At 52.6% G+C, this 137,500-nt stretch overlaps 5 protein-coding genes and 1 non-coding gene across 15 annotated transcripts; 5 read left to right on the top strand and 1 right to left on the bottom strand.

The window, feature by feature from the left end:
- Positions 1 to 5,831: 5,831 nt before the first annotated feature.
- Tmem202 (transmembrane protein 202) lies at positions 5,832 to 12,692 on the bottom strand. The gene is made up of 5 exons (XM_048369543.1): positions 12,615 to 12,692; positions 10,863 to 11,118; positions 8,960 to 9,109; positions 7,339 to 7,470; positions 5,832 to 6,100 (listed from the first exon to the last, which is right to left on the bottom strand). Exons 1-5 carry the CDS (start codon positions 12,690 to 12,692, stop codon positions 5,940 to 5,942), a joined length of 777 nt encoding a protein of 258 aa, XP_048225500.1. The 3' UTR covers positions 5,832 to 5,939.
- Positions 12,693 to 18,839: 6,147 nt separating this feature from the next.
- On the top strand, positions 18,840 to 36,582 carry Hexa (hexosaminidase subunit alpha). 2 transcript variants are annotated; one of them, XM_048369542.1, is made up of 14 exons: positions 18,840 to 19,132; positions 24,591 to 24,683; positions 25,360 to 25,425; positions 28,176 to 28,222; positions 28,952 to 29,062; positions 30,362 to 30,463; positions 30,858 to 30,990; positions 31,958 to 32,138; positions 33,196 to 33,279; positions 33,529 to 33,601; positions 34,410 to 34,593; positions 34,710 to 34,800; positions 35,198 to 35,302; positions 36,341 to 36,582. In XM_048369542.1, exons 1-14 carry the CDS (start codon positions 18,880 to 18,882, stop codon positions 36,402 to 36,404), a joined length of 1,587 nt encoding a protein of 528 aa, XP_048225499.1. In that variant the 5' UTR covers positions 18,840 to 18,879; the 3' UTR covers positions 36,405 to 36,582. The 2 variants fall into 2 exon arrangements, with proteins under 2 accessions (XP_048225499.1, XP_048225497.1); XM_048369540.1 differs by having other exon boundaries at positions 34,692 to 34,800.
- A 10,256-nt stretch (positions 36,583 to 46,838) lies between these two features.
- Celf6 (CUGBP Elav-like family member 6) lies at positions 46,839 to 66,818 on the top strand. Its single transcript, XM_048368633.1, has 12 exons — positions 46,839 to 47,100; positions 50,420 to 50,502; positions 58,274 to 58,322; positions 62,360 to 62,488; positions 62,598 to 62,677; positions 62,808 to 62,951; positions 63,640 to 63,772; positions 63,873 to 64,019; positions 64,285 to 64,365; positions 64,591 to 64,734; positions 65,249 to 65,404; positions 66,356 to 66,818. Exons 1-11 carry the CDS (start codon positions 46,839 to 46,841, stop codon positions 65,374 to 65,376), a joined length of 1,380 nt encoding a protein of 459 aa, XP_048224590.1. The 3' UTR covers positions 65,377 to 65,404; positions 66,356 to 66,818.
- Positions 66,819 to 73,976: 7,158 nt separating this feature from the next.
- Positions 73,977 to 104,554, top strand: Parp6 (poly(ADP-ribose) polymerase family member 6). Of its 6 annotated transcripts, XM_048368606.1 has the most exons (24): positions 73,977 to 74,051; positions 75,281 to 75,526; positions 79,019 to 79,208; positions 80,114 to 80,191; positions 80,916 to 81,010; positions 81,428 to 81,488; positions 81,729 to 81,819; positions 82,650 to 82,716; positions 85,387 to 85,536; positions 86,855 to 87,065; positions 87,817 to 87,870; positions 88,888 to 88,983; positions 89,518 to 89,610; positions 90,887 to 91,012; positions 92,102 to 92,167; positions 93,900 to 93,967; positions 95,761 to 95,809; positions 96,012 to 96,124; positions 97,344 to 97,416; positions 98,096 to 98,165; positions 103,255 to 103,334; positions 103,635 to 103,698; positions 103,860 to 103,944; positions 104,230 to 104,554. In XM_048368606.1, the coding sequence occupies exons 3-24, from the start codon at positions 79,206 to 79,208 to the stop codon at positions 104,330 to 104,332; spliced, it is 1,896 nt and encodes a 631-aa protein (XP_048224563.1). In that variant the 5' UTR covers positions 73,977 to 74,051; positions 75,281 to 75,526; positions 79,019 to 79,205; the 3' UTR covers positions 104,333 to 104,554. The 6 variants fall into 6 exon arrangements, 5 of the variants coding, with proteins under 5 accessions (XP_048224563.1, XP_048224566.1, XP_048224565.1 ...); XM_048368609.1 differs by lacking the exon at positions 73,977 to 74,051 and having other exon boundaries at positions 74,608 to 75,526; positions 86,855 to 87,005; positions 96,015 to 96,124; XM_048368608.1 differs by lacking the exon at positions 73,977 to 74,051 and having other exon boundaries at positions 74,608 to 75,526; positions 86,855 to 87,005.
- A 4,285-nt stretch (positions 104,555 to 108,839) lies between these two features.
- On the top strand, positions 108,840 to 130,635 carry Pkm (pyruvate kinase M1/2). 4 transcript variants are annotated; one of them, XM_048368612.1, is made up of 11 exons: positions 108,840 to 108,958; positions 117,407 to 117,573; positions 117,973 to 118,064; positions 122,393 to 122,524; positions 122,662 to 122,848; positions 123,470 to 123,740; positions 124,397 to 124,547; positions 124,680 to 124,832; positions 127,727 to 127,893; positions 129,477 to 129,658; positions 129,963 to 130,635. In XM_048368612.1, exons 2-11 carry the CDS (start codon positions 117,420 to 117,422, stop codon positions 130,067 to 130,069), a joined length of 1,596 nt encoding a protein of 531 aa, XP_048224569.1. In that variant the 5' UTR covers positions 108,840 to 108,958; positions 117,407 to 117,419; the 3' UTR covers positions 130,070 to 130,635. The 4 variants fall into 4 exon arrangements, with proteins under 4 accessions (XP_048224569.1, XP_048224567.1, XP_048224568.1 ...); XM_048368610.1 differs by lacking the exon at positions 108,840 to 108,958 and adding an exon at positions 115,307 to 115,445; XM_048368611.1 differs by lacking the exons at positions 108,840 to 108,958; positions 127,727 to 127,893 and adding exons at positions 115,307 to 115,445; positions 127,216 to 127,382.
- Positions 111,594 to 111,732, top strand: LOC125339151. The gene has a single exon (XR_007208440.1). It is a non-coding gene; the product is annotated as a small nucleolar RNA SNORA29 (small nucleolar RNA).
- Positions 130,636 to 137,500: the final 6,865 nt, after the last annotated feature.

Genomic DNA, 137,500 nt, shown 5'->3' with positions numbered 1-137,500 from the left:
ACACGCAGCTTCCTGTCCAGAACTACTTATGGACTGCTTGACATTTTGCTTTTGTGAAAAGATAATCCAACCTTAGGAGTGTGTGTTTGACATACCCAAATGCAGAAGCACTGAACAGAATGCCTTAAAAAAAATCAGGGTTTGAGAGAGCCGTGGAATACGAAAATCACTACATGGATCTAAATGTTATTAAAAATGGAATATTCCAAAGGACTATGTCATACTCATTGATTGATATATGTGTTTACATAGAGTAAGGTACATGTGGACACAATTTGTATAAACCATAGCAAGCTGCATGCATGCACCATGAGCCCTTGTTTCCTAAGTGAGTGTATGTGGGATTGGCATGTGGACTGGCTCGGACAGAAGGATGGTGTAAAAGTAAATATTTTCTGGATGGGATGTAATGTAGCTCAGTAGCAAGCACTTGCCTAGCAAATGCAACATCCTAAGTTTCATCACCAGAACCAAAAAAGAAAAGACCAAAACACAAAACAAAACAGCCAGGTGTCTGTGCCTCATATAATCTTAACTACTCAGGAGATCTGAGAATCCCAGTGTGAAGCCAGCCAGTGCAGGAACGTCCATGAGACTCTTTATCTCCAGTTAACCACCACAAAACATAAAGTGGCTCTGTGGCTCAACATGGTAGATTGCTAGCCTTGAGCAGAAAAAGCTCAGGGACAGTGCCCAGGCCCTAAGCTCAAGTCCCACAACCCAACAACAACAAAAAAGAATATAACCCTCTAAGATCCACCCCCTGGAGGGCTCCATGCAGATGCCCCCTCGCCTGTTTAAGTGTGCACCCACTACCTGTGTTACGTAGGTAACGCACACCTGGAGGCAGTTTCCTCCCCCCACCTTCTCTGAGGTCACATCCAATCCACCTGGCCATACCTCCTGCCTTTCCCTATAAAATGCAGCTCAACACAAATACCCGCTCTCTCTCCTCTCTTGCTCTCTTTCCTTTTCTCTTTATTACTATCCTTCCTTTTTCTCGTCTTCCTTCGCGTCTCCCCATGCCACCATCTTGTGCAGGCTGGCCATTTCTCTCCCCCAAATAAACTATTTTCTGCCTGAGCCATGTGGCGGGTTTCCTTTCCCATGAACCTTACAAACCCAATGATTATCTTTGGGTTGTAATGATTAGCTGAATACAAAGGACTCGTTATTATTGGATTCCGAAAATTCACGGTGCTTTCTTTTGGTGGTGGTGGTAGTAGTCCTGGGGCTTGAACCCAGGTCCTAGTGCTCTCCCTGAGCTTTTCTGCTCAATGTTAGCACTCTGCCACTTTGAGCCAAAGCAGCACTGCTGGTTTTCTGGTGGTTAATTGGAGATAAGAGTCTCGTAGACTTTTCTTGCCTGGGCTAGCTTTGAATCATAATCCTTAGATCCCAGCCTCCAGAATAGCTAGGATGACAGGCATGAGCCACCAGCACCCAGCCACAATGCTTTCTTTTTTTTTTTTTTGGCCAGTCCTGGGCCTTGGACTCAGGGCCTGAGCACTGTCCCTGGCTTCTTCCCGCTCAAGGCTAGCACTCTGCCACTTGAGCCACAGCGCCGCTTCTGGCCGTTTTCTGTATATGTGGTGCTGGGGAATCGAACCTAGGGCCTCGTGTATCCGAGGCAGGCACTCTTGCCACTAGGCAATGCTTTCTTTTAGACCTGCATATATACAGACATGGCTAATGAGTCTGTGTGTGTGTGTGTGTGTGTGTGTGTGTGTGTGTGTGTGTGTGTATGTGCACGGACACTAGTCCAGGGGCTTGAACTCAGAGCCTGGGTACTATATCTGAGCTCTTTTGTTCAAGGCTGGCACTCTACCATTTGAGGCACAGTTTTACTTCCAGCTCTTGGTGGTTAATTGGAGTTAGGAGTCTCAAGGATTTTCCTGTCTGGGATGGCTTCAGGCCACCAAAATCCTCAGACCTCAGCTTCTTGAGTAGCTAAGATTACAGGTATGAGCCACCAATGCCCAGCTCACACATTTTATTCTTGGCTATAGAACTAAGAATATGAATATTGTGTTAATTTTTCTCTCCATAAAGGCATTCCTTATAATGTTTATCAAAGTCTAAAGACATATCCAAGGACGAAATGAATTCTGCTCTAAATCCCAAGGCCTTGAAAGCAGTGTGGAGCCAATAAACAAGCTGAAAAACTCCTTGCTAAGAACTAAGGTTCTGGTGCTTGAACTCGGGGCCTGGGCACTATCCCTGAGCTTTTCTGCTCAAGGCTAGCACTCGACCACTTGAGAAGAGCTTGAAGATGGGTTTATCAGCCTGTGAGGAGCAAAATCCTTTCAGAAACCAGATGAGAGGGTTTAGAAGTTAGCCTTCCCACATTCATACATTCAGGTGACAAGCCAGCCTTGGGTGTACTCTTGTGACAGACCTGGAGAGCAAGCTTATCTCTGAAGAGCTAAGCCACACCTAGATTTGCCCCACCAACACAGCCAGGATTGCATGTTTATTGTTGTTGCTTAATTTAATTCTCCTGGGGCTGGGAATATGGCCTAGTGGTATAGCGCTTCCCTTGTATACATGAAGCCTAGGTTCGATTCCCCAGCACCACATATATAGAAAAAGCCAGAAGTGGCGCTGTGGCTCAAGTGGCAGAGTGCTAGCCTTGAGCAAAAAGAAGCCGACGACAGTACTCAGGCCCTGAGTTCAAGCCCCAGGACTGGCAAAAACAAAACAAAACAAAATTTAATTCTCCTTCACTTCAACACAGTATCTTTTAGATGAGCTATTCCACGGATACCAGAATAATTGTATAGGTTTGATGTGCCACACACTTTCTTGAGAGCTTGTTTGGAGGTTCTAGCAGAGGAGCAACAGCTCCTTGACCGAAAACCGGTCCTCCTCTATTGGGGATGGTCTTCCTCTTCAAAGGAGCACGCAGCTTTGGGGGGGGCGGGATGGAGCCATGAAGGAGGAAGGGGACACCCACCTAGCCAGCCAGATCAGCCAGATCAACCCCGGCGATCAGCGGGGTGACAGATGTTGCAGCCAGATCGCCCTCACATCCCACACACTTCCTGACTCCACACACTCGGCACGTTGCTGTAGCATCCATTACATTTTCACCCCTGTAACTGGGGTAACATATGCTAACTTATATGAGGACAGTGACCATTCCTCTGGTGCTCATTAGTGTAAACTACGGCACACAGCTTCTGATAGTTTACAGGGTATACAATAAGTGATACCAAAGCTTGTTCAGGCCCGTGCCCCATATACATTAAAATCAAGATAACTATATAGAAACAAAGTAGGCCAGGAGTAGTGGCACATGACCTATTGCTACCTTTTGTTTGAAATGCCTCTGTGTGTGTGTGTGTGTGTGTGTGTGTGTGTGTGTGTGTGTTTGAGAGAGAGAGAGAGAGAGATACACGCCCAAATGCTGGTCCTGGGGGTGAGCTCAGCGTCTGGACGCTGCACCTGTGCTTTTGGCTCAGGACCAGCGCTCTACCACTTGAGCTACGGCTCCACTTCTGGCTTTTTTCTTTTCTTTTTCTTTTTTTGCCTGTCCTGGGGCTTGAATTAAGAACCCGGGCACTGTCCCCGAGCTGCTTTAGCTCATGGCTAGCACTCTACCACTCGGAGCCACAGTGCCACTTCTGTTTTTCTGGTGGAGTCTCAGGGACTTTTCCTGCCCAGGCTGGCATCAAACTGCAGTGCTCAGATCTCAGCGTCCTTAGTGGCTAGGATTACAGCTATAAGACACTAGCATCTGGCAACTTTGGGATTTTTTTTTTTTTTTGCCAGTCCTGAGGCTTGTGTCTCAGGGCCTGAGCACTGTCCCTGGCTTCCTTTTGCTCAAGGCTAGCACTCTACCACTTGAGCCACAGTGCCACTTCTGTCTTCTGTTTATGTGGTACTGAGGAATTGAACTCAGGGCTTCATGCATATTAGGCAAGCACTGTACAGCCACATTCCCAGCCCCAACTTCTGGATTTTTGATGGTTCACTAGAGATAAGAGTTCACGGGGCTGGAGATATGGCCTAGTGGCAAGAGCACTTGCCTCATACATGAAGCCCTCGGTTCGATTCCCCAGCACCATACAGAAAACGGCCAGAAGTGGCGCTGCGGCTCAAGTGGCAGAGTGCTAGCCTTGAGCAAAAAGAAGCCAGGGACAGTGCTCAGGCCCTGAGTCCAAGGCCCAGGACTGGAAAAAAAAAAATGGAGTTCACAAACTTTCCTGCCCAGGCTGGCTTTAAATTGCGATCCTCAGATCTCAGGCTCCTGTGTAGCTAGGATGACAGGCATGGGCCACTGGCACCTAGCAGAATTACTTCTAAAGATGATTAAAAAAAAAAATCAGTGGCCAGAGAATTTTACTGACTGGTAAGAGGTATAGGCAGACAGCAGTCCTAGAGATCATTAAAGGAGTTAAGAGTGTAATTTCACAGTGAACTAATATTTCTAACCCCCAAATAACCTTGCTTCCAGTTCCAAAGGCCACAGTCCCTTTTGTGAAACCATGGATGGCCTCAAATCCTCTGAGCAGATGGCACACTGTCCCCGAAAGTTTGAGCCCTTTTGTCAGACTTTTGCCTCTGTCTTCTGTCTCCCTTTACAATGCTTGCAAATGGCTGGAAAAAGTGGTATCACCTACTTTCTCATGTGATAGCTAAATGAAAAAAGAAACAGTGTGCCAGTCTTGAAAACAGACAACTGAATTTAATTACTCTGAGATTAAGTTACTACTAAAGGTGGGGGTGTGTGGGCCAATTTCTATTTGGAAATAACTCTTGTATCACCTGGGGCATAAAAGATTAGTAATGAACACCAAGCATTGTGGGACTTGTCTATAATTCTAGCTACTCAGAAGGCATAGAACTCTACCACATGAGTCACAACGCCACTTCTGGGGGCTCACACTTGTAGTCCTAACTACTCGGAAGGCTAAGATCAGAGGATCATAGAGATCAAAACCAGCCCCAGCAAAAAAGTTCATGCGACTCTCATCTCCAATTAACCACCAAAAAGCCAGAAGTGGAGCTTTGGCTCAAGTGGGAGAGCTCTAGCCTTGAGCAAAAAGGCTCAGGAACAGTACCAGGGCCCTGAGTTCAAGCCTCAGTACTGGCGCAGAGACACAAAAAATTCCAAACAGAGCTAATTGACATTTTTCACTGTAAGCCATTTTTACTTATTAAATTCTGACACCCAAAGAGATCTTTCCATCTATTTCTAGTTTCTTCCATGCATGACCCTACAACTTGGACTTCTTTTTGTTTTAGAAATTTGTTCTTAAGTAACTTGTCATTACTTTTTCTTTCTTTCTCTTTTATGCCAGTCCTGGGGTTTGCACTCAGGGCCTGGATGCTCTCTCCCTGAGATTTTTTGCTCTACCACTTGAGCCACAACAACTCCACTTCCAGATAGATAGATAGATAGATAGATAGATAGATATTTTTTGCCAGTCCTGGGGCTTGGACTCAGGGTCTTGAACACTGCCCCGGGCTTCTTTTTGCTCAAGGCTAGCACTCTACCACTTGAGCCACAGCGCCACTTCCGGCTTTATCTGTTTATGTGGTGCTGAAGAATTGAACCCAGGACTTCGTGCATGCTAGGCAAGCTCTCTACCTCTAAGCCACATTGCCAGCCCCTAGATATTTTTTGATGGATAATTGGAGATGAGTCTCACAGACTTTTTTTCCCAGGCTGTCTTTGAACTATGATCCTTAGATCTCAGCTTGCTGAGTAGCTAGAATTGTAAGCATGAGCCACCATTACTGTCTTTATGAGCAGTATACACATTTTAGATCGAGTGCACACAAAGGCATTAGCTTTAATGCTGTCCCTTCCAGTCATACATGAGGATAGGAAGGTTTCCTAGATTTCCAAAAATGCTCAGCCTCTCTCCCACTTTAAGGTTGGGCTTTCCTATCACCATCCCAATTTTATAGTTGATATTTCTTCCTCTACTTCATTTGGCAGTTTCAAATGAAGCCTGTGCATTATCTTCAGCCAATGACACTGCAGTCACTGGGCCAAAGCCCAGCCTTGACTTCTCTGTTGGAATCACAGTGATATTTTCCTCAGAAGGGAGATATTTGGAAATTACACAGTTGAGAAAAGAGATGATCCCTAGAGACAGACAAAAAGTTGAAATGAGGTTGGATAGTAGTTGATCTTTTCTTTTTCTTGCCAGACCTGGAGCTTGAACTCAGGGCCTGAGCACTGACCCTGGCTTCTTTTTTGCTCAAGGCTAGCATTCTGCCACTTGACCCACAGTGCCACTTCTGGTCTTTTCTGTATATGTGGTGCTGAGGAATCGAACCCAGGGCTTCATGTTTACGAGGCAAGCACTCTTGCCATTAGGCCATAGTCCCAGCCCCCTCTTTTTTTTTTCTTCTTCTACCAGTCCTGAGTACTGTCCCTGGCTTCCTCTTACTCAAGGTTAGCACTCGAGTGGCCACTTGAGCCATAGTGCCACTCCTAGCTTTATCTACTTTTGTTGACTCAAACCCAGTGCTTCCTGCATGCTAGGCAAGTACTCTACCGCTAAGCCACATTCCCAACCCCAGTAGGTGATCTTTTGTCTTCTAAAAGTTCTTACTGCTAGGTGCTGGAGGCTCATGGCTGTAATCCGAGCAACTTAGGAGGCTGAGACCTTATGATCACGGTTCAAAGCCAGCCTCGGCAGAAAAATCCCAGTGAGACTTTATCTCCAATGAACCATCAGAAAATCAGAAGTGGTACGGTGGCTCCAAGGGGTAGAATGCTAGCCTTGAGTAAAAGAGCTCAGGAGGACTAGGAAGGTGGCTTAGTGGTAGAGTGCTGCTTGCCTGCCATGCATGAAGCCCTGAATTTGATTCCTCAGCACCACATACACAGAAAAAGCTGCAAGTGGCACTGTGGCTCAAGTGGTAGAGTGCTAGCCTTGAGCAAAAGAAGATCAGGGACAGTGCCCAGGCTGTGAGTTCAAGCCCCACGACGACAAAGAAAAGTTCTTACTCCTTCTTTGTTATTCTCTTCTAAAGGCCTCTTGTTTCTCCTTAAACTCCAATGCTCCTATTTGCATTTACAGTAGTATTTCAGTCTGGTCAGGATAAAGCTTGAATCTCTTGGATTTAAATGATGGTTTGGATGTTTTCTTGTGGTCTTGAACAAATTACACAACCTGCCATACCCCACTTGGTGAGACAACAGCTTACTAATTCTAGGTTTTCTGCTTCTAAATCCATGTACAAATAAATGCTTAGAAGATGAAACCTTCTCCAAGATCCTCCCTCCCTTTCCAGAAATGAGTTCCCTTTTCCTGCTTGCAGCTGCCGCACAAGGCTGGGGGGGGGGGTGGAATGGGGGGACGGGGACTGACTTACCTGCACACATGTATAAGATGGCACTCCACCAATTAAGGTAATAGGGCCAGAGGAAATCAGACTCCATGACATCTGTTCGATGCCAGCGAACCTGCGCCACAAACAGGTAGAGGCAGAGGAGCAAGCAGATGGCTGGGACCAGAAGGAAAGATTTCACAACCTATCAGCATCTTTAATCTGCCTTGACTGTCACCCCCTGTCCTCTGCCTCTAGGATCATACATCTAGCAAGTATCAAAAGCAAAAACCTCAAGGGGCTGGGGATATGGCCTAGTGGCAAGAGAGCCTGCCTCATATACATGAGGCCCTGGGTTCGATTCCCCAGCACCACATATACAGAAAACGGCCGGAAGTGGCGCTGTGGCTCAAGTGGCAGCGTGCTAGCCTTGAGCAAAAGGAAGCCAGGGACAGTGCTCAGGCCCTGAGTCCAAGGCCCAGGACTGGCCAAAAAAAAAAAAAAAAAAAGCAAAAACCTCAAGCTGAGCACCATTGGCTCACGCCTGTAATCCTAGCTACTCAGGAGGCTGAGATCTGATTATCCTGGTTCAAAGCCAACCCAGGTAGGATTGTGACAATCTTATTTCCAATTATCCACCAGAAAACTGGAAGTGGATCTGTGGCTCAAAGTGATAGAGCACTAGCCTTGAGCAAAAAAAAAAAAAAAAAAAAAAAGTCAGGACAGTGCCCAATCCCTGAGTGCAAGCCCCATGGCCAAAACAAAACAAAACAACAAAAAACCCACTTGCTGGGCACTGGTCACTCTTCCCTTTAATCCTAGTATTTCAATAGGCTGAAATCGGAGGATTATAGTTCAAAGCCAACCTAGAAAGGGAAGTCCATGGGACTCTCACCAACAATTAATCAACAAATAGCCAGAAGTAGAGGTGTGGCTCAAGTGGTAGAGCCCCAGCTTTGAGTGAAAAAGCCAAGCAAGAGGTTAGAGATCTGAGTTCAAAACCAGTATACATACACCTACTCAAAGGATTTAAAAAAAGAACCTTGGGGATTGCCTAAGATGAGAAAGGGGCTTCTACCTTGGTGTAAAGTATGTTCTCTATAAGAAGACAATAGGATCTAGTGCCAGTGGCTTATGGCTGTAATCTTAGCTACTCAAGAGATGGAGATCTGACGGTCACAGTTCAAAGCCAGCCAAGGCAGGAAAGTCCATGATCTCTCGTCTCCAATTAACCAACAGAAAACCAGAAGTGTAACTGTGGCTCAAAGTGTAGAGCACTCAAGAACAGCGTACAGGCCCTTGAGTTCAAACCCTTGACTGACAAAAAAAAAAAAAAATAAGAATAGGTAACTAGGGCTGGGGATATAGCCTAGTGGCAAGAGTGCCTGCCTTGGTATACCCGAGGCCCTAGGTTCGATTCCCCAGCACCACATATACAGAAAACGGCCAGAAGCGGCGCTGTGGCTCAAGAGGCAGAGTGCTAGCCTTGAGCGGGAAGAAGCCAGGGACAGTGCTCAGGCCCTGAGTCCAAGGCCCAGGACTGGCCAAAAAAAAAAAAAAAAAAAAGAATAGGTAACTAGCCACTTAAGTGTGATATTAGAGGATAAGAAAAAAAAAGTTGCTAAGCCCAGAGAGATTGTATTACCTTGCCAGTCTAGGTCAGTACCTGATAAGAAGCTGAGCAGAGATTCCTTCATATCCAAGTTGATGGTCATGTTTTCCCTTCCATGGAGACAAGAGATAAAGAGCCAGCCAAGGGCAAAGAGTATGGCAAAGATAGCGATGAGCCAGAAGATCCTGGAGCCCTGCAGATAATCTATGGGAATAATAAGAAAGGAAGAGGGCTGGGAATATGGCCTAGTGGCAAGAGTGCTTGCCTCATATACATGAAGACCTGGGTTTGATTCCCCAGCACCACATATACAGAAAACGGCCAGAAGTGGCGCTGTGGCTCAGGTGGCAGAGTGCTAGCCTTGAGCAAAAAGAAGCCAGGGACAGTGCTCAGGCCCTGAGTCCAAGCCCAGGACTGGCCAAAAAAACAAAAACAAAAAAAAAGAAAGGAAGGGCCTGGTTAGACCAAAGGACAAATTGCTTAAGGAAGCCCTGGAGGGTCTTTTTTTTTCTTCTGCAATCTGCAGGCTTGAACTCACAGCCTGGGCACTGTCCCTGAGTCTCTTTGTGCTCATGGCTAGTACTCTAACACTTGAGCCACAGCGCCACTTCCAGCTTTTTCTGGGTATGTGGCACTGAGGAATTGAACCCGGAGATTCATGCATTCAAGACAAGCACTCTACCACTAAGCCACCTTCCTAGCTCCAGTTTGTAAGATTCTTATCTCCCATTATATCACCAAAAAAACAGAAATGGAGCTGTAGCTCAAATGGTAGAGTACTAGCCTTGAGGGGGAAAAAAAAGCAAAACTCAAGGACAGCACCAAGGCACTAATTTTGAGCTCCAGTACTGCCACAAAAAGGTTTTTATTAAAAAAAAATTGGGGGCTGGGGATATAGCCTAGTGGCAAGAGTGCCTGCCTCGGATACACGAGGCCCTAGGTTCGATTCCCCAGCACCACATATACAGAAAACGGCCAGAAGCGGCGCTGTGGCTCAAGTGGCAGAGTGCTAGCCTTGAGTGGGAAGAAGCCAGGGACAGTGCTCAGGCCCTGAGTCCAAGGCCCAGGACTGGCCAAAAAAAAATTGGGCTGGGGATATGGCCTAGTGGCAAGAGAGCTTGCCTCCCATACATGAAGCCCTAGGTTCTATTCCCCAGCACCACGTATACGGAAAACGGCCAGAAGGGGCGCTGTGGCTCAGGTGGCAGAGTGCTAGCCTTGAGCGGGAAGAAGCCAGGGACAGTGCTCAGTCTCTGAGTGCAAGGCCCAGGACTGGCCAAAAAAAAAAAAAATGTATTGTTACTATATGTTTAAGTTTTAGGGAGGTATTTTACTGTTTTAAAGATAGGGCTGGGAATATGGCCTAGTGGCAAAGTGCTTGCCTCGTATACATGAGGCCCTGGGTTCAATTCCTCAGCACCACATATATAGAAAAAACCCGGAAGTGGCGCTGTGGCTCAAGTGGCAGAGTGCTAGCCTTGAGCAAAAAGAAGCCAGGGACAGTGCTCAGGCCCCGAGTCCAAGGCCCAGGACTGGCAACAAAGACAAAACAAATAAAATAAAGATAGGGGGCACTTATTTGCATGTCACCTTTGCACAAGGGCCATGCTGTTCACCTCTGTATCGTCCCCCTTTTTGGCATATGTGCTGCTGAAGCTGTCATTCTATCGCTGTGAAGGCGAGGTGCAGGGGGGTTACTGTGTCACAAGTCAGGTGATGAAGAGTACCGAGTAATGACTGGCCACTGGAAACCCCGAGGCCAGCAGCGCAGGAAGGCTGCTCACATTCAGAACTTTGGCCAAGATCCATGCTGGGCTTGGAGAGGAGATAGCTAAGAGGTCTTGGAAGAAGGAAGACAAAAAGGCAATGTGGAAGGAAGTTCTGGAGCCTGGAGCCGGGGTAGAGGGGCGGGGGTGGAGGAGGGGGCGCCCGTGGCATCTACCTTCGTGGCACTCACAGGGTGGCTTGGGGATGTGGCTCCAGCACATCTCGTGCTTGCATATGGTCCAGAGTCCTGCAAAGAGCTCCACACCGGTTTTGGTCACCAGGAACTGCACCCAGCTCAACGGACACGTACAGAGGACCATCAGGAGGCTCAGGCCACAGAGACTGCCACAGAACATCCGGATGTAGGTGGATGTCCGATCCATGTGGTACCGCTGCTTCTCGTGTGGCATGGTGGCATTGGGTTCTTCCTTGGTGGGGAGGGTAGGCTACAAGGATGAGGGAAGTATTGCCTACCCCAAAAAGATAACCCCTGGCTCCCAAGCCTCCCATTCTTCTCCAGCTTAGATTTCTATGGTTTGGTTTGGTTTGTATTGGTCCTGGGGCTCAAACTCAGGGGACCTTGAGCTCTTTTTGATCAAGTAGTGGCAAGAGAGCCTGCCTCGTATACATGAAGCCCTGGGTTCGATTCCCCAGTACCACATATATGGAAAACAGCCAGAAGTGGCGCTGTGGCTCAAGTGGCAGAGTGCTAGCCTCGAGCAAAAGGAAGCCAGGGACAGTGCTCAGGCCCTGAGTCCAAGGCCCAGGACTGGCAAAAAAAAAAAAAAAAGGATAGCACTCTGCCTCTTGAGCCACAGCTTCATTTCTGACTTCCTATAGTGATTAATTGGAGATGAGTCCCATGGACTGGGGCTGGGAGTGTGGCTCAGCAGAAGAGTGCTTGCCTAGCATGCATGAAGCCCTGGGTTCCATTCCTCAGTGCCACACATACAGAAATAGCCAGAAGTGGCATTGTGGCTCAAGTGATACAATGCTAGTCTGGAGCAAAAGACACTCAGGGACAGTGCTCAGGCCCTGAGTTCAAGCGTCAGGACTGGCAAAAAGAAAAAGAAAAAAAGAGTCTCATGGACTTTCCTTCTTGGGCTGGTTTTAAACTATGAGCCTCAGATCTCAACATCCTAACTATCCAGGGGAGTTGATTTAAAAGTATCTATGGGACTGGAAATGTGGCTTAGTGGTAGAGTGCTTGCCTACCATGTATGAAGTCTGGGTTCGATTCCTCAGTACCACATACACAGAAAAATCTGGAAATGGTGCTGTGGCTCAAGTGGTAGAGTGCTAGTCTTGAATAAAAATTAAAAAAAATAAAAAATATCTATATAGGGGCTGGGGATATAGCCTAGTGGCAAGAGTGCCTGCCTCGGATACATGAGGCCCTAGGATCAATTCCCCAGCACCACATATACAGAAAACGGCCAGAAGCAGCGCTGTGGCTCAAGTGGCAGAGTGCTAGCCTTGAGCGGGAAGAAGCCAGGGACAGTGCTCAGGCCCTGAGTCCAAGGCCCAGGACTGGCCAAAAAAAAAACAAAACTATATAGATTATTTATTTATTTATTGCCAGTCCTGGGGCTTGAGCTCAGGGCCTGAGCACTCTCCCTGAGCTGTTTTTGTTCAAGACTAGCACTCTACCACTTTGAGTCACAGGTCCACTTCTGGTTTTCTGATGGTTAACTGGAGATAATTTTCAAGGCCTTTCCTGTGTGGGCTGGCTTTGAACCTGGATCCTCAGCTCTCAGCCTCCTGAATAGCTAGGATTACAGGCATGAGCAACCAGTGCCCAGTTAGAACATATCTTTCCCTAACCCTTGTATCAAAAGAATTTTCAGAGTGATCTTTTTCCCAGTCCTTAGGCCATTCTCTTATGAGTCCTACCTTTAAGTCCTCTTTCTCCCCTCTGATCTACAATTAGGTACCTCCTCACCCTTAGGTATTTCCGGTTGCCCTTCATTTTAGGGGCCTGAGGATGGTGGAAGGTCAAGGTTTGTTCCTTCCTCTCCATCTTGGCAGCCAGTTCACATCCTAACTGTCACGGAATTTGTCTGACTACATCTTCACGTATGCTGGCAGAAGCAAAAGGGAAGGCCAGGTCCTGTGGCACAGATACTGTTTATCTATCATATTCCTGGTCCTTTCAGATGAGGAACACATGACCACACTGTAAACACACATGTATGTGTGATACTTCCTATACACAAGCCCTTTCTTAAAAGAAATCCACGGGTGTATCAGCAGTTTCGGAGGTCAAGTTTTGTGTTAGATCCTGGACATGAAGAAAAGACACAGCTCCATCTAAGCAGTAAGAAAATGCAGCTCAGGGCTGGGAATATGGCTCAGAGGTAGAGTCCTTGCCTAGCATGCATGGAGCCCTGGGTTCATTCCTCAGAACCACTTAACAAGAAAAAGCTGGAGGGGCTGGGAATATGGCCTAGTGGCAAGAGTGCTTGCCTTGTATACATGAGGCCCTGGGTTCGATTCCCCAGCACCGCATATACAGAAAACGGCCAGAAGTGGTGCTGTGGCTCAAGTGGCAGAGTGTTAGCCTTGAGCAAAACGAAGCCAGGGACAGTGCTCAGGCCCTGAGTTCAAGGCCCAGGACTGGCCAAAAAGAAAAAGCTGGAAGTGGTGCTGTGGCTCAAGTGGCAGAGTGTTAGCCTTGAGCAAAAGAAGCTCAGGAACAGTGCCCAAACCCTGAGTTCAAACCCCAGGACTAGCAAAAAAAAAAAAAAAAAAGGGAAGTATCTAGCAAGTATAAGACCTTGAGTGCAAATCTTTATTTATTTATTTATTTTTATTGTCAAACTGATATACAGAGTGGTTACAGTTTCATACATTAGGCTTTGGATACATTTCTTGTACTGTTTGTTACCTCTTCCCTCATTTCCCCCTCCCCCTATCTTTTTATTTTTTATTTTTTGCCAGTCCTGGAGCTTGAACTCAGAGCCTGAGTACTGTCCTTGAGCTTTTGAAAAAATATTATTTTTTTATATTATATATTGCATATACACTATCATATGTGTATAGTATGTGTATGATATATACTATACACACATGTGTATGTCTATATATATACACATACATATATAATCACCACACACATCAGAACAGCTCTGTGAAGAAGTACTGGCATGTATGTTAAACAATTGGAACCCACCTACACTCTGTGTGTGTGTGTGTGTGTGCATGTTCGTGTGTGTGCCTGTGTGTACACACCAGTACTAGAGCTAAAACTCAGGGACTTGCTCTCTTGCTTAGTTTTCGTTAACTGGAGATGGAGTTTTGTGGACTTTTCTACCTGGGTTGGTTTCCTTCCTTCCTTCCTTCCTTCCTTCCTTCCTTCCTTCCTTCCTTCCTTCCTTCCTTCCTCTCTCTCTCTCTCTCTCTCTCTCTCTCTCTCTCTCTCTCTCTCTCTCTCTCTCTCTCTCTCTCTCTCTCTTTCTTTTTTAGTTGTGGGGCTTGAACTCTGGGCCTGGGCTCTGTCCCTGAGCATTTCAGCTCAAAGCTGGAAGGCTGGCATTCTACCACTTGAGCCACAGCACCACTTCCAGTTTTCTGGTTGTTAATTGGAGAAAAGAGTCTCATGGACTGTTCTATTTCTACCCTGGCTAGCTTTGAACTGAGATCCTCAGATTTCAGCCTCCTGAGGAGCTAGGATTATAGGCACGAGCCGCTGGCACCTGGGCCCTGGGTTGGCTTTCTAACCGTAATCTCCCGGGTCTCCGCTTCCTGAGTGACTGGGATTACAGGAATGAGTCACTGGCACCGGGCTCCACACACGCTTCTGTTGGACACATAAATTGGTAATAAATTACCTTCAACAATTGCTTCACATTATTTGCTGATGCTGCATACCCAAAGATATGCGTTGGCATGTTCAAGCCACACTCTCCATAACAGACATGATGGAAGCTTCCCAAATCCATCAACAGAAGAATGGAAATGTACTATGTGCCTATAAGGAAATATTATACAGCAATATGCGTAATCTAGAACCTCCTCAACAAGGCTGGTGAACAATATCAGTGTAATGCCAAGTAAAAGAGGCCAGACGTGTTGGGCACCGATGGTTTCATGCCTGTTATCCCAGCTACTCAGGAGACAGGGATCTGAGGATCACAGTTCAAAGTCAGCCCAGGCAGAAAAGTCCCTGAGACACTTATTTCCAATAAACTACTCAAAAAAAGCCAGAAGTGGCGCTGTGACTCAAGTGGTAAGAGTTCTAGCCTTGAGCAAAAGAAGCTCAGGAACAGTGCCTAGGCCCTGAGTCCAAGCCCCAAGACTGGCAAAAAAAAAAAAAACAGAAGCCAAACATAAGAGTACATGTGTACCTAGGTGTCACGGGCTTCATGCTTGTAATTCTAGCTACTCATGAGGTGGGAATCTGAAGATTTAGGCTCAAAGCCAGCCCAAGCAGAAAACTCCATTTCGGAAATAACCAGCAAAATAATAACAGTAATACTGAAAACAAAAATGTACATGGCAGCTGAGCAAGCAAGTTGAATGAGCATAAAGTACTGTGTTCAACCTTGCTACTACCAAAACAAAACAATCTCTAGAATGAAATCTCCAAATGAAAAGCACCTTTAATTCATGAGGACTATTTCCCATCATGTTAGCAAGATCAGGTGTAGAATGTGTTCTTATCAGGGTAATTAATGGTTAGGTGAGAAGAAAATGGATGCTGGTGAGATTATTCTCTTTAATGGGCATTGCAATCTTGTTTAGAAATGGGAAATGTGGGTGGAACCTAAAGGTTAATTAATAGGGAATTGGGTTAATCAATTCTTGAACATCTATACTGTTTCCATTGTCAATCTCTGTGTTCATGTGCGCGTGCATGTATGCACACACTCTGGTCCAGGGGCTTGAACTCAGGGTCTGTGTGCTGCCCCCCTTAGCTTTTTCGCTCAAGGCTGGCTTTCTACCACTTGAGCCACAGCTCTACGTCCAGCTTTTTGGTGGTGAATTGGAGATAAGAACGTCATCAACTTTCCTGCCTAGGCTTCAAACTTTGATCCTCAGATCTCAGCCTCCTGAGTAACTAGGATTACAGATATGAGCCACCTATGCCCAGCAAGGACTGCTCTTGTAACTGGCTTTATCCCTACCATTGGACTTTGTGAATTTCACAATCTGTTGGTTTGCTTAATAGTTTTCTTTTCTTTGTAACTGCTCCCAAGAACCTCCAACTTAATCCAGAATTTAGGTTAGCCTTCAGGTTCAAGGTTGACAGGTAGATATATTTGGCCAGATGATATTTACAGTAACTTCTAAGCCAGGTGGCAGCTTTGCACAATTCTAGTGCCCACTATTGACAGAAAAATACCCTGCCTGAGTCAGGATACAAATTACCTACCTGCTACCACAAGACAGCAGAGTAGCAAAGGTCTAACCAAAGAGTTCAGGAGATGGTCAACAATTCTACCTGCGATACAGTTATAACAGTCTTCAAGAGCCCAGCATTAGTGGCTCACACCCATCATCCTAGCCATATCTAGGAGGGGAGATTGTGGTTCAAAGCCAGCCCAAGCAGGAAAGTCTATGAGACTGTTTTTTGGGTTTTTTTGGCCACTCCTGGGGCTTGGACTCAGGGCCTGAGCACTGTCCCTGGCTTCTTCTTGCTCAAGGCTAGCACTCTGCCACTTGAGCCACAGCGCCACTTCTGGCCATTTTCTGTATATGTCGTGCTGGGGAATCGAACCCAGGGCCTCATGTATACGAGGCAAGCACTCTTGCCACTAGGCCATATCCCCAGCCCCGAGACTGTTTTGTTTTGTTTTTTTTTTTGGCCAGTCCTGGGCCTTGGACTCAGGGCCTGAGCACCATCCCTGGCTTCTTCCCGCTCAAGGCTAGCACTCTGCCACCTGAGCCACAGAGCCCCTTTTGGCTGTTTTACATATATGTGGTGCTAGGGAGTCAAACCAAGAGCTTCATGTGTAGAGGCAAGCACTCTTGCCACTAGGCCACATTCCCAGCCCCAAGGGTTTTTTTGGTTGGGTTTTTTTTTGGCCAGTCCTGGGGCTTGGACCCAGGGCCTGAGCACTGTCCCTGGCTTCTTTTTGCTCAAGGCTAGCACTCTGCCACTTGAGCCACAGCGCCACTTCTGGCCGTTTTCTGTATATGTGGTGCTGGGGAATTGAACCCAGGGCCTCATGTATACGAGGCAAGCACTCTTGCCACTAGGCCATATCCCCAGCCCCTGGGTTATTTTTTTAAACTGTATTTTTTTGTGTTTTCTTTTTTTGGTACTGGGGATCGAACCCAGGACATTGCATTTGCCAGGCGAGCGCTTTGCCACTGAGCTACATCCCAGCCCCTGTTTTATTTTGTTTTATTTTGCCAGTCCTGGGGCTTGAACTCACAGTGGCTTCTTTTTCTCAAGGCTTGTCACTCTGTCACTTGAGCCACAGCGCCACTTCTGGCTTTTTCTATATATGTGGTGCTAAGGAATCGAACCCAGGGTTTCATGTATACGAGGCAAGCACTTTACTACTAGGCCATATTCCCAGCAAGACTCATTTCCAACTAACTACCAGAAAACCAGAAGTGGCCCTGTAGCTCAAGGTGGTGGGGCACTATCCCTGAGAACAAAAGCCCAGGGACAGCACCCAGGCAGAAAGTTCATGCCACAGGACCAGTGTATGTACACACACACACACACACACACACACACACACACACGTCTTCAGGAAAATTGCTTCCAGCACACAAAGTTACTTCAGCACAGATTGTCTGAAATTTCCTCTACATGAGGAAATTCTCCCTGCCCTTCTGTGCTTCCATCAACAAACACAGGCCACACACTTCCTGGACACAGAGCCCTGGATCAGGAGGCAAGGGTTCAAAGGTCACATGCAGCATGAGGTCCAAGAGCCAGGGAGTAGGAGAGAGGCTAAAATGAGGGTGCCCTGTAGAGCACGTGACAGGAGGGGCACGAGGTGGAGCCTCTCACCTCACACGGAAAACAAGTGCCGTTCACTGGAGGTAACTAGTCAGCATGCCAAGCTGCCCCAAATCCTCCACCCCAAGAACTGAGGGAATGTACTGTCTTTACAGCCCCAAGGCCCTTCACAGCTCTGGTCTAGGCTAAGCTGTAAATCACAAGTCGATAATAAAACGAGATATTCAGCCCTTTCTGGCATCCATTTATCAAGTTTTCTGTGTATGTGGTACTGAGGAATCGAACCCAAGGCTTCAGACATGTTAGGCTAGCACTCTACTACTAAGCCACATTCCCAGCCCAACAAATATTTCTTTTTTTTTTTGGCCAGTCCTGGGCCTTGGACTCAGGGCCTGAGCACTGTCCCTGGCTTCTTCCCGCTCAAGGCTAGCACTCCGCCACTTGAGCCACAGCGCCACTTCTGGCCATTTTCTGTATATGTGGTGCTGGGGAATCGAACCTAGGGCCTCCTGTATCCGAGGCAGGCACTCTTGCCACTAGGCTATATCCCCAGCCCCCAACAAATATTTCTAAATTAATTGATTGCTTAAATTTGGTGGTGTTAGGGATCGAAACCTGCACACACTAAGCAAACAACTTAAAAAAAATCCCTACTCATTTAAACCATTCCTATTCTGTCTGTGCTATCATTTGGATCATGATTTTGTTAAGCCTATTGTAGTTATTAGGTTTCTGGTTGATATACAGGTTGGAGAAGGAATGACTGAAATAATATATTTGAGGGGCTGGGAATATGGCTTAGTGGTAGAGTGCTTGCCCTGCATGCATGAAGCCCTGGGTTCGATTCCTCAGTACCACATAAACAGAAAAATCCAGAAGTGGCGCTGTGGCTCAAGTGGCAGAGTGCTAGCCTTGAGCAAAAAGAAGCCAGGGACACAGTGCTCAGGCCTTGAGTTCAAGCCCTAGGACTGGCAAAAAAAAATATGTATAATATATGTAATATAATATATAAATATATTTGAAATATTGTCCCCAAAATGTTGTGTACGTGTGTGCGCTAATCCTGAGGCCTGAACTCAGAGCCACTCAGGGAGCCTCCTGTCACTCACGCATAGCCCCGCCCCCCGTCGCAACCACGCCCCTATCACCCGCCCCGGTCCCGCCCCCCAGCTCCAGCGCTTCCGGAGCAGGCCCTGCCGCGGGTCACGTGTCCGCCCGTTGTCACGTGGGCCGCCCCGCTCACCTGACCAGGGCCTCACGTGACTCGGGCGGCGCTGTGAGAGAGGCCATGGCAGCCTCCGGCCTTTGGTTTTCGCTGCTGCTGGCGGCAGCGACCGCGGGTCGCGGGGCGGCCCTGTGGCCCTGGCCCCAATACATCCAGACCCACTACCGGCGCTACACCCTGTACCCCAACAACTTCCAGTTCCGGTACCATAGCAGTTCGGCCGCGCAGCCCGGCTGCGTCATCCTCGACGAGGCCTTCCAACGCTACCGCAACCTGCTCTTCGGTTCCGGCTCGTGGCCTCGTCCCAACCACTCAGGTGGGTCCCACCCACCGCCTCGGTGCCCGGCCCTGGGAGAGCCGCCTGGAGACCGACCCCCCGCTGACCACCACGCCCCTTTCTCCTGCCCCGCTGTGCAGCTGCGCTTCCATCCTCCCCCCCCACCCCCCAGCCCCAGCCTCAAGCCTCCCAGGCGGAGCGGAGGCCGTCCCCCTTCTCTGAGCCGACCTCTCAGCGGCCTGTCTGGGATCCTTTCCCTAGGCTGCATAGATGTCCTCCACCTGCCAGGCTGTTGAACCTAACTGTGCACGTCCAAGTGAGAAGACGACATTAAAACCTCAAAATTGGCGAGACAAGGAAGGAAAAGCTGTGCAAAAAGTACCCCCAAAGTCTAGGGTGCAGAGTGGTCCGTCCACGTTTAAAACCGTGAACCCCCAGGACAGTGGAACGAGCTCCCTTCCAGCGGCAGGAAAAATGAGGCCTGAGGATACAGCTAGCTGAACTAGGTGATGCAGGAAGTTGGGCGGGGTGCCAGGGTTCAGGCCTCCTATGTGGGATACCCGATGAAGGCTGAGGGAAAGGGAGGACCAAGGCTTGAGAAAGTGTTCAGGTGCGGATCTCTTAAGTTATTTGGGGTGTTCCTGAACAGAGCAATCCTACCTCCTTCTTGGCCCATTGATTCAGGAATGGAAGAGAGATTACTACTAGTATCTGTATCCTTCTAGGGGGCCACCATCACTATTAGACGTGGGTCATCTTTGATACATGATTGAGTTCCTAACTTGGCACAGTTGATCGTAATTTGAATCCCTTAAAAGTACTCCGGCCTTGTCTCCTACAACTGCCTGCGGCATAGGTGGTGATTATGGTTAGACAGATAACTGTGTTTTGTTTGTTTGTTTTGGCCAGTCCTGGGCTTGGACTCAAGGCCTGAGCACTGTCCCTGTCTTCTTTTTGCTCAAGGCTAGACCCGACAGATAACTGTTAATGGGTTACTTTTAGGTTTTGTTTAGGATTATATTACAAGCCCCAGATTGGAGCATAAGTCTTGTTAGCATTTCCCTAGCCTCTGGTCCTCAGCTCCTCCCACTAGCCCCCAGATCCACCCATACCTAAGGAGCCACTCCTACTTACTTCCTACCTACTTCCCCTTTACTCCCAGAGAGAGAAGCTGCCACCTGGATAAGGTGCAGATGCCATGTAGCTCACTCTCCGTGGGAACTATGGCCCCACTAATAAACCTCCTTATGAGCCTTCTCCCGTCTGTGATTATCTCGGCATGGTCCTCTGGGATGGCCGGGACACATCCTTTCAAGTCTGCCTTCCTTGGAAAAAGAAAAAAGAGGAAGGCCACATGAGAGTCACAAGATCTCAATTATTATGACAACTCTGCTGTAAGACTTCTGTACTCCTAGACTTGTTGCTTTCAAATTGCCTCTGGGGAATGCTGGAGAGAAACAGATAAGCCAGAAGGTGAAGAACTTTCCCCTCTTATCTGATCCTTCATCTAAGTCCCCTTTAACTTTCCCCCTGGGAAAGAGAAAGTACATTCCTGCTGGGGAGGAGAGTGCCCTTAAATTGATTGTTTTGAAAACAAGAAAGGAGGTTGTTTTAGGATTATTATGGTTGCCTGCTTGAACTGACATTTTCAGGCAGCCTCCGTTTTGTTGTGTGTTTAAACGATGAGCAAAACCAGGGCAAGCTTTTTAGGGCCCAGCCGGTCAAGAACTCTAACCGCCTGGGAATGCTTAACTCTAACCATCCCCAGAATGTCTTGAGCCCTGAGCCAATCAGATTTGTACCTGTGTCCTAATCTTGCTTGAACACCTGATGGCTGTAACTTTGTTTTTTGCCTTTATAAGCCCTGTGCAATCACAGCTCCAGGCTTCCTCCTAACCTCCGCTGTGTCGGTGGGTAGGACGAGGCCTGGGCTGCGGCCCACTTGAATAAAGCCTCGCCTTGCTTTTGCATTTCGGAATGTCTGAGTCTCAGTGGCCTTCTTGGTGGTCGTTTCACGACTTGGCATAACAGTACTTTGGCTATTGTACCAGAAAATGGTATATATGATGGAGAAAGAAGGTTCTGGAATGTGATTTAGTCACCAGTCAGCCAGAAAATGTTTATTGCTTGTTTAAATTGTTATGCTTATTAAACTAGGTAGCCGATAAAGGAGAACACCACGCAGTATTCAGGCGAGAGAGAAAAGTTTATTCCTGAACTGCTGACCTTTGGCTAAGATAATGCATGGCCAGAGAGAAGGGGTAACCCACGGCTAATGGCCAGCCCCTGCCTTATCTAGGGCAGGGGCAGAGGTGTGGCCAGGTGAGACTCCAGTTACCTAGGTAACACAGGTACTGGGTGGGGACTTTAGACAGGCGGGGGCATCTGCATGGAGCCCTCCCAGGGGGCGGACCTTACGCTTTTTGGATGTTGTCACCTCTTCCTTCATACTCTCCTAGTTTTTCCCTCCCATCCCACCTACAAGTTATGTAGTTCATTTAGTGTTTAGTGCCTGCCACTGCTGCATTTGTTCACTCTTTGTCCCTCCATTTCTTCTTTTTTTAATTAAAATTTATATATACAATATCCAGTGTCAAAATCATACACAGTAACCACATGGGGTACGCCAAAGGAAGTTCACCTAGTACATTAAACATAACAATAAAATCCTCTCGTTTCCTTCTCTTGGAGTTCATTTTGCTGCTGCTGCTTCTCCTCCTCCTCCTCCTCCTCTCCCTCCTCCTCTTGTCAGTCTTGGGGTTTGAACTCAGGGCCTGGGCACTGTCACTGAGCCTCTTTCACTCGAGGCTAGCACTCTACCACTTGAGCCACAGCACCACTTGTGCCTTTTCTTGTTTATGTGGTACTAAGGAATGGGACCCAGGGCTTCATGAATGCTAGGCAAGAACTCTATCTCTAAGCCACATTCCCAACCCAGTCCCTCCATTTCTTTCATGTTTGTTTTTTAATATGTCTATATTCCAGGCACTTCTGGGGATAATAAAATAATTATGCAATAGCTATAAATGTCTTTGTAAACTTCAAAGGACGATACAATAGAGAAAAGAACTTTTAAAAATAAAACAGGGAGCTGGGGGTACAGTTCAATGACATACTGCTTGCCTAGCATGGGCAAAGCCCTGAGTTTGATCCCCAGCACCACAAAAAAGAAAAAGAAAACTGAAAAGAGCCAGGTACCAGTAGCTCATCATATAATCCTAGTTACTCAGGAGGCTGAGATCTAAAGAAACACGGGCTAGTGAAGTTCACTAGACTCCATCTGTAAAATAATCTGCAGGGTGTAAGGTTCTCAGGAAAGGAAACCCGCCACATGGTTCAGAGGGAGAAGAGTTTATTGGGGGGAGAGCAAACTGCAGCCCACAAAATCTGGAGGCATGGGGAGACGGGAAGGAAGAAGAGAAAAGGTGAGAAAGAGAACGAGAGAAAAGGAAAGAGAGTGGGAACTCAGGTTGAGCCGGATTGTGTAGGAAAAGGCAGGGGATATGTCCAGGTGGATTGGATGTGACCTCAGAGAAGGGGGAGGTAACTGTCTCCAGGTATGCCAGTTACCTAGGTAACACAAGTACTGTGCATAGACTTAAACAGGTAGCGGGCATCTGCATGGAGCCCTCCCAGGGGTGGATCTTACACAGGGGAGCTGGGAATGTGGTTTAGTGGTAGAGTGCTTACCTAGCATGCATGAGGCCCCCGGGTTCCATTCCTCAATACCACATACACAGAAAAAGCCGGAAGTGGTGCTGTTAGAGTGTTAGCCTTGAACAAAAGGAAGCCAGGGACAGAGCTCAGGCCCTGAGCTTAAGCTCCAGGACTGGCAAACAAAAACAGAGTATAAGACCCTGAGTTCAAGCCCTAGCACTGGCACATACACACGCACAGGCACCGATACCTTTCAGTAAACCGAAAGAGAACAGGTTTAGAAAAAAGCAGGCATCTTAGTGGCAAGAGTACTCATCTTGTAAACATGAAGTCCTGGGTTCGATTCCCCAGCACCACATATATAGAAAATGGCCAGAAGTGGCACTGTGGCTCAAGTGGCAGAGTGCTAGCCTTGAGCAAAAACAAGCCAGGGACAGTGCTCAGGCCCTGAGTCCAAGCCCAGGACTGGCCAAAAAAAAAAGAGGCATCTGTAGAAGTTGGAAGGCCTGGTCCTCAGTGGGTCAGTGGAGTACCTTGTCTGTCTGTCTGTCCTGTGCTTCTGGTAGCCAGAATGTGGTCCCACCCCACAAGAGAGGAAATGGAGGCCTCAGAACCCAAGGCCAGCAGCAGAGTCAGAGTCAGACTAGCCTTTCCTGATTTTCCCTGGGCACTCCTGGCTTCCTGAGGCTTCCCGGTCCTGCTGTCCCAGCCAGGTTCACGGTGCACGTCACGTCCATGCGGGCTGGCATGGGTGTGGGTGTAAGTAGAGGAGGCTCTTCTGGCCTCTGCATGGCACCGTGGAGGCAGGAATCCCAAGCCGTGACTGGTTTCCTCCTGGGAGATGACCCAGTGTCCTCCCTGTTTTCCCGCTTCCCCGTACCTTCCCTCTGGAATCATGTTCAAGCCTCTGAATCCAGCAGCCAAAGCCAAGCAGCCATTTTGGTCTCACTGAGAGCAGTCAGGGGGTTCTTTCAGGCCTGGAGAACTAAACTCAGACCAGCCCGGAAGTCACAGAGGGCCAGGTGGGAAGAAGCCTGCCTGGGGATTTTGGCATGGGGAGCCTGCTATGCGTGCCCTGGGGTCCACAGGCTATGTTCATCTATATAGGCTATGCTGGGCAGCTTCCTGAGGTTCCGCAGGAATGTTCCTTGGTTAGAAGAGAATCTGTTGGGTAGGAAGGGGCGGGGGGTGTACTCCTGGTGGCCAAGCTCTGAGCATTGCCTCTCAAAGCGCTGTCTTACCTTAGTTGCCGACTGGGATACCGGTGGTCATTGGATGGGAAGCTTATATGAGAATGTACACCAGGCCTGGCCCATGCCTGTAATCCCTAGCTGATTGGGAAATAGATCTGAGGATCATGGCTCAGAGGCAGCCTGGGCAGAAAATGTCTGTTGAAACTCTGACCTCCAGCGAATCACCAAAATGGCAGATGTGGAGCTGTGGCTCAAGTGGTAGAACATCCACTTTGAGTGTAAAGGCCAAGTGAGAGTGTGGGGCCATGAGTTCAAGCATCAGCTCCAACACCAGAGAGAAAAATCCCCTCCCCCCCAAAGAAAAAACCATGCCTCAGTTACGTCAGAGCAAACACACAGTGCAGCTGAGGCCTTTTCTTGATGAAAGGGACATGCATTTCAGGGCGCCTGCTGTCATCTCATTGCAAACCAGCACTGCAAGTGTTCTGCTCCCCAGTTTTATAAGTCTGAGGGGGAGCAGGTGAGAGAGCCCTTCCCGTGCAGCATGCACACTGGGGGCTATGCCTTGGGACTTTTCGAGGGGCCCGGGCTTCCCGCCTTGCTGCCAGGGGCAGGGCAGCCACTCTGACTTTCTCTCGTCCTTGCAGGAAACCGGCATGCCTTGGAGAAGAACATGTTGGTTGTGTCGGTGGCCACAGCGAGCTGCAATGAGTTCCCTACTTTGGAGTCCGAGGAGAAATGTAAGTACTGCCCTGGGCTCTCGCCTACAGAGCAGGCATCTGCCCAGAGCTGGGAAGAGATGTCTTGGCCCAAGCCACTGCTGTTTGGCCCTCTGCTAATGGGATGGCCATAGTTTCCTGCTAAAGGCTGATGGGACCTTGTGTTTCTGGTGGGGAAACTGACCTACAAGGTGGATGACTAAAGTACCAGTCCTCTGTTCTAGTCTTTCAGGCCTGGGGAGCCACCAGGCTGACTGACCACCACCTGTCAGCTGCTGGCTTGGGGATAGAAAGATTTCTATTTTATCTATCTCTGTATCTATGCTTCATCTCTGTATGTATGCATCTATCATCCACTGCTCTATCTGTCATCTGTCTGTCTTTCTATCTTTGTGTCAGTCCTTTACCACTTTGAGCCACAGCTCTATTTCTGGGTTTTCTGGTGGTTAATTGGAGATAAGTATCTCACAGACTTTTCCGCTTTGGCTGGCTTTGAACCCTGATTCTCAGATCTCAGTCTTGAGTAGCTAAGATTACAAGCCTGATCCACAAGCACTGGGCTATTTATTCTTTTAATGTGATCTTGCTGGGGGTTTTAACTCCAAGGATTCTATAAAATATCTCGTCTAGAGTCAGAGTAAACAACTAAACAAATGAGGTGTTTGGGTTTTTTGTTGTTTTTTTTTTATCATTTCAGACACCCTGATCATAAATGACGAACAGTGTTTACTGGAGTCTAAGACCGTCTGGGGAGCTCTTAGAGGTAACGGGGTGGGGTGGGGATGGAGATGATGAGGGACAGTTGGTATTGGTGGGGTAGGAAGACAGGATTGGGGGCCTGGCATAGACTCCCACTCACGGTGGCCTTCTTCACTAAGGAGACCAGGTGGAGAGTCCCCATCCCCAAACTGCTGTGCCCAGATGTTGGCAGGCCTGGCTTTCTTGGCAACACAGGGCACAGGGAGCTGGGGAGGGGCTGGTGGCTGCCACACACCTGCCTGTCCAGCTCGTGCTCAGCCCAGCCAGCAGGAAGCCTTTACAAAGAAATCCTAAGTCAGGCCCAGTAGTGCGTGCCCGGAGTCTCAGCTACTGGAGAGGCTGAGAGAGGAGAACCACCCGGGTGCAAGGGCTCAAGGAGCCTGCGATCCTGTCTCTCAAGGAAAGAGGGGAAGAGGAAAACTGGATCATAGAAATCAATAAATATATTTTTGTATGCGCCCGTATTGGGACTTGAACTCAAGGTAGGGAATGTTCCCAGCTCTAGGCTGGTTTTCTGCCACTTGATCCACACCTGCTCCTCTTTTGGCTTCTTGGTGCTTAATGGAAGATAAGAGTCCCTTGTATGTGTCTGCCCAGGCTGGCTTTCATCTGGAATCATCATCACATCTCAGCCTCCTGAGTAGCTGGGATGACAGGTGGGAGCCACTGGCACCTGGTGACGTGCATGTTTTTTTGTTTATTTGTTTTGTTTTTGTTGCCAGTCCTGGGGGGGTGGACTCAGGGCCTGAGCACTGTCCCTGGCTAGCACTCTACCACTTGAGCCACAGCTCCACTTCTGGCTTTTATCAATTATATGTGGTGCTGAGGAATCGAACCCAGGGCTTCATGTATAGGAGGCGAGCACTTTACCACTAGGCCATATTCCCAGCCTGATGCGTATGTTTTTGTTTGTTTGTTTGTTTTTTTTTTTTGGCCAGTCCTGGGCCTTGGACTCAGGGCCTGAGCACTGTCCCTGGCTTCTTCCCGCTCAAGGCTAGCACTCTGCCACTTGAGCCACAGTGCCGCTTCTGGCCGTTTTCTGTATATGTGGTGCTGGGGAATCGAACCTAGGGCCTCGTGTATCCGAGGCAGGCACTCTTGCCACTAGGCTATATCCCCAGCCCTGATGCGTATGTTTTTTTTTTTAAAGTTAAGTGGTGTCCTTTTCTTTCTGGAACAGATGATAAGCTGCACCCCTCTTCCGCTTGGCTGGAGAGGGATGGAGCTCTTAAATAGAGGCTCGGTCACAGGTCTCTGCTACTTCTTGCCCAAACCTCTGCTGGTGACAAGATGAGGACAAGTCTCCAGAGCTCAGCACCTTGATTCAGTGTGTCATCATGCCACCCCTCCTGTCATGTGGGGACTCCGCACCCACGCTCCCCTCGGGGCCCTGCCACAGCTTCTGCGCGGGTGCCCCTTAGTCAGGAGCTCAGGTGCTTGGGTCAGAGTGCACCAGTGGTATGCTTTGGACTCGGCTCTGATTGGACAAATAAGGCCTCGTGGATTTTTTTTTTAATTTTGAAATTAGGGGATTTAAAAAAATTATACAAAGGAGTTGCCATTTAACTAAGCAGTTTATGAGTATACTCTAGCTGGGTCACTGTCACGCTTTTCACCATGCCTGACCCCCAGTGTTGAGGGTGTGTTCCACTCTGTACTAGGTGGCGTGGGCATGTGGGCCTTGCTGGCCTCTTTAAGAGGCCGTGTGGGTGGGGTGGGCCTGGTGTCTCCTTGAACCCCAAAGATGAACAGTGGTGCCCCCTGGTCACTCCTGGTCAGTTTAGGTTCAGTGATGGCCTCAGGCTCTGGGACATTCCTTTGCAGATCACAGTTGAGTCTGGGAGAAGGGAAGATCAGTAGACTGGCCCTTCCTGGGTTCCCTTTGCTCCTGGTTAGTTCCATCCACCGAAGCCCTGAAACCGTGCAGGTTTCCTTTTCTTTTTTTCTTTTTTTTTTTTTTTGGCCAGTCCTGGGCCTTGGACTCAGGGCCTAAGCACTGTCCCTGGCTTCTTCCCGCTCAAGGCTAGCACTCTGCCACCTGAGCCACAGCGCCGCTTCTGGCCGTTTTCTGTATATGTGGTGCTGGGGAATCGAACCTAGGGCCTCGTGTATCCGAGGCAGGCACTCTTGCCACTAGGCTATATCCCCAGCCCCTCCTTTTCTTTTCTCTACATTGTGCCCCAGAAGCACACACCTCACCATCTGTGGGGTGTGTTTTAAAATTTTTATTTATTTATTTATTTTGTGCACATCCTGGGGCTTGAACTCATGGGTCCTGGATGCTGTCTCTGAGCTTTTTACTCAAGGCTAGCGCTCTCCTACTTGAGCCATAACTCCACTTCTGGTTTTGTGGTGGTTAATCAGAGATAAGAATCTCACAGGCTTTCTTGCCTGACTTCAAATCATGATCCTTAGACCTCAGCCTCCTGAGTAGCCAGGATTACAGGCATGAGCACTGGTACCCGGATTCTTCACATTCTCTTCTGGATGTTTTTGTAAATTCAAGGTTCAGGAAACAAAGATAAGGGGGTGGGGGGCAGGTTAAGTTAGTGTGTGGGGTGAGTTAGTCCCCTCCTTGCAAGGACCGCCTCCCAAGGTAACCATGGAGACGGGCTTCCTGGTGTCCCCTTCATGCGTCGGACCTCCTCGTGTTCATTGTGTGCTTACACACCGTGCTTGACCCCACGGAGAACCTGGCAGATGAATGCATGCCCCCATCCCTGAGTTTTCCCTCTGCCTCTCCACTTCCCACAGGTCTGGAGACTTTCAGCCAGCTTGTTTGGAAATCTGCTGAGGGCACGGTGAGTGTGGGCCCCCAAGAGGGCTCTTTTTCTTTGCTTTCTTTTTTTTTGGGGGGGGGGGAGGGTGCTGGTTCTGGAGCTTGAACTCGGGGCCTAGGTACCATCCTGAGCTTTTGTGCTCAAGGCTAGTGTTCTACCGCTTGAGCCACAGCTCCACTTGCCACTTTTCTGGTGGTTTGTTGGAAGTAAGTCTCAGGGACTTTTCTTCCCTGGGTTGGCTTTGAACCATGATCCTCCTGTCTCAGCCTTCTGAGTAGCAAGGGTGGCAGGCATGAGCCACGGGCACCTGGTGGTAAGTGCTCCTTTTTAATCTCTGGGGTATTCTCCAGAGGTCCGGAAGGTGCCAAGGATCCTGGGGGAAATCTTGATTTGCTTTTGACAGAGTTCTGGTGGCTTTCGATAGCCCCAGCAGTCAAGGGCAGATGTGAGTGGAGGAATGGCTCAGTAGATCTGCTCTGTTTGGAGTCACCGTAAGGCTGCTCTCCTGAATCATTTCATAATGACCTGGCTGCCACGTTGCTTTACCGCTACACGTGTCACTGGTCCAGAAACTATATTATACCCTCCAGGTGGGTGGTGCTTCTTAGTCTTGGTTGCAGCGATTGGTAGGGGAGGGTTAGGGACGGATACACTACAGAATCTCATGGAGTGGCTTTTCAGAGGCCTTGGGAGAGTTTCTTCCTCATCCTTACCCTGAATCCTCATGTATGCAACGGTTGCTCCCCACAGTTCTTTATCAATAAGACGAGCGTCGAGGACTTCCCCCGCTTCCCTCACCGGGGCTTGCTGCTGGACACCTCGCGCCATTACCTGCCTTTGGCTACCATCCTGGACACTCTGGTACCCAGGCCTTAGGCCTCCTTCTCATGGGGTTCCGGGGTGAAGGACACATGGAATAGATCAAGTTCCATGTTCCTCAAAAACAGAGGGCTGGGAATGTGGCCTAGTGGTAGAGCGCTTGCCTCGTATACATGAAGCCCTGGGTTCCATTCCTCAGCACCACCTATGTAGAAGAAGCCAGAAGTGGGAGAATAGAGAATGTGTGTAACTCACACCTAACCCTGTCCAGCTAGCTGCTGTGGTCCAGTCTTCTGGCTGTTTGCACAGGTGCATATGACGTTTTTTTTGTTTTGTCAGTTGTGGGGCTTGAACTCAGCACCTGAGCACTGACCCTGAGATCTTTTACTGAAGGCTAGCACTGTACCATATTGAGCCATGATGCCACTTCTGACTTTTTGATGATTAGTTGGTGATAAAAGTCTCGTGGACTTTCCTGCCCTCATTGACTTTGAAACACGGTCCTCAGATCTCAGCCTCCTAGGTGGCTAAGATTACAGGCGTGAGCCACCGGTGTCCTGCTTAGAAAGTATTTTGAAACTTGGCTTCTTTCTTCAGGCAGTGCTAAGTTGAGATTGGATAGGGTTGGAGGAAAACTATGTTCAAAGCCTTGCTGGGGGATTAACTAACTTGAGTTTGATGTGCAGTTTTCTCCATTGGCTATTAATCTGACGCCTATCTGCCTTTCCCTTTGTTTCCATAGTGGAGCCCAAAGGGTTATCTGAAAGTGTATATGTGTGCATGTGCATACGGGTGCGCATGTGCATGAGTCACTCCTAGGGCTTGAACACAGAGCCTGGTTGCTGTCCCTGAGCTTTATTTCAAGGCTAACACTCTACTACTTGAGCCACAGCTCCTCTTCTGGCTTTTTTTGCTGGTTATATTGGAGATAAGAATCCCACAGACTTTCCTGCCCGAGCTGGCTTTGAACTGCAATCCTCAGATCTCAGCCTCCTGAGTAGCTGGGAATCCAGACTTGAGCCACAGGTGCCTGGCTGGCTTCTGAACTTCATGAGTCATGGGCAATGAGTTCCCAGAATGCCTCAAGTTGGATAAACTCCAAGGGCTGGAAGAAGTGTTGGTCTTTTCACTCTCCTCATGGTGGGGCCAGAATTGATCTGAACAAGACACCCCACTTCTGGACAGTCCTCCCGGCTCGCCAGGCTGATGGGAGGGCGCCATGGCCCCCGTGAGCCCTTCCCTGCAGGGGGCAGCAGGTTGAGCTTTGTGGGGTGCGTGGAGCCAGCCTGCCCCCCATGGGGCTGTCTGTGATGGGTTCATGGGATGTGCTCTGACCTGCAGGATGTCATGGCATACAATAAATTCAACGTCTTTCACTGGCACCTGGTCGACGACCCCTCCTTCCCATACGAGAGCTTCACGTTCCCAGAGCTTACCCGGAAGGTAGGCATTTGCCCCACTGGCCAGGATGGGGGCTTCCAACTTAGGCCGACCCACCAGCGGGGTGGGGGGGGGGGTGGGTGACAGGCTCTAGAGCCACGGCACTTGGTTTCAGGTCCAGCCTCGGCGACTCATCCGCTCTGTGACCTTCAGGAGATAGTTCCCGCCCCTGGTGGTTGGCATGTATTCTGTGCACTTCCCGCCTCGTTTGCCTCACTGCCCTGACCCCTGCTCAGATGACACTAGACATGTTGGCCAGTGGGGAATGACAGCAGAGAGCCTTCAAGACAGGCCCCACGCCACTGGGGCTGTGTACCAGTGTTCAGATGCCTGGGGAGTCCTGGGGGCATCGTGAGCATCAGGACCTCACGTCTGAAGGGCATCGTGGGCCTTTCAGGGATCCTACAACCCCGTCACGCACATCTACACAGCGCACGACGTGAAGGAGGTCATCGAGTACGCGAGGCTGCGGGGGATCCGCGTGCTGGCGGAGTTTGACACCCCGGGCCACACTTTGTCCTGGGGACCAGGTAAGAATGGTGCCCCACACTGGAGGGAGTTTACTGATGGTTCTCAGAGCAACTTGAAGGAAGAGTCACGTCGTGCTGTTGAAGTACGAGCAGATTCTTCTCCGAGGCCCATACAGACTGCTGCGTCCTAGGGTGACCCCCGAGGTAGAATCTGAAAAAGGAAATTCAGGGTAGCCCCAGAGGGTCACTCCTGTATGGCCTCCACCCCAGAGTGAGCACCCCAGGCTGAACCCTAAAGCTCAAGGCTTACAAAAGGAAGATTGAGGCTGGGTGCTGGTGCCTCACCATGATCATCCTAGCTACTCAGGAGATTGAGATCGGAGGGTCATAGAGTTCAGAGCCAGCCCTGGCAGCAAAGTCCTTGAGGCTCTTAATCTCCAGTTCACCACCAAAAAGCCAGAAGTGGAGCTGTGGCCCAAGTGGTAGAGCTCCAGCTTGAGCAAAGAAGCATCTGGGTCCTGAGTTCAAGCCCTAGGAACAGCACCAAGGGGGAAAAAAAAAGATTTTGGGGGACTAGTGGATGTGACTCGAGGGGTAGAGCATCTGCCTAAACAAGCAGGAAGCTCAGTATTCAGTCACCACTGCTGGCTAAAGAAACATAGGCAGAGGTGCTACCTGGTCTCAGCCTGAGCTGGGAAGGGCCCTGAGCTCGGGAGATGCCCTCTGGGGAGGGTAGAACATCGGGGTGATGGGGGCCCCACCAGGAAAGATGGGGCCAGTTGGCTCCGCCGGGAGCACCGTTGCAGAGCAGTGTGTCACGGTGGGTCTGCACTGGCAGTTACCTGCCTGTGACCGGCTCCGTCCAATAGTGGACGTATTTGTATTTGTGACTAAACAGGTGCCCGTAAGCTTCAGATGTGAGTGCACGGGATGTTGTCTTGCTTTGTATGACTTGCCCTGGGTGGTCCAGGGTGTGGGCTGGGGTCTGTGTATGGGTGACACGCGTGTGGCCTCTCTGTGAACATAGGTATCCCAGGACTACTGACTCCCTGCTACTCCGGCGCTCTGCCCTCTGGCACCTATGGACCGGTGAACCCCATTCTCAACAACACCTATGAGTTCATGAGCACGTTCTTCTTGGAAGTCAGCGCCGTCTTCCCAGATTTTTACCTTCACCTGGGAGGAGACGAGGTTGATTTCACCTGCTGGTATGCACCTCCCGCCCTTCCCAGAGTAGAGAATCTGCGGCACACCGGCCTGTCCCAGCCCCGAGGGGACCCTGTGTGATGTTAGCGAGGCTCCTGACAGCGGAGGCCCTCTCCCCCCCACCTCCTGTCTCTGAGATATTTAGCTCTGAGCTCAGAATTGTCTTGGGAAATTTGGGGGATAGAGAAAAAGTAGGTCCTGCTGATAGAGGCTTAAAATAATGTGATCAAGGCAGGTGCTGGTGGCTCACGCCTGGAATCCTAGCTACTCAGGAGGCTGAGATCTGAGGATCAGGGGTCGAGACTAGCCTGGACAGACGTGTCTAATTCACTCCAGAAAGCTGGATGTGGAGGGATGGCTGAAGTGGTAGAGTGCCAGCCTTGAATGAAAAAGCTAAGCAGGAGCTCAAAGCCCTGAGTTCAAGCTCCAGTACTAGCATACATGAACAATATCTAAATAAACACGTGGCCTCATCCAAGTGTCAGCCTCAGAATTCAAAGCTAATGGAGGGCAGTATCTAGTATTAACTCACAGATCGCAAACCCCTCAGACCTAGTGATCTCAAAAGAGGCGGAGTGGCCAGGTTTTGGTGGCTCATGCATGTAATTGTAGCTACTCAGAGGGTTAAGACCTAGGGGATTATAGTTAACAGCCAGCCCAGGGAGAAAAGTCCATGAGATTCTGTCTCCAAAATAACGAGCAAAAAAGCAGGCCTGGAGGCATGGTTCAAGTAGTAGAGAGCCCACTGAGCAAGCAAACCAACAGCATTAGGCCCTGAGTTCAAGCCCCAGAAGGCAGAAGGGCCTCAAGAAGCGGGCACCGGTACACAGAGGCCCCCTCAGGCTTGGCACATGCGCTCTGAGGACCACTGCCCTGCGCACCCCGCCCGCCCTGCCTGCAGCTCCACTCGACCGGGCCTTCCCCGGGTGGGATAGCCCAGACCCTCAGCGCTGTTGGCTTTTCCTGGAAAGGGGCAGTTGCAGAAGCCAGCGGGGACTCTCTGGGTGTTGAAGGGGGTGAGGGAACCCATCTTCCTTTTTTTTTTTCCTCGGGATTCAGGAGGTCCAACCCCGATATCCAGGCCTTCATGAAGAAGAAGGACTTTGATGACTTCAAACAGCTGGAGTCCTACTACATCCAGAAGTGAGGAAGGCAAGGGGCGGGGGTGCATTGGGGGTCACCTCCAGTGGAGTCTCAGTCAGGCCCTGCTCGCCCACTCTCCGGGCCCCCGAAGGCTCTCTCTGTCCTGTTCTTTCAGGTCCCAGCCCCGGGGAAGCGACTGCCCGGTGAGGTCTCGGCCCCCCGGCCGGGCGGCACCGCAGAGCACTGGCACGCAGCGCAGAGCCTGGCTGGGCCGGGCAGACCCTGTCTTGACGCTCCTCTCCTCTCCAGGCTGCTGGACATAGTCTCTTCTTATAACAAGGGCTACGTGGTGTGGCAGGAAGTGTTTGATAACAAAGTCAAGGTGCGTGGGGGTGGGGGGCCAGGGTCCCTGTGGTGTCTCCAGCTGTCTCTTGCCAGGCTTTGGTAGTCAGAGCACCTGCAGCCATCTCTCCATTTCCCCCGCAAGAAAAGCCACAGAGTTGGGGTGCGGTGGCCCACTCAGGAGGCCGAGATCTGAGGATCACAGTTCCAAGCCTAACAGGCAGGAAAGGCCACGGGACTCTCTGTCTCCTATAAAGTACCAAAAAGCCACGAGTGGAGCTGTGGCTCAAGCAGTATAGCTCTAGCTGTGTGGGAAAAAATCTCGAGGACAGTACCCAGGCACTGAGGTCAAGGCCAGGAACAGCATGTGCGTGCACACACGTGCACACACACACACACACACCCCACACAAGTGTGAGCGCCCAGATATAGGTGCCAGTGTCTGTCTTTCCACACTGAGAAGGAATCACGGTTCCGAGGGATTCCTGAGTCATGAGCCTGGCTCCTGGGGGCCTGGGGAGATAGGTTGTCTGCCTTCTTTGTCCATCAGTAAGGTCCCAGCCCCCACCCCACCTCAAGAAACATCTAGACTCTTGGCCCTGGGTCCCACTGCTTGTCTCCTGCTTCCAGCCAGCATTCCTGTCCTGCAGTGGCCCGGGAGGCTGCGGGGCCCTGGGGATGGTCTCAGCAGGCAGCTCCCCTCGGGCCCAGGACCTTGGCCCTGCCCCAGGCCTGAGCTGGAGTCGCTGGGGTATCCTTTGCCCCTGGGGACCGGGGCAGGCTGCAGCCCTTGGCCTGAGAACTTCCTCAGCTCTATGCCATTACTGTCCCTCGACCTTTCGTGACAGGTGCGGCCAGACACCATCATTCAGGTGTGGCGGGAAGAGATGCCCGTGGGGTACTTAAAGGAGATGGAGCAGATCACCAAGGCTGGCTTCCGGGCCCTGCTCTCTGCCCCCTGGTACCTGAACCGCATCACTTACGGCCCTGACTGGAAGGAAATGTACTCGGTGGAGCCCCTGGCGTTCGAAGGTGGGGGCGGGTCAGGAAGTGGGGTGATGCAGAGAAGGGGAGGGCGTCTGGGGTGGGGGGGGCGATTGAGGCATTGAGTCTCCCCCCACACCCACAAGCCTCTTGGTTTCCCTCAGGTACCAAAGAGCAGAAGGACCTGGTGATTGGGGGGGAGGCCTGCATGTGGGGAGAGTACGTGGACAGCACAAACCTGGTCCCCAGGCTCTGGTAAGAGGGCGCTGGGCGGCAAGGCAGGGCCAGCGGGCTGGGCTGAGAGAGGGACGGAGCTCCGCTGGGCTGGGCCTTCCCCCTGCTGCCTCCCGCAAACCCCTACCGGGAGGGCCACGTCCGTTAGACTGTGAGCCCTCCCCGTCTGTGGGCCAGGGTGGCCTGGGCGGGCCTTACCCTCGACGGACAGCCACCCCTGCTGTCAGTCCCGGTCCCCGGTGATCCCCTGTCATCCAGAGAGGTCACTGTCCTTTCAAAGAAGCCGGAGCTGAGCTGGTGCTCTGAATGAAGCACCAGTTCCCTCCCTGGGCCTGGCTGGCCCGGGCCTGCACAAAGTGGGGTGGCCTGTGGGTGTTCAGCCTGCAACGCGCCCTCCCCCTGCCCCCCCCCCGTCCAGGCCCAGGGCCGCTGCTATTGCCGAAAGGCTGTGGAGTAGCAACTTTACAGTTGGCCTGAACTTCGCCTACAGACGTTTGTCCCACTTTCGCTGCGAGCTGCTGAGGTGAGCGGGCTGTGGGGGGGGGGGCGGGACCCCTTCCCCAGGAGGAACCGAGCCCAGCGCCCAGCCCCCGGGCGAGCTCCGCCTCATTGGTTTGTGCCCCAGCTCCTGAGGCAGGTGAGAGGCGAGCCCGGAGAGGTGAAGTGCTTCACCCGGAGTCGCTAGGGCATGGGAGGGGAATGAGATCCACTTCCGGGGGCTCCCTGGAGGCCCAGGCCCCATTGAGATGCCCGTGGGGCACGGTCATTTCCCCCGCAGCGTGGGGCGGGAGGCGGGGCAGCCTACTCCATGCTGTGTGACCCCCGAGAGCACTGCTTATTGGGATAAGGAAGAGACGTTGATCTGCTTTTGACGAGCACGGCCTCATGCCCAGGGCATGGAAGGGGCGACTCCAGGTCCCCACTGCCCCCCCCCCGCCCCCTGTGAGAGCCAGGAACAGGGCAGGGGGTTCAGGGGCTCAGGGCACCGGGCACCCTGCGGGCCTCGGCCACTCTGGGGTTTTGATGTTGTAGTTTTTTTGTGCCCACACTGGGGCTTGAATTGCTGCCTGTGTTCTTGCTCAGCCTTTTCTTGTAAGGCTAGCGCTCTAGCACTTGGGCAACGCCTCCAGTTCCACATCTACCTCTTCTTTTTTTTTTTCTGGTCATGGGGCTTGATCTCTGCACCTGGGCGCCGTCTCTGAGCTGCTTTTATTCAAGGAGAAAACTCTTATCACTGAAGCCACAGGGCCCCTTCCGGCTTTTTTTTGAGTGGTTTATTGGAGATAGGAGTCTCACGGCATTTCCTGCCCAGGCTGGCTTCGAACCACAGTCATCAATCAGATCTCAGCCTCCTGAGTAGCTAGCACAACAGGCGTGAGCCACCAGTGCCCAGCTCTACCTCTTTTTTTTTTTTTTAATAGTGTCTACTTGGGGTTGGGGTGCAGAAACAAACAGTAGAAAGGGGGTGCTGTTCCTGTGGTTTTGGTGTACTGGTGCCCTTTTGGGGTTCACTACTGTGGGACAGGTGGGGCTCACCTTGCTGCCTGTGTGTCCCGTGCAGGCGAGGCGTCCAGGCCCAGCCCATCAGCGTAGGCTACTGTGAGCAGGAGTACAAGCACACCTGAGCCCGCCGTCCAGGCACCGAGGAAGGTGCTGGCCCTGACAGCAGCGGGCGCCAGGCTTCCACTGCACCCGGCCGGCCGGGGAAGGAGCCCCGAGCCCCCGTGCCCCCGCGCCTGGAGAGGAGGCTGGTGCTGGCGCTGGTGTTCAATAAAGAGTAACGTGGCATTTTTCTATGATGAACATGCGTTACCTGTGTAAGAGGAAAAACAAGTGTGCATGGCCAGGAATGGCTGTGTGTGTGTGCGCGCACATGCACATTGTGTATGTATATATGTGTGTGTGTGCGTATGTGTCTGTGTACTTGAGCTGGAACTCAGGGCCTCAGGCTCTCACTTGGGCTTGTTCACTCAAGGCTGGGGTCCTGCCACTTGAGCCACAGCTCCACTTCTGGCCTTTTGCTGGTTCATTGGGGATAAGAGTCTCATAGACTTTCTTGCTTAAGCTGGCTTTGGACCATGAGCCCCAAATCTCAGTCTCCTGAGTAGCTTGAATTACAGGAGTACTGGTGCATGGCTCCTGTTACCATGACCTGGCCAATATTTCTTTTTTCTTTCTTGGTGTTTTTTTTTTGTTTTGTTTTGTTTTGTGTGCCAGTCCTGGGGCCTGAACTCGGCCTGAGCACTGTCCCTGGCTTCTTCCCGCTCAAGGCTAGCACTCTGCCACTTGAGCCACAGCGCCACCTCTGGCCGTTTTCTATCTATGTGGTGCTGGAGAATCGAACCCAGGGCTTCATGGATACAAGGTGAGCACTTTACCATTAGGGCATTCTTAGCGGTAGAGTATTCTGTTTGCCAAACTTCACCAATGTTCCTCTGGCCCACTGACCACACAAGCATCTACTTGGAGCATTACCAGACCCTGAACAGCCCGCAGGAGGGAGATGGCGGCCCACGGCAAGTGTCCATCTGCCCCGTGTGGATCCACTTTCCACTCACCTCCACCTGGGGGCTGTTATCTCCACCCACCCAGGGCTGACCAGGCCTCCTCAGGCCTGCTAGTGGGCTCTGTCACCACCAGGGGGCAGGAAAGTGCCAGGCTGGATTCCTGGCTGCCTTGGGAGTGGCGGGGACTGGTGACTGCCAGGTGCTTTGCCCGCCCCTGGGCCGAGGTGGTGGCCCTCATGTCTCCAGGCATCCCTCAGTGGATGGCCGCACGGATGGCATGCCTAGACTTGGGAGCATGGGGCGACCATGCATGCACTAGGAACACCATGATGGCCCCCAGGCTTCTGGGGCCCAGGGCTGTGAGGGAAGCAGGAAAGAGACAGGATAAGGTACAATAAAGATGATGGACTGGTGGGCTAGGAATGGTAGTGGTAGAGTGCTCGCCTAGCATGCAGGAAGCTCCGGGTTCGATTCCTCAGCACCACGTAAACAGATAAAGTCACAAGTGGCACTGTGGCTCAAGTGGTAGAGTGCTAGCCTTGAGCTTCTTTTGCTCAGGAACAGCCCCTGGACCCTGAGTTCAAGCCCTAGGACTGGCAAAACACAACCTCCAAAAGTTTTCAAACTAAGTGCTCTTTTTCTTTTTTTGCCAGTCCTGGGGCTTGGGACTCGGCCTGAGCACTGTCCCTGGCTTCCTTTGCTCAAGGCTAGCGCTCTACCACTTGAGCCACAGCGCCACTTCTGGTGCTTTATCTGAGGTATCAAACCCAGGGCTTTATGCATGCTAGGCAAGCACTCTAATGCTAAGCCATAGTCCCAGCCTGCTTTGTATTTTTAAGGAGATGAAACATCACATTTTCCTTCCTCCGTGTTATTTTCTTCCCCTAAAAACTACTTCCCCAAGTTGATTTTAAATCCCGTTGCCTTCTGAAGTGTTGTACTCAGCTGTGATTTTTGTTCATTATTAATGAATCCCTTATGGCTTGTTTTATAGAAAACTACAAAGGGAGGTTTGGGAAGCCAGTCAGAAAAGGGGTGGAGAGGAGAGAGAGAGAGAAGGGGGGAGGAGGGCAGGGGAGAGAGCCAACATTGGTGGGGGGGGGGGGGACTGTGCTTGCTCTGCTCTGCTGGTGTGCTCCAGAATGTCATAGGGCTTGTGGCTGTGGAGCCAGATAATCTACTTACTATGAAAGAAAGAATGGGAACAAAAGTATTTTTCCTGTCAGGTGTGGGGCTTGAACTCAGGGCCTGAATGCTGTCCCAGAGCTTTGTACTCAAGGTACCAGTTGAGACACAGCTCCACCTCCGAATTTCTGAGTGGTTCATTAAGATAAGAGGCTCACGGGAACTTTTCTGCAGGGCCCAGCTTTGGAACTGCGATCCTCAGGTCTCAGCCTCCCCAGTAGCTAGGATTACAGACATTAACTTCAGTCGCCTGACTCAAAAGTCTTGTTGTTGTTCTTGCTCTGGGGGTTGAACTCATGACCTGAGCACTGTCCTTGAGCTTCCAAGTTCAAGGCTAACATTCTATCAGTTGAGCCACAGCTCTACGTCCAGCTCTTTTTTTGGTAATAAATTGAAGATAAAGTTACCATAGAGGCTGAGATGGTGGCTCAGTGGTAGAGGGCTTGCCTAGCATTCATGAAGCCCTGGGTTCAATTCCTCAGTACCACATACACAGAGTAAAGCTGGAAGTGACGCTGTGGCTCAAGTGGTAGAGTGCTAGCGTTGAGCAAAAGAAGTTCAGGGACAGTGCCCAGGCCCTGAGTTCAAGCCCCAAGACTGGCCAAAAAAAAAAAAAAAAGTGCCATGAACTTTCTTGCCTGGGCTGACCTCATATAACACTCCTCAGGACTCAGACTCCTAAGTAACTAGAATTATAGGAATGAGCCTCCAGCACCTAAAGCCTGAAAGTCTCTCTTAGCTGTTTAACCGTGTACTGAGGCTGGCGGTGGGGGGGGGGGGGGGCAGAGTGCCCAGCCCTCCGTGCAATACCTAAGGGTATACATCCTCTCAGCGCTACCACAATAGTGGGTGGTGACGTTGTGAATTTCCTCCCATCCAGTGAAAGGAGATGTCTACCCACGAGTTGGGGGCTCACCTGCTCTCCTAGCTACTCGGAGCTGAGATCTGAGGATTGCGGTTCAAAGCCAGTCCAGGCAGGGATGTTCAACAGACTCTTAGATCCAACGAACCAGCGGTGGCGCTGTAGCTCAACGTGGTAGAGCACTTGCTTTGAGCACAAAGAGCTCAGGGACAGTGCCCAGGCTCCCAGTTCAAACCCCACAGCCAACAATTTTATATATCCCGATTTGACAGAGGAGACACCAGGCAGAAGAGTGACTCGTGATTACACAGTGACTTGTGAGTCAGTGTTCTCCAAGTTCCACTAGCAAACTCCACCTTGCACTGTGTGGCCATACACGGTGCCACGTGCCTCCTGGTTTAGACAGCCAGGGTGGCACACCCACACTGGGCCCCGGTGCATTTCCTGCCCTCTCTTTAAATAAATACCATGAAAGCCTCCCAGTCTCGCTCTCCTCACCGGGGCGGAGCCTGAAGAAACTGCAGATTGGTCTCAGCGTAGATCCCAGGGAGAGGCTCACGCATACAGAAACCCAAAGGGAAACAGAAGTTAGGGGTTGTGGGGTTAGCTCAGTGGACACGCACTTGACTAGCAAGTGCAAGGCTCTGAGTTCAACCCCCCAGCACTGAAATAACAAAAGCTGGGCAGCCAGTGGCTCATACCTGTCATCCTAACTACTCAGGAAGTTGAGATCTGAGGATTGGAGTTTGACACGACCCCTGGGCACCTGGTCTACTGACCCAGCAACCAAACCAAACCAAAACAGCCTGAAGTACATCTGCAGTTCAGGCAATAGAGAGCTAGCCTTGAGTAACAAGAGAACTCAGGGACAGTGCTCATGCCCTGAGCTCAAGTCCCAGGAGCAGCACAAGAAGACAAAAAAGAGAAGCCAGGGACAGTGCTCAGGCCCTGAGCTCAAGCCCCAGGACTGGCAAAAAATAAAATAAAATAATAACAAAAGCAAAGAAGACCAAAAAGCTCCATCATAAATTACTGTGGAGATTTCTATGTCGTGGAAACATGGGAGTAATTTGGTTTTGAATCTTCCAACTAATAGAAAAGCTCTGCTCATGGTCAGGAACACTGTGGCTATGTCTATAATCTCAGCACTCCAGAGACTGAGGCAGGAAGACCAGGGCTCAAGCCTAACCTGGCCTGCAAAGTGAAACCCTGTCCAACAGACACACACACAAAAGAGCAACAAGGCTGGGCACTGGCGGCTCACGCCTGTCATCCTAGCTACTTAGGAGGCTGAGATCTGAGGATTGCAGGTTGAAGCCAAGCTGGGCAGAAAAGTTTATGACTCCAATTAAATACTCAGAAAAAGCAGGAAGTGGTACTGTGGTAAAGAGCTAGTCTTTGAGCACGAAGAGGCTCAGAGATAGTGCCCAGGCCCTGAGTTCAAGTCCCAGGACTGGTTAAAAACAAAAACAAAACAAGGCAGGCTGGAAATGTGGCTTAGCAGTAGAGTGCTTGCCTATACAGGAAGCGCTGGGTTCGATTCCTCAGCACCACAGAAACAGAAAGGGCCAGAAGTGGCACTGTGGCTCAAGTGGTAGAGTGCTAGCCTTGAGCAAAAGGAGCTTAGGGACAGTGCTCAGGCCCTGAGTTCAATCCCCAGGACTGGGGGTGGGGGGAGGGGGAAGGAGCAACAAGACAAATTTAAGATAAAAATGGTACAAACTATATCTTTGTTAAATAAGAAGTCAAAAATTCCTAGCAACCTGAACTCTATCCTAATAGTTTCAGAAAACTCTAGCTTTTACAAGTTTTTAGTGAAAATACATACAGACAGACTTTGATACCTATGAATAAAAAGATAAACTTCAAACTAAAGGCTTCTTTCCACAATAGTGCACAAAGCATGTTGGATGGGGTGGGGGGTACTGGGGCTTGAACCCGGGGCCTCTGGCTTGGTGGGGCTGTGCCAGTGAGCTCCACTTCCAGCTCGAACCAGGTGTGGAGTTGGAACAGTCTTGCTCCTGACATGATTAGAAATGTCTTCAGGGAGCTGGGAATATGGCCTAGTGGTAGAGTGTTTGCCTCAATACATGAAGCCCTGAGTTCAATTCCCCAGCACCACATATATAGGAAAAGCCAGAAGTGGCGCTGTGGCTCAAGTGGTAGAGTGCTAGCCTTGAACAAAAGGAAGCCAGGGACAGTGCTCAGGCCCTGAGTCCAAGCCCCAGGACTGGCAAAAAAAAAAAAAAGAAGAAAAGAAATGTCTTTGGCCCTGTGGAATAATCTAAGCCATTGCTTGGATGAACTAAGAAAAAGACTCAGCTCCACAATGGTGCGCCTAGCATTTGGGTCATGTCTCCGCTGGGTATAATTGCCAGCTTTGAATAAGAATTTGCTGTGACACACTTCTGACAAAATTACTGGCATGAGGGTTAAAAGAACTCAAAGTAAGACCTGAAACTTTAGATCTATGGGAAATCATAGAGCAAACTCTGGAAGTTAAGCAAAGGTAATTATGTTCTGAATAAGATTCCAATTGCCCAGAAGACAAGAACAAGAACTGATAAAATGAGACTTCATCAAAGTCTCATAGCCAAAGAAACAATTACCAGAACCAAAAGACAATATACACCAGTTGAGAGAAAAATCTTCACTAGCTATTCAAAAGATAGAGGATTAATATCTAGAATATGCAAAAAACTTTATAAAAAAGCAAGAGAGTAAATAATCCAATTAATAAATGAGCAATTGAGCTGAACAGTTGTCAGAAGAAATATACATGGCTAATAGATACATGAAGAATGATTAACATTTTTAGCTATGAAGGAAATGCAAGTCAAAGCCACACTGAAAGTCTACCTCCCATGAGTTAGAAGTGTGTTGAGAAAGCAAAATGCTAATTTCCTGACTTACATAACTGTCACCCCTCTGTATATCACCTTTACAATAAAATTTAAATTAAAAAAAGGAATAAATAGGGCTGGGAGTGTAGCTTAGTGGTAGAGTGCTTGTCTTGCATGCATGAAATCCTGGGTTCAATTCCTCAGCACCACATATATAGATAAAGCCAGAAGTGGTGCTGTGGCTCAAGTAGTAGAGTGCTAGCCTTGAGCCAAAGGAACTCAGGGACAGTGCCCAGGCCATGAGTTCAAGCCCCAAGACTGGCAACAAAAAAAAAAGAAATATAGATGCATGTTTAGTATTCATAAATAATAAAACTATCTAAACTTAAAAAGAATTTTGAATAAACTATTGCTATCATTTTAATATTTTTTAAAAACAAAGAAAAGAACAACAGACACTGGGGAGGGTGTGGGGGTAGGGGACCCTCACACACTGGCTGATGGTGGAAATGTGAATCAGTGCAACCACTATGGAAACCAGTAGGGAGTTTCCCCAAGAAACTAAACATGGGCCCCGCCCATGACCCCACCATACTGCTATTGGTTAGAAATCCAAAGGAAGATAAATCAACATATAAGATATCTGCTGCCCCACAACAGACGAGTAGATCCCCCCCAAAATGTGGTACCTGTACACAATGGAATTTTACACAGCCATTAGAATGAATAAAATAATGTCATTTGGGGCTGGGATTATGGCCTAGTGGTAAAGTGCTCGTCTTGTATACATGAAGCCCTGGGTTCGATTCCTCAGCACCACATATATAGAAAAAGCCAGAACTGGCGCTGTGGCTCAAGTCACTGAGTGCTAGCCTTGAGCAAAAGGAAGCCAGGGACAGTGCTCAGGCCCTGAGTCCAAGGTCCAGGACTGGAAAAAAAAAAATAATGTCATTTGGGGGCTGGGGATATGGCCTAGTGGCAAGAGAGCTTGCCTCGTATGCATGAGGCCCTGGGTTCGATTCCCCAGCACCACATATACAGAAAATGGCCAGAAGTGGCGCTGTGGCTCAAGTGGCAGAGTGCTAGCCTTGAGCAAAAGGAAGCCAGGGACAGTGCTCAGGCCCTGAGTCCAAGGCCCAGGACTGGCCAAAAAAAAAAAAAAAGTCATTTGTAGGGAAATGGATGGAACTAGAACAAATCATGCTAAGTGAGGTAAGACAAGCTCTGACAGATAAATGGTGCATGTCTCTCTGGTGTGTGGCAACTAGATCTAACTGATACAGGATTCTAGATACACACAGTGAGACCAAAAGAGGATACTATTAGGAGAAAACCACAAAGGCACAATGTCTAAGTGCCTGTTCATGTGTATATGAAATAATATACACATTGTAACAAACTCTTTTAGTTTCTGATGCTTCCGTCTTCTTTATGTAGGGTGTATTCAAGTGTACATCTTCGGAAGGATGGGAGGAGGGCACAGAATGTGAAGGAAACGGGGGAAAGTGCAGCAGTGGAGCTCACTGGACACTGAGGAAAGTGAGCTATGCAACTCGTGGCTGGAGATGGGAGGGAGGGACTGGGAGAGAGGGGGGACTAGGAGAGAGGGAGGGACTGGGAGAGAGGGAGGGAACCGAAGACCCTGTATGGAAGGAACTGTACTCATTACCTGATGCAGGTAATTGTAATCCCTCCGTACATCACCTCTATAATAATAATAATAGTAAAGTAAATCAACAATAAAAAGAAAGATATTTGCATACCCATGTTTGTTGCACCATTGTTCAATATCCAAATGATGGAATTAACCTAAGCATCCGATAACAGATGAATGGATAAAGAATACGTGGCGCGCGTGCACACACACACACACACACACACACACTGGAATATTACACAGCTATAAAAGAAAATAAATCATGTCATTTGTAGGAAAATGGGTAGAATTGGGGAGGGGGAGATAGCTAAAAAGAGGCTGAATGAGGATGGATACAATCTAAGTAGCTTGTTTGCATGTATGAAAATAGAATGAGGAAGCCTGTTGAGAGCATTTTGTTTTGAGAAGGGATGGAGGTGATAAGGGACAGAAATGATGAGGTTACATGTTTAGAAATATATTAAACCTTTGTGGGACCAAAGCACGCTAATAAAAATAAAATAGTTGACCCGTAACTATGAAAAATTTCTCTACTATAGGCTAGGTGCGATGGTTTATACCTATAATCCCAGCTACTCAGGAGACGGAGATTGGGACAATCAAGGCAAAAAAAAAGTGAGATCCCATGTCAACCACTGAGCAAGGTATGGCAGTCCACTCCTCTACTTCCAGCTCTGTGGAAAGCACAGCGATGGTCCCTGGAAGGCCCTCAACTCTGGGTTGAGACCAGAAAGACTACAAGAAAGTCAGCTGGGTGCTGGTGGCTCACGTCTATGCTCCTAGCTACTCAGGAGGCTGAGATCTGAGGGTCACAGTTCAAAGCCAGCCCAAACAAGAAAGGCCCTGAGATTCTTACCTCCAATGACCCACCAGAAAACCAGAAGCAGCACTGTGGCTCAAAGTGGTAGAGCACTAGCCTTGAGCAAAAGAACTCAGGGACAGCGCCCACGCCCTGAGTTCAAGTCCCACAATCAACTGACAAAAAAGAAAATCAAATCCCTGAGGTAGAATATAAACAATTATTAAGACTGTTCCTTGCCTGGCACCAATGGCTCAGACTCGTAATTTTAGTTATGCAAGAGATTGAGACCTGAAGGACTATGGGCTCAAAGCTAGCCAGGGGAGAAAAGTCTGTGAGACTTGTGTGTGTATTTGTGTGGGGGGTGTTTTTGGTTTTTTTTTGCCAGTCCCGAGGCTTGAATTCAGGGCCTGAGCACTGTCCCTGAGCCTCTTTGTGCTCAAGGCTAGTGTTCTACCACTTGAGCCAGAGTGCCAATTCCAGCTTTTTCTGAGTAGTGTTTTGGAGATAAGAGTCTCACAGACTTTCCTGCCCAGGCTGGCTTTAAGCCTCAATCCTCAGATCTCAGCCTCCTGGGTAGCTGGGATGACAGGTGCGAGCCACTGGCACCCACCTTTGAGATGGTTATCTCCAATTAACCAGCAAAAAGTTGGGCTGGAGGCATGTCAGATTGGTAGAGCACCAGGACCAACGAGAAAGCAGAGCAAGCGATGTAAGGTATAGAATGCAAGTCCAGTTCTGCCCTCCTTAAGCCAGCTGAATAACAGAGAGAAAGGGGGGAAAAAGAGATTAGTCCTGCCGGTAGCTCATCCCTATAATCCTAGCTACTTAGGAGTCTGAGATCTGAGGGTCACAGCTGGAATCAGTTGGAAATCAGCCTGAGCAGACAAACCTACCAGATTCTGATCTCTTATACACCAGCAAAAGTCCTAAGCAGAGGTGTGGCTCAAGTGGTGGAACACCAGCCTTGAGTGAAATAGCTCAAGGACAGCGTCCCAGGCCTAGTTCCAGCCCCAGAACGTCACACTTCACACACACACCCCATAGATTTACACATTTTCACTTGTTATATATATTTGTGAAAATAGGGGCAAACATTTAATCGATTGTGACTTGTAGATAGGATTGTGACTTGTAACTATTTAGATGAACAGTGTGTCTATTACCCCCCTCTTTTTTTGAGGGGGGGGGTGCTGGTCCTGGGTGCTCTCCCCGAGCTTTCTGCTCAAGGCTAGCACTCTACCAACTTCCGGCTTTTTTCTTCTTTCTGTGGTGCTGAGGAATCGAACCTAGGTCTTGTGCATGCCGGGCGAACCCTCTACCGCGAAGCCCCATGCCCAGCCCCAGTGTCCACCTTTTCTTTGTCCCGACCCAGCACCAGTGGGGGGGTGGTGCGGAGCCCCTCGGCCCGCAGCAGCCCAGCTTCCTTGTCTGATGACAGCGCTGGGATGAAGCGGCCCCTGAGTGTGTGGGGTGCCCTGTAAATCCGTCCAATGGGAGTCCCGGGGAGGGAGGGGAAGGAGGGGAGGGAGGGGCCGGGGTGGGAAAGCAGCTGAAGACTCCTGAAGGCTGCGGGATGGGGAGTGGGGATGGGGGCGAGGGACCCTCAGGCACCCCCGCGGGAAACGCCCCGGCCCTGGGCGGTGCGCGTGAGCGCCCGCGGCCACGCCCGCACACCCTCCACGCAGGCGAAGCATCGCCAGCTGCGGTTGCCATGGTGAGCCCGGAGCGCGTGAGCCCCCGCCGCCCCGCCCCCGGCCCCGCCCCCCGACCCCACCCCTCCGGCCGAGCGCGGCCAACTCCCACTCTGATTGGCCACCGCTGCTTCCTTATGCAAATCGCTTGCGTAGCCTCGGCGGCCAGCTGCCTGACGTCACCGGGCACGGGGGCGGGGGCGCGGGGCTGGGCCGGGCGAGAGCTCGGGCGGGAGCCCCGGGGAGCGCGGCGCCGGGGACCTGCCGCCGGACCCCAGCTTCCCGCCGCCGCCGCCGCCGCCGCGCCTCAGCCGCCGCCGCGCCTCAGCCGCCGCCGCGCCGCGCCGCCGCCGCGCCGCCGCCGCCCCGGGCCCCGCCCCGGCCCCGCCCCTCCCGGCCGGGCCCCGCCCCGCGCCCCCGCCCCTCCCGGGCCCCGCCCCCCCGCGCCCCCCGGCCCTCGCCTCGGGCCCGGGGAGGGGACGGCGGGCCAGGCGGGCGCAGCGGGCGGGGACATGGCCGCGGCGCCCGGAGGGTCTGCGCCGCCCGCCGGCCCCGGCCCGCGCCTGGCGTTCAGCACCGCGGACAGCGGCGGCGGCGTGAGCGGGCTGCGCCCCGGTCCCGCCGTGCCCACGAAGGACCACGACGCCATCAAGCTGTTCGTGGGGCAGATCCCGCGGGGCCTGGACGAGCAGGACCTCAAGCCGCTCTTCGAGGAGTTCGGCCGCATCTACGAGCTGACGGTGCTGAAGGACCGGCTCACCGGCCTCCACAAAGGTGCGCGCGGTCAAGCCCAGCCCGGCCCGGCCCGGCCCGGCCTCCGCCGGCCCCCACCGCCCGCCGAGCCGCCCCCGCCCTGCCCCCCCCGCGCCCCGGCCCCGCGCGGGCCGCGCCACCTGCTCGCCCTCCGCGCACCCCGACCCTCGCCTCCGTGAACTTTCCGCCTCCTCGCTCGAACCCCGGGCCCACACACTCCCGGAGCCCTCTGTGTGTGCAGCCGCCCCCACGCCAGGCCCAGTCACTCGCGCCGACCTCCAACCCGCACCCCATCTTCTGGCCTCCCAACTTCAGCCAATCCCCCCTCCCTACCCGCCCAGAACCTTCCTCAGCCTCAGCCCCCAAACTCTGCTCATCGTCAGAACCCAGACCTCCTTCACGAGAATCCTCTTCGATCCACCTAGCCCCCCTCGTGTTTGACGGGAACCCCTAACTCTACCCTTCTGCCAGAATTACAACACTCTTTTACCTCTTCCCACCCGAGTCTGGAACCTCAGCCTCGGCCTGGAACTTCCACCTCCCTGCTGCCCTTTTACCTTAGTTTCCCTCTCCGCTGAATCCACTTCTCTTATCCTATCATTCTCCCTCTCCAGCCCTTTTCTTTGCTCCTCCCCAATGCCCCCTAATGGCCTCTGACTTCGCTTCCCTTACAGACTGGTCTGGATGCAAGCTCTCTCAGAGTGGGTACAGCTGATGGGGGGGGGGGTGTCTTCTCACTGCCCTTGCTGGACAGAGAGAAGCTCCGTGGCCCTGCCCAGCCACACCTCTTCCTTTCTGAACCGAGAGAGCGAGCGAGGGTGGAGACTTGTTTACATGCAGAAAGTCTGTCCAGGCCGGGCCGGAGTAGGCATGCCAGAGCCATAGGATAATATGAAGAGGAAACTCTCTTAGATTTCCCCCAAGTCACCCACCTGCCATAGCTTGGGGCTTTGAGCAGGGAAAGGTTGCAACTCGCATCCAAGATCTTCCTGAGAGAGGAGTGGCAGGCTTTGGGTCTCATTCCTGAGGGCCGGATCACCTCTTTTCCTCTGGGAGAGGGCTCAGGAATACGCCCTTAGAAGGGGCTGGGACCATCTGGATAGGGGGTGTGTCTTCCACCCCTCGGGGTGGGGCGATGCCAAAGGGCTCTGAAATGAACAAGATCACCCCATCCCAATTCCTTATCCTGTCATCCAACTGTCTGTCTTTCTGTCCATCCACGTATAGGTAACTTTTTGTATGTACTAGACATTGATTTTTAGCATGTGCGTATAAAGCCAGTTTTATAGGCTATCTGTACAATAAAGGAGGTGTAGAGAATATTTTAATTTCTCACTCTTTACAGTCAAATGCTGTCCATTTCTGAGTTGTTCCCTCATCCTTGCTTTCTTTCCAATCTGGCTCTGATTCGTCCTTGGGTTTTATTATTATTATTATTTGTTGATCCCTCAAACCATACTTCTTTGGATCCTTCCATTCTTCCACACTCTGCCTCCACGTAGGCTCCTTTACATAGCAACCGGGCTCCTGATCCTTCCAGAAGCTCCTCCCCCATCCTCGGTTCTGACATCAGATGACATGATTTGGTGGCAGACGACGGAGCTGTGATGTAAGCAGCATCAGGTGTTTGGTGATTTATTCCCAAACCATCCTGCACCTTCCCAAGGAGAGTGTTTCCTTGCAAGATGGGAGTGGGGGGGGGGGGCTTCAAGTCAACATCACCCCACCCTCTCCCCAGCAACAGTGATGTCCAGAAAGGAGAGTGACTCATCTTCCTTCTGATAGCTGGGTACCTGGAGAGGCAGCCACAGGGTTTAGAAAACCCTGTTCCGACCCTGCCACCTTCTCTGGGCCTCAGTTTCCCCATGGAAATAATTAGAGTGTAGCCCAGAGTTCTCTTGAAGGGTCCATTTTATTCAGTCACCCACTCATCTTAAGGCAGCAGCCTGATAGAAGGCACTAGAACAAAAACATGGGCATTTTGCTTTTCTGTGCTGAGGTCTAAATGGAAAATGACATCAAGTTTCTAATGGTTTCCCACATGCCATTTCTCTTCCTTCAGTCTTCCTTCCTAGCCTCAAGAGGCTCTTCTTCTTCTTTTTTTGAAAACACAGATCTCACTGTGCCACAACCCTACTTAAAACTCTTGAGTGGCTTTCCAATGCTCTCAGAAGAAAGTTCAGAGGCTCGCAAGGCTTTCTGGGACCTAAAGCTGGCACTGGCCACTCCCCCCTCCCCCCACACTGGCCTTCTGTCCATTTCCCTCCATCGTCATACATACTACTACTCCCTGTGCCTGAAACAGCCGCTGCCCTTCCTGTCACCCGCTTCTAGAGCCCATCTTGAGGACTGTGTTTTCCTTGAGACATCACCAGTCCTTTGGACTCAGGTGCTCTGCTCTTCGTGCTTGGTTATTCGATCCTGCTGCTTGTCTATCTATGCCAAGTCCTATCATACTTCCCCGCTAGCGGCTGGGTCCTGGTGACTCTCGCACCTGTCATCCCAGCTCCTCCAGAGGCTGAGGTTTGAGGATCGGAGGTTCAAGCCAGCTGGGCAGAAGAGTCTGTGAGACTCTTATCTCAAATTGACCAGCAAAAAGCCAGAAGTGGAGCTGTGGTTCAAGTGGTAGGGTATCAGCCTTGAGCTGAAAAGCTAAGGTACAGAGTCCAGACCCTGAGTTTACGTCCCAGGACTGGCACAAAATAATAAGTAATTCCCCACTATAATAAGTACTCTATATTTTCCAAGTGAACATAGGTTCTGTAGAAGATCCTTAGCAGCCTCCTGGTTCTGAAATCAAGTAAGAGGAGGAGCATCTTCCCCAGCCAAGACCTTCCCTGCGCCGTGCCAGCTGGCCCTTTGAGAGGAGTCAGAACTGGGGCACAGGAGCCCCTTACAAGGCCTTATCTTGAAGCCCAGGCTTGGAAAGGAATTGAGGCTGATCCTGGGCAACTTCACGAGTCTATATCCAAAAAGAAGGTGCGAGGCCAGGTTAAAGATGAAGGCAAAGCGGCTTAGGGAGGCTTAACCCCAGTAGGACAGCTGGGTGGGTGGGAAGGGGAGATGTGGGATTGGGTGAGCACGTGACTGGCAGGAGGCCCGGAGCCAATGAGAGAGGGAGCCAGGTCCTGGGTCAAAGGTCCCTGCCTGGGAATTCCCTCTCTTCAGAGGAAGTGGGGGCCAGAGAACCGTACCTTCTCAGGAGTCGTGTTTATGCTTAAGTGAATGGTATTGATTTTGTCATCTTAATGGTGTCTTTCCAAGAAGATGGTTGGGTGTTTAAAGACTCCCCCCCTGCCCCCCCCCCCCGCTGGTGCTGAGCCTACCTCTTCCTCCTCAGGCTGTGCCTTCCTTACCTACTGCGCCCGGGACTCTGCTCTCAAAGCCCAGAGTGCATTGCATGAACAGAAGACCCTGCCAGGGGTAAGTCAAGTCCACCAGGTGGGGAGCCCGGGGCGGGGGGGTGGGCGGCTGGAACCCGGGAGTTGCAGCATTAACTTTCTCCACCGGTGCCCTGAACAGATCCAAGTTCTGTGTTAGACTTAGCCTTCCAGCTCAGAGAAACAGGCCCAAGAGGCTGGGACCAAGTGCTCCGGCCATCTTCTAAGCAGAGACATCAATACTGTGAGCTCAGCTTAAGTTGGTCATCTTAGCTGGGAGCTAGTGGCTCATGACTGTCATCCCAGCTACTCAGGAGGCTGAGTTCTGAGGATCATGGTTTGAAGCCAGTTGGGGCAGGAAAGTCTGTGAGACTCTTTATCTCCAATTAAGTACCAGAAAAGCTAGAAGTAGAGCTGTGGCTCAAGTTGTAAAGTGCTAGCCTTGAGCAAAAAAAGCTCAGGCACAGTGCCCAAGCCTTGAGTTCAAGTCCCGAGACTGGTACGAAAAGAAAAATGTGTTCATCTCTACTAAGGATATGACTTGGTGTGTCATTTATTACTGGTGTGGCCAAATACCTAGCTACGTGGCTCTTCTGGGTGCCATTTTCTCCAGTCCTGTGCTCCTTGATGGCCTGGCCTTTTCCTCTGGCCTTCTTCCTGTCATGTTTTCTGGGGGCTCCTTTACGTTCTCAAATCAGTCAGGCGGGCTTCTAAGCACCAGTAATACTTGATCTGGTCATTGCTTAATGGCTGTCACTGTGCCAACAGCAAAGTGGGCTCTCCTGTCCATGTGGTCGCAAGTCAGGGGCAGGTGGCTCATTCCTGTAGTCCTAGCCGCTCAACCCAGGAGGCTGAGATCTGAGGATGGTGGTTTGAAGCCAGCCTGGAATGGAAAGTCAGTGAGACTCTTATTTCCAAGCAACTAGCAAGAAAGTTGGAAGTAGAGCTGTGGCTCAAGTGGCAGAAAGTTAGCCTTGAATGTAAAAGCTAAGGGACAGTGCCCTGGCCCTGAGTTCAAGCCCTAGTAGTGGCACACACATACAAAAAGATGCTGATTTCACATCGCACAGACCTAGATTTTATTCTCAGCTTCTGTCATGAACCAATTTTACATCTGTGGAGACCTCGCTTCAGCTCTCAAGCTCAGTTCTTCCTCTCTAAGGAGTACTAACCCCTTGCTCACTGGACTGTCATGGGGATTCATTGAGGCCTAGCAAGTGCCTGACACAGAGTGAGATTCGAGAAAACACAACAGTAGGAGGTGAGTGTTTCAGGTTCTGTGGTGGTTCCAGACAGCAGAATCAGGGAGCATTAGGAACTGCCATTGGCTTCAGTGCATGTAAGGAAATGCCCGCTATGAACTGCAGGTGTGAAATAAAGGGTCAAGCTTTGCCAAGACCCGATCACACTGTGGCTGGGGTAGCAGATCCCAGAGCCAGCTTTTGTGACTGAAACAACTTGAGCATCACCCTTGAGTGTCAGTATCACGTCACCCCAATTCATCATGGTCACTGCCTCACTTCCTTCATCTGTACAATGGGACTCACAGGGTGCCACAGTGGCTAAGTCATGGAGCATGCGCAGTTCGATCCAATGGCCGGAAGTAAGTTCTCAGCATAGCTTGCTGGTGGCTGGGGCCACAGAATAGAAGTCTTCATTCACCTACCTGTGGGAGCAGTGACTTGAGCTGCGAGAATTGAGAGTCAGCGAGACAAGATGTGACACTGGTACAAGAAGCAGCTCGGTGAAGGCGAAGGCAGAAGGGCTGGGAGGTCATCCCAGGCTGGGGGTGATCTACACGGGGCAGTGGCCAGGCTCAGGGGCTTGGCCTTCATCCTAAAAACCAACCAGAGGCCCTGAGGAAATGAGTGTGAAGTTAGCCTGCCAGGGGGCTCCACTACAGGAGGGCCTCTGGGGGAGCTCTGTACCCACAGGGCCTCCTGAGATGTGGCTCTGAAATCCTAGAGAGCAGGGAGAGTTCCTGGGGGAGTGAAGCCAAACTAAGTTGGGTGCCAGTGGTTCACGCCTGTAATCCCAGCTACTCAGGAGTCTGGGATCTGAGGATTGTGGTTTGAAGCCAGACCAGGCAGGAAAGTCTGTGAGAGTCTTATGTTCAGTTAATTATTAAAAAGCCAGAAGTGGGGGCTGGGAATATGGCCTAGTGGCAAGAGTGCTTGCCTCCTACACATGAAGCTCTCGGTTCAATTCCCCAGCACCACGTATATGGAAAACCGCCAGAAGGGGTGCTTGTGGCTCAGGTGGCAGAGTGCTGGCCTTGAGCAAAAAGAAGCCAGGGACGGTGCTCAGGCCCTGAGTCCAAGGCCCAGGACTGGGAAAAAAAAAAGCCAGAAGTGGAGGTGAGGCTCAAATGTTAAAGCATCAGCCTTGAGTAAAAAATACTGAGGGTCAGCGCCTAGGCCCTGAGCCCAAGACTTAGTACCAGCACAGAAAAATAAAAGCTAATAATAATAATAATATTGATGGCTTGGTCATTCTCGATAAAGAAGGAACTGTATTGGCACCCCCATTTTACAGATAAGAAAACTGAGTCTTAAAAATAAAGGAACTTGGGGCCGGGCTATGGCCTAGTGGCAAGAGTGCTCGCCTCGTATACATGAAGCCCTGGGTTCAATTCCTCAGCACCACATATACAGAAAACGGCCAGAAGTGGTGCTGTGGCTCAAGTGGCAGAGTGCTAGCCTTGAGCAAAAACAAGCCAGGGACAGTGCTCAGGCCCTGAGTCCAAGGCCCAGGACTGGCAAAAAAAAAAAAAAAAAAAAAAAAAAGGAACTTTCCAGAGGCTGTTTATAGCTACTAATGAGGCAGTTTGGGCTTGGAGCCCAATGAGTCTGACCCCAGACTTTCTCACCCTCTGCATTGTTACCTAAGCCAGGCTGGTGGTGGCAGACGGGGTGGGGGGGAGGGGTATTGGATAATGGGGGACATTTGCCCTCTCCTGAGAACATGGCCTAGCTTCCTCTGCTTCAGCCAGGATTGGCTCTATGCACCCTCCCCAGCTTAACAAAGTGAAAATTAATATTTAATTATTCTCCTAAATGAAAATCAATGTCTGCTTTGGCAAGCCCGGGCGAAGTCCAAGGCATCAATCTTTCCTCCAGGCTTGCCAGGGGCGGCAGCAACTTTAGTCAGCTGAGCCCAGCCAGGCCTTGCCAGCAACAGCAAAGAACTCGTGCCGGGCTCTGTGGGCACTGCTGCCACCTGCTGGAGACACAAGGGTAAGACTTCAGTTTGGGCTTCTGTTGAGCCTCTTGGCAAAAACCAGGAAAAGTTCTGTCAACCCCTAGAGAGAAAGACTGGAGCCTCCGAGGAAATGTTGAGGGATCTGGCGGCCTGAGACCTCATCTTAGTTTCCCTTCCCCGCCTCTGATTGAAGTCTGTCTCTGCTCAGGACTTCGGTCCTCAGCAATCTGTCCATTTTCTGCAGCCTTTCTTCCCCACCGACACAGGCTTCTTTCAGCCTTGCTTTAGAGAGTGAGGCCCCTTTCAGATCCACTTTCCGGGGTTCAGAATTTGGGCTTTCACGTGTCTGTCTCCCTGCCTCTGACCTCTCCTTTCCAACTCTGTCGAGGAAGCAAGCATAACTGAACAGGGAAGTGAATTTGTTTGTCCAACTTGTACCCTGCACAAAACAGCTTGCACACACTGCCCAGGGCTCATGCCTGGAATCCTAGCTGTTTGGGTGGTTAAGAATGGAGGGTGGTTGGGCTGGGGATATAGCCTAGTGGCAAGAGTGCCTGCCTTGGATACACGAGGCCCTAGGTTCGATTCCCCAGCACCACATATACAGAAAACGGCCAGAAGCAGCGCTGTGGCTCAAGTGGCAGAGTGCTAGCCTTGAGCGGGAAGAAGCCAGGGACAGTGCTCAGGCCCTGAGTCCAAGGCCCAGGACTGGCCAAAAAAAAAAAAAAAAGAATGGAGGGTGGTGGTTCAAGGCCAGTCAGGGCAGAAAAGTTCACAGACCCCCTTCTGGACATGTAGCTGGAGACAGTGTCACACCTGTCACACTAAACTGCGTGGGAGGCTGAGATAAGAAGAATGCCAGACTGACTTCAACCGAGGGAAGCCATGTGCTCTGGTGTGTGCCTGTCATCCCAGCAACAGAGGAAGCCTGAAGACATGAAGATTGCATTCTGGGTACATACCTAGCTGGAAGTGAGACCCTATCTCAAAAATCACCAGAACTAAAAAAGGGTTGGAGGCATTGACTCAGCAGTAGAGCACCTGCTTGACCAGGGCCAGGCTCTGAGTCAAACTCCCCCAGGATGGTCGAACAACAAGGAAAAAACTCAGTGAGGAGGGAAAATAACTAAAACCTGCCATACTCTATTGACCAAGCCTTGACTAGTACTGCAGGTCTGCATCAGCCCAATGGAAGGGGTTAGTGCACCCCTCCCTTCCTTACTTATTCTTCTTGTAACTCATACAACAGCAGGCACTTAGCAGATGAGGCTGAGCCTTTGTCCTCGACGAGTTTCCAGCCCAGAATTTACTCCTTGCACCTCATTGGGGTTACATCTGGACTGGAGTGGGGATGAGGACCTACTCTGTGGACCAGATTCTATCTGTTGTGAGACCTGGCTTGGGGGTGGGGGGCATCTAGAAACCGCTGAAGCTTTGGGAATAGAGCGAGCAGAGGCAGGCGCATGCTCCGAAGACAGCTGCAGCCACATCTGGGGGTGAACTGCAGATGGGATGCAAAAGGGAAAGTGGATAGATGCTCAGGCTTGGATGGTCAGCCAAGAGTCTGGAGCTTTGCTGAGTGCTAGTGGCGCACACTTGTAATCCTAGCCACGCAGGAGGCCGACGTGTCATGATAGCAGTTCAAAGCCAGCCCAGGCAGCCACGTATGTGAGATTCCTATCTCTAATGAACCACCTAAAAACCCAAAGTGGCGCTGTGGCCCAAAGTGGTAGAGCGTCGGCCTTGAGCATAAAAACAGAGGGACAGCACTCAGGCCCTGAGTTCAAGCCCCAGGACAAACAAACAACAACCAAAAGAAGCCCGGAGCTTAACCAGGAGGATGGCAGTGAGGGGGGGGGGGTTATGGAATATTTACAGAGACAAGACTAAAGGACTTATTTTCAAAGATGACTCTGGCTACAGTCAAGGTTAAGAGGCGCTGGATCCTCACACCTGTAATCCTAGCTACTGCGGAGGCTGAGGTCTGAAGAGCACAGCTCAAAAGCCAGCCCTGGCAAGGAAGTCCACGAGCATCTTATCACCAGTTAACTAGCAAATAGACAGAAATGGAGCTGTGGCTCAAGTGGTAGAGCACCAGCCTTGAGTGAAAAAGCTCAGGGGCAGTGTGAAGCCGGAAGTTCACCCTACAGTACTGGCACCCCCCCCCAAAAAAAAAAACAAAACAGAGGAGCACAATGCAACACGCACGGCCTGCATCAGACAGAGAGACGAGCAGACCTGGGAGTATCTCAGCTCAGCTGGGTACCCGCCTTGTGATCTTAGACTCCACTGTGCCTATAGCATCGGGACAGTGCTATCCCCTTGCAGCTGGAGCATTCAGAGATTCCAAGAAGGGTCTGGTGCATGGGGGGGGGGCTCTCAATAAGTAGTAGCAAGATCTCCATGAGCCTGTAAGAAGGCGTACCGTAAAAGGCTTGGGCCTCCAGCTTGAGGCATGGGCCCCCGGCAGGTCAGCGGGGAACATGTCCTCTTCATCAGCGTGGGGGGGGGGGGAAGGCCAGGGGCGTCTCCCCAGAGCACCAATGAGCATCATCTCCCAGGAAACCCACTGGGGAGGGAGGCAGCTGCCATGGAAACCGCTGCTGTCACTTGCGCTCGTCACTCCGGGCTCCAGAGAGACTCTCAGAATCTATTTAAGAACTAATAAAATAATGATGGTCTCGGTCACCCTCGCCGCTCCCCACCCCACCCCCGGGCTTCTGGCCCTCGGTCCTTCCCACCCTGCTTCTCCTGATCCCTCCCCTTGTCGCCCTCTCCTCCCCATCCCCAGCAGTAGTGCTGTTTCCTTGCCCCTTTCCAGGTCTGTCTCTTACTTCCAGCGCTTCTGTCCTGTGGTTCTCCATCTCTGCCTGTGTCCCTGCTCTCCGTGGCTCTGGCTCCCCCACAATCACAGGTGGCCATGATCAGGGACGGGTCCTGTCCTCCTGGTCCCTGGTCCCGGCCAGGCCACACCTGTCCAGCTCATCCTGACCTGCTTGGATTGATCTGCCATCCCCTCTAGACCGCAGCCTGAATCCTGCCGGTGTCTCCCCACCCCCCCCCCCCCACAGTCAGGTACACCTCAGGTGCTCCACCAGCGGGTGGGTGTGTCGGAGCCTTGGGTGGGAAGAGTGCAAGCATGGCCTGCTTTCTTTCCTTTGCTTTATTTATTTCTTTAAAAAAAAAAAAAACAAAACACCAAACAACCCTCCCCACCCCTCCTATCACCAAATTTGATCCAAAGGAAATTGCTCCACTGTGACTGCCAGGGTGTTACCATGGCTACCGGGTAGCACTTGTGGCTATGGTAACGGGAAGCTGCCTGTTGTCTCGGCAACGAAGGGATGGTGTGGTCCCTGATTGGTGCAGAAGCAGTGCATTTCCTGAGGGGAGGGGTTCAGATCATCACCTCCTCTGGCCAGTTGGGCATCAGCACCCCTTCCTCCAAGAACGGGAAGGCTGCTGTTCTTTCCTCCTGGCTCTCAGCTGTCTGCCCCCTCCCCCCGCCCCCCAACAATAATCCCTCACATCCCACGCAGCCAGCTCTTGGCAGTTTACCAAGACCTTTTGCCTCCCCATTACCTCATGTCGCCCCCACAACACCCATGAGAGGAAGGTGAGACGGGGATTCAATCATGAATTCACTTAGGGTGGTTGGAGGGGGGACGTGGGGGGGGAGGGAAAATGCTAAAAATCACCTAGGACCCTTTCCAAATTATACAGTCCCTCAACATCAAATACGGTCCCCAGGTGATTTTTTTTTTAAACCACCTCTGATCAGGGAAGTCTTGAATGAAAAGGTAAAGCTGGTAGGAGATGGGGGGGGGGAGGGGGAGAGGCCAAGCTGCTTCCCAGCTTCGTAACTCGAGTCAGGGTCAGGAGGAGAGACCAGCTCTGGTTCGGGTGTGTGGGAAGGAAGGGGCCAGCCGGCCTTTTCGATGTCAGGATGTCCAGCAAGCAGCTGGGAACGTGGGTCTGAGGCCCAGGAGAAAATTGTGGGCCGAGGACGCCGAGTTCTGAGTCATCCTCTGTGGGTCCCAGCCGGGGGCGTGGGTGTGGGCGAGACCATTCAGGAAGAATGGAAGGGAAGAGCCAAGATGGGCAGGGCACCCTGGACAAGCCGGGCGTCCCCGGGACGGGAGGGGAGGGAACAGAGGGGCGGGGTGGAGATGGGGCAGGGGATGCGGAGACATGGGAGGGGGGGCTCCCCAGTGGAGGAACTGGGTACCAGACAGTGCCTTTCCTTCACAGTCATCCAGCCATGAAATGGCAGAGTTGGCGGGCAGATAGCACTCGATCGGATCCCCAGATTGTTTAATCTCAGTAACACATAACATTATGTCCTCCGTTGTAGACATAAAACACAAATGAGCAGTATCGATCACACTCTCGCTCCCCACCAAGTCCTTCCTAACTCCCGGAGCCGGACAGCCCAAAGCTTCAGACATCTATCTTCCTGCCACCCATCCCTTCAGGTTCTAGAAGTTTCTAAATTCCTGAGTTGAAGGAGGGAGTCCTGGAGGAGATCCCCAGTCCCGGTGGGACTCGGGCTCGGATCCTGAGGTGGCCCAGGCCGTCCTACTGAATGGCTGTATTCATCCGATGTCTTTCAGATGAATCGTCCGATCCAAGTGAAGCCGGCTGCCAGTGAGGGCCGAGGAGGTAACTTCCCTGTCTGACAGATCGCAGGGCCTCACCCCTGCAGGGGAGGGGGGCTTACTCCTGGAGTCTGTCCTATCTGTGGCACATCATAGACTTTCCCCAGACAGAGGGACAAAGTGGGGCGCACAGCTGTTCGTGCCCAGAAGCAATGCAGATGTCCTGAGGGAGGACTGGGGCTCTGGGAGGCACAGAGGAAGGGAGCTCTCCCCCCCGCCCCCCTGCAGAGCAGTCCCTCCTATTTTGCCAGGTAGAAGTGTTGGGTGCATTTGAACCATCCATCAGGCTGGGGTTATGCTTAGAAAATTCTAGAATCCTAGGATCTTCTAGATTCTGGGCGGAGGCACATTTTCTCACTGGAATGGTGTGGTTAGACATGGTGCTGATGAACTGTGGCTCAGGTGACAGGCTGGGGTAGTGGGAGTGAGGGCCCTGACTCTATGCTTTGGGAGGTGGTTCATGGCCTTATTCCTGGGAACCAGCTCCCCAAGAACTGGAGTGGCAGAGAGCTTTCAAACAATAGCTGGATTCTGCCAGCCTCTGGCCAGCTAGGAAAGCAGCTCTGCCTTCCTGTGCCTATCTTGGGGTCCTTCTCATTCTGGGTCATTTATAATCCCATTGACTATTTATTTATTTATTTTTGCCAGTCCTGGGCTTGGACTCAGGGCCTAAGCACTGTCCATGGCTTCTTTTTTTGCTCAAGGCTAGTACTCTGCCACTTGAGCCACAGCACCACCTCTGACCGTTTTCTGTATATGTGGTACTGGGGAATCGAACCCAGGGCTTCATGGATACGAGGCGAGCACTCTTGCCACTAGGCCATATCCCCAGCCCTTTTTGTTTTTTTGCGGTACTGAGGATTGAGCTCACAGCCTTGCACTTGCTAGACAAGTGCACTTCCACTAAGCTAAATCCCCAACCCACTAACCCATAATTACATTTCTTAAATGTAGCCCAGTCTGGCATTGAACTTAAGATCCTCAACCTCCTGAGTACCGTTGGGATTACAGGAATATACTGCCATGCCTGGATCATTATTCTTCTCATCTGAATCTTCAAATTTAAAGCATCCTCTATGGATTTAGCATGTATTTTGAGGTTTCTTTCTTTTTAATCTTGGAATTTGGTTTAATTCAAAAGCTAGTTATCTGTTATCATATTAACTCGCCTGTCATTTGTGATTTATGCCTGAATTGGCAAAGGTTTGCTTAAATATTGGCCTGGATTTTGAGTAATAACATACATTATTAGCATTTCCAAATTCTTCCTAGAATTCTACTTTACTTAGTATTTAATAACTAATTTTTGAGTTGTTCACTATTAGCATATCCAAATACAACCAATTTTTTCACTGTTGACTTTGTACCTTACAACTTTGCTGAATTCATTTATTAATTCTAGCAGGTTTTATAAATATTGAAGTCCACTGATAGTGTGCTCGCCTTGCATACACGAAGCCCTGGGTTCGATTCCTCAGCACCACATACACAGGAAAAGCTGGAAGTGGCGCTGTGGCTCAAGTGGCAGAGTGCTAGCCTTGAGCACAGAGCAGCCAGGGACAGTGCTCAGGCCCTGAGTTCAAGGCCCAGGACTGGCAAAAAAGAGCCCACTGAGTGCAGGATGACTCACACCTGGAATCCTAGCTCTTCAGGAGGCCGATATCTGAGAATCGTGGTTCAAAGCCAGCCTGGGCAGGAAAGTCCATGAGGCTCTTATCTCCAATGAACCACCAAAAAGTTTGAAGTGGAGCTGTAGCTGAGATGGTAGAGCAAAAAAGCCCCGGTACAGAGCCAGGCCCTGAGTATAAGCCCCTGACAGAAAAACAAATAAAATCGCTCTTGATGCTTGTCATATCTGGTCAGGAGGTTCTGTTTATCCTCAGCCTTCTTGTCTTCTTCTGCCATCATCATCACTAACAACTCCAAAGGAATTGCTTTGCTTCAAGTGTGGTCACCAGCAGGACTTTCTGGGGTAGCAAGCAAAGCTCAGGGACAGTGCCCAGGCCCTGAGTTCAAGCCCCATGGCCAACCAAAAAAAAAAAAAATCCCTTATGCATATGATCAGCCACACAAGGATCCCAAGCTTTCCTTGGGTTCAGAAACTTTGGTAAGGAAGAGCAAGGGGTGTGGCCTACAGGCAAACACACCAGTACTGTTCAACCATGGCTTTCCTCTCCCGTCTGCTGCTTTCCAGTTCCTTCCACGCCAGGAAGGCCGAGCCCCATACTGATATTTGCATGTGTTCTGTTTTCTTGGGTCCTGCTCATACCCCTGGGCTGCTCTTCTCTAGACATTTCTTTCCTGTCTTCTTGGGTTTCTGAGCAGCCCCTACTGTATCTGCTGTCTGAAGTGCTATTCGTCATCCTCTTGGCTTCAGATCTCTTGATTTCAGATCTACCCCACATCTCAGCCCCTCCTTCCAGGCTTTGGTGGAAGCATTCCTTACTTTTCTCTTACATTTTAAGCTTCATTCTGGTATCTTCATGGGAACAATGTATTCCATCACTTTTTTTTTCTTCTTTCAAGATTGAGGGAGTCAACAATCTGTTTCTGTGGCGAACACCCCCAGAAGCAAAGAGTACCCATGAACTGGAGTCTTGCCACGACAGGGCAGCACCGCCTCCAGAACTCTGTCCCCTTCCCCCTCAGATCTCTGGACTGTATCTCTCTGGACTGCCAGCAGGCTTCTGCTGAAATACCTTCTGCCTTGCCCTAGGTGAACCGCAGTCCTGCCCGCCTCCCCTCCACACAGAAACAGCATCTGCGGGATCCCCGAGGCAGCCCAAGCAAAGCCCCCAGAACACCCAGGGGAAATATGTCTGATGTTTTTTTCTGGTCTTATTTTTCTGTGGTGCTAGGGATCAAACCAAAAGCCTTGTGCATGCTAGGCAAGTGCTCCATGGCCGAACCCCATTCCCAACTCACCCGGACCTCTGGATAACACCCGGAACCTCTACAGCTGATTCTGATAGGTCTGTTCTTTCATTCCACTGTCACCCAAACGTCATGACCCCCTCCCCAGCCTTGTCTCCCCAACACGCAGGATCCAACGATCCCCATCTGCCTAGCCAGGCTTGGCAAGCAGTACATACAGGAGTTTGGGGTAGGTTTTCCTGAGCCGCAGGATCTTGAGGCCCGAAGCAAGATTCCTATCCATTCTTTTCCTCCACCATCTATGGATGAAACTCATTCTAAATTCAAAGACTAGTTTGGTAGAGAGAGGAGTTAGACTTTAAAAGTAGGTTCAAGGGTCTCCTGGATAGGAGAGTGAAAGAGGGAGAGGAGGCAAATGTCTCCTTGACTTCCAACTCCAAACTGCCAGCTCTCTGCAAAGAACCCAGGCCCTGCTTAAGAGTCCCTGCCACTCCCACAGAAGGCGCGGAGCTCCGGCGTCGGCAGACATTTTTCCAGTCGTCACTCAGGTCTATAGGCAGAATTTCTTCTCCCGTTCCACGAACATTTGGGGAAGGACTAGGGCAGGCAGGCAGGCAGGCAGGCGAAGTTAGAAAGGCAGTCGCAGGGGCTGCAAGAGGGCCCTAGAAGTTAGGCAAGGCGTTGTGGGGTGAAGGCTGGAATAAAGGAAGGGGGATGAGGGGCACAGCAGGTGTAGTGGAGAAAATACTCCAGTTGGAGGCAGAGAAACCCATGTTCCTCTGTGGAGCCCTGGCAGGACACTGGGCTGTGTCCGATGCCAGCTGAGGCTGAAGCAATGAGGTGACAGGTGTGTTCTGTGCAGACTTTTAACCAGGACGCTCTCTGAGGTGAGCCAGGAGGGCGGTTAGCCACTGCCCTCGGGGGCTGTTTTGTGGAGCCAAACGCAGACTCCTCCAAGCACCCAGCACCCTGTTAACCGCAGCCAAGCAGCCCAAGTAGGGCGGGACCCCTCCCGTGGGGTCGGATCGCTTCCCGTCAGAACGGCCAGGACCCAGGGTTTCTGGATGGAAATCCTCTCCTGGAGAAGGGGCCCCTCCGTCTGTTCTTCCCAGAGCTGCCTCGCCAAGGCCCCCTGCGCCCCCCGGTCACTGCCGGCTTTGTCCCCAGAGGACAGGAAGCTGTTCGTGGGGATGCTGGGCAAGCAGCAGGGCGAGGAGGACGTCAGGCGCCTGTTCCAGCCCTTCGGCCACATCGAGGAGTGCACCGTGCTGCGGAGCCCCGACGGGGCCAGCAAAGGTGACCCCGACCGCCCGCCCCGTGGGACGGCCTGGCCACTGCCTTGCTCTGGGCGCTTGACCCTGGCGGGGGTCCTCGCCATCCACCCCGTCCCTCTCTCCCACCCCAGGCTGCGCCTTCGTTAAGTTCGGGAGTCAAGGCGAGGCCCAGGCGGCCATCCAGGGCCTGCACGGCAGCCGGACCATGGCGGTGAGGGCGGGTGCAGGGTGAGGGTGAGCCCGCGGGCGGGGCCGGGTCGAGTTGGAGCCGGGTGGGTCGGGTCAGGCCGGGTGGGGGGCCAGGACCGGTCACCGCGGCCTTCCGGCCCCGCCCCGCCCAGGGCGCCTCGTCTAGCCTCGTGGTGAAGCTGGCCGACACCGACCGGGAGCGAGCGCTGCGGAGGATGCAGCAGATGGCCGGGCAGCTGGGGGCCTTCCAGCCCGCGCCGCTGCCGCTCGGCGCCTGCGGGGCCTACACCACCGCGGTAGGTGCGGGGCGCGGGCTGGGGCCGGGTGGAGGGCTCGGGGACGCGCACGGCGTCGGGGGCGCCGGGGAGGAGAGCTCGGGGACGCGCGCACGGCGTCGGGGACAGGAGGGCTGGGCCCTGGAGGAGAGCTCGGGGGCGCGCACGGCGTCGGGGGCGTGCCGGCTCGGCAGGGGAGGCGAGCTCGGGGACGCGCACGGCGTTGGGGGGCGCGCGGGCCTGGCCGGGGTGGAGAGCTCGGGGACGGGCACGGTGTCGGGGGGGCAGGAGGGCCAGGGCAGAGAGCTCGGGGGCGCGCACGGCGTCGGGGGCGCGGGGGCGCCCGGGGAGGAGAGCTCGGGGGCGCGCACGGCGTCGGGGGCCGGAGGGCCCGGGCGGAGAGCTCGGGGACGCGCACGGCGTCGTGGGGCGCGCGGGCCCGGCCGGGGTGGAGAGCTCGGGGACGCGCACGGCGTCGGGGGCAGGAGGGCTAGGGCAGAGAGCTCGGGGACGCGCACGGCGTCGGGGGCAGGAGGGCTAGGGCAGAGAGCTCGGGGACGCGCACGGCGTCGGGGGCAGGAGGGCCAGGCCGAGCTCGGCGTCGGGGGCGCGAGGGCTGGGCCGGGGAGGAGATCTCGGGGGCGCGCACGGCGTCGGGGGCGCGCGGCAGCTGCCTGAGCTGAGTTTCTCCGCCCCCCTCCCCCCCAAGATCCTGCAGCACCAGGCGGCCCTGCTGGCGGCGGCCCAGGGGCCCGGCCTCGGCCCGGTGGCCGCGGTGGCGGCGCAGATGCAGCACGTGGCGGCCTTCAGCCTGGTGGCCGCGCCGCTGCTGCCCGCAGCAGGTAGGGCGCTGACCCGCGGGGCCGGGCGGCGCGGGGAGGGCGGGGAGGGAGGGGGCGAGCCGTCGGGCTGACTTTCTCCTTCCCCTGCGCCCCCCCGCAGCTGGCTCCTCGCCTGGAAGCGGCCCCGGCACACTCCCCGGCCTGCCGGCGTCCATGGGGGTCAACGGGTTCGGTCCCCTGACCCCCCAGTCTAACGGGCAGCCGGGCTCCGACTCGCTCTACAATAACGGGCTCTCTCCTTACCCAGGTGGGCACCGGGGCTCCCCGCCCCTCCATCTCTGAGCCTCGCTTGAAGCCCACCTGCCTTTACTTGGGCCGCATCCCTGTCCCCCCCCCCCTTCCCCAGCACCCCTGTGCACACCGGGGTGGGCTGGGGGGCTGACTGGGGGGTTAGTCTCTGTCCTCAGGGCTCCGTTCACCCCCAGCCTGTAACGACCTCTCTTGGGACTAAGACTGGGTTGAATTGGACAGGCACCCTGCTTAGGGGGTGACCTCTCTCCCCTCGTTTCCAGCAGCCTACCAGTCAACCTACGCTCCAGTGAGCACAACTTTTGCCCAGCAGCCTTCAGCTTCACCCCAGCAACAAAGAGAAGGTGAGGGAGTGACCAGAGGCCTGGAGGGCTGGAGATCAGGGGCCTGGGGCCCCTCCTCTAAGCCAGCCCCACACTGTCCCGGCAGATCCAGGGGACTGGAGATCTGGCCTGGTGGGATGCCACTTAAAGATTCCCTTTTCCCAATCAGCCTCACACTATTCCCACAAACCTGGGGGGCTCCGCTCAGGGTCCCTTCCCTGAGCTAGCCTCACACTGTTCCTGCAGGCCCGGAAGGCTGTAATCTCTTCATCTATCACCTGCCTCAGGAGTTTGGCGATGCAGAACTCATACAGACATTCCTGCCTTTTGGAGCTGTTGTCTCTGCCAAAGTCTTTGTGGATCGAGCCACCAACCAGAGCAAGTGTTTTGGTGAGCTGAGCACCGTCCCTGGCCTCTCCCGGCCTTAGCCTCAGGATTCCCTGTAAGCCCTACATAAGACAGCGATTTCCAGAGTCTGAAGGAATGAATGAACTAAGCGGAGACCAAGAACAAGTTCCCTGGGGAAGCTAGGAGGTCAAGGCTTTGGAATGTGGCCAAAGCAGAACACATCTGGGACCAAAGATACTCTCTAAGTCCAACCGCAGTGTTAAAACCAGAAGAAGAAGGGGGGAGGAGGGGTGGGGAGGAGAGAGGAGAAAGAGGAGAGAGAGAGAGAGAGAGAGAGAGAGAGAGAGAGAGAGAGAGAGAGAGAGCGCCAGGCAAAGAATGGCACATTGGCCCTGCATCCTTCCAAGGAAATCTCAGGCCATTTGCCTTCATAAGCACAAGTGTGTATCCACTGCTTATGTGTGCATCTGTGTGTATCTCTCTTCCCACATTTGCCTTCCTAAGTGTGTCCACTGTTGATGTGTGCATATGTGTGTGCCTCTTCCACATCCTCCAGGGTTCGTTAGCTTTGACAATCCAACCAGTGCCCAGACTGCCATTCAGGCCATGAATGGCTTTCAGATTGGTATGAAGCGGCTCAAGGTCCAGCTAAAGAGGCCTAAGGATGCCAACCGGCCTTACTGACCTGTTCTCACTGACCAGCCACAGAAAGGTGAGCCCCCATGGGCGCCACGCCCTCCCAGCCTCCATGTTCCTTTTGGGATATGGGGGTCATCCAAAGAGAAGAGCCGAGAGCTAAGATGGATAGAGGTGGCGTACTGTCCCTTTAACCCAAGGACCGAGATAAGTTAGGTAACTTTCCTACTTCCATGTGCTTCAGCTAGCTTTACCCCAGAGAGAGCCCTGGAGGTTGTGCAGTGGGGACCTCTGTAGGGAGGGGACGAGGGTAGATGTGACTCCACCACCTTGTGAAGGAGCCCATAGGCTGTGACATCTGACTTTAGAGTGAAAGTGATGGACAACCAGGGGGTGTCTGAACAAAGACGAGATGGGAGCCAGGCACGGGTGGCTCACACCTGTATTCCTAGCTAATTAGGAGATCTAAGGATTGCAGTTTGAAGCTAGCCTAAGTAGGCAAGACTAAGAAACTACCAAAAAGCTGGAAGTGGAGCTGTGGCTCAAAGTGGTAGAGCACAAATCTTGAATAAAGGAACAGGGACAGCCACCCAGGCCCTGAGTTCAAGCCCCAGGGCTGGGGGGTGGGGGGGGGGAGAAAGACAGACAGGATATGAGGGCTGAGATACTGAGAGCGAATAGAGGGCGGAAGGGAGAGAAATAAATATGTCCAGTTGGATCTTCAGGGCCTGGAGGTGGTGGGTAGAGAGTGCCAAGTTCAGGGTTCTGGACTGTTCCTAAAGGTCCACCTGGAGTGAACTGCCCAGGTCCCTGGCAGGGGCACTGATGAGGGTCACGTCAGCACCCAAGGGTCTGGGATCAGGGGACCGAGTTGCTTGCAGAGAGAGAGAGAGAGAGAGAGAGAGGCTGACCCGCTCAGCTGAGATGTCACAAAGGGGGCAGGGTACTTAGCCCTTTAGGGTGACTTTTGCCTTCTGCTCTTCTTCTTCCTCTCCCCATTTCCTCATCAATGACCTACCCAACACAGAAACTGAAGAGTGAGAAGAAAAGGAAAAGCACAGACCTGCGGGTGTGGCCCTTCCGGAAGGAGCGGCAGCGGACGGAAGTGGATCAGACCCAAGGCTGGCGCCCTGGGCTCAGGCCACTGGGAAACTCTTGTTACCAAGGGGCTGTGCTGCGCCTGCGCTCAGGCCAGCGGAGCGGCGTGGGGGGGGCCGGCAGAGGACCCACTTGACCGTCTGGAGGACCAGCGGGGGCCTGGGGGGTGCCACATGCTTCTCAGCAAGGGAAGCCTAGCTTCACTTCATCCAAAATCATATCATTCCTTAGCGTTTAGGGACCAAAGGACTATTGCCTTTTTTTTTTTAAGAATATATATTAAATATATATCTATATAAAACAAAGAAAAAAAAAAAACCAAGAGAAACAAAAAGACAGTATAGAGTCTCGTAAAAGCTGCCTTTAACTATCCCCAGGAGACAGGGTGAAGGAGACCCCTGCTAGCTCCAGCCGAGGCCCAGGGGGCTGTGGGAAGATCGTGCTGTGTCTCACCCCCCCCCCAGCCACTCCCCCAATTCTGCCCTTAGGAAGCAAATGTTAAGGGTTGATCTTGGCTCGTCTGCGTGGAGGCGGTGGGCTCCTAACACACAACCCCCAAGCCCGGAGAGCCGCCGGAGCCGAGGTCCGCCCCAGGCCCCGGGCCCGCGGGAGCAGGAGCCTGCCTTTCTCTTCTCCTTGACAGCCCTTCCCAGGTGGAACAGGCCGGGGGGCCTTGCCTCTTTGGCTGAGCCGGAGTCACTTCCTGTTTCCCCTGCCCTTGAGTCCACCCCAGTGTCTAGCTCCGGGCCCCCTTCTGTCTCTTAGTTCAAGTTTGCCTACCTGTACCCGTGGATTCCGGGAACCTGCCAAGGGCCGGGAGCGCAGACCGGGGAAGTTTGCCGCTGTATATACTGCCATCGAGAACGGGTCATTGTCACTGTGTTGAAGCTTCAGACTTAGAGGTCCCTCTCTACCCAGGACCCGGGAGGGAAGTAGATGTTTTGCCAAAATCCTTCTTCAGTCCTTTGAAAAAGTCCATCTTTGCTATGCAGGCGTGTCTCCGAGGTGCTTCTAGATGATGAGCAGTGTTGACCGTAGAAGTGGTGTGTGCCGTCTGTGTCTGTCTGTCCGTCCTGTATAGTGGATGCCATATAAAGCTGATCAATGGTGGTGCTTCCTGCCTGCTTCTGTGAGGTGGCCAAAAGATTCAACCTAGAGCGCCATGCCTTGCCTTGCCCGGGTCAGCGCTTCCCGATCCCGCAGGGCTGGGCCCCCGTTTTCCCTCCCACCCCAAGGCCATGGAGCCGAGTAGCCTAGGGCTCCAGGCTTCAGGGAAGGGGGGCTTTGGTCCCAGGTGTGGCTGAGGCTGGAAGCCTTTGACCTGGTGTCATTCGGAACATGGCCGGGGTGGGGGTGGATGGCTCTTCCTTCACGATAGTTTCTAAGAAAACTTTTTGTTCCCACCTGTTGCTCTGTCTTTGACTCATTTCTGGAGGGGATGGAAGTAGGACCTGGGCGTGCTGATGACTTTTAGTGCATGCACGCCGTTTCCAAAGGGAGAAGGAGCAGCGCAGTGCTCTGAAGGAGACGGAACACTCTAGACACAGGCAGAGATGGGTAGCGACTGCGCATCCGCACGGGCAGTCCTAGTGCTTAGTGCTAAGCGTTGTGCAGGGTACTAGGGCTGGGGCCTCTACTAGGCACTGGAAGTGAAGGGAAAAGATGGACCTTGGGGCAGGCACAGTGCAGGTCCACAAGTAAGAATACCTAATTCAGAGCTGGGTGTTGGGGCTGGTCGGTTATGCCTGTAATCCTGGCTACTTAGAAGGCCGAGATTGGGGGGATCATGGTTCAGAGCCAGTCAAGGCAGAAAAGACTTAGAGACTCTTACCTCCAATTAACTAGCAAAAGGCCAGATGGGAGGTACGGCTCAAGTGGCAGAGTGCCAGACGTAAACAAAACGCCAACTGAGAATGCAAGGCCTTGAATTCAAGCCCCAGGATCAACATACATACATAAATAATGCCTGAGTCAGGTTTTGTTCCTTGGGGAAATGGACAAAAGCTTCCTGAGGGACATCAAAGAGGAACTCAGATATTTGGAGTCTTAGGGCAATGGCATCATTTGTGAGTGTGTGTGTGTGTGTGTGCGCACACACACACACCAGTTATAGGTTTTGAACTCAGGGCCTGGGTGCTGTCTCTGAGCTTTTGTGCTCAAGGCTAGTGTACTATCAGTTCATTTAATGGAGTTAAGAGTCTCCTGGAGGGGCTGGGGATATGGCCTAGTGGCAAGAGCGTTTGCCTCGTATACTTGAAGCCCTGGGTTCAATTCCCCAGCACCACATATACAGAAAATGGCCAGAAGTGGCACTGTGACTCAAGTGGCAGAGTGCTAGCCTTGAGCAAAAAGAAGCCAGGGCCAGTGCTCAGGCCCTGAGTTCAAGGCCCAGGACTGGCAAAAATAAAAAAAAAATAAAAAAGAGTCTCCTGGACTTTCCTGCCTCTGCTGACTTTGAACTCAGATCTCAGCCTCTATTTTTTTTTTTTTTTGCCAGTCCTGGGGCTTGGCCTCAGGGCCTGAGCACTGTCCCCCTCTGCCTCTGGCTTCTTTTTACTCAAGGCTAGCACTCTACCTCTTGAGCCACAGCGCCACTTCTGGCTTTTTCTGTTTCTGTGGTGCCGAGGAATTGAACCCAGGGCTTCATGTTTGCATGGCAAGCTCTCTACCACTAGGCCACCTTCCCAGCCCGTCAGCTTCTTTAGTATAGCCGGGATTTCAGGTATGAGCCACTGGTGCACATCCGAGCAGCATCATTTTGAAAAATTATTTCTATCATCAAGAAATGATAATTCCCATTTATTTCCTTTTCTTTTATGTTGCTGTTAGTGGGTATAAGATAAGCCGCATTTCCCATCCTTAACTGGGCATGACTGAGTTATGTCACAACACCTGAAACAAAATAGCAGCACAGGGCTGGGAATGTGGCCTAGCGGTGGAGTGCTTGCCTCGCACGCATGAAGCCCTGGGTTCGATTCCTCAGCACCACATATGTAGAATCAGCCAGAAGTGGCGCTGTGGCTCAAGTGGTAGAGTGCTAGCCTTAAGCAAAAAGAAGTCAGCGACAGTGCTCAGGCCTTGAGTTCAAGCCCCAGGACTGGCAACAAACAAAATAGCAGCACGTAGGGTGTTTTGCATCATACTTCAGAGTGTGAGTTTGGGGCTGCAGACTGTGACTCTCAGCCTGTAGAGCGGGGAGTGATCTAGGTCAGGGGTTGACAAACTGGACTGTGAGCCAAGTAGCCGTACTTTTTTGTTTGTTGTGTGTGTGTGCCTGTGTGTGTGTTTTGTGTGCCTGGACTGGGGCTTGGACTCAAGGCCTAGCCCCTGTTCCTTAGCTTTTTTTAAACCCAAGATGAATGTGCTACCACTTGGAGCCACAACTCCACTTCCTGCTTTTTGGTGGTTAATGGGAGATAGGAATCTCACATAGACTTTTCTGCTCTCCTGGGCAGGCTTCACGCCATGGTCCTCAGATTTTAGCCTCCTGAGTAGCTAGGATTACAGGTCTGAGCACCTGACTTTTTTTTTTTGCCAGTCCTGTGCCTTGGACTCAGGGCCTAAGCACTGTCCCTGGCCTCTTTTTGCTCAAGGCTAGCACGCTGCCACCTGAGCCACAGCGCCCCTTCTGGCCGTTTTCTGTATATGTGGTGCTGGTTAATCGAACCCAGGGCTTCATGTATGGGAGGCAAGCTCTCTTGCCACTAGGCCATATCCCCAGCCCCCTGACTTTCTTTTTCTTTTCTTTTTTTTTTTTACATTTTAAAATGGTGCCCAAAGCAAAACAAAAAAAAAATAACACAACAGTCATACGGACCTCAGAAACCCTAGGAAACCCTGCCCTCAAACGGAAAGTTTTCTGGACATCATAGACAACTTGTGTAGTGTTTGACTTTACATAACATGGTGTCTTTGTGTATCCATGTATTAGTCTGGACCCTTTCCGTTTTAAAGTGTCAAAAAAAAAAAAAACCCCAAAACAAAACCCAAACACCAATAGTTTAAGCCAATGGAAAATGACTGGGCTCATATAACCAACAATCTAAGAATGAGCCTGCCTTCAGGCATAGCTGGATCTAGGTATTCAAAGGATGAAGCCAGTGCCGTCACACGACATACGCCAGTAATGCCAGCCCTGGGAAGCGGAAGCGGAGGACAGCGAGAGGCCCAGGCTATTGGTGAGAACTCACCTCAACAAGGGACGAGACCACTCACGTCCCACCCTCCTTTCCTTCTGCCCTCCTGCTCTCGCTGTGTAGAACAGAGATCCACAAAGCCGGCCACAGCATGCTTCTGGCTTTTCCCAAATGGTGGCTTAGGGTGCTCAGCAGAAGAGAGCCTGGAGGGGACCCTCAGCTTGCTGGGAGGCAGGCTAACCACCGTGGTATGGGGCTCCCTAAGAGAAACCCCAGTGACCTGGGCTCAAAACCTGGAATGAATAGGTATAAAATCCTCATGATCTTCCTGTGACCCCACAATTAGGTCTCTGTGTTGAGATGGGGACTTTGATTATGTCGGGTATAATTCTTTTTGTTTTGTTTTGCCAGGCCTGGGGCTTGAACTCAGAGCCTGGGTGCTGTCCCTGAGCTTCTTTTTGCTCAAGGCTAGCACTACCACTTGAGCCACAGCACCACTTCCGGCTTTATCTGTGTATGTGGTATGAGGAATCGAACCCAGGGCTTCACGCATGCTGGGCAAGCACTCTACCGCTAAGCCAGGTTCCCAGCCCATGTCTTCTATCTTGAAAACAGACACTGAGGCTGCATTTAAATGATGACTAAGCTGGATGACACCTACAATCCTAACTACTTACGAGGCTGAGAGCTGAGGATTGAAGATGTGGCTCAAGTGGTAGAGCACCAGCCTGGAGTGTAAAAACTAAGACACCGGTGCCCTGGCCCTGACGTTCAGCCCCAGTACCATCACCACAAAATAAATCTGTGTAAAAGAAAGTCTGTCCTGGGAGGTAGGACTCTAGGACCAGGAGACAGGAGCGATGGGTCACCGTGAGGGCTGAGGTCACACAGGGCAGTGACCGGCTTTCTGGCTCGGAGCAACTCACCACGCTCAGCTCCTGTTCGCTGGCTAATGTGCACCCCCCCCCCATAGCTAACTCCCCTGCGTTTACCCCTCACACCACCAGCTCCCTAGGCCGCTCAGCCTCCTGCCATGTAGTATTTCTACCAATGATACAGAAGCCAGAGGGCTTAGGCAGTGTGCCACTCAAGAGTGAAAGGTGGCGGCCTAAGGAAATGAAGAAAGGACACAAGGTTTCTATCAGTACATCTCACCCTGTCCCTAGGGATCCAGAGCCAAAGGCCCCACAGCCAGAGCTCCAGCACCGAGGTCCCAAGTCAAATAAAAGTTACTTTTGTGAAGCTGAGCACTGGTGGCTCGAACATGTAATCCCACCTACTCAGGAGGCTGGGATCTGAAGATCGAGTTTCAAAGCTTACCTGGGCAGGAAAGTCTGTGAGGTTCTTTATTTTCAATTAACTATCAAAAGGCTGTAAATGTTGCTGAGGCTTAAAGTGGTAGAACTAGCCTTGAGCACAAAAGCTCAGGGACAACACCCAAGCTCTGAGTTCAAATCTCAGGACTGGCCCACACGTGCGCACGCACACACACACACACTCAAAGTTACTTAAAAAAACTAATATTTTTATTATTATTAGTTGTACAAAGGAGTTACCATTCAACAAACCAGTTCATGAATATAATGTATCTTTTTTTTCCTTTTGCCAGTCCTGGGGCTTGAACTCCCAGCCTGGGCACTGTCCCTGAGCTTCTTTTGCTCAAGCTAGCACTCTACCACTTGAGCCACACCACCACTTCTGTCTTTTTCTGTGTATGTAGTACTGAGAAATTGAACTCAGGGCTTCCTGCATGCTAAGCAAACACTCTACCACTAAGCCACACTCCCGGCCCAATATATTGTATCTTGATTGACATCACACCTTTCAACATTCTCTTCCATCTCCTCCCCTAGCTTACTTAACTTGGAGGGGAAAAAAAAAAAAAAGGAACCCATCAAGGTGTGGTTTAGAGGATGAATTCTGTTAGCATTTCCCTATGCTTTCAAATTCCTCTCCTCTCCTCTCCTCCCCTCCCCTCCTCTTCTCTCCCTGCCACGCCTCTCCTTTGGCCTGAACTCAGGACTTAGATGAGGTCTCTGAGCCTCTTTGTGCTAGTGCTCTATCACTTGAGCCACAATGCCACTTCTGGCTTTTTCTGAGTAGTTTATTCCCGCCCAGGCTGGCTTGGAACCATGATGCTCACAGGTATGCCCTCCCTCCCTCTTTCTCGCTTTATAAGAGATGCTTTCACTCATTGGCTGGCACTCTACCAACTGAGTCACACCTCTAGCCTTTCTACCTTTCTTTTCCTTGGAACTTCCCAAGACACAAACACTAGAAAATCCAGTATTTCTTCCCTTTCTGCTTTTGTTCTCATTCACTTTTGCTTGGGGAGAAGGATTGGATTTTGCCACTCTACAAGGTGTATGACTGGCAGAGTCTTGGCAGTGTGGATTGTGGCCTAAGGCAGACAAGGCCACACTAAACCAAGCTGCATATGGCTGTGATTCTCTCTGTGTGGACAGCTCAACTGTGGGACCTGACTCATGACCTAAAGAAGAGAGGAACCCACTCTAGCACCCAGACGTGGTTTTCTAGTGCATCCTTGAAGTCTCCATCTCTGGTGGAGATATGATCTGCATCTCAGTATGAAACGGGTTATTTGAAAGCTGAGCACCGGTGGCCCAAGCCCGTAATCCTAGCTAGATTCAGGAGGCTGAGATCTGAGAGGCTCAATTTGGAGCCAGCCAGAGGCAGACAAATCCGAGACTCGTATCTCCAATTAACCAGCAAAAAGCTGGAAAGTGGAGGTGTGGGTCAAGTGGTAGAGATTGAAAAGGCGGAGCGGGCCAGGCCCGGCGTTCAAACCCCAGGACCCGGCCAGGGGGTGGGGTGGGGGGATGAGGATAGTAATTTCATGCATTCACCCTCATACTGTCTCATTCCATCCTCATCACGGCAGCCTGCAGCTCACCAAAGTGTCAGACCGTGGTTTCAAATCCCACAACCGCCAAAACGAATGAGACCCTTAAGTGTTTGAGAGATTAGCAAGAAGTAGGAGGCGATTGGTCTCCAGAGGCTGCTGAAGCCTCCAGCAAGCGGACTCCCCGTTTACCTCCAGACAACCTGGGGCGCGGGCCCTGCGCAGTCCTCCCAGCCACGCGGGGCGCCAAAGCACGCTCCCTCCTTTCGCCCCCGAAACCGCTCTTCCTTTCCCCACGCACCAGGGCGCAGACACCACCCACTCGCTCCGCGCCGCTCCCTCCCAACTGGCGCCCAGTGCGCAGGCGCGCCAGGGCGGGCGCCGCGGGGGCGGAGTCGCGACCCAGCGCGGCCGGCGCGGTGATTGGTCAGGAGCGTGCCACGTGACCCGCGTGAGCTTGCGCAGACTGGCTCAGCGCGCCCGTGACGGAGCGGCTCGGCGTGGGGAGCGCGACCTCGCCCGCCCGCCGGCCCGGCCCCCGCCCCTCGGCCCGCCGCTCCGCCCCCGCGGGGCGTCCCGGGCCGCTCGTCCCCCTCGGCGGCGGCCGCGCGCGGCCCGGGGTCGCCGTGAGTAACTCGCGACGCCGCCCTGTGGGGGCGTCCGCCCCGGGGTCGGCGCGGGGCGGGGCGGGGCGGTGGGCCGAGGGGCTGACGGGCTGGGCGCGCCGGGCACGGCCGAGCGGCGCCGTCCGTGCCGCTCCTGCCCCGGGAGGCGTTCGGTGTCCGCGGGGCTCCCGGCGCACGCCGCAGACGAGCAGGAGCTGTGGGTCCCTAGGCGGCCACGCGGCCCGCCCGGCTCTGGCCTCGCCCGCCGCGGGGAGCCCCACGAGCCTGCGGGCCCCGGGCCGCCCCTCCGCGGCCAGGCCCCGGCACGCGAGCCGGCCGGGCGTCTCCTCGCCCAGAGGCCGGGCTCACCAGCCATCACAGTGCCACACCGGGACCTGGCCGGGAGCCGGGAGCTGACGGAGGCCGAGATCTGAGGGTCGCGGTTCGAAACCAGCCCGGGCAGGAAGTCCGTGAGACCCCCCCCCAAAAAAAAAAAAAAAAGAAAAGGCTGGAGCTGTGATTCAAGTGGTAGAGCGCCAGTCTGGGCACAAAAGCTTAGGGACAGCTCCCAGGCCCTGAGTTCAAGCCCCGGTACCGGCATAAAAACACGAAACAAGACTTTTTTTTTTTTGTGATCCAAACTTGAGGCTTACCTACATTTGGCTATTTCTGTACAACTACGTGAAGCATTCCCCAGTAGCTGTTATCACCCGAAACAATCATGAAGCTTAGCAGCACCCTTCGCTGGGCATGCTTTCTGTAGTCTGTTCTTGGTCCAACTTCTCTCAAAAGCCTTCCTTTGTCTCATTTCCGGAAATCAGATAGATCTCTATTGCTTAATGCATTATTAACAACTCTAATTAGTTAGGACTGTACCACAGAAAAATCAGATATAATTAGGACCTATCAAAACGATCTTGATTTCCAAGGTAGTACTAGCTTTATGCAAGTTGTGTGATGTGCCCTAGGCCTAGAAAAAGTGAAAACTTTGTTCTGGGTCATCTTTCAAGCCATATTGTTTTTTTTTAAAAATGTGTGTGCTTCTGTGAATGTCATGACCCTCAGCTCTCAGCTGCCTTTTTCCAGTCTGTACCTCTTAAGCCCACTTTCCTTCTCTGAGGAAAGGGCATTTAGAATTGAGGATCCAGTCCCTATTGCTAAAGCAGCTTGTTTTGAAAGGGCTGGTTTTCAGAACCATCTCTTCTAGTAAAAATCTCTCTCTCTGAGCTTACTTTTCTTTCCTGTGACAGCAACAGAAACTAAGCAGCCACGGCCCTGGGAGAGATGCTGAGATTTTCTTGACTTCTCCAGTGACAAAGACCTTGAGAAAGTTGGTACTTCTGTCCTACGCTGCCACACCTTTCTACTGCTCACCCAGAACAATCCAGTGCCTCCATCTAAGAGTGTTCCTCTGGGGGTCACAAGATCAACACTTGACTGTTCATTTTCAAATCGTACAAAGATCTTCATATTCTGATTCTCAGCTGCTCCTGAAGGTGAATGAAGTCTTACTTTTAAGAAATGTTTCTAAGTTAGCATATATATAGTCCTTGTATAATGGAATTTCATTGTGACATATCCGTACATAACTATATACTATATATCCCATCAAACTCACCTCCATCTCTTTTCCTCCACTCCCCTTCATTCCTTTTTTTTTTTTTTTGCTAGTCTTGGTGCTTGCACTCAAGGCTTAAGCACTGTCCCTGAGCCTCTTTTTTTGCTCTATGCTAGCCCTCTACTGCTTGAGCCCCACAGCACCACTCCCCTCTTTTTCTGAGTAGTTTGCTAGAGATAAGAGTCTCACAGACTTTTCTTTTACCTGGGTTGACCTTGAATCGAGATCCTCAGCTCTCAGCCTCCTGAGTAGCTAGGATTACAGGTGTGAACCATCAGTGCCCGGCTTCCCTTCATTCCTTCTTAAAACAACTTTAAAAGGCTTCATGGTTCTATTTTCCTACATGCATATCCTAGGTTGGCTATATTCATCTTCATTCACCATCCTCATTGGCCCTCAAGAATCATTTTTCTATGACTTTGTGTCTGTTTAAAAGTATCTTAAGTTTGGGTATGTGGCTTGCATATACAGCTGAGGGGTTGTTCACTAATGCAGGAAATGTTAAGAGGCTGACACATAGAACACAAGTATGGCTTAGCTATGAGGAGTACTGCACGCTTAATAGTAAAGAGGGATAGAGAGTGCCAGTGTGTGTGTGAAAGTGTTGTGTATGTTAGGCTGTTGTGTGTGTTATGGTGTTATACTTCCTGCAGGCTAGTCAGGGTAGCCTTTGAGCAGTATGGATATTTGTGAAGAAGACTTCTAAAAGACAAAGGCTCTGTGGTAGGAAGGTGCTTGCTGTGTTTGGTGTCTTTTTTTTTTTTAATTCTCTGGCACTTCTGGGGGTTGAACTTAGGGTCCAGCACTTGCTAACAAGGTGCTCTGTCACTTGAGCCATCTCCTAAACCCTGCTTCCTATGCTTGAAGGACAGCAAGGAGGTGAGGGTTTAGCCACCCTGTTAATAATATTTCAGGTTGACTTTCTAGGAACAACCTCTGTGAGAGAGGCCTTTGGTTTTTAACTTTCTATCATGAAATGTTCCAGCTATACACAGAAAGTAAGGAGCATAAGATACCCTTATGCCAGGTGCTGGTGGCTCACACCTGTCATCCTAGCTACGCAAGAGGATGAGATCTGAGGGTTGAAGTTCAAAACCAGCCCAGGCAGAAAAAGTATGGGAGACTTATCTTCAGTTAACCACCAGAAAAAAACAGAAGTGGTGCTGTGGCTCAAGTGGTAGAGCACTAGCCTTGAGCTGAAGAGGTCAAGGACAGCGCCTAGGGCCAGAGTCTAGCCCCATGACAGACAGAAGAAAAAAAAAAAAAGACACCCTTATGTACATCATCCCTTAGTGCCAGGTTTAGTTCATCTGTTTTCCCATTTCCTTTATGCATTCATTGGTGTTGAAATGGGATTTTTTTTTTTTTTTTTTTTTTTTGCCAGTCCTGGCCCTTGAACTCAGGGCCTCAGCACTGTCCCTGGCTTCTTTTTGCTCAAGGTTAGCACTCTGCCAACTTGAGCCATAGCGCCACTTCTGGCCTTTTCTATATATGTGGTGCTAAGGAATTGAACCTAGGGCTTCTGTATATGAGGCGAGCACTCCTGCCACTAGGCCATATTCCCAGCCCCTGAAGTGGGATTTTAAAGCAAATCTCAGTTATCAGTTTACTTTATCTCTGAGAACTTCAACTGTATTTTTTTCTTCTAAAGCCTGGGCACGTCCCTGAGCTTCTTTTGTTCAAGGCTAGCACTCTGCCACTTGAGCCATAGCTCCACTTCCAACCTTTTCTGTTAATGTGGTGCTGAGGAATCAAACCCAGGGCACCATCTATGCTAGGCAAGCACTCTACCACTAAGCCACATTCCCAGCCCTCAGTTATACTGTGCTTGCCTGTGACAGTTCTGGGGCTTGAACTCAGGGCCTACTATTTCTGAGCCCTTTTGCTTGAGGTTATTAGTCTACCACTTGATTCACAGCTCCATGAGATAAGAGTCTCACAGATGTCTTGCCTGGGCTGGCTTTGAATTGTGATCCTCAAATCACAGCCTCCTATGTAGCTAGTATTACAGGTGAGAGCCACTGGCACCCAGCTAGAAAGTTTTTTAAATTTGGCTATTACCCTTTCCCCCCTCTTGCATGTGGAGGCTCTACTTGGGATAAAACTGACTGGTATAGGGTGGGGCAAAGGTTAGGGATTAGTGTTTTTCTGAGCAATTGCTGGGAATTGTTATATATTTTTATTTGGATAGTTAATCTTACATATTACCTGCATAATTATCTTGTTTCCAAGATGATTCCAGAGCGTTATTTGGGCGACAACAGCTCAAACCATGTTTACTGGCACATATTCAGTGTTTGTGAGGGCTTCATAGCTAGATATAATTGTCATAGAATAACTTATAGTATGTATGTGTGAATGTGAAGAAAAGGAAGGACACCAAATACAGCAAGCACCTTCCTATCACAAAGGTTTTGTCTCTGCTGTTTCTCCTTCTTAGGGTGTTTCTTCACACACACACACACACACAAACACACTTGCGTGCACATATGTATATGCATATATGTATATATGTGTGTAAACATATATATACATTTGTATACATATGTAGAGATGAAGTCTTGATAATGTAGCCTAGACTGACCTGGAACTGCAGATCTTCTTGTCTTGGCCTCTCAAGTGCTGTGATTAGAGGTGTATACCACCACACCCAGCTAATATTGGTGTTTAAAAGAAATAATGTCCAAAAAGAAATACATTCTTGGGTGGAATGTGGCCTAGTGGTAGAGTGCTTGCCTCGCATACATGAAGCCCTGGGTTCGATTCCTCAGCACCACATAGACAGAAAAAGCTGGAAGTGGTGTTGTGGCTCAAGTGGTAGAGTGCTAGCCTTGAGCAAAAAGAAGCCAGGGACAGTGCTCGGGCCCTGAGTTCAAACCCCAGGACTGGCAAAAAACAGAACAAGCAAAAAAAAAAAAGAAATACATTCTTTACTGGACTTATGTAACTATAACCCCTCTGTACATCATCTTTATAATAACAATTTTAATTTTGTTTTTAAAAATAGAGATAACAGATCAATATAGAGTAGAATCTGCTCTGGTTCTTATCTCTAATGAGGGATGCTACTGTGAAGAATGATGAAGCAGAGAGAGTTGAAGCAGGTGGTCCTGCCATTCTTTCTTTCGACTCACGATGTTGTAGCATAATGAACTAGAGCAGGAATTGGCTCCAGTCCCAGGTCTCCAGTTTGAACAGATTGACAGTATCTTATGTTTGTTTAGTGCTTTCATGGCCACACATAGAAGAAGTGTTCATGAATGCACATGAGCATGTCTGCATGTGAGTGTCCATTGATGTGGATAGTGAAAGTGTGTGCAGCAGCCGGCCGTGAGGCAGTGATGAAACCCAGTGTTACCGTTTTCCACAGGACGGCGACCTGCTATACCACAGCAGAGCCTGCATCCCCAGCAGATCTCCAGTCGCCTCTGACATCGCCCTCCTGCGCCTCCCCGTGTGGCCTCCTAAATGACGGTCTCGTTGGCGTGGGTCCAGCTGGTGGCATGGAGGGGTGCTGCCTAGCACTGACCCAGGAGTGTGTGTGACCCGCTGACCCAATGGTGAGAACAGACTGCCCTCCCCTCCCAGCGTGTCAGGGAGGGGTGAGAGAGTACAGACTCATCTTTTCCTGGTATCTGTCCTCGTGTGTGTGTGTGTGTGTGTGCGTGCGTGTGTGTGTGCGTGCGTGTGTGTGTGCGTGCGTGTGTGTGTGCGTGCGTGTGTGTGTGTGTGTGTTCATCATGCGAGTTCTGAGACTTGAATTCAGGGCCTTTCAGTCTGCTCAGCTTTTTCCTCTCATGGCTGGCACTCTACCAGTTGAGCCATACCTCAGCTTCTAGCTTTTTGCTGGTTAATTGGAAGTAGGAGTCTCAGATTTGTCTGCCCAGCCTGGCTTTGATCCTCGCTCCTTAGATCTCAGCCTGTGGAGAACTTAGGATTACAGGTGTGTACCATTGTCATCTCTTCTGAAAGATAGAGTGGCTGTTTAAAATGAAAGGAGGTAGGACCATGGAAATAGTATAACATGGTTGCTAGGATCTATAGCTAGGTTTTCCCCAGAGGAAAATACCTTAGGAAAGAGAAAGGGATGGTGGGATGAGAGTACTCAGGTGCGCTTGAGAGCTGCCTTGGGCAATGATTGCAGCAGAGGCCAGGGCTTAGAAATAAACCTTGAGATTGAAGTCTTTTGTGTCCCTCCACGGCTGACACCCAAGCCTTAATCATTACGCTGGATCTTAGGAAGGCCAGAATTCTGTGGATTTCTTCTGTCCCACCACGTGAGAGCTTGGTCATGGATATGATCGGATTCGGGAAGAGACAGGCTGCCATAGAATAAAGTGAGGTGTGAAGAGATTGAGGCCTCCGTCTTTCTGCTCAGACAAATGTTCTCCATTCCTTGTGGGCATCGTGTCCATCCTGTCACCTCACCTGATCCATGGACTAACAGAACCCTTCTCATCTCTAGGACATCAAAGGCCAGTTCTGGAATGATGACGACTCAGAAGGTGACAATGAATCTGAGGAATTTCTCTATGGAGTTCAGGTGAGGTTGCACCCCGCAAAGCGGCCGAGGTTTCATGAGTGAAAGAAGTTGTCCTGGAGCAGAGTTGAGCTGAGGGATTGTATTGTTGTGGACCAGTTATGATCTCGTCACAGCCCTGTGCCCATGTCCCTGCCTAGGACTACTCCTCTCCCTGAGTCCACAGTGTTCCCCACCTGTTACCTCCTGACTTCCTCACCAGTCAGTGCCGACTATTTCAGATCTGTAAAAGTGTTCTCTGGGACATGGCTCACTCACCTTGCTCTCTAGAGCACAAACCTGAGCTTGAGCTTGGCCTTCTGCTGTCATGTGACATTTTTGCTCACAGCTGGCACTCTGCCACTTGAACCACAACTCTACTTTCAGCTTTTTGCTGATTATTCAGAGATAGGAGTCTTGCTGATTTATCTTTTCAGGCTGGTTCTGAACTTTGACCCTCAGATCTCAACCTCCTGAGTAGCTAGGATTATAGGCATGAGACACTGGTGGCTGGCAAAAATGCTGTTTACATAGAATCTTTCTGAGGTTTCATAGAAGGTTGTAGTCTGAGAAAAGGGGCCACCACTAGGTAGAAGGGGAAGTGGCTTTCATGTCCCCATGTTGCTGCTGTTTTGTTTCCCCTGCTCCTGGTGCCTTCTCCTGTTCTTTTTATTCTCATCTTTCCATCTCTCCCATTGCTCGTTTCTTTCCGCCCCTCTTGCTCTCACCCTCTTCTCTGCTCTTGCAGGGCAGCTGTGCAGCTGACCTGTACCGACACCCACAGCTTGATGCAGACATTGAAGCCGTGAAGGAGATCTACAGTGAGAACGCCGTGTCCATCAGGTGGGACTCCAGGGAGAACAGGGAGCAGGGCACTTCTTTCTGACTTGTTGCAGGCTAGAGGTTTCCTTTTGATCGTGTGTTGGGGAGTAACTCTGAGTTCAATGATGGAAGTTCCTCTGACTATTTAAGCTGGGCTGACCTAAGTGTGGGGGGAGAGTAAAGCTACTTTTCTTCAAGTGCCCTCTTGTCCTAAACCCCTGTAGGCCAATAATTTCACATTTGAGGTAAGAAGGGCCTCTCCCCTGGAGAGGGGCCTGGTCATGTAAGTGGCTTAAGGCTGTATAGATAAGACTGTACATGTAGAACAGCCTTCCATCCTTCCCTCTCCCCTGTCTAGGCTCAGCTCTCCCACCATCCCAGTCTCTGTTCCCTCCTTTCTCCCTCCTTTCTCACACGTACTTGCCTATGTTTCTGTAGAGAGTATGGAACTATCGACGACGTGGACATCGACCTCCACATCAACGTCAGCTTCCTCGATGTAAGTGGTGCTAGCACGTGCCAGCTTCATGTCTAGCTGGACTTGTGGATTTTGTCATGTAGTTCAGGAGTCTTGTTCCTGAGTGCTGTATTTGGAGCACATATTCTTCATCTCTCTCTTTCCTAGACCATCAACAGACAGTGGTGTGTACTGTCATGTGCATGTCTGTGTCATACGTGGGATACTTGCCGTCCATTCCTCTGTGTGGAAAACTGCAAGCTGTTTCCCTGTTTCTCGTAGGAGGAGGTGTCTACAGCCTGGAAGGTCCTCCGGACAGAACCCATTGTGTTACGACTGCGGTTTTCTCTCTCGCAGTATCTTGATGGGCCAGGTAAAGGTGGGGATGAACTTGGGCAGACGGGTGCTGTACGTCCTATACTAGTTGATGTAGAGAAAACCTGGAAAGGTGGCCATTGGAGTGGCTCTTCAGTGTCTTGTCATTGGTGACTTCATCTCCAATCCCTGTTAGGCCATTCCCTAAAGGCCTTCATGGTTAAGGAAATTCTCTCTAGTTCCAAGATAGCATTTCTTCCTCCTTCTGTCAACTTTGTAATGAAAATAAATGAAATTTATGAGATCACCTTTTTTTTTTGCCAGTCTGGGCCTTGAACTCAGGGCCTGAGCACTGTCCCTGGCTTCCTTTTGCTCAAGGCTAGCACTCTACCACTTGAGCCACAGCACACTACTTCCAGCTTTTTCTGTTTATATGGTGCTGAGGAATGGTGCTGAGGAATCGAACCCACGGCTTCATGTATGCGAGGCAAGCACTCTACCACTAGGCCATATTCCCAGCCCCTGAGATCACTTCTAACATCTACCTTCTGCCTTCGCAGTTTCCTCCTCCACAGTGTTTAGAGTATCTGTAGTAGTGTGGAGCATCTGTAGTATCTAGAGCAGTCTGAAACATCTGGAGTATCCAGTCCAGAGTGTCTAGTCTGGAGTATCTAGAGGAATCCAGAGCATCTGTAGTATTTAGGGTAGACTGGAGTATCTAGGGTGGTCTGGAGTATCTAGATTATCTAGAATAATCTGGAGCATCTCTGATATCTGGGGTAGTCTGGAGCATCTGATTTTTTAGACTCTAAGGAGGCTGTCCCATTGAACTGTGGCTTTAGACTCAGGAGATAGGTACTTACTAGGAATTTTCTTTTCTCTTTGCAGAACCGTCAATTGAGGTTTTCCAGCCGTCGAATAAGGAAGGATTTGGGCTGGGTCTTCAGTTGAAAAAGTAAGACCTTTGAACTTTTCTGGTCATGAACCAATGAGGGATAGAATAATAGTTACCTGTGTTAGTTGGCTTTTCCTTTCTGTGAAAAATACCTGAGTTACTGGGAAGGAGGAAAGGTTTACCTTGGCTCGCAGTTTGGTGGCCTGAGTCCATGTGGCTTTGGGCCTTTGGCAGCACGTATGCCATGGTGGGAACCTGTTGTGGATGTTGCCTTTTGACCTTGAGGTGGCAGGTGAACAAAAGCAAAGAAGAGGAGAGACTAGAGTGACAGCATCCCTCGAGGGGCACGTGCGCAATGACCCAACTTCCTCCTGCTGAGCCTGCCTTGGAAAGGTGCTGCCCCAGGCTGGGGACGAGGCCAGGCCTGCACACAGACGGGCCTTTGGGAGCACACTGAAGATTCCAGTACAGCACCACATTGAATGGACAGACAGGCTCTGGATGGAATATTTTCTCCCCAAACTGCCTTTTTGATAATATGCCCAGGAAAAGTTAAATTTGAGGAAACAAATTTATGGTTGTAGAGGGGGAGCCTACAGTGTTAAACCAGAAGTTTAGGGAGGGTCTCATTACTGTTCAACACATGAACAGTGAAGGACAGTACCGCCTTGCAATCTGTTTGTTTTTATTCTTTTGATTTCCTCAAGGGGCTCTAGGAACTCAGACCACTTTAGTTTATTGAATGTGCTGAGGATTTTCTGCTAAATATTTGTATTTAAAGAAAAATGCAGGGGATATGGCCTAGTGGCAAGAGTGCTTGCCTCCCATACATGAAGCCCTAGGTTCGATTCCCCAGCACCACGTATACAGAAAATGGCAAGAAGTGGCGCTGTGGCTCAAGTGGCAGAGTGCTAGCCTTGAGCAAAAAGAAGCCAGGGACAGTGCTCAGGCCCTGAGTCCAAGGCCCAGGACCGGCCAAAAAAAAAAAAAACAGCTGGGGCTGGGGATATGGCCTAGTGGCAAGAGCGCTTGCCTCGTATACATGAGGCCCTGGGTTCAATTCCCCAGCACCACATATACAGAAAATGGCCAGAAGTGGCACTGTGGCTCAAGTGGCAGAGTGCTAGCCTTGAGCAAAAATAAGGCAGGGACAGTGCTCAGGCCCTGAGTCCAAGCCCCAGGACCGGCCAAAAAAAAAAGAAAAATGCAGCATATTTTCTACCTTAGTCATGTTCCCAATAGTGTCCAGTACAAGTACAGCTGTGAACACGGAGGGTGTGGAAAGGACAGTGAGGGAGGAGTGAATGACTCATGCTGCTGGTTGGGGAGGACTATGGGCGAGGGAATGAAAGGGAGATGATTCATGGTCTTCCAGCATGGATGAAAGTTATCCATGTAGCTGGACATTGATGGCTCATGCCTGTAATTCTAGGTACTCATGAGGCTGAGTTCAAAGCCAGCCCAGGCAGGAAAGGCCCTGAGACTCTTACCTCCGATGAACCACCAGAAAACCGAAAGTGGCATTGTGGCTCAAAGTGGTAGAGTGTTAGCCTTGAGGGAAAAAGATTAGGGACGGGCTGGGATGTAGCTCAGTGGCAAAGCGCAATGTCCTAGGTTCGATCCCCAGTACCAAAAAAAGAAAAGACAAAAAAAAAAAAAAGCTTAGGGACAGTGCCCAGGGCCTGAGTTCAAGCCCCATAACTCTTCCCCCTCCCCCCCCAAAAAAAGAGAGATTATTTTGGGATATGCAAGTGGAGATAATTGTATGTCAGGTTGTCTACTTACAGGTAAGAGTGGAAAGTAAGCCACCAGTATGTGGGAAGAAATTACAATCATTGAACACAAGGTTGCTGGAGCAGGGGCTGGAAATGTGGCCTAGTGCTAGAGTGCTTGCCTAGTATGCATGAAGCCCTGGGTTCAATTCCTCAGCACCACATAAACAGAAAAGCCGGGAGTGGCGCTGTGGCTCAAGTGGTAGAGTGCTAGCCTTGAGCAAAAGGAAGCCAAGGACAGTGCTCAGGCCCTGAGTTCAAGCCCCAAGACTAGCAAAAAATAAAAAAGCTGTAATTTGTAGTCTTTGGGCTAGACTGAGTGGAGCGGAGGCTAATGGATCAGGGTCCTCAGCGAGCCTGGAAGGGACCGAGAGCTCAAGTAGAGCAGTCAGTCTGGAGCAGGAGGCTCACCTCATCTCCACAGAGCGCGGGCACCAAGGTCAGGGTGCACACCGAAGTGGATTTGGTCATAGGGTTGGCTCCACAATTGAAAGTCATTGCTGTAGGAGTTTGAAGAAGCTGATGGGAATTTTGTCTGGTAGAGTCATAATGCTAGACAGAACCAATGAAGGATGAGTGAAAAGGCAGGAAAGTCTGATTGGGAGCTGGAAACCATGAATTGGGGGTTCTAATCTTTCACTCTTCAATTATGAGACAGGGTGGTACTGACCTCTGTCCCGCTACCTTTGTTTCCCTCTTCCTGTGGTCATCCTTGGCTGTAAGTCTTGAGGTCCACAGCTTTTGAAGGCTCACCTTGGACTTCTCTGGACTTTCTCCTATTCCATTAGGCTAGGCACTGGGAGAGGGTTTTTATCCTCAAGAGTGCAGAAGAAGCTTAAGGTGTGCTGGGGTCCTGCTGAAGAGTCTTTAAACACATTCCTTTAATACATACTTCTTTGCTGTCCTGGGTCTGAGTGCTCTGTCTTGCCTCAGCCTGCTCTGCTCTTTGATCCCTCAGAATCCTGGGTCTGTTCACATCCCAACAATGGAAACATCTAAGCAACGATTTCTTAAAGACCCAGCAGGAGAAGAGACATAGTTGGTTCAAGGCAAGTGGTACCATCAAGAAGTTCCGAGCTGGCCTCAGCATCTTCTCACCCATCCCCAAGTGAGTATGCCTCTCATCACCTAAGTCTTAGCCCTGTGCCCACCTTCTTGAATACCTAAGTTAACCTTTCCCACCCTGTCCTGAGTCTTCTACATTCTGTACCTTTAAGTACTAACACCACTTTCATGGTCCTATCACCTTTGTTTCCTTACCCATCTGCTCCTACCTGACATACTCATATCTGTGCCTCATCCTTCATGTTAAGCACAGTTGTACATATTCGGAAACATATTTGTGGATATTCCCACCTTATTTTTCTTTGGCTCTCATCCATATTGCCTCTCTTAAAGAGGCAGAATTTGTGAACAGCATCAATTCCTTTTTTGTTCTTATGCATTTCATTTTACTATCTAGGTTCTGGAAATAAGTATGACTGTTGGCTGGGAGTGGGACGTAAGTAGATCACTCACCTAGCAAATCAGAGGCCCTTAGTTCAAACCTCAGTGTCAAAAATATATTTTGGGGGCTGGGAATATGGCCTAGGGGCAAGAGTGCTTGCCTCGTATATATGAAGCCCTAGGTTCAATTCCTCAGCACCACGTATATAGAAAACAGCCAGAAGTGGCACTGTGGCTCAAGTGGCAGAGTGCTAGCCTTGAGCAAAAAAAGAAAAAGAAGCCAGGGACAGTGCTCAGGCCCTGAGTCCAAGGCCCAGGACTTCCCCCACCCCCCAAAAAAAATATATATATATATACTTCGTTTTCCTGCTGGTCCTGGGGCTTAAACTCAGGGCCTGGGCAATGTCCCCGTGCCTCTTTGTGCTCAAGGCTAGCACTCTACCACTTGAGCCACAGTGCCACTTCGAGCTTTTTCTGAGTAGTTGATTAGAGATAAAATTCTCACTGACTTTCCTGCCTGGGCTGGCTTCAAACTGGAACCATGATTTTCCATTTTCCTCTTCTTCAGTAGCTAGGATTGTAGGCATGAACCACCCTGTCTGGCTCCAGGTTGATATTTTTAGTCTCTGGCACCTTCTGATCTCCCCAAAGGAATGCTGACGGATATTGGACATTGGGCTCTTTAGCAATCAAGCACTTAATCCTTCTCTCACTCAAAATGGGTGAAGACAGGTATCCCCCCAAGGTTGTCCTGTGCCTGGCCTGAGTGCTACAGAGGCCTGAGCCAGGGCCCCCATCCGAGGAACAGAGGGGGACGTTCAGTTGTGTAAACCTACCTCATCTTGACGTTTAGGATCCATAGAACATTCCTGAGATGTTATTCTTTGGCTTCAGCTCTTCGGCTTTCTTGACTCTAGTCACCTTTTAAAAAGCACACCAAATCCTCAGCTTTCTCAGTTCCTTTTGCCCTGTCTTCCCAGGTCGCCCAGTTTCCCTATCATACAGGACTCCATGCTAAAAGGCAAACTGGGTGTACCAGAGCTTCGAGTGGGGCGCCTCATGAACCGTTCCATCTCCTGCACCATGAAGAACCCCAAAGTAGAGGTGTTTGGCTACCCTCCCAGCCCCCAGGCAGGTCTCCTGTGCCCCCAGCACGTGGGCCTCCCTCCCCCAGCACGGACCTCTCCTTTGGTACATGGGCTACGGAGGGCTTGATGGGTATCTGGAGGGTGGCGTGGAGGTGTGGGAGATTGCCAGGGTGGTTGTCCAGGCAACTGAGGTCAAACCTGGGCCTATACCATGCCTGGGTGGAATGGAACACATTTTTAAAATAGTTGGAACTTTTATCCACAGTGTGTGATGGGTTTGTGTGTACCATAAAGTAGAGTCTGGAGATGGGTGTCTCAAGGAGTCATGCATGGATGGTTTTATTTGGTGTGGTTAGTACTTGGTTGTCAACTGCTATTCTAACTTACTCCATCTACTGTGTGTGTGTGTGTGTGTGTGCATGTGTGTGCGTGTGTGCGCACGCACATGTCAGTATAACTGAACTCCAGACCTACCACTTGAACTATGCTTTTAAAACTCTGGCTTTTTATTCATTCATTGGAGATCAGAATCTCTTGTATTTGTCTGCCTGGCCTGTTTTGAACCTCAATTCTCAGATCTCGCTCTCCTGAGTAGCTAGCTAGCATTATAGGTGTGAGCCACCAGTGCCTGGTATATTCCATCTATTTTGAAGAGGGTTAACAAGAAACAAACACGTTTTCAGAGCCTCTGGCAAAAATGTCTAAAGATGATGTGTCTGGCTTTGAGATTTCCTAGGCTGGTCTTAAGCGATGGCTTAGCTGCTTGAGGAGAATACTGGGTGAGGGGCGTGGCTGAGGTGAGTAGAGGTCCGCTTCCTAGAATCTCATGGAGTCTGTCTTTGTACTCTCTTCAGGTCAGTGGTCACTGCAAGAACATCCCCACTCTGGAGTTTGGGTTCCTGGTTCAGGTAATCAAGCCCAGCTCCCTGCTTCCTGACCATGTGGTCTGAGGGTTCTTGGCTCCTCACTCAGTTCAGTATTTCCTGAGTTGCCTAGTCAGCTGGTTTATTATTCAATGTAGTTGAAACTGCTTCTCAGGTCCTCTGCCATCTGATCTGGACAGTCTGTAATTACCACCATTGTGGTCAAGAGTTTGATTAGCATCTGTTGTTATAGACCACCGTGTTCAGGGTTGTTGTTGTGAGGCTTGAACTGAAGGTCTGGGCACTGTCCCTGACCTCTTTTGCTCAAGGCCTAGTGCTCTACCACTTTGAACCATCGCTCCACTTCCACTTTTTGAGTGGTAAATTGGAGGTAAGAGTCTCACAGGGTTTTCTGCCCAGACTTTGAAATGAGATTCTCAGATCTCAGCCTTGTGAGTACCTAGGATTGCATATATGAGTCACAGGTGCCCCGCTAGGGACATAATCTTATTTCTTGCAAAAAGTCTATGAAGTGAATAATGTCCTACATTGTAAATGAGGAGACCCTGGCTTAGGCTGATTTGACTTAACTATTATAATCACTACTAAGTTGTATTTAGAAGAGATAAAGTGGTTGGCCCAGGATTAGTAAATCAAAAGCTACATTTTTACAATATTTTTACAATAAAAATTGTAAAATATTTTTGCAATAATATACGGACTTGAGTCAGGCCATAAGTTGAAATACAGATCCTGCTGGAAAAGACGCTTACATTATTTTCTGCATTTCAACAATAAGAAAAGCTCGGGGCTGGGGATATGGCCTAGTGGCAAGAGTGCTTGCTTTGTATACATGAGGCCCTGGGTTCAATTCACCAGTACCACATAAACAGAAAATGGCCAGAAGTGGCAGAGTGCTAGCCTTGAGCAAAAAGAAGCCAGGGACAGTGCTCAGGCCCTGAGTCCAAGCCCCAGGACTGGCCAAAAACAAAAACAAAAACAAAAAAACCCCTCCTCTGTCTGTGCCTTACTCCCAAAAGACACAGTCTGTTCTCGCCCCAGATCATGAAGTACGCGGAGCAGAGGATCCCTACACTGAACGAGTACTGCGTGGTGTGTGACGAGCAGCATGTCTTTCAGAACGGGTCCATGCTCAAGGTAAGAGATGCACTTACCATGTGCTTGCCCCAGGCCTTCTACCTCAGCTCCTTCCTTGCTGGTCCCACGGTAAAGGGTGACTTCTGTCCATGTTCCCCAAGACTGCAGAAATCATTGTTTTCCTTAGAAAAGAATCCTCAGTCATCCTGGTTGGATCACGGTGGACATGAGGATGTGGTCCTCACTCAGCATTTAAAGCAGACCAGGCACTGCCCCAGATGACTGATGATATGCTCTCCCTAAGGTACTCCCAAGTTGAAGTGGGTGGACAGAGCTTTGCTATAGTGCCATGTATAGTTAGTGTATAGAAGAGGTAGGAGCATTGCTTCAGAATGTCACAAGACTGCCTAAAAGGTCGTTGAAGTCAGAAAAGTTAGTATAACTTGAGCTTACTAGTAAGACATTCTAATTAAAGCTTTGCCTACTTAGTTGTTTTTTTCTTCCTGATGCAGAGGGCTCCAAATTCCTACTGTAGCCTAGAGTTGTCTATGTCACAGCCCATACCCCAGGCAACTGTTTAATATGTCATTGCAGCCAGCTGTCTGTACTCGCGAGCTGTGTGTGTTTTCCTTCTACACGCTGGGTGTCATGTCTGGAGCTGCAGAGGAGGTGGCAACTGGGGCTGAGGTAAGGGACAGGGATGAGCAGCCGGGGAGCCGGGACTCAGCCCTTTCACTCCCTGGAATTCAGCCTCCAGAATGCTTTCATGTGTAAAGACGTTCACTAAAGTGTCTTTCATAAGATAAAAACCAGTCAAATCCCGGGGCAGGGAAGTATGCTTAAAGAACTTACAATGTGTCCTTCCAGGGAAGATACAGTGATTATTTATGGATATAAACATTGAAAAGTGGGCTGGGAATGTGGCTTAGCGGTATAGTGCTTGCCCTGCACGCATGAAGCTCTGAGTTCAATTCCTCAGCACCACATAAATAGAAAAGGCGAGAAGTGGCGCTGTGGCTCAAGTGGTAGAGTGCTAGCTTTGAGCAAAAGACCCAGGAACAGTGCTCAGGCCCTGAGTCCAAGCCCCAGGACTGGCAAAACCTTGAAAAGCAAGTGCATGGGGGCTGGGAATATGGCCTAGTGGCAAGAGTGCTGGCCTCCTACACATGAAGCTCTCGGTTCAATTCCCCAGCACCACATATATGGAAAACGGCCAGAAGGGGCGCTGTGGCTCAGGTGGCAGAGTGCTAGCTTTGAGCAAAAGGAAGCCAGGGACAATGCTCAGGCCCTGAGTCCAAGGCCCAGTACTGGCCAAAAAAAAAAAAAAAGCAAGTGCATGGCTGGGCACAGTGGCACATACCTGTGGTATAGCTGCTTGAGAGACTGAGACAGGAAGTTTGCTTAAGCCCAGGAGGTGCAATCTCTAGCAAGACCGGGGGAAGCAGAGGAGAGAGGAAAGAGGCAAGAATATCATCAAACTTAAGTATCGAATAGTAGTAACCCCTTTGTACAACCAGTGAAGATAATATAAAATAAATCCCCAAATTCAAATTCAAATATACTCTTCACCAAAAAAAAGTCCTTTATTAGTGAGGAAATGAGATTTGTTTGTGTGCGTGAGGATAAAGTTTTACCTTTTCTTTAATCACTTGGCTATCACCAGACTTTTTTTTTTTTTTTTTTTGCCAGTCCCTGGCTTCCTTTTGCTCAAGGCTAGTACTCTACCATTTAAGCCACAGCACCACTTCCATTTTTTTTCTGCTTATGTAGTGCTGAGGAATCAAACCCAGGGCTTTGTGCATACGAGGCAAGCACTCTACCGCTAAGCCACATTCCCAGCCTCTCACCTGATGTTTTATAATCTTACGTCTTCTAATTTCTAAGTCATAAGCACATTTTCTTAAGAAAAACAGCAGTCAGAAATGCTGGGTACCATGGGTCGCTTTCTTTCCTTCCCCTTCAGGTGGTGGATCTGCTGGTGGCCATGTGTAGAGCAGCTTTGGAGTCTCCTAGAAAGAGCATCATCTTCGAGCCTTACCCCTCTGTGGTGGACCCCACGGACCCCAAGACTCTAGCCTTTAACCCGAAGGTATGGTGCTCAGGAAGAGAGTGAGGGCCGAGGAACAGAAATGGAGAGAGACACAGGTAGACTGGGAGTAAGAAGAAATGAAAGCCTTGTTTTCCGGGAACTCTTGGCATCCTAGGATGTAGCTATTTCAGTGAAGGAGTAGCTGGGTTTGTCAGAAGAAGGGGAGGAAGTTAATATTAATGACATCATGATGGGTGGCAGCAGAGAGGCTTGGATTCCCTCTGAGGGTCTGCTGCTCCTCATTGAGTCTGCTAGGGAAGCCACTCAGCCTCCTGACTTCACTTGCCTTACCTGTTAAGGTGGTAATGTAAAGTACCAGTTCCAGCTCCCCCAGAGAAACAGACACAAGAGGGATGTGTTACATAGATGAATGAATGAATGAATGAATGAGGCTTAAATCCCAGTGGTCGGCCAGCTGAAAGCCATGGAGAACTTGTGTCTCAAGTTCCAATCTAGAGACCTGAGAACCAGGACAGGTTTGAGTTCTGAGAGGCAGTAGGCTCAAGACCCAAGAAAACCCAGTTTTGTAGTTCATTGGTGCCACAATTCAGGAGGAAAACCCTTTCCTTGAGAGGCAGGAGGAGCATCCTTAGACCTTCCATTCTACTTTGGTCTTTGGTTAACTGGATGAAACCCTTCCACATAAGGAGGGCAATCCACTTTACGTGATCTGCTCACTCAGATGTTAATCTGAGCCCCAAAAACGCCTGTGTGAAACAAGCCCAGAAATCACAGTTGATCAACGGCCTAGGTACCCCATGGCTGTCAGGTTGATTCCTCAAGTTAGCCATCACATGTAGACCGTGTATCAAGCACTCTTCTGTGCTCTTCACATGTTACCAGGATATTCAATCCTCAACACCTCTGTGAGAGTGGGCTTGGTTTTGTTGTTTTCATTTGTAAAGGGGCCAGAGTGTAGCTCGGTAATGGAACTCTTATCTGATGTGTGAGGCCCTGGGTTTCATTCCCAGACCACACCCCCCAAAAAGTGAAGTTCAATGGCAAGCATCTGACCCTCCCATTAATCATGTCTTCCTCCCTTCTCTGCTCTTCTTCATCTGGTTCTTCTCTTCCATTAATACTCCACAGAAGAAGAATTATGAGCGGCTTCAGAAAGCTCTGGATAGCGTGATGTCCATCCGGGAGATGACGCAGGTATTCCGCCCTCCGTCCCCTGTCTGCCCTGCTGAGCTGTCCATTGTGCTTGCAGTTAGTGGGGTGAGCTAAGGATTTAGATAAGCTGCTTGTTTCTTTAGAAGTCCCTGTGCAGCCTTCTCACTTCTTGTTCTCTGGTTTCCAGCTCCATACTCTTTACTTTCTGCAATTATTGTCATCCTTGCAGCATTTGTCTCTGCTGCCAGTTGCTTCACGAGTTCATGCCAAGGGCTTTTCCCTAGTGCTGAGGGGTTAGAGAGGTGAGGGAAGGCTTGTGCCTGGGGTTGGGAGGGTGAGGAGTGGGGCTTGGAGGTAGGGATCCAGACCCAGGGCCTGCACCATCTGTCCGACCAAGGGTGGGCGGCTACAGGGAGCAGTGACAGTCCTTTGCCTCGTGGCTGTCCCTCACCAGATTGCCCACCCCTCGTTTGCAGTGCACATGCGTAAACATTCATCTGTACTCACGTCTCCAGGCAGCTCTCTTAGCCGGTGCACTTGGAGAGCTGACAGATGAGTCAGAAGCACTCTGCCCTGTGAACACTTACCTATTCTTTCTAGGACACTGATTTTATTTTATTTTATTTATTTATTTTTTTGGCCAGTCCTGGGCCTTGGACTCAGGGCCTGAGCACTGTCCCTGGTTTCTTCTCGCTCAAGGCTAGCACTCTGCCACCTGAGCCACAGCGCCCCTTCTGGCCGTTTTCCATATATGTGGTGCTGGGGAATCGAACCCAGAGCTTCATGTGTAGGAGGCAAGCGCTCTTGCCACTAGGCCATATTCCCAGCCCCCCGATTTTTTTTGATTTACAGACAACTTTTTAGGGCTGTAGGAATTGCATAAAATGAGGGGATAGGGGCTGGGGATATAGCCTAGTGGCAAGAGTGCCTGCCTCGGATACACGAGGCCCTAGGTTCGATTCCCCAGCACCACATATACAGAAAACGGCCAGAAGCGGCGCTGTGGCTCAAGTGGCAGAGTGCTAGCCTTGAGCGGGAAGAAGCCAGGGACGGTGCTCGGGCCCTGAGTCCAAGGCCCAGGACTGGCCAAAAAAAATAAAATAAAATAAAATAAAATAAAATGAGGGGACCTACATGTTTTATAGGCACTTTTGGTTATTTCTTTCTTTTTTTTTTTTTTTGGCCAGTCCTGGGGCTTGGACTCAGGGCCTGAGCACTGTCCCTGGCTTCTTTTTGCTCAAGGCTAGCACTCTGCCACTTGAGCCACAGCGCCCCTTCTGGCCATTTTCTGCATATGTGGTGCTGTGGAATTGAACCCCGGGCCTCATATATACGAGACAAGCACTCTTGCCACTAGGCCATATCCCCAGCCCCTTCATATTTATTTATTTTTTTATTTTTATTTTTTTTTGCCAGTCCTGGGGCTTGAACTCAGGGCCTGAGCACTGTCCCAGGCTTCTTTTGCTCAAGGCTAGCACTCTGCCACTTGAGCCACAGTGCCACTTCTGGCCATTTTCTATATATGTGGTACTGGGGAATTGAACCCAGGGCTTCATGTATACGAGGCAAGCTCTCTTGCCACTAGGCCATATTCCCAGCCTTTCATATTTATTTCTGAGTCTTCCCAGCTTCTATGAGACTCCTTGAGAGTGGGAACCCCGTGTCCTCTCTTCTCCAGTGGCCCTCAGTGGCGAGTCTGCCGTGGGCCCTGCTAGTCTATGGAAAGTGCAAGTGCTCTTCTCCTAGAGGTGATCTTACAGCCGTTGTTTTACAGGGCTCATACTTGGAAATCAAGAAGCAGATGGACAAGCTGGACCCCCTGGCCCATCCTCTCCTGCAGTGGTACGGCTCAGCCTTCCTGGGGTGGTGGAGAGGGAGGACAGCATGGGCTGGGAAGCCTACACCTCTCGGCAGCAGTTTTTAGCATCCTTTATAATGCGTGGTATGGCTACTCCTGCCTGGACTAACACTGTTGATGGTATGCCTAGCCATGACAGGATCTGAGATCCTCTCAAGAGCTTACAAACTGATGTTGATCTGACATTCTCTTCAAGTGTTCCATGTTTCCAGAAAGGGGTGTGTGTGTGTGTGCGTGTGTGCTGTCCCAGGCCTTGAACTCAGGGCCTTGCACTCTCACTCTGCTTCTTCACTCATGGATAGTGCTCCACCACTTGAACTATGCCTCCAGTCCAGCATTTTGCTGGTTAATTGTGGATGGAGTCTTGAGGACTTTTCTGCACAGTCTGGCTTCAAACTGTGATCCCCAGATGTCAGCCTTCTGAGTCATTAGCATTATAAGGACGAAACAGTGCCTGGCTTATTTAATTTCTTATTGAACAAAAATTAGTTGCATGTGCCATGCAACATGATATTTGGAAATATGTGATGCATCCTGAAGTGGTTCGTTAGAGTTAATTAACATATCATTACCTCACATAGTTATTTCTTGTGATGAGGCACTTAAAATTTACTCTCAGCAACTTTCAAAAATATGTTTTTGGTTTGGGTGTGTGTGTGTGTGTGTGTGTGTGTGGTTTTTATTGGTCATGGGGCTCTACCTCTGGACTTGGGTGCTGTCCCTGAGCTCTTCAGCTCAAGGCTAGTGCTCTACTGCTTTGAGCCACAGCACCATTTCCTGTTTTTTGGGTTTTTTTTTTTTTTGCCCATCCTGGGGCTTGGACCCAGGGCCTGGGCACTGTCCCTGGCTTCTTTTTGCTCAAGGCTAGCACTCTGCCACTTGAGCCACAGCGCCACTTCTGGCCTTTTCTGTTTATGTGATGCTGAGGAATGGAACCCAGGGCTTCGTGTGTACGAGGCAAGCTCTCTACCACTAGGCCATATTCCCAGCCCCATAGTGATTAAATGTAGTCACTACCAGTAAGTTGGAGTGTCTCTCACCTGCAGAAATTAGCAGTTTATTTCAGCCAAGCTTTCCATGCTTCTCTTCCTGCTGTCTCCTGCTAGCTTATTTCCCTCTTCTCCCTCAGCCTTGACCTCAGTACTGATCTGTGCAGCAGCTCCACTCCTCTTAGTACAAGCAGTACCCAAGCATGGACCATGGCGTGGGCTCAGATGAGGCCCACAGCCACCACGGGAGGCAGTGCTCTCTTGCTCAGCCCTGCTGTTCTATGTCGTTGTTCTCTCCTGTCTTCCGTGTCTAGCTGGTCTGTCTCTGGCTCCTCAGAAAGTCCATCCTAGATTCTTCTGCTTCATTCCTTAGCTCAGATAGTAACGTTCCCGCTTTCCCTCCCCATCCCTGAAAACCTTCTGGCTCCCTCTGCACTCAGACACAGTGGCTCCTGAGCCCCAGTTCTGAGTCTGAATCCCAGGTTGTCACCATCCTGTCCTCCAGGTGACTGCTTGTGTGTATTTGTGCCCCGTCCTTCCCTCTCTCCGAATGGAGCAGCTCACTTCATACACGTTCTTCCTCTCACGTATCCCATTACATAACTCCCATCTGACCAGAAGCTGCTCTTGAAAATGTTTATGCACCAGCATCCTCACTCGAAAGGAGTCATACTCAGCCATCACCCGGGTGTGTTACACAACTGACAGCCCAGGAGGCTGCTCGGTCTCCAGGATCAGGGCCAACCGCACACTTACTCAGTCCTTTCGTTTTTTCTGTTTCTTCCCAGGATCATCTCCAGCAACAGGTCACACATTGTCAAACTACCTCTCAGCAGGGTAAGTGATTGAACCAGTGGGGGGGGGGGGGCCCTAAGTTAGCCAACTGCATTTGTACTAGATCTGCTTCGCTCTCTGCCCATCAGCATAGTCTTTAGGCCCTTGCATACTTCCCTTTTTTGGGGTGCTTCCTGTGGCCACCCCTTCCTTCCCTGATCTCCATTTCTGTTCTGTTTTCCTGACCCCACCCCACCCTGGGCAGCAGCTGAAGTTCATGCACACCTCACACCAGTTCCTCCTGCTGAGCAGCCCTCCTGCCAAGGAGGCCCGGTTCCGGACCGCCAAGAAGCTCTACGGCAGCACCTTTGCCTTCCAGTGAGGAGGGGGAAGTGGGGGGCGGGGATCACATGCTGGAGGGGAATGAGTTCAAGTGGTGTGTGCCCATTAAGTACTCAGCACATATTCTATACACTGCTATTGAGGCCCAGCTTATGCATATGACACATCTCTCAAGCTGCCTGGGATGCAATAGAAGAGAAACATTTTCATATAAAAAGGTATGGTTGGAGGAATAGGAAACGTACGATTCATGTCTGATTGTGAGAGGAAGGAGAAAAAGGCCTGAAGGGTAGCTTGAAGGAGTGTTAGTACTCTCGTCTTCTTTTTTTTCTTTTTTTGCCAGTCCTTGGACTTGAACTCAGGGCCTGAGCACTGTCCATAGCTTCTTTTTGCTCAAGGCTAGCACTCTACCACTTGAGCCACAGTGTCACTTCTGGCTTTTTCTATATATGTGGTGCTGAGGAATCGAACCTTAGGGCTTCATGTATATGAGGCAAGTACTCTACCACTAGGCCATATTCCCAGCCCAGTACTCTCTTCTTAAGATAGACTGAGAGGGCTGGGGATATAGCCTAGTGGCAAGAGTGCCTGCCTCGGATACACGAGGCCCTAGGTTCGATTCCCCAGCACCACATATACAGAAAACAGCCAGAAGTGGCGCTGTGGCTCAAGTGGCAGAGTGCTAGCCTTGAGCGGGAAGAAGCCAGGGACAGTGCTCAGGCCCTGAGTCCAAGGCCCAGGACTGGCCAAAAAAAAAAAAAAAAAAAAAAAAGATAGACTGAGATTGGGCTGGGAAGGTGACTTAGTGGTAGAGTGCTTGTCTAGCATGTATGAAGCCCTGGGTTTGATTCCTCATTGCCACATAAACAGAAAGAGCCAGAGTGGCGTTGTGGCTCAAGTGATAGAGTGCTAGCCTTGAGCAAATGAAGCTCAGGGACAATGCCTGGGTCTTGAGTTCAAGCCTCAGGACTGGCAATAAGAAATTTAAAAAAGGTAGACTGTGATGTCTTCCTCAGGCCACAGAAGTGAGTCTCAGTGAGTCTGTTGAGTTTGAGATGAACTTGCAGAATTTGAAATACGGGAGAATAGGGCAAACACACATACTACAGCATCACCTGAGGACAGGCCTGCAATGAAGCTGGAAGACACACACACACACACACACACACACCACCACCACCACCACCACCCCCCAGCAGAGAGCCTGGCTGCCCTATGCACTGGAAGAGACATGGATTGTTCCTCTGCCTTACAGTGGGTCCCACATTGAGAACTGGCATTCCATCCTGCGCAATGGGCTGGTGAATGCATCCTACACCAAGCTGCAGGTGAGGCTGTCCCCTTTCCCCGCTCTCCTCTCCTGCCCTCTCAGTGGGGGAGGCTGCATTGGGAAGCTGTTTTTGCCTCAGTTTCCTCCCACCTCTCTTGTCTGGGAGCTTCCCTGGGTGGACATTGGAATTGTACTTTTAGAATGAATGTGGCTGCCTTGGACGGGAACTTAGGGGGTGGGAACATCTCGGTAGGCAGGGAGGCAGAGCTGCTGATTGCAGCCCCTGGGATGCATTAACCTACTTGGTAGACAGACAGCACACTTCAGGCTTACTGCCTTTCTAGGAGTTGGAATGAGAACGGTTCCTTTGACCTGAGAGAGATGGGGAGTGGTTGTTCCCCTTCCCAGCTGCCTCTTCTGTAATTCTTCTGTTTGGGGACTCCGCATCTCTACCAAGGCCTCCCACTGGAATATGGGTGCTGAGCAAGTAACTGAGCGGCTCTGCCCCTCCCCCCACCCAGCTCACCAAAGCATTAACCGGTAGCATTTCATGAGCAGCGTAACCTCAGTCTGCTTCTTAGCCAGTCAGCTCTCCAGGAGTAGGCACCCAGCGCTATGGCAATGAGTAGAAGGTAGCTAGATGGAGGGACAGAGGACTGGCTAAGCCTTGTCCATGCCTGGTGTATGTCCATGGGAGGGCCCAGGCTCATGTGTCCATCCTGGTGTTTTCCCGCAAGCTGCATGGAGCAGCCTATGGCAAAGGCATCTACCTGAGCCCCATCTCCAGTATTTCCTTTGGATACTCAGGTAAGAAACACGCTCTGTCCTGCCACCTTGACTCTGCTTACATTACATCCATTTGTGAACACGTGATCTGTGCTGTCCCCTCCCATCATGGGCACTGGGTCTCCGTCCACCCTCCCCAGTCATGGATTCCTTATCTCCTCCTACTTCCTTTCCTGACAAATGGAGATTCCTTAGGAGGTGCTTGCTTAGAAGAGTGGATTTGTACAGGGCAGGGCAGGGATGGCTGAAGGAGTAGCTGGGAAGTGGGACAGCTGCAGAGCGCGTGTGTCTGAATATCTGTGGGAGTGAGTACATTGGGCTCAGGTCCCTGCGTGCACCTGCATTTCCGGAGACGCTCCCAGCCACCATTCCACTGTTCTCAAAAGTTCCATCAAGTGCAGGAAGAAACATTTTGTTCCACAAACAAGAATCAGGTCTTGAGTGCCCTGGGCAGGGCGCTCAGGAAAGGGGTCTGGTGTGGACTTCTTCAGTGCCATGTCCACGCTCCTTCAGGTCTGTGCTCCTCTCTGTCTGCTTTTGTTCTTCACCACAGTCTTGGTTTAAGAGATTACCATCATGTACTTGCATGTCTACTTGATAAAGGTAATTCATTGTTCTGGATCCTTAGCAAGCTATGCATGCTTGGTGTCCATGCTTGTAATCCCAGCTCTTGAAGCGGCTCAGACAGGAGGATCAAGGAATAAGGCCAGCTTGGTAAGTTAGTGAGGGCCTATCTCAAATGTAGAAAAAGACTGGCAGCCAGGCACTGATGGCTCTCATCGCTCATCCTCGCTACTCGGGGAAGTGAGATCTGAAGGATCACAGTTCAAGACCAGCCAAGGCTGGGCCCTGGTGGCTGCTCAGGGAGATCTGAGGTTGCCAGCCTGGGCAGAAAAGTCCCAGTGAGCCCCTCATTTCCCATAAACTACTCAGAAAAAGCCGGAAGTGGCGCTGTGTGGCTCAAGTGGTAGAGGGCTAGCCTTGAGAAAAAGAAGCTTAGGAACAGTGCTCAGGCCTTGAGTTCAAGCCCCAGGACCAGCATAAAAAAAAACAACCAGCCCAGGCAAAAAAAGTGTATGAGACCTCATCTCCAAAACAACCAGCAGCTGGCTATCGGTGGCTCACGCCTGTAATCCTAACTAGAGTGCTAGCCTTGAGCAAGAAAGCTCAGGGACAGTGCCCAGGCCCCAAGTTCAAGCCTCACGAGTTGCAAGAAAGGAAGGAAGGGAGGGGGGAAGTGGGGGCGGGAGGAAGGAAGGCAAGGAGTCCTGCCCTGCCTGGATTTAGGTAAAGTGATCTTTGTTGCCTGAGGGGCTGTCACTTGTTACACCTTTTTGGAGAGCAGTTTGATGCCATTTCCTTCCTGCCACTCAAGAGTTGACTGCCGTGGCTTTGGCAATGCTGTCCCGTGCACCATTGCTACCCGTGCACCAGCACGGGGTGGGAATGCTCACCACAGTGCTGCCAGCAGCACTGGGAGCAGCGCGGGCACTCCTGAGCACACTGCTGCAGCGGGCAGTTGAGGTAGTTGAGCGATGGATTTCATCAGAAGGAATGACACCAGTGGCATGCTGCAACAGCATGAACAAATTCTAGGAATCCTGACTGAAGCTAGTGCTGGTGGCCCTCACCCGTAATCCAAACTACCCTGGAAGGCCAAGATCTGAGGATTATGTTTTGAAGCCTGCCCAATGAGACTCTTAACTCTAATTATAATCCTGAAAAACCGCTGAGGCTCAGGCTTCAGCAAAAAAGCTCAGGGACAGAACTGAGTTCAAGCTCTAGCACCAGCACGAAAAAGGAAAGCAGGCAAATAATAACTGGCCAGAGCACTTGCTTAACATGCATGAAGTTCAGGACAGCAGTGCTCTTAGAGGTCATTCAGACTTGCACTTCTTGGATTGGGTCTCTAGCAATTGTCCTTTAGGAAGTAATAATGTGTCATCAAATTAACATGATTGACTCACAGGAAGTTGGCCAGTCCATGTTTGTTGAGTGTGTGAATGAGTCAGTCGGCCCTGTGCTTCTGGTCAAAGTGAAGGAGGCAGGCTTCTCTCCTGGGCTTCTCTCGGGTTCCTCATGTCGGTCCCGGCCCTAGCATTCCTCTGATTCAGCTCTGCCTCTCAGTATGGGGCTTCCTATGGCTCTTAGTAGCCACAAGGTTCATCCTTTCTGAGTTCCTCCATTCCTTCCCTCTCCTCCCCTCTTCCACCACCAGTCTTGTTCATCAGTAAGTGCCTGGATACCTTTAGTATGCCCATGGGCTTCTTGTCTTCCCTCCACACATCACGGATGACATAAACACCTCATATGAACCGTCCTCCCTTTCAAACAGGCATAACCACAGATCAGAAATTCCATAGGATTTTTACTATCCACGTTAGCTCATCTAGCCCAGTTCCTTATTACTTTTCAGATAAGCTGATTGACAGCAGGTTAAATTGCTTCCTCAAGGTCCAGCTCTGAGTAGCAGAGCCATGACGAATCCATGTCTCCTAATGTCTAGGCCAGTGTTCCCACTATGGGCTGGTGGAGGAGGCTTTGGGTGAACCACAGTCTCTGAGGTCCCCCTCTCAGTGAGGTTAGAATCTGCATCACTTTGGAAGGGATGTGTGCACATGTCCCACTTCCTGCAGTTAGGCTGGCATCTGACCATCTGGCTCGTGTTTCCTTCCCTTCTGTCCCGGTCCTCTGTGTTTTCTTCCTTGGGGGTGGAGACTAGCATAAATTTGACCAATGGATGCACCGCTGACTTGGCCAAACTGCCTGGAGGAAGGAGTTGGCGACTTCCATCTGTGTAGGGACTTGTAACTGGACACCAAGTGTGTAGAGGTGGTTCTAGCTGCCATGTCCCCAGGGTCTGGCCCCACACAGGGACAGAGTGACAGTACAGATGAGACGAGACAGTGGAAAGGATTGCCGTGGGATAAGATTCTGTTCTGTCTCAAGTGTTTACATCCCACCCACAAAGCAGAATGTTCTGCCTTATCTCCCATCTGCCACCTCCAGTAGAACGTGATGGAAATTTCTCTCCAAATCCTGAGAAAGTTGTGATGGGTGGATGCAAGTGTCTGCCCTATAGGAAGAAGGAGTTGGCACTGGCGCCGGGAGACTTCCCCGTGACCTCCTTTTTGTTCAGACTGGGAGTCTGTCCTGGGGTCCGGTGTGAGAGCGTGGGCAGGTGGCGTGGTGAGTGGAGTGGACTCCAGCAGATGTCATCCACCACTGCACCATGCTGTCGGGACTGCAGGGATCGGAGCCCAGTGGAGCTAGTAGTAATAGAAGTTGTTGTCGGGCACTAGTGGCTCATGCCTGTAATTCCAGCTACTTCTTAGATCCACAGGATTGTGGTGGGAAGATAGGCAGGGTAGGAAAATCTTCAATTCTGTGTGTGTGTGTGTGTGTGTGTGCGTGCGTGTGCACGTGTGTGCACGTGCCCGTCCGTCCTTGGGCTTGAACTCAGGTCCTGGGTGCTGTCCATGAGCTCTTTTGGCTCAGGATAACATTGTACCACTTGAGCCACGCACAGTTCCACTGCCAGATTTTTGGTGGTTAATTGGAGATAGTAAGAGTCTCATGGCCTTTCCTGCCTAGACTGGCTTTGAACCTTGTTCCTCAGACCTCAGCCTCCCGAGTAGCCAGTGAGGCCTGTGGTACCCAGCTTTGGTTCTTCATTTAACTAGCAAAAAACACTACGCTGGAAGCTTGGCTCAATTGGAGGGCCAGTAAGTAGACGAGGGTTCGAGTTGGAGCCCCAGTTCCTGCACAAGAAGATCAAATGTAAGGAGAGAATTGTGTGGTGGAATGATGAGGCTGGATTGCTTGTGGCCCCAGATGGCCTCCTGTCCCTCTCCATTCACCTCCCTCTGGGCCACACCCCGCCCCGTCCCACGCACTCCCCCCCCCCCCCCACCTGGCAGGTGAGATGAGGCCTGTGCAGGCCGAAGTCCTGCCGTCGGGTCAGGGAGGCTGCCAGGTGCTGAGCGGGTCTGATCAAGGAAGCTGCAGGTTGAGTGCGAGTGTGTGTGCTAGAACAGGCTTTCCCGTGTGAGGTGGCGCCGACGTAGCGTGTAGACAGCGCGGACATCCCGGGGGCTGGCGGCTCTTCCTCTAGTCTGGGAGGCCGAGGGTGAAGGTGCTGGAATGGAAGGGAAAGCGGGTGGAGTCGTCAGGAGTTTGGCGTCGTGGAAGTACCCTGCTTCTCCTTTCCTCTTCAGGGACTGCCCGGCTTTTCTTATCTGGCTTCCCTGCCTGGCCGGCTTCCCTCTTCACTCATGTCTCAGCCTGGCAGTTGGTCCTGAGGTGTGCATGGCCACTCACCAGCCAGTCTCCTGCCGCATGGCACTCGCCACTGCCACTCCCTGTCTGAGCCTCGGCTGTGTCCACAGCCCCTCTGGCCGCTCCTCCGCGGCCTTCAACGCTTCCCCACTAGCTCCTTCCTGTCCTGAAGCACTAAGCCCCATGGTGGCAGGACATGGTCTTGGAGCCCTGGGCTAGCCTAGCCTCCACCTGGGCTCCTTCTCTCCTCGTGCTCTCCCATCTCCACCTGGGCTAGCCTCCTCCCCTTCTTTCCTTCGTGCTCTCCCATCTCCACCTGGGCTAGCCTCCTCCCCTTCTTTCCTTCGTGCTCCCACCCTTCTTACCATACTACATGGTCATTGCTTGTTCCTTGCCTGTAATCTCCACCAGACTAAATCTTTTGTGGGCATGAAAATGCCATTTGTTTTATTCACCACTGTGTCACCAAGCCTCTCTAGCTCTGTGTCTGGCACATTGCGGGCACCTCAGCAAATACTTGATAAAGAAATGGGGGAGTGAACCTGGGGGCGCCTGTGGCTCACACCTGTCGTCCTAGCTACTCTGGAGGCTGAGATCTGAGGACCGTGGATTGAAGCCAGCCCGGGCGGGAAAGTCCATGACACTCTTCTCTCCAGTGAACCACCAAAAAGCCAGAAGTGGCACTGTGGCTCAAGTGATAGAGTGCTAGCCTTGAGCAGAAAAACTCAGGGATAGTGCCCAGGCCCTGAGTTCAAGCCCGGGGATCAGCACACAAAAAAAAAGAAAGAAAACAAAGAAATGGGTGAACGAAGAGTTCGTTATTCTGTGACAGGAATGGGAAAAGGACAGCACAGGATGCCCTCCAAGGACGAGCTGGTGCAGAGGTACAACCGGATGAACACCATCCCCCAGGTACAACTTGCCGGCCCCTCCCTGAGCTAGTTTAAGCTGCCAAGACGGGTGGAGCTGGGGCGATCGTAGGTGATTCCAGGGAATCGGCTAGGTCCCAGGTGAACCCACTTCTCAAGTCACGTGTGGTCCCCTGCTAAGAGGAAAGGGGAACGAGGCAAGCCCTGAGCCCATCCAGTCTGATAGGTATGAACAGATTTTTGGAGGGCAGCCGGGAGCTCAAGAGACCAGCACCCGTTAATGTCTTCAGGGAAAGCTCTAGTGTTCTGCCTGGTTCTGCCCTCCTTTACTTGCCTCCTGCAGACCCGATCCATTCAGTCAAGGTTCCTGCAGAGTCGGAATCTAAACTGTATAGCACTTTGCGAAGGTAAGTGGGCCCATTGCTCAGCGAGGTCCTGTTTTGGGGGATCCTCAACACGGATTTCTGATGCATCTCTGGGTGGACCTGAGGTGCTTTGAAGCCTCCTCGTTTCCCCGCCGGGGCTGAGTTACATGTCTTGTCATCTGTGCCGCCCCTCCCCGCTCCAGTGATCACATCTAAGGACCTCCAGAAGCATGGCAACATCTGGGTATGCCCTGTGTCCGACCATGTCTGCACACGGTTCTTCTTTGTGTAAGCCTGGGAGGGGCCCTGGGGGCTGCTGGAGGGAGGGTGGGAAAAGCCGCCTCTGTGCTCAGAGACTTGGCTTCTGTCATCCGAGTGGTGCTGGTGCTGGAGATGAGACCAGATGGCTGGGGGCCGCGTAGAAGCCGCCAGCTACACAGAATCCTTCCACTCAGGAAAAGGCTCAACTGTGGGGGTGGGATGGTTGGTTGCACCTTGTCGACAGTGCCCTGTGCTGACATGACTCTTGTGCTGCTCTCCCGCATCTGCTCACATTCGCCTTGTCTTTGACAGATATGAGGATGGTCAGGTGGGCGATGCCAACATTAACACTCAGGACCCCAAGATACAGAAGGAGATCATGCGTGTGATCGGAACTCAGGTTTACACAAACTGAGGGCCCCGCCCTCTGCCACCCTGTTCCCCAGGGCTCAGGAGCAGCAGGGGAGGCCGCCCTGAGGGGCCGTAACCGTGGGGCAGGAAGGCTGGTGGAGACTGACCCAGGATCCACGTCACGCCACGCGTGGAAGGCCCAGACTGACTCCAGTCCCTGACTCGCCCACTTGACTTCACCCTGTTTGTAAATAAAACAATAAAATGGAAGGTGCTGTGGCCTGGATATGATCACTGTGGTTTGAACACCTGCGCCAGGGTCTCAGGGGTCGGGGTGGGGGTGGGGTGGTATGTCCTGAAATCGGTTGGTTGTGCTTCATAGAGTGTTGTACTCTGCAATTTATTTTTTTTTTCTTTCACTGCTTATTACTGGAGCTTGAAGTCGAGACCTCATGCTTGCTTGGCTTGCCCATTGCCACTCGAGCCATGCCTCCAGTTTGGCATCTTGCTGGTTAATTAGAATTAGAGTCCCATGGACTTTCCTGCCCAGGCTGGCTTCAAACTGTGATCCTCCGATCTCAGGCTCTTGAGTAGCTGGCACTGCAGGTTTGCACAGATCGTGGTTGAGGTAGGATAACGCGCTTGCACTGGTGTGTGTGCTCTCGCCCTGGCGTGCCCCTAGATACCACGCCTGGCTTCCCCCCACCCAGATGGAATCTCCCAGACTTTTCAGCCGCTCTGGCCGCACAGCGATGTTGCTGATCATTGTAGCTGATAAAGTCTAAAGGTGAGGTGAAACAAATCTAAACCTCACAAACACAAGAATGCCTTCATTGTCTGGCAGCTTGCTGGGCCGGACCGCCGTGAGTTTCCTCCTCCAGCCTGGAGGGGGCATTGAGGCCGGGCTGACCCGGGAGGAGGCCTGGTGGGAGCTGCAGGCCCATTCTTCAAGGGCTCTTGCACATGCAGGTGGGCTGGGGCTCCTGGACTCGGCCCCCTGGCTTCGCATAGACCTGGACATGCTGCTCTAGGGATGGAGTCAGGAGAGGAACTCACTTAGTTCCAGCTGGAGTAGATGGCCGTGATTTCTGGACTAAGGACTCGAGATGTCTGGGTTTAACCTTCCCTTCCTTGCTCCTCTGGTACTTTTCCACACAGGCTGGGTGTGGCTGTGACTCAGGTTGTGGGGAGGATGTGGCCATCTTGGGGAGGAGCCTCTGCCGGGGCTCTGGTTGAGGGGGGCAGGAGGCAGCTGCTGAGTCATTTCTTGGTTGAATGTGCCAGCTTGGGGGATGGTTTGGATGGACATTGTGGGGGGGGGTGTCTTGGTTTCTGGGAGCACGGGAGGCCCTGGGGCCGTGGGAATAAGGTGGGCTCGGGCTTCTTTGAAGAGGCAGCCCCCCGCCTTGGAGCACAGCACTGCCCACCCCCCCCAGTGGCAGGAGATGCCACCGGAAACGAAGGCGTCGCCAGGTCCTCGTGTCCTGGGTGTCCTTGGAGCGAGTGGGCCACAGCCGTGGGTGGGTGGGTGCTCAGCACAGCAGGAGGAATTCCCTGGCAGAGCAGCACAGGGTCTGGTCCTCCTCCCCCCACCCCGCGCTGGGGAAGCTTAGGCCTCGGCCCGTCCTTGGGATGGGTGCTCCCGGAGGACAAGGCCTTCCCCATCCCATGTGCACCGAGGAGCCTGGGCTAGGGGAAAGGACAGCACCCGCCTCCCCGGAGGCAAAGACTGTAGGAGGTCACATGGGGTGACAAGGTCACCTTGGCAGCGGCAGTTCTTCCGGGCTGGTGCTTCCTGCTTTCCTCTGTGGCACCAGAGCCTGGGAACGCAGAACCTGCGTGCACGAAGGCGTTCTGAAAACCCAGCCTTTGTTTCCTGCAGGGATCCCCCCCCCCTGCTCGTCTACCCCAGTCCTCACCCACACTCAAGTGTGGCTCAATTGTCTTCTCCATGGAGCCCCCCTTCTCCGCTTCCCCGACTCCAGAAGGCCTGCATTCCCTTTGGGGCAGCATTTCTGGGAGCTCTGAGCTTTGGGGAGTCTCCTGTTCTAGCTCTAGGGAGGGCGCGCAAAGCCTGGGCTAGCGTCTCTGCCTTAAAGCTGACAGGCCCAGGCCACACCATCAAGCTTGTCTTGGGGCTCCCAGATGGCGTCCATGTGCCCTTACACACTCACCCCGGCCCACAAGAACTCCGGTTGAACCGCTCCACTTCAGGTCCTGTGCCTCTGAGGCCAAGGGTGGAACACAGAGCAATGTAAAGCCCACTGTCCGGAAGCCAGCAGCTCCCCGACCATCGGGCCCAGTCAGGACCCTGCAGGTGCTTGCTTTAGGGTGAAGGGCAAGCTTGAATTCAGAAGGGACACCCCTCCTAGACCAGTCAGTCAGGGCCTTCACCTACAGGCACGAGGTCAAACTTCACCCTACAGACTAGGAATTGTCCTCAGTCCCCTGTCTGTCCATCCCCCCAAGCTAGGGCCTTGGGCTTGGAGCTTGTTAAGGAAAGTATCATCTTCCTATCATCTGAAACACATCTGCAGCCCCTCTGTCTGCTTGTCTTGCCAGTACTGGGGTTTGAACTCCCAGCTTGCTGGGCAGGGCCCCTCATCCCATTTTGTGTGTCTGAGGGGTCACTTCCAGCTGCTCAGTCCTTCCTCCTCTGGAGCGGCTGGACTCAGACATGTCGACCCCCTGGCTCGGCTCTTCCTTTTGAAGGAGCTGGGTTCCTGTACTTTAAAGTATGGCATATCACCACAGGGCGAGTGCGCAGAATCAGAACAAAGATAAAACCCAGGACGCTCTTCCATACTGCACTGTCTTTTCAGCAAAACGAAGACAAAGATCTTCTTAAACCTAGTACCTTTTCACTTTGCACTTAATGTGAGCTTAAGGCGATGATGATGATGGAGATGATGCACGTGTCTCCTGGAGAACATTTTTTTTTAAACTAATTTTTTCCCCCAGTCCTGGGACTTGGATTCAGGGCCTGAGCACTGTCCCTGGCTTCTTTTTGCTCAAGGCTAGCACTCTGCCTCTTGAGCCACAGCGCCACTTCTGGCTTATTCTATATATGGGGTGCTGAGGAATTGAAGCCAGGCTCTCCTGCTTGCTAGGCAAGCGCTCCTATCACTAAGCTACATTCCCAGCCCTATTTTCTTTTAATTCACGTTGTTATTATAGAGGTGATATACAGAGAGAGAGAAGGGTTACATTTACATCCGTGACACTGTGTCTTCTGTTCCCTCATTCTCTCCCAGTCCCTCCCTCCTTTCTCCACCCACCAGTTGTATAGTTGACTTTCATCAACGTGGAGGACATTTTTAGAACTGTCAGATTCTTTTGAAACAGGGTCTGGATTGTAGCGTAGGTTGTGTTGAACTCTGTGACTAAGACTTCACACGTCCAAACGCTAACTAGCTCAGGACCAGCTGGGTCGCAGCCCCTCCGCGTCCATCACTCTTCCTCCTCCGTACAGCCCGGGAGCGTGGAGGTCAGTTATGACAGCTGGCTTGTTTCCCCCTCAAGTTCCAGCTCGCTCTCTACCTTCCCTGAGCCAGTACTTCCTGCCCCCAAACTAGGCAGACCAGCAACCGGGCCGGTGGCTCACGCCTGCGATTCCAGCTTCTTCAGGAGGCTGAGATCTGAGGATCTCGGTTCCAAGCCAGCCAAGGCAGAAAAGTCCACGAGACTCATATCCAATGAACCAGCAAAAGACGAAAAAGAGAAGGCCAGAGGTGGAGTTGCATAGCCGGCTAGAGCGCCAGCCGTGAGCAAAACCAGCCCAGAGGCCGCGCGCAGGGCCCGGGTTCAAGCCCCAGGACTGGCCCAGAAGGAAATGACTACACAGGGCGGACCGGCAACCGCTTACAGAATAAACAGATTGCTTCAACTGCAACCCAGTCCAGTTTTAGGGCCCCCGGTCCCCACTCCTGTAAGCGCACGGAACGCCCCGAGGGCCCGGCCAGGGTCCCCCCAACCGCCCCCCCCCCCGGCCCCCCGGCCCCGGCCCGCCCGCCGCGGGATGGCAGGCCCGGGCCCGCGTCCTCGTTCCGGGCACCGCCGGCGCCGGGTCCCCGAGCCCCGCTCCTCGGAGGCGGCCGGCCCCCGCCGCCCCGCCTCCCCGCCGCCGCAGGGCGCGGCCGGGGCCCCGTGAATCTGGTCCCCGCGCAGATAAGGCCGGGGCATCCGGGGCGAGCCGGGCCCGCGGCCAGGAGCGGCGCGGCGCGCGGGCGGCCCGGGCCGGCGACAGGTGTGCGGGGCCCCCGCCCGGGGGTCCGGAGGGCGGCGGCCCCGCCCCGTCCGCTCCCGATTGGCCCCGGGCCCGGTCCCCGGCCGGGTCCCCGCCGCCTCGGCGCCCGTCCTGCCGTGTCCTTCCGCCGCGGAACGTAGTCCGTTCCAAAAAGGGCCCAGCTCGGGCGGCGCGCGCCCCTGCCGGCCGCCCCCTCCCCGCCCCGCTCCCCGCCCTCCCTTCCCGGGGCGGCCGCGCCGACGCGGGCGCGGGGCGGGGCGGGGCGGGGCGCGGGCGGCCGCGCGCGGGGATTGGGCGCGGGGCGGGGCTGCGGAGGGATCGCGGGCCGCGCCGGGGTAACCTTGAGGCCCGGGCCCGGCTCCCGCACACGAGCTCCTCGTCCGCCGCGCCCGCGTCTCCTCGCCCCCGCCGCGCAGCCCGTTCCGCAGTCGCCGCACGCCGCAGGTGAGCGGGGCCCCGCGCCGGCCTCCACCGCGGCCTCCACCGCCCCGGCCTCCGCCGCCCTCCCGGGGCCTCCGCCGTCATCCCGGGGCCTCCGCCATCCCGGGGCCTCCGCCGCCCTCCCGGGGCCTCCGCCGCCCTCCCGGCCGGCGCGCGGTCCAGGCCCACCTGCACACGCAGGACCGCGGGCGCGGGGCCCTGGGGCGCCGGGGACCCCGGGCTGGGGTGCGGGGAGGGGAGGCCGGCTCGCTCGCACCCCGGGCCTGCGCATCCGAGACCCCCGCTCCCGCTTCCCCCGCCCCGGCCCTCCCCTCGCCCGCCCCCTTTGTCCTCTCCTTCCCGTCGGCGCCCCCCTCCGCCTCCCCGCAGGCCGAGCCCGGCGTCCCGACGCCTCCTGGAGCCCGCCCTCCCCACTTCGTGCCCGGTCCCCGTCCTCGTGTCCCCGTCCCCCTCGGTCCCCGTCCCCTCCTCCCCCTCCCCCCTCCCCCTCGGCCCTGGTCACGTCCGCCCCGCATCCCTCTCCCCTCCCCATCCCCGCCCCGCCCTCCCGGGTCACGTCCACCCCGAGGCCCCGGCTTCCCCCCCACCCCCCCCCGCTGCCCGGCGGGCCCCCCAGGGCCCCGCACTCCGGGTTACGTAACCCTGGGCCTCCCCGTCCCGCGGGTCCCCGGCCACGTGCGCCGGGGTCCGAGCGGACTTCCTCGCACACGCGGAGACCCGCGGGCCTCCCACTCAGATTTACCCCCGGGGAAGGATGGGGGCGCCCCGCGCTGCCCCGGGCCTCGGGGGCGATGGGAAGATGCTGGAGGCCCGCAGTGGTTTCCTCTTCCTCTCCGGCGGCCACCTGGCCCCGGGGCTCCATCGCCGGGGTGGGGGGGGGAGGTGCAGAAACCCCCGCGCACGCCGTCCGGTCCCGCTCCTCGGCTGGGCCTCGTGGGCCTCCCGGCCACCCACGGGCACACGCGTGCGCACACACGCGTGCGCACACCTGAGTCAGGCTCTCCGCGCGCCTCCCGGGGATCCCGGCCCTGTTTACCCAGCGCAGTTACTGTGTAGTTAAGTAATGATACTTTGTAATTCTCCGCTTGCCACCGACTCTGGCTGGGGTCTCTTGGGAAAGGAACTTCCAGAACAAAGCGAGAGCAGGGCCTTCAGGGTGTTCTATCCGAGGTAGCCACAAAGTTGCGCCTCCCCGAGGGAACACTTTCCCTTCCCTCCACGTGGGCCTGTGCACCTAGGCTGTGTCCAGCCGCGTTGGGGCAGGGATTGGTACCCGCGCGTCACCACTCCCCAGTAACAGTACCGAGGGTGTGGCTGCTTCGGGGGTACTGAGGGGAGCCCTGGCCACTGCTCCTGGGACAGCATTGTTAGCAAATAATTGCAAATATTTTGCCTCCTGGGGGGCCTGAGCATGTGGTGGGGGGGCTGCAGTGGAGGGGGGGAGAGGAATGTAATCTCCCCAGTCCAGGGGCTTTGCGGGGAAAGATGGGGCAACCTTTGAACTTTTTTGAGCAGGTTATCTTCTTTGGGTAAGTGGGGGAATCCTTGTCTATATTTATTTATCTATATTTTGCAGACCTCCAAATTCCCCTAGCAGTGAGTCAAGTAACAATAGGTATTCCTCGGGGGTTACAAAGGGCTCAGCTAGCTGAATGCCCTGTGCCTGGGTTCCGCGTGCCCTCCCCTCCCCTCCCCTCCCCTCCCCTGGGAGGAGTGACCTCACTTCTGGACACGGGTCTCCATTCATTTAGGGCGCGTTGCATTCAAAGTTTTACAAAGAGCATCCAAAGGTTGAGGCCTAACTGCTAACACCTTGGAAGTTTGGGGAAGGGGGTGTCACAGAAAAGACTATTTCTTAAGGTGGAGGCAGAGTAAGAATGAGGAAGTAGGGGGGAGGGGGGTGAGATTTAACTCCAGCTGTACAAACCCCTGGGGTACGAGGCTCAGTTAATTTTACTTCAGCTTGTCTGGATCTCTTGAAAATCCTCAGCCCAACTCGAGTGAGTGAGCTAGACACCTGGGAAATGAGTTTACTGCCCCCTTTGTGTGTACTAGCTCTTGGGGGGGGGGCTGAGCATCAGTTTGAGGACAGGTTCCAGGCTGAAGGACAAAAGGTGAAGACCACACTGGTGGGGGGGAATCAAGAGCTGGGATTGGTCTCTGGTGACTTGCTCTAGGAGCTCTTTGGGGGAGGGGAGTGGGGCTCTGACTATGGCCACCTGGTAGGAGTGCCCAGCGGGGGGGGGGGGGGGGGAGGACTAGGAGCATTCGTGCAGTGCGGGAGGCCACGCCCCTGCGGTGGTTTGTGCCTGGCCGCACGTAGGAGATGGCTCGCCGGCTGCAGTACCCGCGGTGGCCGCTACGGGAGGCCCCCTCCCCCCTGTCCATCACGAGCCCCGCGGCCTAAGCCTCCTTCCAGCCTCCAGCGGGACAGGCCTGGGCTGGAGAGGTATGCGATGATGAAAAAGCTAAGGGACAGCGCCCAGGCCCGGAGTCGGAGCACCCACGCGGCTCTAGGATTAGAGCAATGGCAGTGACTTGGCTCGACCCGACCCGTATACCAGCCTGGTCGGGCTGAGCGCAAGGGCGAGCTGACAAGGACACACGCCACGCGATGGCGATCGACAGTGGCCAGCCCTTTCCCATTTGACTACCCCTTTTTCTCCTAAAAATAGATTTTGGTGGCTATGCTTATGGGATACAGTAAAGTGGCCATGATCTGAAGGGGGCGGGCCTGACGTGCCCTCCTCCTATATGAAATGGCTGAACAGACAGAAGCTGCGGGCTCGGGGTCAGGGTGGAGGTGGACGGAGGGCTGGAGGTGTGGCTCAGTTGGTGGAGCGCGAGCTAGTGAGCGGCGGCGGCAGGTACCTGGTGCAAGTCTCACTCGGATAGCGAACAAACAGATGCGCTTAAAGTACAGGGATACAAAAGTGAATGGCCGACAGGAGCTGGGTGCTAATGGTTCACCAAGTGGTGCCGTAGCTCAAGTAGTAGAATGCTGGTCTTGAGCAGAAGGAGCTTGGGAATCCGTACTTAGCCCCAGAGTGCCAGGCCCAGTACTGCCCACCCCCCAAAAACACGAGGGGGGAGGGGCCTGCCGATTGAGAAGGGAATTGTATACAGTTGGAAATTCTTTCATATGCATAGAAAGTCTTTAAATAGCACAGCTCAGGTGTTCTGGGTGGGAGAAATAGAAATATTAGAGCCTGCCTTCCTTCTAAGATTCAAGAATTGGTAAATTTTTCAGTTAAAATTCAAAAGTAGACACAAGCTCTGAAGACTCCTGTGGTGAGAATTAACTAGGTCAGTGTTGCTGGGTTCCCTTCCCCCCTCCTCTGCTCCATCCTCCCCCCTCCCCTCTCCCCCCCTCCTCCTATCCCTCACCAGCTGCTCCAAGTGCCCAGCCAGCGCCTCACCTCTGCTGCTCACTGATGAAGGCCATGTCCCCGGACTCTACCCCTGAAGCAGGAAATCCTTAAGATGGATCAATTACGTGGTGGGCATTGGTGGCTCGGACCTGTGACCCTAACGGTTGAGGAGGTTGAGATGTAAGGATCACTGTGCCAGAAGAAGTAGCAGGGCTCAAGTGATAGGGTGCCAGCCTTGAGCAAAAGAGCCAAGCAGGGACAGGAAGCTCACAATTCAAGTTGCGGTACTGGGCAGCAAAAAATAAAAAGAAAGATATTGGCTTGGCAGCCAGGGGGTTTTGCTGAACCCCACGAGTGGCTCACACAGTTAACACCGAACCACGCTTTCTTACACTTGTATGACCTGCTAGATGAGAAGAGCAGAGTTCCAAAAGAAATCTCGGTTGTTGTTACCCTGGGTAAAAGGGCACCGTTGTCTTTTCTAGCTTTCTCTTGCTTTTCTTTGTTGTTGTTTTCCCAGTCCTGGGGCTTGGGACTCAGGGCCTAAGCACTGTTCCTGTCTTTTTTTTTTTTTTTGCTCAAGGCTTGGGCCACGGTGCCACTTCTGGCTTTTTTTTTTCTGTGTATGTGGTCCTGAGGAATGGAACCCAGGGCTTCAGACATGCTAGGCAAGCACTCTAAGCCACATTCCCAGCCTCTATACTGCGTGTTTTGTTGTTGTTGTTGTTTTAGGTAGATTCATTCACACTGTAGCTGAGCCTACCAAGAGCTGGGATTACAGGTGTGCACTACATTGCCTGCCCTTGTTTTTATTCTTTCTCCGATGACAAGCATCTTCAGACCTTAAGCACCAGTGCTGCTGGCTGGGTCCTCACCTGTGTTTGGTCCTAGAACTCCCACAGCTTGATGAGAGCCAGCCACTGGTGGTAGTTCTTCCCCGTTGCTTCTGAAGGTCGCATACTGTAGCACCGCTTTGTGGTTGCTTTGGTGGGTGCTAGCGCCCCAATGTGCTGGGTGTCCGTGAGAACCAGATCCTCGCACCTGGTGGTACAAGGTTGCGGGGAGTTGCGATGGGCTGGCGCGGGATCCCGGCTTATTAGGGCCGAATGAAGTGGCGCTCTGAGAGATGAATTGGTGGGGTGAACCAGGAACCACAAGGCCCGGAGGGGGGGGAGGCTGAGCCCGGCTGTGTGCCTGCCTGCTTCACGCAGCCCGCTGAGGCCTCGCGCTGTGGTTTCCCACAGAGGGAGATGGCTGCAAGGACGATCCTGCTGCTGCTGAGGCCGGCGACGGCCCGGGGCCCGCGGGCACGCCCAGCCCTCGCCGCCCGGTGGAGGTTGGCTCTGCATGTCTGTGCCTCCCCACGAGGAGGGTGCCGAGGGGCAGGCTGGCCTTGGGTGGGGCTGCATGTCCAGACAGCTGGCGGGCACCAGGGCATACTTCCCAGCAACCTGCCCCACCAGCTCAAGGCTGGCTGTGCTCTGGCGAGCCAGGGTGAGCACGGGGGACCTCATGCAGCTCCGGGGACGTGGGTACTTCTGACAGACAGGCTTTTGTGACTGGAAACGGGTCCCTTTGGTGACCTGGGGAAAGAGAGCGGCAAGAAAGCACAGGTGCCGGTGGCTCATGCCTATCACCATAGCAACGCTGGAGGCCAAGAGAAGGGAGGATGGAGCTTGGAGGCCCGCTTGGGCAGGAACGCCTGTGAGGTAGGAGACACTGGTCTCCAGTTACCCGTGAGCAAAGCTTGAGTGGAGCTCCAGCCTTGAGAGGAAAAAGCGCCCAGGATGTGAGTTCAAGCCCCAGTACTGGCGCGTGTACACACATTAAACACCCGACAGCTTGTGGTGGAAGTCTTGCTAACTGCTGGTGTGTGCATTCACTAAAACGTGAAAGCCACTCGTTTGTCATTTTTGTACTTGATAGCCAAAACAACATTAGAAGGCTGTAGACTTGGAGGTGGGTGGTGAAGCTGTGTGCTTTGGGCTACAGCGGGTTGGGCCTGAAGTCTCCTGGCCCCGGGCGTCGCCTGGGCGTCCCGGCCTGTCCTCCTCACAAAGGTTTTACTGTGCAGTTCCAGCAGACAAAACAGGACGGAAAGCTGGCAGGACCCGGGCTGGTCGCTAACAGGCTGGCGTGGGGTTGTCCTTGAACTATCCCTCCTCCCCCTTCTGGGAGGTGCCTGGCCTTGTGGCTCAAGGTGTGTCTTCCCAAGCCAACGGAAGTGCACTGAGCTTCTTGTAGTGTACAGCACGCTCCTCTCACCACGCAAAGTAGAGGATTTCTTCTATTTCACTTCTTTCCCCAGGCATGGGATTTGAACGCAGGACCTAAGTACTGTCCTTGAGCTTTCATGCTCAAGCCTGTGTGTGCCTGACCGCTTGCCACAGCTTTTCTGGTGATTAAATGGAGTCCCATGGATTTTCATGTAGTCGTACAAAGGGGTTTCAAGTCATTGTGTAGTTAACTGCATCTTGATCAGTGGGACCCCTTTCATCTCTCCCCCAAACCTTTGAGAGGCCCAGCAGTTGACCCCTCCCAATGTTAGGTGTCCGTAATTTTATTAGAAAAGAAAATAGAATTTCTATAATCCTACCACCCAGATAATATACAGGTAGATTTTAGGTGTGTCTTGTCACATACCTTGTATGGTTTGATTTGGTGCCCCCGCCCACAGAGGAGAAGAAACTGGGTTCTTAGACTAAAGGGTGTTAGTGCAGATCTTACAGGGAACTGCGGGGCTGACCCCTGGTGCCCACGCCTGTCATCCCAGCTACTGAGGAGGCTCCTGCACCCCGAGGGGGGCAATGAGAATCCAGTTCCGCGAGAACTTACTCGCAGTACTCCCTCGCGTTTTCTTGGGGGTCTTCCGCTCCCTTTTCTGTGAGCAGCTGCATCCCCAGGTGCCTTCCACCTGGAAGAAAGCTTGATTCTTCGGTAACTTTTCCCGTCACCACCAGGCGCTTTGCTTCAACTCAGGTCTTGCTTTAACCCCTGTGCAGCTCTCCAGGGCAAACAGTATTCAGCTCTGAACGGTCTATGCAAGTGGGGTCACGGAGCCAACTTGAGAAAAAAACCCTAAATTATGTCACCGGGATCACAACCCCACAGATCCAAAGGTATGGCTAGGTGTCGGCAGGGACCGGGGCGCCCTGGCCCGGCCGGAGCCGGAGCCGATCCGGTGCCTCGTCCCTAGGGAGGGTGCACATGATGGCGTCACGGCCCTGGGGAGGCCCGGTGTGCGGTCGCACCAGGGGGACTGCCTGCATGTACCAAGCCTGAGGGCGCTCGCGGTGGGTAGAGAGTTTGGGCTTTCACTCTGGGATGAGCAAACTGCCTTTGCCCCATAGGTTCTGCTTAGAGTTTGCCTCCGAGTCAGGTCTATTTCTTTCTCTTTTCTGCATCCCGTTTCCCAGATGTCAGATGGCTTCCTCAGGGGTGCGGCTCTGTAGGGGCGGTGTCTGCTGCTGGCTCTCCTGGCTTCTCACTCGTGCTGGCTGCGGGGCTCCTTGGGCCTGTGCCAGGTGTCAGGGAAGGCAGGAAGGGGTTAGTTAGGCAGGCAAGCCACCATGTTGGGCTCAGAGGAGATCCCTGGGGCTTGGAAGGGGCTCCTGTGTGGAGCCCTAGTACTGAGGCTGCTAGATGGAACCTTTGGTTGGGTCCATCTCTGGGTAAACTCTGCCTTGGAGCTCCTTGTAGATTTTTTTTTGTAGTAATCAGCTAGCTCACTGGCCCAGTGAGTTTCTCTGTTAAATCAGTAATAAAGCAAAGGTCAGGGCAGTTGCTGGAATTGTAACCTGGGCTGGTTAATTGCCTGGAACAGGTGGTTCAGAGACTGACAGGAGGCAGTATTTGTGTCAAATTTTAATTGAGCGTTGCTGGGCACACCTGTCATCCTTGTCTTCTAGAGGCTGAGCAGGGTTCAGCAGCAGCGTAGGCTACATCACGACACCTTTTCTCAAAAAGGCAGGCAAAAGCCAGGTGCTGGTGGCTCATGCCTGTTGTCCTAGCTACTCAGGAGGCCGAGATGTGAGGATGGCGGTTCAGAGCCAGCCTGGGCAGGAAGTCCATAGACTTTTGGGGGGGGGGGCAGTCCTGGGGCTTGGACTCAGGGCCTGAGCACTGTCCCTGGCTTCTTTTTGCTCAAGGCTAGCACTCTGCCACTTGAGCCACAGCGCCACTTCTGGCCATTTTCTGTATATGTGGTGCTGGGGAATTGAACCCAGGGCCTCATGTATAACGAGGCAAGCACTCTTGCCACTAGGCCATCTCCCCAGCCCCGTCCATAGACCCTTGTCTGCAACTAACTACTCAGAAAAGGCCATAAGTGTAGCTGTTGTTCACGTGGTAAAGCGCTAGCCAGGAGCACAGAGTCTCTGGGACAGTGCCCAGGCCCTGAGTTCCAGCCCTGGGATGGTGGGAACAAGAGCTGGAAGTAGTTAGAACTGACTTTGTTAATGGACTAGGGTCATATTAGAACCAGTGATTCTTGGCTGCAGTGCACCAGGGTGGTTGTTTTGTTTTCCTTCTTTGAGGTCCTGCTGGACTTCGCTTCTAAGCCAGGCCTGTTGGTGAGCTTGTTCCTAGGAGCCTAGGGCTCCTGTCTTAGGGGCTGAAGAATCATCGTGGTACTGCTATGAGTTGATGAAAGGCTTACTGGTTAGGATGGTGGACTCTGCTCCACCCAAGAGAGGCTTGTGGCATTTCCCATTACCCCAGGGCCTTCTCAGCCTTTTCCACGTTAAGAGAGAACTTGTACCGCGCAGGGATTAGGTAGGACTTACTGTTCAGTGCAGGTTCATGAGGCAGTCGCCAGGGTTGGGGTCGAGGGTCAGTGGCAGGGTCCCTGACAGTACACAGAGCTCTGGCGTTGATTTCCGGCCCCGCGGGGGATGCCTGTTCCGGGCAGGGCGCTCTGGGAAGCCGGTGGCAGGTTCGGATGTGCTCCTTAGGGTTTTCTGTTGGTTCACAATCCCATGAGCCCCTGGTGCCCCGAGCGCGGCCGCCGATGGAGCTGACGTGTCACGGGGCCTCCCTCTCCATCTGAGTGCTTTGTCCCTGTCTGCCTTGCCCGAGCCAGGACCGCCGAAGCCATGCCGAAGCCCCACAGTGACGCCGGGACGGCCTTCATCCAGACGCAGCAGCTGCACGCGGCCATGGCCGACACGTTCCTGGAGCACATGTGCCGCCTGGACATTGACTCGGCTCCCATCACCGCCCGCAACACCGGCATCATCTGCACCATCGGTACGCGCGCGGGTGGCCGGCTGGCCGGGGCTCCCTGGGAAGCGAAGTAACTGACACGGTTTTAGGGGGACTGAGCCCGAGGGAGAGCTGTGGTTGCAGTGGTAGAGCTCTGGCCTTGAGAAGAAAGGCTAAGGGGACAGCACCTGGCTTCTTTTTGCTCAAGGCTAGCACTCTGCCACTTGAGCCACAGCGCCCCTTCTGGCTGTTTTCTGTATATGTGGTGCTGAGGAATCGAACCCAGGGCTTCGTGTATACAAAGCAAGCACTCTACCACTAGGCCACATTCCCAGCTCCCCGCCCCCCCTTTTTTTTTAATGCACGCATGGTGTTTGTAAAGCTGAAGTTCATCCTCCCGTGTGCGTACGTGTTTTCTCACCGGTGGCTTTGAACTGTTTGCAGGCCCGGCTTCCCGGTCGGTGGATATGCTGAAGGAGATGATCAAATCCGGGATGAATGTGGCTCGTCTGAACTTCTCTCACGGAACCCATGAGGTGAGCCGGCCCTTGATGCTTGTGTAAGAGGAGGTGGGGCTGTAGTGTTCACTAGCCGTGGTGGAGCAGGCAGGTGCACATCTGTACACATCTGGGTTTGTGTGCGTGTGTGTGTGTGGGTACTAGGGCTTGAACTCAGCCTGGGAGCTGTCCCAGAGCTTTTGTGCTCAAGGCTGGCGCTCTACCACCTGAACCTCACACAGCTCTACTTCTGACTTTTTGCTCATTGGTTGGTGATAAGAATCTTACGGACTTTTCCTGTCTGGGCTGGTTTTGAACCCTGATATTCAGATCTCAGCCTCCTGGGTAGTGAGGATTATGGGTATGAGCCACTGACGCCGGGCCCTGCTTCTAATTTTCTTGGTGAATACCAGGTTGTCTTTATTAGCTAGTCCCTCTGTTCTTCCCTCTTGTCACCATTCACGTTTGAGGAATGGAACTCAGGGCTTCTTGCGTGCTAGGCAAGCTCTCTACTTACTGCTAAGCCACCTTCCTAGCCCCGACCCTATTTCCTAACTGGCCGACTTGCGGGTAGAGGCCCGCCAGGGACCAGGTGTTGACTTGGAAAGGCTGCGTTCCTGCCTGTTTGCTGATCTGTTTGCTGATCGGCGAGAGATGAAGACCAGGGAACCTCATCCTGCTGGGAGACTTTGTGCTCCCTTGACTCGTACCTCATGTTCAAAGTGTAGAGCGTCCTTGTCTGGCTGGGAGGGGCAAGAGCTGACCCTCTGGCCTTTGGAGGCTGGTGTTAAGTTCAGACTAAAAATAAACCCTTAGGTTCAGCATTCCCAGAGGAGAATTCCTTCTTTCTGGAAACATGAGACTCTTCGGCATAGATTTTTCTCTGGGCCATGTTCAATAAACAGCCAGTGGCCTGGTACCAGGCTTTCTCCCCGCCCCCCCCCCCGCCCCCCATAGATGGGGGAGGGGACTAAGCTTATCACACAAGCACCTAGGGAGGTTTAGACCCATCCTAGCCAGACATGGTGGTGGATGGCCTGTCATCCCAGCGCTGGGAAGGCTGGACAGCACTGCGAGTTTTTAAGGTCCGTGTGCTAAAATCCTCCCAATGATCAGCGTCTTACTCAGCAGGAGTCACCAGGAATGAGCGTTCCGTGCGTTGGCTTAGGTCAGGGCTGAGGGGAGGGCGTGAGCATCGCCTCTCCTGCTCCCTGCTGCAGTGCTGGGCGTGCTGCAGTGCGGTGCCTCCAGTGTGCGGGAAAGGAGCAGAAATAGAAGGCGAGGCGTTGACCTTTCACGAGGCTCCCTGGCTCCCTGCATCCAGTAATGTGACACCAGGTGCTCTGAGATGGCGGGGACCGTGGGTGTGCCCGCCGCAGAGCAGAGGGTGGCCAGCAACTTACTTAATTTAGCTAGCTAGCTCGCTCGCTCTGTCCTAGGGCTTGAACTCAGGGCCTGGGCGCTGCTGTCCCTCGCACTCCACCACTTGAGCCACACAGCTCCACTTGTGGCTTTTTCTGTGATGAGTTGGAGATGAGTGTCTCTCTCACAGATGTTCCCTGCTCGGGCTGGTTTCAAACCACGATCCTCAGGTCTCAAGTCTTCTAAACCAGCACCCAGTAGTAGTAAATTTTATTCATTTTTGTTGTTGTTGCTTTTTTTTTTTTTTAAGTTACAAGAGGCATTCGGGGATTATCTGTCCTTCCCATCTTATTTCTAGATTAGCACCTGGAGGGTTTTATTTTTATTTAAGTCCCTCTTAGGAGTTTATTTTTAGGGATTAGACCCAGATGAGGTTGTCCCCTTGAGGTCAGAGACAACACAGAACTGGCTCATTCTAGCCGAGGGGCATCGCTTGCCTTGCTTTCTGGTCTTGGTGGGCAGCTTTGGGGGTGTCTCTAAGCACCACTTTTGGCCGTACACGTGGTCTTGCTGACCGTGCACGTTCCGTCAGCCGTGGCTGCCAGAAACGCCGGCTGTCACGCAGCCCACATTGGGAGCCTGCTGAGGCCGGGGGGGGGGGGGGCCTGTGGCTCCCCAGCAGGTGGTCACGTGAACAGGCCGTGCACCTGCTGATGGTTTACCAAGAGATAACCACGCAGAGCACTGGGTGCCAGTGCCGTGCCGTCTACTCCCCCAGGTATGATGTGATATGCGGGGTGACCTCCGGTCCCCGGGTCGGAATGCGTGGTGGCTCGCACCCAGGACTGGCTGCCACGGCCCCGTGCTGGACACCCGCCTGTCACGTGGGTGGGAGGCCCCTAGTTCAGGACCTGGCCCTGGAAAAAGAAAAACCAAAACCAAATCAACTTGTTATCAAATACATGCACAGCAACCAGGAAATAAAAAAGTGTTCTAGCGAATGAACTGTAGACATTTAAATTCACTTAAAAATAATTTTTTTTCATTGTTACTGGGAGAGAACAAGGGAAGTGGTGACATTGCCCAAAAGGAAATATATACTCTGAGTTCTGTAATTGTAAACCCTCTGTACATCACCTTTATAACAATTTCAGGATCCCATCATTGCTTATGAAGTATGCATAATTTCATTGTTACTATTAAGCTGTTATGCAACGGGGCTTCTGTTTCCTAAGTCTGGTAATGAGAGTACAGTTCTTTTTTTTCTTTTTAAGTCAGTGTCCATCCTTCTTTCCCCCAAATGCACTTATTTTACAACGCAGGAAGTCTCCAAAGCAGGTACCATTGTCTGGTGCCATGATCCCAGCCACTGAAGAGGCTGAGGTCTGGGAATCAAGAGTTGAAACTTGTCCAGGGAGGAAAGTCCGTGAGATTCCTATCTTCCATTCACTACCAAAAACCTTGAAGAGCTGGAGGCGGAGCTGTGGCTCGGGTTGTAGGGCACTAGCTCTGAGCACAAAAGTCTTAGGGGACAGCACTGCGGCCTTGAGTTCACACACACGTATGCACACACAGGCTATTTCCACGTCTCTTCTGTGTTGTCTGCTGCTGTCGCCGGACACCATGAGCTGACGCACGCGCCAGGCAGCCATCCCCGGAGATGGGCTCTGCCTGGGGCTCGCCTGCCCATGTGCAATTCTGCACATGGGCGGTGAAAGGGCCCATAAAGTGCTGGGTTCGGTGCCCCGTTATCAGCAGTGCCTGTGGAGTGTGCTCTTGGCAGCTATTTGGGATATCTTATCTTGGTCTGAGTCCCTTTTGGATCAAATAGTGGCGATAAAGGGGAACCTGGAGCCATTATTGCTGCACTCGCTGCCAAGAGCAGTCCCTGCCTAGAGGCAGCTGACCCAGCTGTTCCTCTCCGGGTAGGAAGTGTTAGTGCAACCTGGTCTGACCTTCGCAATGGGTGATTGCCTTGTGCGTCTACAACCTAAGTCAATAATGGAGTTTGGATTGTGGTTGAGATCAATAGAGAAAACACAGAACCTGACTGACTGCCAGCCAGGGTAGATGGTTCTAAACCCACGCGCTCACAAGCCCTTGCTATTTTACCCAGTGGCTCTAGAGGCACATGGCTGGTTTGGTGTTTTGGGTTTTTTTTTGCCAGTCCTGGGACTCAGGGCCTGAGCACTGTCCCTGGCTTCCTTTTGCTCAAGGCTAGCACTCTGCCACTTGAGCCACAGCGCCAGTTCCACCCTTTTCTGTGTGTGTGGTGCTGAGGAATCAAACCCAGGGCTTCATGCATACTAGGCAAGCACTCTACCGCTAAGCCATATCCCCAACCCCAGGAGGCCATGGCTGGTTTTGTGTTAGTATGCAGTCGCACCTGTGCCTTTCATAGCTTTTCACGCCAACACTGAGCTGCCTATGATTTGTTTTTTTGGGGGGGGGGGCAGTCCTGGGGCTTGGACTCAGGGCCTGAATACTGTCCCTGGCTTCTTTTTGCTCAAGGCTAGCACTCTGCCACTTGAGCCGCAGCGCCACTTCTGGCCGTTTTCTGTATATGTGGTGCTGGGGAATCGAACCCAGGGCCTCATGTATACGAGGCAGGCACTCTTGCCACTAGGCCATATCCCCAGCCCTATGATTTGCTTTTTTATTAATATTATATTATTAGTATTTCATCAGTCTTGGGGCTTGAACCTCAGGGCTTAGGCTCTGTCCCTGAGCTCTTCTGCTCAAGGGATAGCACTCTACTGCTTTGGAGTCGCGGCTCCACTTGTGGTTTTCTGCCGTTTGAGATTTGAGTCTCGAACTTAGCTCAGGGTGGCTTTGAACCCTGATCCTCATGTTTCCACCTACTGAGCAGCTAGCGTGGCAGGTGTGAGCCCCCGGTGCCCGGCTGAGGCCTCTGCAGGGGGGGGGGGGGTCAGTCAATCCCAGCTTTGGCTCTGGGATGGGGAGGGCAGGGCGTGACCCCTCCTTTCTCTCCCCCCGCCCCCCAGTACCACGCAGAGACCATCAAGAATGTGCGCATAGCCACGGAAAGCTTCGCGTCTGACCCGATCCTCTACCGGCCGGTGGCTGTGGCTCTGGACACCAAGGGGCCTGAGATCCGGACTGGGCTCATCAAGGGCGTGAGTACGGCGGAGGCTGTGGAGGGGGAGGCTCGCGGAGGGAAGCAGGCTGCGGGGAAATGGCAGTTCCTGTATTGCAAAAACAAACAAACAAATCCATTTCATTTCCGGGGCCCCCTTGCGCATGCCCTGTGCAGAGCGGAACCGCCGAGGTGGAGCTGAAGAAGGGAGGGAAGCTGAAGATCACCCTGGACAACGCCTACATGGAGAAGTGTGACGAGAACGTCTTGTGGCTGGACTACAAGAACATCTGCAAGGTGGTGGAGGTGGGCAGCAAGATCTACGTGGACGACGGCCTCATTTCCCTGCAGGTGAAGGAGAAAGGTGCGTACGCGTGGACGGCGGATAGTGCCCGGGTCCCGGGTGCCAATCCGCCTCTGCCCCTAAATGCCAGCCCGGAAGCACGCGTGGCTGACGACAAGGTTGAGTCCTGCTCACTCTCGGCGATGCTGCCTTATTCTTCCTCGTGCTGTTGCTCTCTACTCCTCGAGCCTCGCTTTACCTGTAGCTCTTTGCTGCTTAATTGGAGATGAGGGAATCCTTAGATTTCAGCCTCTGGGTAGCTGGGATTACAGGCATGAGCCACAGTGATCCTCCAGCATCAGCCCTTCTACCATTGTTGTCTTCCAGAAGACATTTCCCTCTCTTCTTTCCAAACCTCTCCCTTGCCTTACCCCTGGCTCCTAGTAGCACTGTGAGTTGGGATTGTTACCTGTCTTTACAGGCGAGGAGACGAGACTACGAAAGGGGGTTTAATGGCCTTTTCTGATCTTGCAGTTAGTGGAGGTGGGGTTTGAACTCTGGTCCTGTGGCTCCGGGGCCCTTTCGGTTACTTTCCAGACACCGGAGCGTGGGGGAAAGGGAGGCAGGGGGGCTCCTGGCCGGTCCTTCCGTCCTGGCACCGGGTTTCATTGTGCTGCCTCCCTGCGGCTCCCGTCCCCCCAGGGCCTGACTACCTGGTGACAGAGGTGGAGAACGGTGGCTCTTTGGGCAGCAAGAAGGGCGTGAACCTTCCCGGGGCCGCCGTGGACCTGCCGGCCGTGTCGGAGAAGGACATCCAGGACCTGAAGTTCGGAGTGGAACAGGACGTGGACATGGTGTTCGCGTCCTTCATCCGGAAGGCGGCCGACGTCCACGAGGTCAGGAAGGTCCTGGGCGAGAAGGGGAAGAACATCAAGATTATCAGCAAGATCGAGAACCACGAAGGCGTCCGCAGGTGAGGCCAACAGTGGCGCCCGTGCTGTTGGAAAGGCACAAGAGCAGACATAACCTTCCTCCTCGATGGGAAGAAGGGCCAGGAGCCAGCCGCACGTTGTTCTAAGGGCCCAGAGCCAACAGTGGCGTCGTCGGGCCACAGCTCCAAGCACAGAGGTCACCGTGTCCCTGAGTTGGGATCACTGTGTGCATTTTTCCTTTTTGTGTGTGCTGGTCCTGGGGCTTGAACTCAGGTCCTCGCGGCTGCCCCTGAGCTCCTCCCTGATCTTTTCTGTTCAAGGCTAGCTAGCAAGCTCCACTTCCCATTTCCTGGCAGCTCATGGAGATAGAGCCTCATGGCCTTGGCTGCGCAGGCTGGCTTCGAACCGCAGGCCTCAGCCACCAACACCTGAGCTTTCATTTCTTTGGGGGTGGGGGGAAGGGGATACAGTAGAGCCGAGACTTGGGGCATACAGGATTTTTGGTTGTTACTCGAAGCTAGTGCTTTACCACTTAACGCCACAGTTACACTCCTGGCATTGTGCGGGGTTACTGGGAGATGAGTCTCACGAGCTTGTAGCCTGGGGCTGGCTTTGAACTGTGGATCCTCGGGTGTTGATTGTTTTTGTTGTGGCACCTTTTCACCAGCCTCTCTGTGTCATCTCCCTATCTCTACAGGTTTGATGAGATCCTGGAGGCCAGTGATGGCATCATGGTCGCTCGCGGGGACCTGGGGATCGAGATCCCAGCAGAGAAGGTCTTCCTGGCCCAGAAGATGATGATTGGCCGGTGCAACCGAGCTGGCAAGCCTGTGATCTGCGCTACACAGGCACGCGCCTCCTGTCCCCACCCCCACCCCACCCCCACTGCCGCGTGTATACCAAGCCTCCTCCTCACCCACCCCCAGTTCAGGGGGGTCAGCCCCCTTTCCCGTCTCACCCTGCGCCCCGCCCCCTCGCAGATGTTGGAGAGCATGATCAAGAAGCCCCGCCCCACCCGCGCCGAGGGCAGCGACGTGGCCAACGCCGTTCTGGACGGGGCCGACTGCATTATGCTGTCTGGAGAGACAGCCAAGGGGGACTACCCTCTGGAGGCCGTCCGCATGCAGCACCTGGTGAGTCCACCGTGCGTGCACCGGGGGCTCACCCCTGTGATCCCAGCTGGTTCAAAACCAGCCCTTGAAGGAAACGTCTGTGACATCGTTATCTCCCATGATGCACCACCACGTGGCTCAGGGAGCAGAGCGCCATCCTTGAGGGAAAAGGCCACCCACCGACGAGTGAAAGCTGTGTCGTGGGTTCCGGATTTTTCGGTTCTGTCTTCCATGCCCACACCCCCCCCTCCCGTTTTCTCTCCTGGTTTGGAGACGCCATCATTGGATGTGTTGCAGTGTGGTCTGCTTTCAGGACGTCGGTCCTGGCATGCTGCCTCCTACCTTTTTGGCTGCACAGTCCAGAGGGTGCGGCTGCCTCTGTCCTGTTGTGGGCGTGTCCAGGCCTTGGGCTTCCAGCTGGACCCCCCCACACACGGCTCCAGACCGGAGGCCGCCCCCCCACGCTGGGCCGTCCCAGCCGGTCTTGCACGGTGCCTGCTGCATGCATGGGTCCCGCCTTGCTGTTTCAGACCAACGAGTCTGGCCAGGTGTGTGCCAGCGGCCCGCCAATGGACACGGGAGGGCTGGGGGGTGGCTCGCAGGTGCAGCGTCATGACTTCCAAAAATTAAAAGACATAAAAGAAAATAGAGGTGGGCAGGAGGTCATTGGGCCTGGTAGGACCTTGGCTTAGAAATTTGGGTTTGACAGTCCCCTTTTTTCTTCTCTGTCCGTGGAGCTTGGCTGAGTTCCTGTCCGGTCTAGAATTTTCTAGTTGCCCATCCATTTTCAAGAGTTTGGCCAGGGAAAAGGAGACCACAAGTTCACTTTCTCTGCTCCCCCACCCCCCTCTAATTGCCCTACTTAACGGGTGCAGCCTGGCTTCAGAGGTGGCAGCGTGACCGGCTGTGACTTGATTTACCATGTTGGCAGGTCAGATAAAAATGTGTACAACTCTTCCCTTGGTTTGTAGATAAGGGTCCGAGGGGGTTACCACCTCCTCCCTCCCACACCACGACGGTCTCCTTAGCAACAGACAAGGACAGGTTGGAGACCAGTGCTCACCTCGGGTTCTCAGTCCCGCGTCCTTTCCACCGGTCGGGCAGAGCCTGTCTGGCACTGTTGAGGACGAGTATTTCAGGGTTTGGGCCAGGCTGCGGCTGCTTGTCACCGGTGATCGGGAGAAAGTCAGTGTTTTCTCCTTGGTGTCACTGATGCAGCGTTAGTTCGTGGCCCCATCCATCACTGAGAACCGAGCAGTGCCAGGTATCCATCCATCCCCTCGTGTCCGCCCCCCCCCCCCCAGTTGCATGCATTCATCCCGTCCTTAAAAACCCCCACGATGGATCCTTTTAACCTGGCCCACGCAGCCTCCCCTCCGCTCCCGCTGTCGAGTTGGATGACACGCCGCGGCTGACCTTCCCCTCACGCATCATTGATTGGGACCCCCTAACGCTGGCCTTCCCCCCTCCTCTTCTTGGCCTCACCTGAGCTACTGGTCTTGGAATAACTCGGCGGCTTTGTGCTAACTGCTTTCATGACTGTCCTGTCCCCCGTGGCTGTGCATGCTTCTCCCCGCGTCCCTCTCCTCACGCGGCTGTCGGCACGCTGGCCGGAGTCGCTCGCACGCCCGCCCGCCGAGAGCTTCGCGCGGCTGCCCGGCTTGGCCTCGGGGCGGCATCGCCCCGGCTTCTCGCTCTGCCCGACGCCCGGCGAGCAGCGCGGGCGGCTCCGTGTGTGCGTGGAAGCCGGGTGGGGCTTGTGCCCAGCCAGGCGGCCGCGTGGGGAGGTGGGGTCTCTTCCTGTCTGTCAGCTGTGATCTGCGGGCAGCGTGGTCAAGTCCCCGTGCGGAGTGGGGTGCTCGGCCCGGGAGCGCTTCCATGTCAGGGTGCCACTCGGAATCCCAAAGAGGCCCCGGCCCTTGGTGGCTCGAGCCTGCGATCCCAGCTGTTGGGGGGGGGCGGGGGGGCTGAGATCTGAAGGATCCGGGTTTGAGACCAGCCCAGGTAGAAAGAAGTCTTGACACTTCGTAACTTACAATTAGCCACCATTTTTTAAAAAGCCAGAAATGGAGCTTAGCGCTCAAGTGGTAGTCATCCTTGAGCCAAGTGAGTCCTTTAGTTCAAGCCCCCATCCTGGCACACCCAGCAAAGCAAAACTCCCAGCGAAAGCACCCCCTGTGGGTGGCAGGGCTCCGCTTCCCCGTTCCTGGGTGAAGGTGGCACCGTCGGGCACAGGGACCTCGCGCCCCCCCCAGACCGCAGGGACTTGCACCCCATCTGCCCGCAGGAATTAATCTCCCTGATTAATTCCCCCCATTCTATTCTGTCTTCCCGTGTGTTGTCTCTTCCTCCCCTCTCTTCACCCCTGCTCCTCCTCCCCCGCCCCCTCCCCCCCACCCTGCAGATAGCGCGGGAGGCCGAGGCAGCCATGTTCCACCGGCAGATGTTCGAGGAGCTCTCGCGGGCCTCCTGTTACTCCACAGACCCCATGGAGGCCATGGCCATGGGCAGCGTGCAGGCCTCCTATAAGTGCCTAGCGAGCGCTTTGATAGTGCTCACCGAGTCTGGCAGGTAGGGCCCGAAGGGCAGGTGGCACCGGAGGCTCCGTGACCGGCTTTTCCCTCCAGCGGTGTCGGCAGGAAGGCAGCCAGGGAGGCGACTCAGGCTAGGGCAGGCAGGTCCTAGGCCATCGCAGCGGGGATTCAATCACACGCACCTGGCGTGGGCCGTGGTTCTCGTGGGGCTGCCATCTTGGTTGCTCTCACAGACACCCCAGGCCTGGTGCCGGGGACGTGGCCCTCCCCAGCTGTCTGTGGCTGCTCCCTTCCCCGGCCCTTGGTGACAAAGCGCTGACCAGCTCTGTCCCCCCCCTCCCCCCCTCGTCCCTCTGGACGGATGTTGCCCCCCCCCCCCAGATTGCCCGCGAGGCAGAGGCTGCCATCTACCACTTGCAATTATTCGAGGAGCTCCGCCGCCTCGCACCCATTACCAGCGACCCCACAGAAGCCGCCGCCGTGGGCGCCGTGGAGGCCTCCTTCAAGTGCTCCAGTGGGGCCATAATCGTCCTTACCAAGTCTGGCAGGTAGGAGGCGGTAGCGGGCTCTCCCGGGGATGCCCTCGTGCGCACACCGCCCCCTGTGGGCCCCGGAGTCCTGGGGTGCTGAGCCAAGGTAAGGGGCCCCCCGCAGCCCCAGGGTGGGCCCCTGCCTTCCCCGGCTCCAGTGCGGGACAGACAGACAGCAGGTGTTCAGCCAACTGGATACAAAGCAAGTTGACAGCCTCTGGGGGAGCTGGAAACGGCCAGTTTTGTGTATTCCAATTACCACGCGCTCTGGAGACACTCCGTCTGGGAAATCAGTACTATCCGTGTCTCCTTTGGACACCCAGGCCAGCAGAGACTGCGGTGCCTTCTTGTTGGCACTGACTTGAGATCCCTTCCTGGCTTCTCCTTCCCTCCCCTTTCCAGGTCCGGGGGTGAGTGCTCCCCCGCCCTGCCCCTGGGGCCATGAGAGCTCTGAAGATAGGTGGGGAGGGAGAGGCTGAGCGGCCAGTGGGTGAAGAGCCGTCCCCCCAGCTCCAGCCATCGGGGCGACCTTTGTGAAAGGTCCTCACCCCCGCTGTTCTCGCCGCTATTTTTACCTTTAGGCTTCTGGGATTTCACTCAGCAGCTGGGTAATTGAGTGTGTAGGCCAAGCCTGGGCGCAGGGCTTTCACGGGGCCCCGGCTGGCTCCTCGTTCCTGTGGTGTCAGCCACTCGGGGGGGGGGGTCCCCCTCTGCTCCAGGGGAGCCTCAAGAGGCTCTTGGCACCCTGTTTTCTAAAGTCTTAGAGCTTGGGAGCTGGTGGCTCACACCTATAATCAATCCCAGCTATACTGGAGGCTGGGACCTCTTTTTTTTTTTTGCCAGTCCTGGGACTGAACTCAGGGCCTGAGCACTGTCCCTGGCCTCTTCTTGCTCAAGGCTAGCACTCTGCCACTTGAGCCACAGTGCCACTTCTGGCCATTTTCTGTATATGTGGTGCTGGGGAATCGAACCCAGGGCCTCATGTATCCGAGGCAAGCACTCTTGCCACTAGGCCATATCCCCAGCCCTTGAGGATTGATTTTTAAAGCCATCCTAGGCAGAAAATCCCATCGTATCTCTGGTTATAACCAGCCTCCCCTTCCCCCTAAGAATAAGCCTTGAGCAAAAAATGCTAACATGGAGTGCAAGGTGTCCTGAATTGAACGCCCAGTCCCAGCACTAGCCTAGCCGCAGTCTTACAAAGCCTCCGCTGCCTGTCAGGTCAGTGCTGAGACGTAGAGGGAGGATGAGCTGTATGTATTGAGGAAGCAGCTGGGAGTTCGCAGCCTGGTTGCCTTCCAGAGGCCTGGTCACGCCCGTGCTGCCCTTTGCAGAGCCGCTGGGCTTGCTGGTGGTGCTGGTGGCACCAGGGCTGGCTCTGTGCCGATGGAGGGCTTCGCGTGGCCAGTGACCACGTGGCGTGGGATGTTCGTCCAGCAAGTGGTACCCAGCTATTGGGTACAGGAGGAGGGACTGCCCAGCCTAGAGGGGGGGACACCAGAAACAGCTGTTCCTGGCCAGAGCCTGTGAAGTGAGATTGGTCGCTAGGCCCTGGCATGCTTCCCAGAGCTGCCCAGTCACTATTTTGTGTTTCCTGCCAGGTCTGCTCACCAGGTGGCCCGATACCGCCCCCGTGCGCCCATCATTGCTGTGACCCGGAACCCCCAGACGGCTCGCCAGGCCCACCTGTACCGCGGCATCTTCCCTGTGTTGTGTAAGGACCCGGTCCACGATGCCTGGGCTGAGGATGTGGACCTGCGGGTGAACTTGGCCATGAATGTTGGTACGTTCCTTGTCACGGTTCTTTTCTTTTCCATACAGTTGTCTAGAGCTGCTGCACTGTGGGCGTTACACAGGTGACGCCGCCAGCTCTCACCTTGAGCAAGGCTTGGTGCAAACAGGATGGATGTCCATCATAGTCTTCAGCTCTGTCCCATCCCCTTGGCCAGGGCTTGGAGTCTGGTGCCATCTTGTGGTGGGAGGAAGTCATGGCGAGTGGTTGGTAGTGCTCTGAGCAACAGTTGTCCACCTGTGTAAACCTCCCTGGCTTGACTGTCACCAACCAACCAACCTCTCTTCTCTTCCAGGCAAGGCTCGGGGCTTCTTTAAGACGGGAGATGTGGTCATTGTGCTGACTGGCTGGCGCCCGGGTTCTGGCTTCACCAACACCATGCGTGTAGTGCCTGTGCCTTGATGGCCCCTGCAGCCCCTCCTGCAGCCCTTGTCCCTCACCCCCTCCCCACCCCATCCATTAGGCCAGCAATGCTTGTAGTGCTCACTCTGGGCTGTAGTGTGGCACTGGGCTGGGACAGCAGGGGAGATGAGCCTCTGAAACGCGGCTGGGTGTAGACCCTGTTTGATGAGGGATTGCCGGGATCCCAGCCAGCCATCAAGTGGCTAAAGCAACGGATGAAGGAGGAATGCCGGACTTAGTGCAGGTGGGCAGCAACTCCTCGTGTAGTTGGTTCAGCTCCCAAAGAAAGGATGTCCAGAGATCTCCCAGCCCTGGCCTGGAGTCAGGAGACTGCCTGTGAAAAAGTAGGGCTTAGAGCATGGGGTCGCGGTTCCAGTGTAGGCAGCCGGCCCTGGCCCGCCCTTGCTTCCCGTAATACCTTGCGCCCTCCCCACCCTGTGCTCTTGTGCCCTGCACTCCACTCAGCTGTCAAACAAACACTCCACCTCCGAGTTCCCCACTGCAGCGGCTGCAGGCCTGTTGCTATAGAGCCCACCTTTATGTCAATAAACAACAGCTGAAGCACCTGTTTCCGTTCTTATTTAATTTTTTGATGGGAGGGAGGGAGGGTAGTGAGCCCTGCCGTCTGAGCAGGTGAGAATAAGAACAGCCTGTGCCTGGTGGTAGGTACTATGCTTTAAGCTGTAAGGGTGCTGGGAAGCGGTAGCAAGTTACCCCCAAGGTACTGAGGGAGATGGGCTGTCTACAGAAAGCTGGGGGATGGGAATGATTGGGTGGGAGCTGTAGTTTAAGCCCCTTATCTGGGGACCCAGGAAGGTTCTATCCTCAGGTCTGGCAGGACCCCTCTCTCTGGTCCTGCTTAGGTACTGAGCTAGGGTTCTGTAGGCCTGGGGTGTTGGGTAAGCCTTGAGAACGGTACTATCTGGCCTGTCCTTAGTCTCACAAGAGCTAAGTGGTAAATAAGGTGGGGACATGGAAAGGAGATTTGGGGCCCAGTTGCGACCCCAAAAGTCAACAGCTTCTGCTTCTACATCCTCAGTCCTCAAGAGTTCGCGCCAACAGCTGCTTTCCTGGCACTGACAAGTTGGTCTCTAGTTGGCTGGGTCGGGGAGAGTCAAGACGGGGGGTAAAGGAGGGGCCTCCTCGGGACCCCTAGGGGGAGACCCAGGCGGGAGGCCACGCTTCCTTCCCGCGCACCTGGTGCTCTCGGTGGGGATGCTTGGCCTCACCTGGGCAGCCCGGGGAAGGAGGCCGGATGGGGCGATGGGCGGGAGCGCCGCGAGCTGGCAGCCGATAGGCGGAGCCGGGCCCGTGCGGGCAGCCAGTGGGCGGGGCCCTGCCCGCGCGGCATCCCCCATGGGGGCGTGGTCTCGTGCGGTGGCAGTTCGGGTGGGCGTGGTCTCGTGCGGTGGCAGCCCGTGGGGCGTGGCCTCGGACGGGTGGTAACCCGTGGGGGCGTGGTCTCGGGCGGGCGGCAGCCCGTGGGGGCGTGGCCTCGGGCGGGTGGTAACCCGTGGGGGCGTGGCCTCGGGCGGGTGGTAACCCGTGGGGGCGTGGCCTCGGGCGGGCGGCAGCCCGTGGGGGCGTGGTCTCGGGCGGGCGGCGCCTCAGGCGGCTGGGGCTGAGCGCCGCGGCGGCCGGCTCTGCGCGGGCTCCGCGGGATCCGCGATGACCGTCCCGGGCCGGAGCGAGGCGGCCGCGGCGGGCAGGTAAGAACTGGGATTCGAGGGTCCCGGTCTCGCGGCTCGGAGCTGGCCGCGCGGGTCCGCGGCTGCCGGACGTGTTCGGCCCCGCTCTTCCCGGCCGCGGTAATGCGGGCTCCGGTCCGGAAACTGCGCGGAGGGGACCCGGCGGCTCTGGGAGGGGGTCGCACGGGGCCGGGGGGCCGGGGCTGCGGGGCGCCCCGCGGGCATCCGGGGCACTGGAGGACGGGGTCCCCTGCAGGCCCCCGGCCCTGCTCATTCACTTCGCACCCCGGCCGGCCCGCCCCGCCGGACCCCGGCCGGCCCTCCCCGCTCAGTCCGGCGCCGTGTCCTCCCCGTCGGACCCCCCCCCCAGCCCCCCTCAGCCCCGTTCAGCCCGGCCCGCACCGGGAGGCGGCGGGCGGCGGGCGCGGAGCGGAGCTGTCCCGGCACGACGCGGCCGCGCCCCTGCGCCAGGCCCGGGCGGGCCGAGGCCGGTCTCCCGGCTCCGAGATCCGCCCCGGAGCGTGCCCCGGGAGGGGTAAACTTCTTCGCGTCCGGGGGCGATGATGGGGGCCTGGGGCCCGGTGGCTTTGCTGGTGCTGCCGGGGACTGTGACTTCTAAACGGGGGCGGGGACCACGCCTGTCATCGCAGCTCCCCCGGAGGCTGAGATCTGAGGATCGCGGTTCACAGCCAGCCCCGGCAGGGAAGTCCTCGGGACTCTTATAATAAACTACTCAGAAAACAGAAAGGGCAGCCGCGGCGGTGGGTCAAGTGGCAGTGCGCCAGCCCAGCCTTGAGTTCAAGCCCCAGGACTGGTACCAAAGAGGGGACGACGGGGCGGGGCCGGGGGGGGCATTGTGCTGGCATCCCTGGCCACCAGCATGAGGCCTGGTAGGGATGTGGGATCTTGTGTGGCATCTTCAGCCCTGGGCAGGAATCTTCAGGCGAGAATCTGGTGGGAAACACAAGGTCCTGCCTGTTTGTTCTCCAGAACTTGGGGTGTCCTTGCCTGGCTGTCATCTGCTCTCCTTCACTGCTCTCCTCACCCCGCCTGACTCCTCGGAGGTGCCCCTCCCGCAGAGGTCAGGCTCCTGGGAAATGAGGAGGTGCTGAGATGTCCACAGCTCCCCCTCCAGCTGGCTCTGAAGTCAGATCTTGGAGTAAAGACCAGGCCTTGCCAGGAGAGGAGGAGTGCGAGGAGGCAGGCCTCCGTCCCTGGCGCCCGCCCTGCACCGTCCGCTGACCCGCTGCTGCCGGAGTTCAGTCCAGTTCATGGTGCCCACACCCTTAGGTGATAGGTTAGAGCTTGGCAGACACAAAAAAAGTGGCCTGGGTGGGCATCTTTGTGGCAAATACAGGGCAATTTCAGGCTTCCGGGATAAAGGTTTCCGGCTTCCTGGAAGCAGGGAGCCTGGATCCACAGGGGTAGCTCCACCCAGCCCTTAGGCAGGCAAAGCCTTACCTCTGGGTAGCAGAAAAGACAGTCTGAACCTCACACAGCTCCCTCTGGGGCGTGGTTTACTGGAGAGCAAGGAAAAAAAAGGCCTGCAGGCAATTTAACCTCTGAACCTCCTCCTCCAGGCAGTTCTTTTGGGAGTCTGTTAAGTTTCCTCCTCCTGTTTCTGAAGGTGTTTCCTTCCTAGTTGTCACATGACTGCCTTTGCAAAGCCCAGGAAGTCCACTTCTGAGCACCGGAAAATAATATGTGCCTAGCTCTTGGGTCTGAGAAGGGAAGGTAATGGCACACAGGTCTGCCATGTCCCGTGCAAGGGTAACTTTGAACTTCAACTCAGTGTTAACTTTGAACTTGAACTTAGTCTTTTGGCAGCTGTGCATCAATCTTTCATCCCATTATCACCAACCTTTGGGCTTTGATTAATTCTCCATCTGTTTATTAATTACATGGGGAGAGCAGAGCCCCCTGGGAAAGATCTATGTAATTTGTGTGTGGGTGCGTGTGTGGGTGTGCGCGCGCACTTGCGCACCAATCCTGGGACTAGAACTCAAAGCCTGGGCACTGTCTCTGACCTTCTTTTGCTCAAGGATACCACCCTATCACTTGGAGCCACAGCAGGACTTCCGGCTTTTTCTGTTTATGTGGTGCTGAGAAAGCAAACCCAGGGTTTCATTCATGCTAGGCAAGCGCTCTACCACTAAACCACATTCCCAGTCCCTAATTTGTGTTGTTGGCTATTGGGATTGAACTCAGGGCCTGGGTGCTGTCATTGAGCCTTTTTGCTCAAGGCTAGTGCTCTACCACTTTGAGCCACAGCGCCACCGGCAGTTTTCTGGTGGCTCATTGGAGATGGGAGTCTCATGGACTTTCCTGCTAAGGCTGGCTTTGAACCTTGATTCTCAGATTTCAACCTCCCGAGTATCAAGGATTACAAGTGTGAGGCACCAGTGCCCAGCTCTTGTGTAATTAAGAAGACACAGTATGCCCAAATCTTCCTGCCTGCAACCCCACAGGTTCCAGAGGAAAGCCTGCTCTTCAGAATGCCCCACCTCTCTTCCACAGTCACTGATGTACTGAGACAACCTGTTGAAATCTGACAATCCTCAAAACTGTACCCTAAAGATGTTTAAAATTGATGGCTGATTTTTTTTTTTTTTTTTTTTGGCCAGTCCTGGGCCTTGGACTCAGGGCCTGAGCACTGTCCCTGGCTTCTTCCCGCTCAAGGCTAGCACTCTGCCACTTGAGCCACAGCGCCGCTTCTGGCCGTTTTCTGTATATGTGGTGCTGGGGAATTGAACCTAGGGCCTCATGTATCCGAGGCAGGCACTCTTGCCACTAGGCTATATCCCCAGCCCCTGATGGCTGATTTTTTAAAAAGTGGATTCTACGTTTTTGGTTGTCACTTTTTTTTTTTAACCTGAAATCATGAGCACTTAGTTTAGTCAGGTGCCAGTGGTTCACGCCTAATATCCTAGCTACTCAGAGGGCTGAGATCTGAAGATCCTGGTTTGAAGCCAGCCTGGGCAGGAAAGCCTGTGAAACTCTTATCTCTAATGAACTACCCAAAAATGCCAGAAGTAGAGCTGTGACTCAAATGGTAGAGTGCTAGCATTTGAGCACAAACGCTCAGGACATTGCCCAGGCACTGAGTTCAAAGTGCTAGGGGAAAAAAGAATTCGTTGAAACCAGGCTTTGGTGGCTCATGCTTGTGATTCTGCCACTCAGGAGGCTCAGATGTGGGGATCACAGTGCAACAAAAGCTGGAAGTAGAGGCGTGGCTCAAGTATTAGAGCACCAGCATTGAATTTAAAAAGCCAGGTGAGAGCAGAAGGCCCAGAGTTCAAGCCCTCTTACTGGCACAAAGAAGAATTGGTTTAAATTACATGTGGATTGCTTTTCTTCCTCAGGCACTGACATGACAGATTCAAAGGTTATCAAATAATTGTTGAAGTCATTCTGGTATTGTATTTCATTGCTGTCCCTTTTTTCTTTGACTAAGGTAGTTATTATAGTCTTACTTCCTCCTCGGTTGTGGGGCTTGAACTCCGAGAGCCTGGGCCTGAGCCTCTTCATGATCAAGGCTAGCTCTCTACGACTTGAGCCACAGCTACATCTTTTTGTTGTTTTGTTTTTTTGAGTGGTCAGTTGGAGGATAGAGTCTCACAGGGACTTTTCTGCTTCAAACTGGGATCCTCAGATCTCAGCCTCCTGAGTGGCTTGGATTACAAGCTCACACTGGTGCCTGGCAGTATAATACGTTTTTTCTGTCTTGTAGAAAAACATTGACATCTTTCTAACATGGGTGCCAATTAACCAAACCACTCAAACTTGCCAGTCATCTCACAAGCCACATACAGCACTATTTTTACTTTAATTTTATTTATTTTGCGGTACCACTGGGCTCTAACCCAGGGCTTCAAGAATGCCAAGCGTCTGTTTTACCACCGAGCTATGACTGTAGCTCCTTTTGAATTCTGAAGAACTACTCAGATAATAATAACCTAGTGACACTACCTCAGATTTGAAATTCATACGGCCCCTCTTTGAGCTACCAAATTGATAAATGCTCATTTTTGAATTGCTTTTTTTTTTTTAATTTTTTGCCAGTCCTGGGGCTTGAACTCAGGGCCTGAGCACTGTCCCTGGCTTGTTCTTCTTCTTCTTTTTTTTTTGTACATAACCTAAATGATTTTATTTTATTTTAATTTTTATTGTCAAACTGATGTACAGAGAGGTTACAGTTTCATATGTTAGGCATTGGATACATTTCTTGTACTGTTACCTCCTCCCTCATTCCCCCCTCCCCCTCCCCCTCCCCCTCCCCCTCCCCTTCCCCTGTTCTGAGCTTCTTTTGCTCAAGGCTAGCACTCTACTACCACTTGAGCCACAGTGCCATTTCTAGCTTTTTCTGTATATATGGTGCTGAGGAATCGAACCCAGGGCTTCATGTATACGAGGCAAACACTTTACCACAAGGCCATATTCCCAGACCCTCCCTGGCTTCCTTTTGCTCAAGCATTCTACCACTTGAGCCACAGCGCCACTTCTGGCCTTTTCTGTTTATGTGGTGCTGAGGAATCGAACCCAGGGCTTCATGCATGCTAGGCAAGCACTCTACCGCTAAGCCACATTCCCAGCCCTCATTATTATTATTATTATTATTATTATTATTATTATTATTATTATTGACAGCTTAAATGCTATCTCTTAGCTTTTTCTTCTCCAGGCTAGTGTTTTACCACCGGAGCCACAGCTCCACCTTGGGCTTTTTGCTGGCTCATTGGAGATTAGTCTCACAGACTTTCCTGCTCTAGCTGGCTTTGAACCTCGATCCTCAGATCTCAGCCTCCTGAATACATAGCTGGCTTTGGGTTGTGGAGAACAATCTACATACAGGGAACCAGGTGGAGCAAGGCGTAAGTGGCCTGCGCCTGTCACCCAGTTTCAACAATGATGGGGTCATGAGTCAGGCTCCTTTCGGGGATCCCTCCCTTCTCCCTCCCTTCTCCCTCCCTGCTGCACTGTTTAGACCTAAGCTATTGTTTCACCCATAGATATCTCAGTAAGACCCTACACATTGATGTCAAATTAGATTTTGACGTTATTAAATGAAAACTGAAAATTGACATTATTAATTAAATTACAGATTGAATTAATGATAATTATTTAACATTAATTCAGTTATGCCATTAATAATTGTGAGCAATTAATATAATTACTGAAATGACTTAATAATTCCAAAAGACCGCTTTTGAAATGATCACAACCATCCCATTATTACACTTGAAAAATGATGACTCTTTTAAAAACATCAGCCAGCCAGTCAGTGTTCAAATTTTCTCTATTGTCTAATAAATAACATTGTAACATTTAATATCTAAATGGGGTTTATGCAAGTTGACCCTCTCCAAATATGCAAGTATCTCCCTCTCTCTTTTTTTCTTTTCCGTTGTGGGACTTGAACTCAGGGCCTGGGTGCTGTCTCTGAGCTTCTTTGCTCAAGGCTAGCACGCTACCACTTGAGCCACAGCTCCACTTCCAGCTTTTTGGTGATTAATAGAAGAGTCTCACTGCCTTTCCTGCCCAGGCTGGCTTCAAACTGCAATCCTCAGATCTCAGCCTCCTGAGTAGCTAGGATGACAGATATAAGCCACTAGTGCCTGGCATTCTCTTTCTTTGTCTGTCTCTCTCTTTGGTACCCGTACTAGGGCTTGAATCACGGTGTCACACTTTTTTGTTCAAGGCTTACTCTACCACTTGAGCCACAGCTCTACTTAGCAGCTTTTTG

The sequence above is a fragment of the Perognathus longimembris genome, chromosome 20 (genome assembly GCF_023159225.1).
Source record: "Perognathus longimembris pacificus isolate PPM17 chromosome 20, ASM2315922v1, whole genome shotgun sequence".
Classification (NCBI taxonomy): domain Eukaryota; kingdom Metazoa; phylum Chordata; class Mammalia; order Rodentia; family Heteromyidae; genus Perognathus; species Perognathus longimembris.
Note: the sequence above shows the minus strand (reverse complement) of the source record. Positions and strands in the feature narration are given on the sequence as shown.

Excerpts from the sequence above, each read along its gene's own strand:
- Tmem202 (XM_048369543.1), bottom strand. The coding sequence starts at position 12,692 with ATGGAGAGGAAGGAACAAACCTTGACCTTCCACCATCCTCAGGCCCCT. Across the intron at positions 11,119-12,614 it reads GCAACCGGAAATACCTAAGG|CCTACCCTCCCCACCAAGGA; the intron begins GTGAGGAGGTAC and ends TCATCCTTGTAG. Across the intron at positions 9,110-10,862 it reads CCACATCCCCAAGCCACCCT|ATTATCTGCAGGGCTCCAGG; the intron begins GTGAGTGCCACG and ends TTATTCCCATAG.
- Hexa (XM_048369540.1), top strand. The coding sequence starts at position 18,880 with ATGGCAGCCTCCGGCCTTTGGTTTTCGCTGCTGCTGGCGGCAGCGACC. Across the intron at positions 30,991-31,957 it reads CACTTTGTCCTGGGGACCAG|GTATCCCAGGACTACTGACT; the intron begins GTAAGAATGGTG and ends CTGTGAACATAG. Across the intron at positions 33,602-34,409 it reads TGTTTGATAACAAAGTCAAG|GTGCGGCCAGACACCATCAT; the intron begins GTGCGTGGGGGT and ends CTTTCGTGACAG.
- Celf6 (XM_048368633.1), top strand. The coding sequence starts at position 46,839 with ATGGCCGCGGCGCCCGGAGGGTCTGCGCCGCCCGCCGGCCCCGGCCCG. Across the intron at positions 47,101-50,419 it reads GCTCACCGGCCTCCACAAAG|GCTGTGCCTTCCTTACCTAC; the intron begins GTGCGCGCGGTC and ends CTTCCTCCTCAG. Across the intron at positions 62,678-62,807 it reads ACGGCAGCCGGACCATGGCG|GGCGCCTCGTCTAGCCTCGT; the intron begins GTGAGGGCGGGT and ends CGCCCCGCCCAG.
- Parp6 (XM_048368606.1), top strand. Across the intron at positions 87,871-88,887 it reads AGTTTGGGTTCCTGGTTCAG|ATCATGAAGTACGCGGAGCA; the intron begins GTAATCAAGCCC and ends TTCTCGCCCCAG. Across the intron at positions 103,699-103,859 it reads CTGTATAGCACTTTGCGAAG|TGATCACATCTAAGGACCTC; the intron begins GTAAGTGGGCCC and ends TCCCCGCTCCAG.
- Pkm (XM_048368610.1), top strand. The coding sequence starts at position 115,366 with ATGCAAGTGGGGTCACGGAGCCAACTTGAGAAAAAAACCCTAAATTAT. Across the intron at positions 115,446-117,406 it reads ACAACCCCACAGATCCAAAG|GACCGCCGAAGCCATGCCGA; the intron begins GTATGGCTAGGT and ends TGCCCGAGCCAG. Across the intron at positions 122,525-122,661 it reads GGACTGGGCTCATCAAGGGC|AGCGGAACCGCCGAGGTGGA; the intron begins GTGAGTACGGCG and ends TGCCCTGTGCAG.